Below are 144,179 nucleotides of genomic sequence, written 5' to 3'. Positions count from 1 at the left end.
TAGGAAACTGATGTCAATATCTTCTCATCCAATTTGGCAGCTGCTCATCACTTACTACTTTTCTTTTATGGTCTCTTTTCATTTTCATCACTTGGGAATTTCCCTTTCTTGGTTGTGAACGCAGCTGTGCATTAAAAACAAAGTGACACACATTATACCTAGCATTTCTAAGAGGTCTTAGAGGGAAGAGTTCAGTCTCCATTCCTCTGGCAGCTTAACAATACCTGTTCTTGTTCTCTCTTGCAAGTTTCTGGGCCAGATACCTTTTTTTTTCCTCTTTTTTTTTTTTTTTTTTTTTTTTTTTTCCAGAAAAGGTCTGGCTCTATCACCCAGGCTGGAGTGCAGTGGCACTATCTCAGCTCACTGCAACCTCTGCCTCCTGGGCTCAAGCAGTCCTCCCACCCCAGCCTCTTGAGTAGCTGGACTATAGGCATGCACCACCATGCCCAGATCATTTTTGTATTTTTTATGGAGACGGGGTTTTGCTATGTTGCCCAGGCTGTTATTGAACTTGTGAGTTCAAGCAATCACCTGCCTCAGCCTCCTAAAGTGCTGGAATTAGAGGAGTGAGCCGCCACGCCCAGCCTTGGGCCAGAAAACTTCTTGAGACATATGCTAGAAGATTTAAAATGTAAATAAAATAACCCTCACTGCGAGTTGCATTATTTTATTTTAGCATATCATCAGACCATGGCTGCTAGTTTAGGTGATTAATAGCTAGACTATCTCAAGCTTGGTGAAGTGGCTTGTACAGTGCTTGTCACCTGTAACTTTCATATGTGCATTTTTAAAACACTGCAGAGATGAATTTGTGGCAGCAAGAAGGGATTTTAATCTCCACCTGAGGGCTCTGCATACTTTGGTGGGTGTGTAACCAATTTCCATTTCATTAGTTATGTAAGATGTGACTTAACTCAATAACTGGATCCGACCCACATTTCTGATTTACTTCAGCAATGTATTAGCAAACATATAGGTTACGCTATGCATTGGCCTTACCCTTAGTTTAATTTTGGAGGTTGGTGTATTGTTTTACTGGGGAAACGTGTGCCCTAGAAATGTAAGGAGACTTTCCTCTGAGCTTCTGACACATTTTGCATACATCTAGACTATACTGCCTATCAATTGCAATGTAGTTTTTGTTTACTTGCTGACATTCCCTTCCAATTAGATCTTTGAGGATGAGATCTTTTTATCTGCCCCAGGGCCTCACACAGCTGCAGAAAGGAGATGATAATTAAATAATTTTTGAGTAAAGCACATTTTGCCTAGGATCATACAACTAGAAGTAACTCAGCATAACTTGTGTGTGCACCCACTATACTTCAGTACTTTAACTGCAGCAAAAGGCATGTGAGGGAATTATGGCTGGGTAGGTAAGCAGATTCCAGATCTTTGAATATTTCGTATACCATACTTGGATTTTTGAGTTCTCTTAAGGCCATGGGGAACCATTCAGGAGTTTCCATGTGAAGGGTGAGATGATGAGAAATGCATTTGTAAAGATCAATTTGTTGGTTTTATGTAGATCCTATAACCATTTAAATGGCTCTTATGAAATATTGGTGGAATGAGAATGAATACAAGAATGAATCAGGAGGTGCACCTTGGCTCTCCACAGTACACTTTGGTTCTATTGTCTGAGACAGAGTGCTAGCTGGGAGGTGTTTTGGACTGAACTGTGGCCTCTCCAAATTCATATGTTGAACTCCTAGCTCAGGACCTCAGCATGTGACAGTATTTGGAGATACCAAAGAGGTAATTAAGTTAACATGAGACCATTAGAGTGGGCCCTAATCCAATCTGATGGGTGTCCTAATAAGAAGAAAAGATTAGGACACAGAGAGAGACACCAGGGGTGAGCATGCATAGAGGGAGGAGCCTGTGAAGAGGCAGCAATAGGGCGGCCATCCACGAGCCAAAAAGAGCGGCCTCAGAGGAAACCAACCCTGCTGGCATCTTGATCTTGGACTTCCAGCCTCTAGAACTATGAAAGAAGAAATTTCTGTTTGTTGCCACCCAGTCTGCAATATTTTGTTATGGCAACCTTAGCAAACTAATAGAGATGGCTTTATAGGTTGGCCCAGTGTGGCCATCCCTACCTACTTTGGAGTAAAAGCTGTAGGAGTGATGGTAAAGAGCTTTTCCCACTGGAGGACTCAAGAGAGTTGGTAAAATGCAGTAGGAGGAGTTTCCATTAGGCATAAAAATACTTCCTCAGGTATAGAAGATGAAGTACTTCTATACCTGAGGGAGGGGGTGGCAAGGGAAACTGAAGTAAGGAAGCAAAGGCACACGTGGCAGTTGGGAAGCCCATGGGCACTGATGAAGGTAGGCAGTTCTTTTCTTTGCTACCCAGTGTTGAATTCTCCCCCTACTTGGGAGGAAAGAGAGTCTGTCATTGTGTGTTGCAAGGCAGAGCTGCCACCTCCTTTAAAGAAGCTCTTGGCAGAGGATGTCAGAAAGAATGGGCTGAGGCCCTAGGCTCAGCCAACTGGAGGTCCACACCCAGAACCCTCCACCTCACTGGAATAATCCACAGAAGATATGCCATCAGCTGAAAAATTCCTTACTGATGACTGCAACAAGGTGAGGCTCTTGCTAGCAGCAATGATACCAGAGGTGGTATCTCCAACAGAGGCCCCTTGCCGGTGGCCAGGCTTCCTCTCTCTCATCCTGCCCCCTACAAGACTGCATGTCCTGGCTTTCCCAGTCAGTTCTGTTGCTTGCAACCAGCAACCCTACAGATCCAGTGGTGAAGGGTGTTTTTTTTACCCCAGAATTTTGCAGAGTACTACTTGTTAAAGAAAGTCAGTTCTAATTAGAGCAACCCTCACTCAAGATTAGATAGGGGGTGAGAAGAGGTCGGAGAAGCTATTCAGTATAAGATTATATTTATATAGGAGGAGAGCGGGGGTGAGAACAAAGACAGGCAGATGCAAAGATGACATGAAACAAATTAAAATGTCTTATGCGATCAGTTAGAATACCTCAGTAAAATTGACACAAGATTTTTGTGACTTTTTTCTTTTAAATTTATTTTAACAATTCTTTTGAAGAGAGCTACTGATTAAATATTAATTCTGTTCTTAGTTGAGTGTTCTGATTATGTAGAAATAGTTTCCTATGGACTAGAAAAGTTGAGCATACTTTTCATGGTTCTTTGCATCTCATAAGCTTTCCTAAGTGGAAGAAGCCTGATTTTATTATCAATTAGAATCTTGAGTTCCAAATAATCGTTGTGGTTAAAGCACTGGACTGGAGTCAGGAGTTTTTAGCTGTGAAAACTCAGTTTCACTCCATTCTAGTATGGAATCTGGAAAAAATGATCTCAAAAGCTTCCCACAGCCCCAAAATTTTGATTCTACCTTAAACTATTAGGAACTTATTAGGGCATTTTAAACTTGCAGAAAAGTTTAGAAAATTGAGTAATAGACATAAATGTATCTATTATTTAGCTTTAATGTAACAGTTTGCAGTATTTGCTTCTGATTTTTCTTTTAGTTTTTAAAAAATTTCCATTCAATCAAAATTGGCTTTTTTTGGTGTACAGTCCTATGAATTAAAACATTTTTTATTGTGGTAAAATGTACATGAAAGTTTCCCAAGTTAACCATTTTTAAGTGTCCAATTCATGCTAAGTGCATACACATTGTCGTACAACCACTACCACTATACATTTCTAGAATCTTTTCATCTTCTCAAACTGAAACTCCATATCCATTATGTAATGAGTCCCTTCCCTCAGTCCCTGGCAACCATCCATTCTACTTTTCTTTGTGAAATTTAGTCCTGTGAATTTTTTTTTTTTTTTTTGAGACGGAGTCTTGCACTGTTACCCAGGCTGGAGTGCAGTGGCGCTATCTCAGCTCACTGTAAGCTCCACCTCCCGGGTTCACGCCATTCTCCTGCCTCAGCCTCCCAAGTAGCTGGGACTACAGGCGCCCACCACCACGCCCGGCTAATTTTTTGTATTTTTAGCAGAGACGGGGTTTCATCATGTTAGCCAGGATGGTCTCGATCTCCTGACCTCGTGATCCGCCTGCCTCGGCCTCCCAAAGTGCTGGGATTACAGGCGTGAGCCTTTGAGCATGGCCAGTCCTGTGAATTTTAATGCACGTGTAGATTTGCGTTACCATCACCACAGCTGGGATACAGAAGAACCCCACCACCCTGGTGGACTATCCCTTTGTAGTCCCATCTTCCTCCTGACAACCACTAATCTATTCTTCATCACTATAATTTTGTCTTTTCATAAATGTCATAAATGGAGTAATAAATTATGTGACCTTTTACTACCAGTTTCTTACACACAGCACGATGCCTTCAGATCCACCCAAGTTGTGCAGTGCGGGTACCCACGGTTTGTTCCCATTTATTCTTCCCTGTGCACCTCTCTTCAACCCCACTCCTCTTCCTCCCTTGCCAAAGGGAACCCCTGCCCCGAAGTCAGTGTGTTAGAATCTCATGAATATTTTAATAGTTTTAGCTGCAAAACAATATATGGTTTTTGGTTCCTAGTGTTTAAAATGTAAATAAATGGCATCATAACATACAAACCATGCTGTAAAATGTTTCTATAACTCAGCATTATGTTTTTGAGGGATATCCACTTTGGTGCCATGTTAATGCTGGGTTACAAATCTTCATCACTCTATAACATTCTGTTATATGAGTACATCATGTATTCATCCGTTTGCCTGTGGAGGAACATGTTTTTTCCCTGTCTGTCTCTCTGTCCCATTACCTCACTCTGAATAGCAGTATTTGGCTCCCTCCTAAACCCCACTCCCTTCCCCAGGGCCTCCAGTCCCTAAGCAGGCCTTGCTGATGTTCAGAAGTACCCACAATGGGGGCAAATCCCAAATCTCATCTTCAAGCTGGCTGCTTGCTTGGCTGAGTACCTGGGCAGAGCCTTTGTCTGGATCCGTTGACCCCTAAGCCCAAGGTGTTAATTAACATCAATCCTGGATGTATGTTGCAATCTCCAAAGGAGTCCTTTAAACAGGAAAGAGGGAGAGGGGGAGAGAGTAGGAGGGGAAGAGAGAGGAGTAAAGGGAGAAGAGGGAGAGAGATTAGGAGGGGAAGAGAGAGGAGTAAAGGGAGAAGAGGGAGAAGGAGGGAAGGGACTGGGAAACGGGGAGGGAAAGGAGAGAGAGAGGGAGAAAGAATTAAAGAAATTAAGTCAGAATTTCTGGGCAGTGGTATTTTTCTAAAAACTTATCAAGTTAAAGATGCAGCCAGGGTAACAAACCCTTGATTAAAACAAAACAATGTTCCAGGCAGCATTTTCTAGCTTTCCAGAAGGTTTGGGAGCCCCAAACCCTGACTTTCCACTCCCTCCATCCCTACCCCTTTTAGCCCTTACAGCCTTGTGGGAGCCACCATCTGAGCTTTCAGAACCAGGCACCAAAGCCCTGGCCTCAGTCCAGCTCCTGGTGGGCTTTCTTGTCATTTGTAGTACACAGGGATGTTTATCTGGTTTCTGAGTCTCACTACAGTGTATAAGTCTTCTCCATTTGTTCTTTATCTGATATGTCTATATGTTGGAGCAAAGATGTTATCTGAGGGCATGAACTTACAGAAATGTTTCCTGTCTCACTTTTGAATGCATACTTTATTCGCTGAAGGACTGCTATTGTACCTTCAAAGGAACTTACGATGCCACCTTATAAAATACCTTCTTTTTGTATTTTGCCTTTTTTAAATGAAAAGGTATTGCTTTTTCTCATTTTAGAAATAATTCATGCTTGCAGTAAAAAGTTCAAACGCTATGGAAATGTATGACTTAGAAAATGAAAGAAAGTGTTCCGTAATCATGCCCCCGCAGATGATTACCACAAATAATTTTGAGCCTATTTTTCCATATGTTTACCATACACATACTAACTTTACAAAAATAAAAATGAAATTACATTGGAGAACTGTAGGGCCAATTGATTTCTGCAGTTAGTGTATCATGGAAAGTTTTCAGTACTTACATAACTTATTTCATTATTTTTAATGGACACATGGTGTTCCTTTGTCTGGTTGTACTGAGGTGCATTTACTGAGGGCCATTTGGGATGTTTTGGTTTTGGCATCATAGATGATGCTGAAATAAACTTTTCTTATGTACATCTCTGTGTATTTATGTAAGGTCAAAAACTGCTTTATCTCTTGGAACAGAAGTGAATGCATTTGCAGGGGAAAGGATAGAGCGGAGGGAGGCTGGTGCCCTTCTCAGCAGTCAGAAGGCAGTAGATGCTTGGGGCTACTTTAGATACTTGGCCCTAGGAGAATATATCTCCTGAGTCTCAAAACTCTCAATGCCGTGCATACCATGACAGATTCCCTTCACTCCACCCTGTCCTGAACCTTTTGGATTGCAGTACACCAGTCTCCAGAAGGTTAACTTGGAAAGGTTAGGGAAGTGTAGGTTTTTGTTTGTTTGTTTGTTTTATCCCTAGATTGCTTATAAAGTGTAGTATTTTTCAAATTGCAGAGCTGTGACCCATTCATGGATTATGAAATAAAATTAGAGGGTTACAAACAAGCAATTAAAAAATAGGGGACAGAGCGAGACTCTGTCTCAAACAAAACAAAACAAAACAAAAAAGAATAGTACAGAAAATAAGAGTGCATGACATGAAGTAAGTGTAAGTACTGTTTACTCAAAATTTTATTTCAGGTGTGTGTGTATACGTGTATCTGTGTGTGTGTCTTAAGTCAGTTTCCCTAGAAGCAGAGCTCAACAAAACAGATCTGGGTGTGTGTGATCTGGAAAAGTGAGGGGGACCAGCTGGGGCAGGAGAAGGAGCTGAACGAGAGTGTGTGCTCCCAGCGTGATTTCTGGGGCTCTGATGCTTGAGTTGTTCCACAGACCTGGTGCTGCCTTAGGGAAGGGGCCAGACTGTGAACTCCCAGGTCCACCATCAGCTGTGGGCTGTGGGCTGATCTGAAGAGGAGGGGTGCGTAACCTGGAAAGTCAGCTCCTATTCTGCAAGGACAGTTCTCCAGAGGATGAGGCCTCTGTGATCTTCACCCACTGGGGATGGGTGCCCCAGCCTGAATGAGGTTGCCAGTGGTGTCCATTACTGGACGTGACAGACAATGTATTCCTTCTTAGTGTGGGTCATGGCAAAAAAATATTGGAGAAACAGTGGATCTGAAGAACTTAGTCTATCAACCTGTGGTAAAGAAAATGAGGCCTTATCACCATCTTTTCCTGATTTCATTAGACAAAGTCAAGTTCCATATATAATTGGAATTTTGTCCCCATCAGAGAAAAAGAGTCACCATAATTCCTGAATGAATCCCGAGTGGGAAAGAAATGCAGAAGAGGTTCTTAATAAGTTAAGCTTAAGCCTTAAGGCCCAGGAGATATCTCAGGAGGCTTAGCGCCTCTCCTGGCTTGGAGCAAACCACCCTGGAGGTGAGGTAGGTGGGATCTTAGGGGACCTTGAACCCCACAAGAAGCATGACACGTGTTCAGGGAGCATGAATTTTACTCAGCTAAATATTTTAAAACTTGGTGGTTTTTTTTACGACCATGAATATAAGATGCAACAGAATGTGAAATTCACATGAACTTTTTAAGATGAAGAATAAAATTACAAAGAGATTTCAGATTATAGGTTGCCATTTTGGACTATTCTCCTAGGCTTTCAGAGGTTCTTATTCATTTGCTTCTGCAGTTAGGCAGTCAAGGAGAAAATTAAGAAAAGCAGTAGTTAGAGTCATTATTTTTCTCCTTTTAGGAGAGTCCAGTTAACTTGGTAAGCTGGGCTCTGAATCCTCCAGGCTCTGAACAGATGACATTCATCCAATAGACAGTCTTGATAACCAATCCTAAAATATCAGAACCATCTGGTCAGTCAAGAGATGGTTATTAAGCACCAGTGAGGTGCTAGCACTGGGGTTAAAATGATGAAGAAGACAGACCATCCTGCTCTGATGGGCCGTTCTGGTCAGGGGAGACAGGCAAAACCAAATAAATAATGTGGTAGTCGTTAGAACTGCGCACCAAACCTTTGGGCTTTCTGGGTTGAGTTAACTCATGCCATCTTTGCTGGCATGAGTTAGGAGGACACATCACTGAGGCCCTCCGGGATGGACCCTTGACCAGTTCTGGCCAATGAGTGGTGAGTGGAAGTGTGGTGCCCTTCTGGGCTGAGCAGTTTGTGCAATGCTCTCTAAAGCTTTCTTTTCCCTCTGGCACCACGACCAGGGCAGTGCTCCATACAGTCGCTGCCCATCAGCCTGGTCCCTGAGCCGAGCCTCCTAGCCAGCCCACAAAGCACGTGTGGTGTGAAAAAGCTAGAAACTTTTACTGTTTAAGCTCCTGAGATTTGAGGGTTGTTTATGATTGCACTTTAATGTACACCACCTTGCCTGATATAAACCAACAAATAAAAATAAGTTCTGATAACTGCTATGAATAAAATGAACAGGTTGCTAATAGCACATGACAGAGGGTGGCCTACAGGGTCAGGAAATGCTTCTGTGAAGACATGAAATGTAAGTTGGGACCTAATCCATCCAGGTCATGGGCATTTCCATCATTGTTGTGCTCTATTACTGAGAGGAGTGAAGTAGCCCTTGAGTCATAGAACCAGGACAGGCAGGAAATAGGAGACATAAACTTGCTCAAGGGTACGCAGCTAATTGCTGGCAAAGCTGGTGCTCTAACAGCAGCATCTGGGCTTGGGTCCAGGCCCTTGTCTCTTGGGCTGCCCCAAAGGCAAGTGAGGTGTCTAGGGTGCAACACTGAAAGAGACACGCTGTCTGTGCCTACCCTGCTTTTGCATGACCTGAGAGTTGGTGCCTCACTATATGTTGCACCCTGGAGACTCATTCTTAAACAGGCACTCATCCTCAGGGTCACACAAGGGTGAGGAGGATACTGAAAGGGTGCCTCCTTAAATATTGTACCCTAAGCATCCTGCTGGCATCACCCCAGTCCCAGCTCTGTCCACACCATTGTTGTTAGTGACAATAACAAACAGGCACACAACATTCAGGTGACTGTGGCTGTGTCCTTGGCATTCTGGGTGTGTCTGCTGATCTGATCTGAAAATAGCACTACCCTTATTGAGATCCTGTGACAGACACAGCACAGCACTTCAAGACAGCAAAGTGCAGTTTTTGATCTGCCAAAAATTGGCTTTCCAAAGCCATTGGTGGGCAACCAAGTAAGGAGACGAGGGAGTGAGTTTCAGGAGTTTTAGGAAGATGGGGACTGGCCTGTGCCCATCTTTCCCCTTGGCAGGGTAAAAGCCATTCATCTACTCTGAAAAGGGTGCTTTCAGTTGCAGGGAAGGAATTTAATGAAATGCATTCCCAAAAGGTGTCGATGACTAACAGCACCCTCTTTCCTGGAAGCCGGTTTGGTAAACAATAGGAGAGGCCAGCAGATGGTCTTTATGGAGCAGCTCCTGTATGCGGACACTGGGCTGGTGCTTCATAAACGTTGAATCTCATTTATGTCCTCTGGCACGATGAGGTTGGTGGTTAGTTTTATTATCACCACTGTATTAGTCCATTTTCATGCTGCTGATAAAGACATACCTGAGACTAGGAAGAAAAAGAGGTTTAACTGGACTTACAGTTCCACGTAGCTGGGGAGGCCTCAGAATCATGGTGGGAGGCGAAAGGTGCCTCTCTCACGGTGGTGGCAAGAGAAAAATGAAGAGGAAGCAAAAGCGGAAATCCCTGATAAACGCATCAGATCTCGTGAGACTTACTCACTATTACGAGAATAGCATGGGAAAGACCGGCCCCCGTAATTCAATTACCTCCCCCTAGGTCCCTCTCACAACATGTGGGAATTCTGGGAGATACAATTCAAGTTAAGATTTGAATGGGGACACAGCCAAAACATACTACCCACTTTACAGAGGAAGAACCTATCTCTCTGGGTCTAAATAACTCACCATTTAAACAATTGTGTCTAACTCTTACCCACTTGAGGACAGTGGGCACAGAAAGGGTGAAAACACCTGACTGGTGGCCAGAAGTGCTAACCTGGAGGAGAGGAAAGAGAGCAGAAGAGAAACAAAGCCGCTTACATTACAAGGTTGTCAACCCAGGGTGACTTTACCCTGACTGGGGTAAAATTTACCAACTCTACCACCTCCTGGACCATTGTTGGTAGGAATTTTCTGCCAAGCTTGGTGAATAAGTGGGTGTGTTTTCAACAAAAAACCAATGTTTGTATAAATTTTCCGAGGCATGGGAAGTCTCCATTTTGTCACAATCTTATTTCATTCCTTTTTACCAAGGTAGAATTTATAAATCATGGAACTCACCCGTTGTAAATGGATGATTTGTAAATTTATAAATTTACAAATTTATAAATTTATACAGCTGTATATTTGTAAATTTATACAGCTGTACAGCTGTCACCACTGCTTTGCTCCAAAAATTCCCCATGATGCCTCACACTCCCTTTCCTACCTGCCCCTCCCCTACCCCTCCCCACCCCCACTTCAGCCAATTTCTGCTTTCTGTATCTATAATTTTGCAGTTGGTAGACATTTCTTATAATGGAATCACATATGTAGCCTTTTATGTTTGGTTCCCTCACACAGCGTAATGTTTCTGAGTTTCGACTATGTTGTTGCTGAGTTCCATTCTGTGGATACACCACGTGCTATGGTTTGAATGTTTGTTGTCTCCTTTGAAATTCATGTTGAAACTTGATCCCCCACGCAACAGTATTAAGAAATTGAGCCTTCAGGAGGTGATTAAGCCATAAGGGCAGAGCCGTCATGGTTGGGATTAGTACCTTATGAAAGGGCTGGAGGGAACTAGGTAGGGATCTTTTGTTTTTTTGTTCCTTCCGCCATGTGAAGACACAGCATTACTGCCATCCAGAAGTCACAATGACAAGGTGCCAGCTTAGAAGTAGAGATTGAGCCCTCATCAGACACCAAATACCATCATCTTGGTCTTGGACTTCCAGACTCCAGAACTGTGAGAAATAAATTTCTGTTGTTTATACATTACTCAGTGTCAGGTGTTTTGTTATAGAAGCACAAATGGACTAAAACACCACACTTTTAAATCCCTTCACTAGTTGATGGACATTTGGATTACTTCCAGAGTTGAACTATTATGCCTAATGCTGCTGTGAACATTCATGTACAAATCATGTACAAATACAAACATGTTTTTATTTCTCTTGGGTACATACCTAGGAATGGAATTGTGGGTTGTGTGGTGGGTGTATATTTAACTTTGTAAGAAAGTGTCAAACTTTTTCCAAAGACACTGCAACTGTTTCACATTCCCACAGTGCGTATGAACGTTCCAGTTTTTCCACATCCTTGTAAACACTTGGTACCATCGGACTTCTTGGTTATAGACATTTAGTGGATGGTATCTCACTGTGGTTTTAATTTGCACTTCCCTAGAGTCTACTGGTGTTGAACATCTTTTCACATTTTTATTAGCCATTCATACATCTTTGGTAAAATATTTATTCAAATCTTGACTCATTATTAAATTTTAAGATTCTTTTTTGTTTGTTTGTTTCTGAGACGGAGTCTTGCTCTTTCTTCCAGGCTGGAGTGCAGTGACATGATTTTGACTCACTGCAACCTCTGCCTCTCAGGTTCAAGCGATTCTTGTGCCTCAGATTCCCAAGTAGCTAGGATTACAGGTGTGTACTATCATGCCCGGCTAATTTTGTATTTTTGATGTTTCAGCCAGATGCTTCTTGTCAGCGCAGGTCCACTGTGTCTGCTCCTTGACTCAGTGGAAGCAGTTGCCCAGCACTAGCCTTCATACACTTGGAAGCAGCTGAGCCCATATCATCCCCGTTTCTAAATAGCTTTGGCTCCTTTTGCGCCTGGAGGCTGTCTCTGCCCCTTTCAGTGCTTGCACTGCTTCCTGACACTAATGTCCTGTACATGGCAGGTGCCACTTGGTGTTTCAACATTATATCTTTGAAAGCAGGGGACGGCTGGGAACATATCATTGGATGGATTTCCCAGAGGATGCTGGAGGGAAAACTATTGCTGATTTCCATTCCAATTTGTCAAGCAATACAGCTGGAATCGTTAGGCCTTTTGTGTCCCAGGAGTCTCTTGGGGATCAGGCCAGGGCAGAGAGGATCTGTGAGAAAAGGATAGGCAGGAAAACCCAAAAAAATCATACTTGTCACTCACTTATACACACACAGAGTTGAAGCTTTATCCTCTCATTGTACTTTTGGCTCAACTGTAATATCTGTTCTTTTTTGCCAGGTCCTGAAAAGGTTGCATCAGCCCTTTAGCCATTACCTGCCTCTTGATGAAGCGTCAGAGCAGGTGTGCATACACCTGCCAGCACAGAAAAACCTTAACGTAAAGTTGAATACAAAAAGAAAGAGTCAAAGTAAGCTCTATATCCTAATATGAATAACTGGAATAAAAACACAATGTGTTTTACATAACAGCACTGTGTATTTTACAGGTGAATGTACTTGTACTCAGGTCATAGATCAACCACAGAACAGGTGACTTGTGGAAGGTAGGAAATTGGACTGGGGGCTCTGTGTTAGTTTTCTGTGGCTGCTGTAACCAAATTACTACCAACTGGATTGCTTCAAATGACACATTGATTTTTTCACTGTTTTGAAGGCCAGAAGTTTGAAATCTGTTTCACTGGGCAGCAGTCAAGTGTTGGCAGGGCCAGCTCCCTCTGGAGGTCCTAGGATAGAATCCATTCCTTGATTCTTCCAGCTTCTGGAGGCTGCCAGCATTCCTTGTCTTGTGGGCCACATCACTCCAGCCTTCAAGGACAGCATCTTAAAATCTCTTTCTGCTCTGTCTTCACATTGCCTTCTCTATGTGTGTCAGATATCTCTCTGCCTCCAAAATCTCGCTGAACATGTTAAGAATCACCCGGATATAAAATTCTAGGTTGGCAACCATCTTCCCTTAGAATTTTGAAGGCATGACTCTGTGTTCTAGCTATAAGTGTTTCTGTTGAGAAACCCAATGACATTCTGATTTTGAATCTTTTGTATAAACATTCTGCCCCCCACCCTCGGAAGTGTATAAAATCTCTCTATCCTTTTTGCCCTAAGCTTTCAGATGATATGCCTTTCAGATGATATGCCTTTTTTCACCCATTTTGCTGATACTTGATGGGTACACTCGATTCATGCCCTTCCCTTCTAGGAAATTCTCTAGAAATTCCTATTTAATGATGCTCTCTCTCCCTCTTTTTTTATGTTTCTCTCTCTTGGACTTGTAGACTAATTGTTTAGATTTCATATTTTTCTCCTATTTTTTTATCACTTTGTCTTTTTACTTTATTATTTCTTCAGCTTTATTTTCCAATCCTTCTATTGGGTTTATAATTTCTGGTATCATATTTTTAACTTAAATTTTTTTGTTGTTGTTCTTTGACATTCCTTTGATAGAGCATCCTGCTCCTGTTTCACAAATGCAGTACGTTATCTCCCTGAGGCTACTCTGACAACTTTAGTTGTTCAAGTTTTCTTCTCTCTGCATAGTCTCTTTCCTCTAAGTTGTTTTTCAATAATTTTTGGGGGGCCTGTCTCAGAGGGAGAGTTTCCTCAAATGTGTGATGGTTCTTGTCCCACTTTCAGAGTGGGACATTGAAAAGCTCGTCAGATTTAAGTCTCCAGATTAGATGTTTCTGATCCTCTTCCTGGAGAAAATAAACTTCCACTCTGGGTCTGGGAGATGAGGAGAGGAAGAGAGCTGGAATCTGACATTCACAGTGTCAATGTCCATTGAATCCTATGTTTCAGTTCTATCCCCCGTCTTCAGCAATGCCTGGTGTTCTTCCTGTAGAGATTGTAGGTTACACCCTTTATCGGCAAAAACCACTGGTCTTTTGCTGGAGAGCAGCAATCGTCTGGCTGGTCAATGAGGGATATAGAATCTGGGGCTGTAACTGCTCTTTGAAAAGACTTAAACAATGCCGTTTATAGCCTCCTGTTTGCCCCAACCTCTAGATCTATCTGGTGCCACTAATTTCTGAAACTTTTGGGGGTTTTGCAGAACAGATTGGGCTGCTACTTGTCTTCACACTGATGGCTTAGGATTTAGCTTGTCTCAGGACAGCTAGGTGAGGTACCACCTGACCATTTGCCTTCTCACGTCAACACACCTGCTGCTCTTTTCTCCTCTCCTCTGTCCTTTGTCCTTGTGAGTTCATGCCTCCTTCTGCCCACCCTTGAGCATCTTTTCAGTGGAGTTTAAGTAGGAGAGGCCGCTGTATTCATTCAGAGTGCATGTGTATTTGTTTTCTGTTGCCGTCATAACAAATTTCCACAAATTTGGTGCCTTAATACAAATTTATTATTTTACAGTTCTGAAGTAGAAGTCCAACATGGGTCACACTGGGCTAAAACCAAGATGTTGGCAGGGCTGTGCTCCTTTCTGCATGAGACTATTTCCTTCCCTTTCCCAAATTCTTGAAGCTGCCTGCATGCCTTGGCTTGTGGCCCCTTTCTGGATCTTCAGAGCCAGAGACAAGTCCTTCTCACGTGGCATCACTCTGACCTCTTCTGCCTCTTTTAAGGATGACTGTGATTACATGGGGCCTGCCTAAATATTCCAGCGTAAGCTTCCTATCTGGAAGTCAGCTGATTAGCAATCCTCTTTGCAACCTTAATACCCTTTTGCTATGTTAGGAAACATGTTCACAGGGTCCAGGGATTAGGACATGGACATCTTTGGCAGATCACTATTCTGCCTAAGACAGCATCATGAACTAGAACTGAGAAATTTGAAATTCAGTTATCAAAATTACCAGGATGAGTTTATTTTCCTCCATCTTCTATCGAGACTTAAAAGGATTCTAGGTTCCAAAGAAACTTGAATCCTTGATACAATCCACACTTTGTAAATTGTGTATTTAGGCTTCTACAGATAAATGGAAAATGAATAGTACTTGCTTTGAAGTCATTTCATTCCTAAGTAGTGGGACATATTTTGTTTGAAGAACTCAAAGTAATTGTAGTGGGTTGAATAGTGTCATTCTCCAGAAAGTAAGTTCAACTCCTGACCCCTGATACCTGTGAATGTGACCTTTTTTGGAAATAGGGTTTTTGTAGTTATGATTAAGTTAAGGATCTCAAATGAGATCATCCTGGATTTAGGGTGGGTCTTAAATCCAATGACTGGTGTCCTTGTAAAAGAAAGGAGAAGATTTAAGACACATAGAACAGAGAGAAAGGCCATGTGAAGACTGAGGCAGAGACAATTCATGCAGCCCCAAGCCAAGGAATGTCACAGATTACCGGCGGCCACCCAAAGCTAAGACACAGGAGATGTTCTCCCTCAGAGCCTCCAGAAGGAACTGCCCCTGCTAACACCCTCATTTCGAACATCTAGCTTTCAACAATTGTGGGGAATAAATTTCTGCTTTTTTTTTTTTTTTGGCTGCCCAGTGGTAATTTGCTGCAGTAGCCCTAGGAAACAAATGCGGCAATCTTTTAGCCAACTTCTCCTCCATGTGATAAATACGCAGGTCCTATTGACTTCATTTTGCTCAGAGAGGCTGTTTGTTCACTGTTACAGCTGCCCATGTGACATTTAGAATATCTAGAGGCCATGTCCGTAGAAGCGAAATAAAATGGAAATTTGAGATCATCCGTTGGTTTCTACAGGAAAGAAAATCTAACATTTATTGATCTGGCTCTGTGTTAAATGTTTATGGTCATTATTTTATGTAATTCTCATAATGTCTTTATGAGGAAGGTACTATGATAATCTCTCTTTCATAGCCTTGGAAATTGCAACAGAGAGAGGTTAAACAACAGAGCAAAGATTCTAACAAAGCTCTTTCAAAACCCTGTGTTTATGCCTGAAGATCCCAACTGCAAGTCGAAACTGATCAAATCTAAATAATTTTTCAAATTTCCCCTTTCCATTGTCTATGTAGTAAAAGCCAGAAAGTTCAAGGGTTTCTGTGGACAATTATTTAAAAAATGATGAGTTGAATAAATCCAGACTATTTCTTCATATTCATATTATACCCAAAGGCTTTCTCCTGGGAGAAGCTGCTGAAGAATCAAGTCATTAAAAACTATGTCAGAAGCTGCTGCATGGATCTCACTGATACTCATTTGATTACAAAAATATTGTCTTTCCCCGCAGCTATGCTTTTGTCAGGGGTATGGGAAGATAACTAAACTGGCAGGCCAAAGGCTCAGAGAATTCATTACCAAGATAAATAGAAAAAAAGGAACTTCAAGAGCCTCTTAGGAGATTTACAGGGATTGCCAGGGCAATTATTCTTCTTGGTGTCTCCAGCACATCCTGCTTCTGTTCAGAAAAATGAGGACAATTTGATAAGCCCACTGTTTAGGGGGCTATCTGGTGGGTCGTTTTCATGGATAACATCTTGAGCTTCTTTCGTTCTACTTTTTTTTAACAGGCTGGTTTTAAACAAAGTTAAAGCCGAAGTCAATGGGTAGCTATATCCCAGATTCCAGGGTCACTGCTGTGTTACCAGTCTGGGTAGAAAATAAGCTCTTGTCTCTTTATCTCTCGCCATTGAGATAGTATCATTTTTTTTCACTCCTAGAACCCCACATTCTGGTGATAACTCTCAGGGCTTACTCAGCCCAAGCCAGTAATCTTTGTTATAATCTGTTTGTGAAGAGAAAACAACACATTTGGATCCTTCCATCTTGTCCTTTTTTATCACCTGCTGTTCTTGTCAAAACCCAGGCCGACGGGTTGCTCTTGAGGTGGCCTTGACTTACTTGGTCACTGGAGGGCAGGGAGCTCAGAGCTGATGGCGAGGCCACTTCCCCCTCTATGTTGATGTCACCATCCCAGCTAGGGTGCAAGTATGTGTGGAGGAGACAATGCTGATGGAGCAGGGTGGATAAAGCACAGGAGTACTGGTGTGCCCTTGCCCAGGCCAGTCTCCAGAGGCCTGTGGCTCCTTCCCTCCAGTCTCTGTAGCGTCACCCCAACTCCTCCATCCCCTGGAAATTCTTTCTCTTCCCTCATCAAGGACTGCCCCTGGGCTGGGCTTCTGGGCTGACACCAGTACTCCTCCCAGGGTATTGGCTGGTTAGACCAATCCACAAGGGATAGGACCTGTGCTGTCGGCAGGACATTGGGAGAAGATAAAATTGGATGGGCAGGGTGCAGTCAGATGGTGACAGACCTGGGATGCTTGGCCAAGGCGTCTGGGAAGGTTTAGAGCTGGATGTGAATCACCTGCCCTGCAATCCCAGCTCTATTTCCAGCCACTGCAGCCTGTGTCTCAAAGGTCTGGTTTTCTTGGCGAGCATCCCTGGGTAACCAGGCAAATGTGCCCACCCCTTCCAACTCGTCATGTAGTGCCTTTCTTGGGGGTCTCTTCCCCCCTAGTCACTTGCTCTCTTTATTTCAAATTCTGTGAGTGAGCTGGAGAATTGGGATTGATGGACTCCTTAATTAACGTTTGGGACTCTCTCCCCACCTACTGCAACTGCTGACTAGAAATCCTCACCTCTCTTCTGTTCTTCTTGCATCCACAGCTCCACTGAGGCTGTGTGTGAGGTAAAGCTGGTGTTTGGAAGGAATACTGCTTCATGGAGTCAAGCTTGTCCAACGTGAGGCACATGGGCCGCACGCACCCCGACACAAATCCAGAAACTTTCTTAAAACATTTTGAGATTATTTTTGTGATTTTTTTTTTTAGCTCATCAGCTATTGTTTGTATTAGTGTATTTTATGTGTGGCCCAAGACAATTCTTCTTCCGTCGTGGTCCAAGGAAGCCAAAAGCTTGGACACTTCTGCTTTAAAGCTTTGCGAGGGCAGAGTGTGATGTGAGATACTCGCCAGACTGGGGGCAGAGCTCTGAGGTCTGGGGCAGGGCTCTGCTGGCCCACCTGGCAGTTCCCACACCAGGACTCGGTGTTCCCATCTGTAATATAAAGGGGTTCTCCAGAGGCACATCCAGTTCTAACATTCTGTGACTCTGGGTTTTGTAACCCTATTTACTCATTTTCTATTATTTCCTGAAAACGTGGTGTCCCAGTTGCAGTTATCTCTCCTTTCCATACACTGAAGGTACAGAATGGTATTTTAATCATCTTGGCATTGACATGTTTTAGAGCATTTTTTTTATCCCAGTGAGTCTTCTCAGTGATACACAGAGGCACAAGCTGGATGGAATGTCTAATGTTTAATGTGGCTCTCCCCTTCCCCTCTCTTCCCCAGTCTCTATCATTCATGTGCCTAGGTGTTTATACAGGTCCCAGGCACGTTCGTTTGCTTGAAGCTCAAGGAATGCAGGGATACAGCCCTTCTGAGTTTGCTGGATGCTTGTGGACCTGGGCTGCAACTCTGCTTCCTGCTTCAGAGGAGAGGGCAGGAGAAGGAGCCCCTGCCCAGATCTCAGCAGCCTTGCTTTTCTTTGAGTCTGAGATCTCTTGGGAGGTAGGTGCCTCTGCCACTTACTGGCTCACTTACTGGGTGACCTTGGGTGAGCTAGCCGACTTTACTCTGCCTCCATTTCCTCTATCTCATAGGGCTGTTGACACTTCCTGCTTCCAAATAATCTGAAGTACTTGTCCAAAATTCAGATTCCTGGCCCCAGCTCAAACTTACTGAATCAGCATCTCTGGATTGGGATCCAGAATCTGTACTAAAAAAAAAAAAAATAGGTTTTTGGGGAACAGGTGGTGTTTCGTTACATGGATCAGTTCTTTAGTGTTAATTTCTGACATTTTGGTGCACCTGTCACCCAAGCAGTGTACACTGCACCCAATGTGTAGTCTTTTATCCCTCACCCCCTCCCCACCTTCCTCCAAGTTTCCAGGTCCATTATATCATTCTTATGGCTTTGCGTCCTCATAGCTTAGCTCCCACTTATAAGCGAGAACATACAATATTTCAATTTTCCATTCCTGAGTTGGTTGACTTAGAATAATGGCCTCCAATTCCATCCAGGTTGCTGTGAACACCATTTGGAGGTGAAAGATCTCTACGAGGAAAACTACAAAACTCTCCTGAAAGAAATCATAGATAACACAAACAAATGGAAACACATCCCATGCTCATGGATGGGTAGAATCAATATTGTGAAAATAAGCATACTGCCAAAAGCAGTCTACAAATTCAATGCAATTTCCATTAAAATACCACCATCATTCTTCACAGAACTAGAAAAAACAATTCTAAAATTCTTATGGAACCAAAAAAGAGCTTGCATAGCCAAAGCAAGAGTAAACAAAAAGAACGAATCTGGAGGCATCACGTTACCCAACTTCAAACTATACTATAAGGCTATAGTCACCCAAACAGCATGGTACTGGCATAAAAATAGGCACATAGACCAATGGAAGAGGAGAGAGAACCCAGAAATAAAGCCAAATAGTTACAGCCAACTGATTTGTAGCAAAGGAAACAAAAATATAAGGTGGGGGAAGGGCACCCTATTCAACAAACGGTGCTGTGATAATTGGCAAGCCACACGTAGAAAAACAACACTGGATCCTCGTCTCTCACCTTATACAAAAGTCAACCCAAGGTGGGTCAGAATCTGTACTTTTAACTGCTCTTCTAAGCCACAATTCTGTATACTACAGTTTGAGAGCCTGTTTCTTAAACATATAACGCTTCCCAGCTCACACAGTGTTTTAACCTGTGTTGACTGCGTTTAAACAGCACCGTGACTCTGAGGCAAACACAACACTCTCTCTTTCCTCTTATATACAGGAAACTGCTGCTGAAGGGGAAAGCACCTTCTCCAAGGTCATCAAAGGCTCCCAAACTACAGCACCCACCATCCCTTTCCATTTTCTCTTCTGTTACTGAGTCTTCTTACAGAAAAGAACACTAATATGCAGCCTGTCACAGAATTTGACTTGACTTCCTTTCATTTCTTCTTTCTATTTAGTGGGTGAGTTTTCTTTCTCCTGGTTGGCAGATAGCCATTGTCTCTCTTTATAAATGTTTTTATCTGCTGCCGCTTTTATCTTATCAGACCCACAGTACATCTTCATCTTTCTGCTCCTAAAGATAATTCCTGCTTTGCTATACGTCATCGGTGTCATCTCAGTCACTGCTCAAAATAACGAATAGATTTTTTTCCAGTGTGGAAAGAATCTGGGTGAGCCCTGCTTAGAGACAGCAAGTTTTCTGTGCGTTCACCCTTCTGCACCCACCATGCCCTTTAAGGGACTTGGTTGCACCTTTGAGAGATTCAGAGAACCCATGTCCCTGATATCTTAGAAGGAATGATGTTTAGTGCTTCAGTGACCTGCACACATGAGAGCAAATTGGGAGAAAGTAGGGTGCAGCTGTCTGGACAAGTTGGGAGTGATCTCTCATGAACACCTACAGTTGAGAGGCAAGAAACATGCGGGGTTTAGGGTGGGTTATAGTCACCCTATCTGCAAACTGAATGGCCCCAAAAGAAAGTGAACTCGCTCTTCTGAGAAGAAACATGTACTGTTTGTATTATTTATTTATTTGAGACCGTGTCTCGCTCTGTCGCCCAGGCTGGAGTTCAGTGGCACGATCTCGGCTCACTGCAACCTCTGCCTCCCAGGTTCAAGTGATTCTCCTGCCTCAGTCCCCTGAGTAGCTGGGACTACAGGCACCCACCACCACGCCCAGATAATTTTTGTATTTTTTAGTAGCAGTGGGGTTTTACCATGTTGGCCACGCTGGTCTCGAACTCCTGACCTCAAATGATCTGCCTGCCTCGACCTCCCAAAGTGCTAGGATTACAGGAGTGAGCCACTGCACTCGGCCTGTATTTTTTATTTTCTGTATATTATGATGTTTTGATATCATAAAAAGCCTTTCTAGGTAGGGAGAGACGACCCTTCCCAGGTCTAGCCAATTCTTGGAGACTGAAGGGACCAGTGCAGACTATACCTTTGATATGCAGACTAACCAGTCCAGAAGCTCACCACCTGAGTCTGGCCCAGACACCCAGAGGCAGTATTCCTCTGCCTTAATCACGCTGGGGCCAGGCACCAGGCAACCAGGGACCATTCTTAGAGTTTAGAATCTGCTGAAATTATTCAAACTAGCCAATCCAAGGGTTCACCGTCCCTTGCCTTGCGTTTCCCTCAGAAACCCCAATAAAAGCGTGGTCGGCAGTCCCTTCTCCCCAGCTCTGCTGTTTTTCCCATGTGGCCCTAGGTGCCGTGCCGCCTGTCGCTAGGACCTGTGAGCATAGCAGTGTTGTTTTTTTCGAGTCTTTCCTGTCTCCTCTTGTGGCCACAGCTGGCTGACCATCACATTAAAAGATTACAAAACAAGAAGCATAGTCCCCCACTCGGCCCCCGCCTTGAGGAACTTAGTGGTTTGCAAGAGACATCGGGTTTGCCTGCTAGAAACCATGTGAGTGGAGCCTTAGTGGCCGGGGCTAAGGATGCAAAGGGACTTCTTACATGCCCAGTGACATTGCACAACAATCGCTGTGGGACAGTGAGAGATGGCAGGAGGCGTGGCAGCGGGGGTGTGAGGGTGAGAAGCCAACAGGCTTCACTACCTATTATTAGCTGATTACACAATGCATTGCTGTTTATCTTTTCTTTTAATAAAACTTGCTATGGTACACAGTGGCCGGCACATACTTGCATGCCGGGGCCCAGTTCCCAGGCCTGGCTGCCATCCGGGGTGTGAGAACTCCATTGTGTGCTGCTTTGTGGAGGGAGTTAAATCAGGGCTCCATATCATAGCAACTCAAATATAAGTTTTCCCAAAGGGCAGTGGGCTCCTCTAATGATTTCATCATAGACCAGGGTTTCTCAACCTCGGTACTGTTGTTATTTTGGGCTGAGTAGTCCTTTGTTGTAGGGGGTTTCCTGTGTGCTGTAGGATGTTTAGTAGCTTCTCTGGCCTCTGTCCATTGGATGCCAGTAGCACTCGCACCTTCTCCACCCTGACTCTCAGGAGTGGTGACCAAAATATCTCCAAATATTGTCAAAGTTGCCCCTGGTTGAGAACCACTGACATAGATGAGCAAGAATAATACGTTAATTTCCAGATGCTCTGGGACTCAGGCTCCTTATGAAAATATACAACCTTGTCTTGATGGTCCATGGCCAGAGCTAGTCTGAGATGCCCAAGTTAGCAGAACTTCTTCCTCATTCGTTGAGGTCTCAGTCCCCTTGGGATGGCCAAACAGGGCCTCACCAGAATTATCCCTCTCACCTGCAGCCTGACTTCATTCTGTCCCCCAGGCTGCAGACCCCCATCCAAGGCCTCCTTCACCAGCTCTTTCTTCTGAAGTCATTCCAGGTGCTACCCACTGTGTAGCCTAATGCCCTGCCTCTGCTGGGCTATCTTCTAGAACGGGTCCTTACATGGATTACTCCTGGGGTCTCTCAGCTGCTGTTCCTTCATGGTGCCCACCTTGGCCTGGAAATCGGCCCTTTAAGCTCCTCCAGAGCCCAAGGCCCCGCCCAGCCTGCAGGCTACCTTGTTACACTCCTCCAGGGTGTGTCTCATTGCTGGTGAGCAGCCAGCCCGGTGTGCAGCACTCTGTCCCCGCCACATGTGGAGCATCCTTGGCCTGATATGTGCGACCACCCCATGGATCAAAACTTACCCAGCCATTAGATCATTGAGCTGCTCATTAGAAATCCAGATTCTGGGTTGTACCCCAGGATGGCATGGGGACTGGGAATCTGCTTTCCTACAAGCATCGCAGGTGACAGAGGACCACTGAGGTCAAAAGAGACCTAGAGGCTGAACGTGCTCCCAGCACCTGGGCCTCCATTTCTTCACCAAGGCCTTCCTTTTTGACTCTGCACTTGTTGATGTAAGTTCTAGTCCTGTGTTTCATTATCGTTGTCCTTACATTTATTTTTGAGTTGACAAATCCTGGAGAAATCTGAAATCACATTGCAGACATCAAAGTAGGTTGGACCATGGGGTCAGGGATGGCAGGGGAGGGCCCAGGGTTATAAGTCAGAGCTGCACCTCTAATTCTGCCTCCACATTTGCAGATCACTTCCCCTCTAGGACCCTCCCTCTGCAATTGGTTAAACGGGATTAGACAGAAAGCAGGTTGCAAGAGCTTTTTAAAGCAATGGAATCCTATCCCCTTCAAATGGAAGCTTATTTGAAACTCGAATATAAAAAGCAGTGAAAGCTATGTTTGAAGAGGAGAAAGCCCTCCAAGTCCCACATCCTCAGCCTTCTCTGTGTCCCTTCCTGAGCCTGAGGCTCCACTAGAGGAACCTGGGGGTCTGCAAATGCAAGGTGAGGCCTGTAGGCCTAGTGTCCCTGCCATGATTTTTGTGACTGGCGTGCCCAATGCCTGGCCTCTGCACGTGAGCAACCACGGCTTCCTTTCCCACTTTAGAGTCTTTTCAATGGGAGTGCATTTCCTGCCCCTGGGTACAAAACTCCAGCAGGCCCACACTTGGCCAGTTCACACTCTGCGTGGTCACTTTATCACAAAACACAACCTCAGTTCAACGTGTCCATTCTAAGAGATTAACCAAAATCCAGAACTTAAGTTTATAGCAAATCTTTGCCACCTTTTTTACTGCCACCTCTCATTCCAGGGTCAGAGAGGAGGGAGAAGGCTGTGCTAAACAAGGTGCTGGCAGTGTCAGGAGCTGGCCTCCTGCCTTCTGGGTTGAGAGATATCGAATGCTGCTTTGCCAAGAGCTGCTTTCTTGAGCCCCTCCAAGGTTCTCCTATTTGGACTCTGCTGCAGATCCCTTGCCCTGGTGAGTGCACCTCCATCCCAGGTGACTGCTGGTCACTGCTTCCCCCTACTGAGGTCAAAAGAAATCTAGAGGTTGAATGTGCTCCCTAGCACCTGGGCCTGCCTGTCTTCACCAAGGCCTTCCTTTTTGACCCTGCACTTGCCGATGTAAGTTCTAGTCCTGCATTTCATTCTTCTTGTCCTTATATTTATTTTTGAGTTGACGAATCCTGGAGAAATCTGGAATCAGGCAGCACCAAGCCTGGGCTCACCTCTGGCTTCTTGCTACTGAGTGGCTCTGCCCCTTTCAGTTGTCCTTGCTGGCCTTCTCAGGCAGCCCTTGCTCACTGTCCCCAAACTCTGGGAGTGAGTGGAGCCCAGTGCAGCCACCTTGATGTTCTGCTGCTGCTTTCTGAGGCATGAGTTAGATGGCAGCCCCCGATATCTCAGCTGCAGGGAGCACGTAGCAAAGCTCCCTGGGAGATCCCATGGTGGCCCATGATGAGATGGGAAGTAAAGGAGAAGGTGGGGACACGTGGCTCAGTGCATCTCCCCCCATGGACATCTCTTGACAAGTCTCTCTTTGCTTCACACTCTGACCTCTTGATCTGGACAAGCATCAGTCAGGGTCCAGCCAGGAAGTCAGAGCCTCTGTGAGCTTCATAGAAAGGGAAGATATTCTACGAATTAGACTGTGAACTTCATAGAAAGGGAAGATATTCTACGAATTAGACTGTACATGATGGTGGGAGGTGTTGGGAAAATAAGGGTTTAAAAAGAGGAGTTAGAGGGTCATAGAAAGGTGATGAACCAGCCCCGAAGCTGGAGTCCATGCTTTCAGGGAAGATGGGGAGCTGGGCTCCTCTAGCTGCTGGAGCAGGACTGCAAAGGAGGCAGGCAGGGAAGTCCCTGGAAGGCTGCCGGGTCAGAATTCACAGCAAAGCATCGGTGCTGGGCTTGGCATCACTGCCGGTCAGCAGGCTCAGCAGCCTGAAAGGAGAGCTGCATGTGCAGTGGAGAAAAGTGACCTGCTGGAACTCTTGGGCACCTCCACGTGGATCTCACCTCTCTAAACCAACAGTAACCCCCAGAGGGGAGAGGCTTCACTTCCCCTCCCAAATCCTACACGAATTCACATTGGGTCAGCTCAAATCCGGAACACCCTGGGAAATGTAGTGCCCAGTGGAAACAGGTTGACTCTAGAACAATCCAGCTCAAGGAGTTACAGACTGATGCTCCTTTTACTTTTTAAATTTACACTTTTTATTTCATGTCAGTTATATCTTAGTGACTAGGAGACACCTGGATTCTGTGATTCTCATTTGCCATTTGGCACATTTCAACGCATCCTTCAAAGAAGCCAAGAGCACATGCCGATGATGCACAATTTGCAATTTGTTCTCGAGGGAATCAGCAAACAGCTGTTCTCTGGCCTTGGGCTACTTTTGAAAATGCAGTCAGTGGCCAGAGAAGGTCGTGTGGGAGAGAAGCAGATTTGTGACAGGCTCAAACTGGTGACTGGATGGACTTTAATGAAAAGAGAAATCACAGAAATAACTCACATTCACGGTCGTCGTCATTGTTTGTATTTTCCAAGTTAAAAAATTTAAGACCAAGTTTCCAGTTATTGGAGGGCCCCACGTGGAGATGGGCAGCAGCTGTCAGGGACGTTGCAGTCAAATCATTGATATGTTTTCGCATAGCTTGGTGGGAAGCTGCAGAGGGGAAAGTGCTGGAAATTGCTTCCTTGGGAGCTTCCTGCAGGCATGGCACACACCACCACCAAGCCATCCATTTGGCTGTTCATTCTAAGGACCACTCAGGGGACAAACAGATGATCTAACAGCTTTTGACTCAGTGGAGACAAAGCTATGGAAGGTGGGGTGAGAGGCCTCTCTGGAGAGCTGTCAAAAGAGAAGAGACAGGAGGAAGTGGGGAGGAGAACAAGAGGCTGAGCAATGTACAGGGTATAGAATGTGCAACCTGGTGTGGGCAGATGTAGAGAAAACAACTTATTCTCTGCTTGGTGACAGAGATGTAGTTCTTCTGGCACTTGATTCCCAAGAATGTTCATACACTGAAATATATTCTCTTTGCTTGTAAAGTCTGTGTCCTCCACATTCCCTTCATTCAGCAAAGGGAGACAACATTGTGTAATAAAAAGTAACAATGCTATCAGTAACAATAGCCAACACATACTGAGCACTTGTTATGTTCTGGGGATTATTCTCAACGCATGACATGCATGAGCTCATTAAGCTCTCACAAGAGCCCTGTAAATTGGGTGCATCATGGTAATGGAGCACCCAGAAATGGAGGCACAGAGAGATCGAATGACACGTCCAGGTGACAATGACAGGTGAGTTGGCTCATGCAAGGATTCACAGCATTGGCTTTGAATTCAGGTCATGAATTGCTAGATGTTTCACCTGGGGCAAGTCAATTAATGTAAATTATTTTTAGTTTTTCATCCATAAAGTGGAAATAATAATAGTTTCTATATCTCAGAGTTGTGGTAAGGGTTAAACATTAGCTTGACATTTATATGCCTGGTATATAGTAAGAGCTCAATAAATGGTCTCTTATCATTATCACTTCCTAGGATGTTTTAAATCGTTTCCATCCCAGCAGCCCTCAACCCCAACTGTTTCCCTCTCACATACCCATAGCATTGCCATCTAAAACCTGTGTGTGTGTGTGTGTGCGTGCACGCACACACGCATGTGTGCACACTCCCAGTCATCTGGGGAAGAAGGGAGATGGGGAAATGAAAGAGCCACTTAGAACTCAGACTAGCCCTGGGGACTGTGCAATTGCAGCATCCCTGGGGTGGCATCTGCCTGCCACTTTTTGTTTGTTGATTTATTTTGATTTGACACACGAGGACAGATGGCTGGGGGAAGGAGGTTGATAAGAGTCAATATTTGGTGACACGTGAATAATGCACTTGTGGAATTAATCAGCCTTGTCATTTTGGGCTAGTTGCCATGGCTATGGAGAGTCCTGGGTCTCGTGTAAGTCAGAGTGAAGGGATCGCAGCATGTCACTGCTCCTTGTTTTTCTCAATCCAAGGCTCCTCAAAGAGTCCCTGTCTTCCCCATCAAGGCCATGGTCTCAGACACCTTGGGTGCTGCAAATAGTAAGAGTGCCTCGCCTATGCCCCTGAATGATGGGATAGCCTTTCTGTCCCTCTCAGGGATCATGTGCATCTACGGCAGTGATTCAAAGACCAGCAAACAGGTCTGGGAATCAGCAGAATCACCAATATTTTGTGTTGCCGTATAAGTGCAGTAAAAAGAAAAAAAAAAAACTACGATTTAAAAAAGGAGCATTTTAATACCAAAAAGAAGGAAGGACATAATTTCAGAATAGAAAAGTCATTCTTTACAATGAGAACACATGGACACAGGAAAGGGAACATCACACACCAGGGCCGGTTGTGGGGTGGGGGGAGCGAGGAGGGATAGCATTAGGAGATATACCTAATGTTAAATGATGAGTTAATGGGTGCAGCACACCAACATGGCACATGTATACATATGTAACTAACCTGCACGTTGTGCACATGTACCCTAAAACTTAAAGTATAATAAAAAAAGAAAAAAAAAGAAAAATGGTTCTTTAATTAGAAAAAATTTAGTTTAATGAAAAAACTTTCCCATCATCATTTTTTTTCTCATTTCATTGATGACTAGTGGAAACTTTTAACAGATTGGCCATGTAGGTATATTTCGTAAGTGTGGAGGCAAGAAGACAGAATACTCAAAACAGTGCTTCAGGTGGAATTCTAATGAGTGTGATTGTTGGAGACATGGGGCAGAACAATGAGCTCCTTGGTGCCTCAGTGTGCCCCGTCATAAAATGAGTATATCTGTTCTCACCTTGTTTACTTCATGGGGTGGTTCTGAGGATTAACTAGACAATATAGGTGAAAACAAATGGTGACTTCTTACCAAATTTGGGAGCTCCTCAGAGGCAGCAACTATGTCCTGCGGTGTCCCTAGCGTCGGTTATGTGGAAAGTACTCAGTTCAAGTGCACTGAATAAATAAGACAGCAAGTTAAAGGAGTGACTGTAATAGCAGGGAATCAAACCAGACAGGAGGGGAGGGGAGGGCACTGGAGGACAACGGGCTCGGCTACACCTCCCTCTTCTTTCTAGGTCAGCAGCTACTTAATCAGAAAGATCAACTCAACATTTTCCCTTGACCCAATTAGATTATCGAATCTCCAATAAACGTCATCTGTTATCTCTGGAATCCAGGTAATTTTCTGTTTCTTGGGGAAGACCTTTGCAACGGTGATTGTTATTACGACTTGAGACACACTGGTTGGAGGTGTTGGCCTTGGCACTGGACTACCTGGGTTTGGATACTGCCTTGTCCACTTCCTAGCTTCATGCTCTTTGGCAAGTTACTGACCCTTTCAGTGCCTCAGTTTCCTCACTTGTAAATGGTGATAATAACTGATCACTCTTCATGGGGTTTTATGGGGATAAAATGAATTAGTATTTGCCAAATACTTAGCATAGTACCTGGCACATTGTGGGCATTTTGACCTTCTGTAGGCAGTGAAGGTTAGTCAGCTACACTTAATACTCAGAAACTGCAATGAGACAGCCTCAAACAATGGGAAGATAAGATCATCCTCTGAGGGTCCAACCAGATCCCAGCAGATAGAAGCAAAATCTAAGACAGACAGCTTGGCCCCGCACGGATTTTACTAACTCCATTGAATATTTTAATACATTTAATAATAGGTGCTGTCAATCACAGAGACATGGTCATCATGAAAACTAAGGAAAAGGAGAGGCCCTGAGACAAAAATAGGCAGTGTCCATCAGAATGTCCACCTGAACTTTGTCTTGGCTGCTGGTGGAATGGGAGAATGTTAACCACCATCTCTTAAGGGTTCCCAGCCTGCCACTGTCAGGCCCAGCTGTAGGGATGGAGACGGCTGACCCAGCAATCCTTTTTTTGTTTTTTTTTTTGAGACAAAGTCTCGATCTGTTACCCAGGCTGGAGTGCAATGGTGTGATCTCGGCTCACTGCAACCTCCGCCTCCTGGGTTCAAGCGATTCTCATGCCTCAGCCTCCAGCGTAGCTGCAACTACAGGCGCCTGCCACCACGCCTGGCTAATTTTTTTGTATTTTTAGTAGAGATGAGGTTTCACCATATTGGTCAGGCTGGTTCGAACTCTTGACCTCAGGTGTTCTGCCTGCCCGCCTCATCCTCCCAAAGTGCTGGGATTACTGGCGTGAGCCACCATGCCTGGCCGACCCAGGCAATCTTAATAATTGCCACATTTCACCTACATAACCACCCTCTGTTCAGATCCAGGACCACAAACTAACATTCCACAGCCAGCCGGCTTTCCTCCCAGATCCATCTTCAGGAGGAGAATGGCTTTATGCCTCAGCCACCTGACCTTGGTTGGCTGCTCTCTTTGTGTCTACACTCAGACCAAAGGTCAGACCATGGATCATGGTCAAGTCGTTAAATGAAGAGCTGTCACCCTGGGAAGCCTCTCGGAAGACAGCTGTTGGGCCTTCTCCAACACTCCTGGGCAAGCCCTTTTCTTACTTTAAACTTCTGTAGGCAGAAGTCTTTCTCTGACAGCTGGCACATTAGACAAAGGCAGCAGCTCCCAAGTCCAGGAAGGTGCTAGTGTCCACTGTGCTGTGTGCGCGCAGTGAGTGCCCTAAGCAGAATTGGATCCACCTGGAAGTAACGTCCCAGGTGGCTCTTCCTTCTGCCCAGCAATTGGCTCAGCTGCGGAGGCTGGCAGATGCTAGGAGCCTCAGAGTGCTTTGTAAGAGTTGATTTAGGACAAGTCACATTAAGCCTCCATTTGTGTTGGAATAACAATGAGTAGGACCATGGCTTTGACCCCAGCAGTGTCACCAAACAAAAGGCAAGCTTAGTGACAGGAATAGGAGCAGGATTACCTTTGAGTAGCTTTTAAAATGCATGGATCCTGCGCCAGAGTCAGGTCTAAGCAGTTGAGAAGGAGCCAGAAAGGAGCCATGGAACTCTCTTCTCTTCCCCAAACATGCCTGGCCTCTGATGTTCCAAGCTGTCACTTGTGCTGCTATTTCCCTGTCTGTGGCAAACACCCATCTTCCAAAACTCAACCAAAACAATAGAGCTGGAAGGAGCTCAGAGGCACCTGGTTTGGTGGTTCTCTACCCTGTCACCACGAAACACCCTTTCATGAGTGTACTCCATGGACTCCTTGTTTTGCAAGATTTTTGTCTTTCAAATAAGCAGCACTTACCAAGTAATAATGGATTAACTGACCGAAGACTTATACATTGTCCAAACTGAACTTGCAGTCAGCAAATATTCATGTTGTGTTAATCTGATTCCTGCAAAGAAACTTGATATTTTTACCAGTTTGGAGCGGCCTGATCTCTAGCAACTGTGTAACTTTAGGTGGCCAGAGAAATCCTATGATTATTTTCTAGGCTCTCTGAGGGTCCTTGATGGGGAACCCAATCTAAACTTTACTATTCAAATGTATTCATTCATTTGTTACGTTGGGACAAATGGACAGAGAGCTGACATTGACCACATTTCTGCCACATACAGGGCATTGCGCTAGGCCCTCTCAAAGATATGGTCTCATTCAGAAGCCCCATCACTTACATAAGATGGGTAGTCCCATCATCTCATCCCCATTTTACAGATGAGGAAACAGAGGTAAGAGTCAGTAACTTTCTCAGGGGCATACAACTATTCAGTGACAGAGGTAGAGCACTGATTCAGGGTTTAACAGTTTTATTAAGATATATTTCACATACCATATAACTCACCCATCTAATGTGTATTATTCAGTGGTTTTTAGTATTTTCAGAGTTGTGCAACTATCATCACAATGAATTTTAGAAAATTTTCATCACCCATTAAAGAAATCCAATACCTATTTGCGATCACTCCCCATTTCCCCTAATCCCTCCCTCTCAGCCCTAGGTAAACACCAATCTACTTTTTGTCTCTGTGGATGGACTTGCCTATTCTGGACATTTTATGTAAGTTGACCCAGTTTTTTAGACTCTGAAATCCACATACATATACATGCCCTTGCTGAGGAATCAGAGTAGATTACAAATCCTTCCCATCATGTTATAGGTTGTTTCTTATGTTACTTTGAAAGTACACAAATACATAAATGCTACCTTCTTCATGTTTGAAGCACACAAAAATTCAAATATTATGGCACATCAGGGTAAAAAATGGCATGCCATTATGTAGCTGTCACATACTTGAATTTGAATGGGGACACATTCTCTCCTATCACTTCCCAGGCACACCGAGCACTCTGAGAGGAGAGACCTCCCTTGCCCTCTCTTAAGCCTTCTCATCATTTTGTTTTGAACCGGGTCACCGTACAGCCTTCAGGATATCTGGTGTGTGTCCCTCTCCAGATTGCAAGGGTCCTGGCCAAGGTGGTGTGAGGTCCCCTTCCTACCTGAGAGGCTCCTCTGTGTTTTCCGGCTCTCCTGTTCTATTCTCCTTAACCTTCCCTTGCCTGCAAATTGCTGCTGGCAACATGATTTATTCTCCTGCCACAGACAGTGGGGATGTTTAACACCCATGTCTAATAGTTTTACATATAGAATTCCCCTCTTGTCAGTTGCTTTGTCTCCTGGGTTCAGGTTCCTTTTTCCCAAGTGATCAATTATTCCTGCTAGGTTTGTCCTTTTGTATCTTCGGGGTCTGTCCTGAAAGTCTGTCCTGAGTATACGTGTTTGGCTTGTGCCATGAGTGTGAGCAAAATGGCTCACATGCTGCAGGCCAGGACGGACATAAGTAGGACTCCTAGAAACTGGTATTCCACTAGGAGTCACCAGCTCTTTGTTTGTTCGTTCGTTCATTCATTCATTCATTCATTTTCTCATCTGACATGTGCTGAGCCTCCTCGGCTCCCCAGGTGCTGTGAGCACGCAGGGCACAGCCTCACTCCTCACACAGTGCTCTTTCCACCAGTCCTGCTTCTCGTTTGGGGGACAAGTTGCCGAGAGCAGCTCGGTCGGGGAGACCCTAACCCAGCGGCGCTAGAGGAATTAAGGACACACACAGAAATACAGCGTGTGGAGTGGGAAATAGGGGACTCACAGCCTTCAGAGCTGAAAGCCCCGAACAGAGATTTACCCACATATTTATTGACAGCAAGCCAATGATAAACATTGTTTCTATAGATTATAGATTAACTAAAAGTATTTCTTTCTTTTTTTTTTTTTTGAAACGGAGTCTCGCTCTGTCGCCCAGACTGGAGTGCAGTGGCGTGATCTCGGCTCACTGCAAGCTCCGCCTCCCGGGTTCACACCATTCTCCTGCTTCAGCCTCCCAGGTAGCTGGGACTACAGGTGCCCACCACCACGCCCAGAAAATTTTTTGTATTTTTAGTAGATACGGGGTTTCACCATGTTAGCCAGGATGGTCTCCATCTCCTGACCTTGTGATCCACCCGCCTCGGCCTCCGAAAGTGCTGGGATTACAGGTGTGAGCCACCACACCCAGTCTAGATTAACTAAAAGTATTTCTTACAGGAAACAAAGGGATGGCCCGAAACAAAGGGATGGGTCTGGCTGGTTATCTGCAACAGGAACATGTGCTTAAGGCACAGATCGCTCATGCTGTTGTTTGTGGCTTAGGCATGCCTTTAAGCGGTTTTCCGCCGTGGGTGGGCCAGGTGTTCCTTGCCCTCATTCCGGTAAACGCACAACCTTCAGTGTGGGTGTCATGGCCGTCACGAACATGTCACAGTGCTGCAGAGATTTTGTTTATGGCCAGTTTTGGGGCCAGTTTATGGCCAGATTTGGGGGCCTATCCCCAGCACAAGTACACTTGGGGTACCAGTTGTGCATCTGAGTTGGGGTTCCCTAAGCTTTTAGATAATCATGGAGCCTCACTGTGGAGCATAGATTTACTCAATGTTTTGGGAGGGAATTATTGTATTAAAATAAGGAGTGATCTATTATGGGGAAGAATTGAAATTTAGCCTGACTTTTAAAGATAAAATTTGAGACTTCAAAGATATTTTTGAGCTTGTGGAGAACTTCTTCCACTCCCCCACCCTCCACCCACTTACCCATTCACACACACACACACACACACACACACACACACACACCAGAAACATCACGTACCAAGACCAACTTCTGGTAGACATTCACAACTTCTTTGGTGGGCACACAGGCCTCTAAGGCCAGGGAGATGAAGGAGCCTCTGAATTCTGCTTACTACTCAACTTGAAAAATCTGTAGGCAAGTTTATAATAGGTCTTTTGAACAGGGTGTCTTCCTTGAGTTTCTCTGACAGGCAGCCCACCAGGGGCCCAGGTAGCCCATCAAACTTCTAGACCTCTACTGAAGTTGAAGAGGCGAGTCCTCTTCAGTGGGCCCAGAATATAAAATCTGTTTTGTTCCACAGTGCCGGGCTCTCTTTCCTGGATGGGAGAGGGGCAAAGATGCTAATTCTGGGTTGAACAGATATGCTGGGATGACCTGCTAGGACTGAGGCTGGCACCTGTTTATGGATTGGTCAGTGCTCATGTTATCCACTGCTATAAAGAAATACCTGAGACTGGGTAACTTATAAAGAAAAGAGGTTTCACTGGCTCATGGTTCTACAGGCCGTACCAGAAGCATAGTGGCTTCTGCTTCTGGGGAGGCCTCAGGAAAGTTAAAATCATGGCCGAAGACGAAAGGGAAGCAGGCATGTCTTACAAGGCTGGAGCAGGAGGAAGAGAGGAGGAGTGAGGTGCTACACACTTTTAAACAACCAGATCGCGTGGTAACTCACGCACTCACTTAGACAGCTCTGGGGTAATGGTGCAAAAACATTCATGAGAACTCCACCCCTGTGATCCAGTCACCTCCCACCAGGTCCCACTTCAAACACTGGAGATTACAATTCGACATGAGATTTGGTGGGGACACAGATCCAAACTATATCAGTGTTTAAATATTTTGAACATCATGACTAATATGAAGTAGTCTTTATTTGTAATTACTCACCCTATTACACAACTTTAAATGCCTGCCCCCTTTTCATGAATATTTCCAGGCCCCCCTCAGATTATCAATGTATAATCCCAGACAGGGATGTTATATGGATAAGATGAGACAATATATGGAAGGCCCTGAATGACGTCCCAGGCACAGTGGGAGGGTTCAGTATATATTCTCTATTATTCAATCAATGTGTATTGAATACATAAATGGTGGAAAACATTTCATCACCAGAAATACCTTTATTATTTTGTCTCCATGCCCCTCAGTGAAGGAAGCAATGCCATAAGACAATAATGAGTTTGTTAGTGGGGATGGAGTTATCTATATTTTAAAAAGTCAATTCACTTATAGGAAAGGACTGGGAATCCCTAGTGATTTCTCCTTTCTTGGCATTGTTTACCTTCTGTTTCTCAGAACGTGTGTGTGTGTGTGTGTGTTTGTGTGTATTTGGGTGCTACTTTGAGATTGACCATATTTGCTTAATCTCTTATATTTGTGGAAGACTTACAGGCTATTAATACTTCAAAGAACTGACCTCCCTGGATCCCGCTGTATCTTGCTGGGACATAATCAGCAGGTTCCATCAAGTCTAATCTACTTAGTGACATGACCCTGGGCTCTCATATATCTAATAAGATTTTTCTCCCTAACTCTAGAAGGTATATTAAACCTGCCATTTGTAATTTACCTGTTAGTAATTATAAATGCATACCATCATTTCTCTTTTGGTCCTAAGATCCACTTGGCAAGTGGATTAGTTCACACAATTTGGTGTTCTGTACCTTGGAAGAAAGGAAAAATGCTTTTGCCTGTAACAGCGCAGTATCCTTTTTCCTTAATTAGGGATGGCTGGGCATCTTTGGGCTCTTATTTTATTCTTTTGTCGTTTGGGCCCATCTAATGGAAGCCTCTGCCTTTGTCTATCTCCAGTTACCTTTTATCTCACCTAAGAGTTTAGGCAATTTAAAACCAAACTCCCTTCTTTGGGTTACAAGGTCACTGGAGCCATTATTTTAATCTGGATTTGAATATCCCTCTCATAAAAAAGTTCATAAAAGAAGCTTGATCAGGACTGACTAATTCAATGACTTTGGAAGCTTCTGCTCTCCATTTAGGCTTCCTATTAGCTTGATTCAGCTCTGGACCATTGATCCTTTTAAGTTTCGGATGGAGAGTTTCACATTTCTTTTCTTTCTTTGTTTCTTTTTTTTTTTTTTTATGGAGACCGAGTCTCTGGAGTGCAGTGGCACAATCTCGGCTCACTGCAACCTCCACTTCCCAGGTTCAAGCAATTCTCCTGCTTCACCCTCCCGAGTAGCTGGGATTATAGGCATGTGCCCTAACACCCAGCTAATTTTTGTATTTTTAGTAGAGACAGGGTCTCACCTAGTTGGGCAGGCTTGTCTCGAATTCCTGACCTCAGGTGATCCACCCGCCTTGTCCTCCCAAAGTGCTGGCATTACAGGCATGAGCCAGCATGCCCAGCCTACATTTCTTTTTAAAGTGAACAGAACCCAATATGAATCTTCAGTAAATTATTTTCCTTAATCATAGAATAGATGGCATCACTTCCTTTATGATTATTCCTATAGACCTTTGCCAACTCAGCCTTAAGATCCAAATATAAATCACAGAACAGTGGAGATGGAAGATTTAGGATCATCGAGATTTAATCTCTTACTTCATAGACAAGGAAACTATGAGAAGTGAGGTGATTTGGCCAAAGTCACAGAGATAAATTAGTAGTTACAACAGATTATATTTCGTATAATTGTTTGCTTAAAGCCACATTTCTGAGTCACTTGTCTTAGAAGTTGGGGAAAAAGGCAGGGTGAAAGAAAAAAGTTGAGCTATCAAGGTTCAAGACAAAAGGTGAATTGGGACCTTGTATGGAAGGCGGATGTCAGAATGGGAAATGAAAGGATACCAGCTGCTCAAAGCCAAAGACAGAGCACAAACCAAAGACATGAGTGAGTCAAGGGAGGGGAGTTCATGAAGGGTTGGTCTGTGCCAAGGAGGTGAACTACAAGGGAAACTTAGGGGGTTCATGAGGCTGTGCTTTCAATTGCATTAACTTCTCTTGCAGGCTTGCTCTTTTTAGAACAGAGGAGTTTTATATTTTTTAAAAATTGAGGTAATTATTTACGTAATTAAGAAATCAAACAGTGTTAAAAAGCTTATAATACAAAGCAGTAGTTCCCTGAACAAACCCACACCGGCTGCTGGTTCTTTGCTAAGGGACATGCTTTGAATTTTTAGCTGGTTTCTCTGAGTTACGTGTGCATTTAAATACGTGGGTATATTGCAGTATTTAAACTTACAAATGTTATCAGAGATGAAGATTTAATATCTCCACCTCTCTTCAGCCTCTCACCCAAATTTTACCACACTTTAAGTTATATCAATCATAGGTCTTTAAACCATTATGACAATGTAAGTATTGTATTGTTCACTCCAGAACCCATTAGAATACTGGGATTCCATATTTTTTCTTGAATAGGCTTTGGTCATTCCTTGAGTTAATAATTGCCTGATTGCATCTTCTTTCCAGAAGCTTCATCATATCACCTATTGCATCACCCTTTCTATTGTGGGTCTACTTTTTCCTGGACACTCCTTCGTGAAGCACTATCTCTTCTGCACCAGTGAGGATTAGTGGCTCTCTAGTTCTGCCACACTTGGGATTAACTTGGGATCTTCTCTCAATAGCTTTTCTAGGTTGGATTTAGGTTTCTGGGATGCCATGTTTTCTTTTTCCTTGATTATTTCCTTGTAACCAAGATGCCTATCCTCCAGGCACTTTTAAGAAAGGAACGTCAATTATCTGAGTCTAAACAAGTCTGCAAATGTCCATTCTGTTTTCATACTTGATTCAATTTGCCTTGTTGTAAAATTCTAGGCTGAAAAATTATCTTCTTTAACATTTTGAAGGCATTGCTTCATTGTTGCCTGGCTTTTATGTTGTAGTTCAGACCACAAACACTATTCTGATTCTAATTCTATTGATTTGTTCCCTTTGAAGCTTTTAGAATCATCTTTTTATTCCCGATGTTCCAAATTTTCACCTCTTGGGAGGTCTTTCTTAATTTGTTTGTTGACCATTCAACAACAGGTCAGTAGGCTTTTGATAGTGAAATGTACTGACACCAGAGTTGGATGGCCCAGATTCAAAATCTGACTCCACCATATAGCAGCTATGGCACTGATTAACTTACTAACCCTCTCTGGGCTAGTTTTTTTGTCTGGGAAATCCCGAGGAACCTCATGACATTGCTATGAGGATTAAAACAAATAATATACATGCAGCATTTAGAGTAGTGCCTGGCACATAGTGGCAAATGCTGTATTGAGATAGTCATTGTCAGCATTCAGTTCTGCAGAATCAGCATAGCAGAGTGCCGTACCCAACCATGTGTCCCCCTGATTGGACTGGCTGCCATTCACTGATGGCCCCCCAGGAAAACCACTTGGCCCCAACCACACTCTTAAAGGCTGCAGAGGGGACTTTTGACCTTTGTTGAGTTCTGACTCTGTCATCACCAGTGTGGAGCACTGCTTTCTTGGCTGGCCAGGCCCACCATGGCAGCTGCTCCAATCCTTCGTGCCACTCACATGAAGGCATGATTCAACAGGACCTGTGTCATACCTCATGCAACTGTCATTCACTTCCTTCCCTAGGACTTCCCTGTTCCCACTAAGGCATGAGACTGTGGGTGCACCCAGCACCTGCACTTGCCTGATGGCTTTCTGAGCAGGGTCTGAGACACTGCAGGCAGCTGTGCAAGCTTGTGGGTGTGCCACTGGCCCATGCACACTTGCTGGCTGCCATTGCTGCTGCTGCTGCAGTGGGATCTGGCTTCCTTGATGGCTTCTGGAAGAGCCAGATGGAGCAGCCAAGAAGCATAGGGGAGGAAGGATAAAATCTTATGGGGCAAGTCCGACCATTGGAAATGGGAACCAGCAGATAAATTTTCCTATTTGCTCTCAGTTGGATCGTTAAGAGACTGAAAAGCAAACATCTTTACTCATTACAAATCCATGGCCAGCTTGGGAGCACCCTCTCTTATATTTGTTCCCCCTCCTTCCCTGCCTTGTTCCCTCCTTTCCATCATTCTTGCTTTTTGGGGATTGCGTTCCCCAGTGAAGAGTTAGCAAGAAAAATTTAGTCTTTGGGTTTGGTTTGTAGGAAATCCAGACTAAGACACAGTGAGTCCCAGAGCTTGAGCTCCTGAGCTGGACTCTGGTTTTGAATCCTGGTCCTGGCCCTGCTGGCTGGAAGGCACTGGACAAGTTACTCAACCTCATTATTGTCTTATGGCATTGCTTCCTTCACTGAGGGGCATGGAGACAAAATAATAAAGGTATTTCTGGTGATGAAATGTACTTCAGTTTCCTTATCTATAATAGGAGCTACCTCACAGGATTATCAGGAAGATTAAGTTAGTTAATACTTCTAAAACACACGGTGAACACTCAATAAACGTTAGCTATTATTATTCAGTTCTGTTAATTTTTCAATATCAATTTTTGATACTTTCATTCCCTCTGTTTTCTCAACTCCATTTTCTGAAATATCTATTATGTGAAAATTGGTCTTCCTGAATTCTCTATGTCTTTTATATTTTCTGTTAGATTTTCCATATCTTCGTGTTTTTGTTCCATTTTGCAAGAGATACTATCTTCTTTATATTCTAAGTCCTCTATTGAATTTTTATTTTGGTATCATGCTTAAAGCTGCCAAGATTACTTTGTTCTCTAATTGTTTCATTTTAATCATATTCTGTTCTTTTTTGGGGAGAAAGAATATCTAATATAGTCTCATATGTTTGGGGTTATTAAGTAGAAGTTTTAAAGTCCACCCTCTGTATCTGACACTTTCATCTATTCATTTACTTTTTTTTCTTCTTTTGGTCCTTTGGTTGGGGGGCTTCTAGAGGAGGGTGGGAAGTTCCCTCCAATGGCTGATGATCCTTGGTTGTTTGTTTATATTTAAGATTGTGGCAGAAATAAACTGATTGGAAGCTCTGTGAGTTATTTTTGTGTATTGGGGTGAGGGCGATATGTGGAAGCCCCTTCTCTGTGGGCATTTTCTTTCTCTGGGGAGGAACCTTCCTCTCCCCTGCCTGGGGCGGAGCTGGAGCCCTCAGTGTGTATTCAGGGCAGAGGAAGTTGCCTGTGTTCCATCCCATCGCTCCTACTCTTTCAGCTCATCCGATTTGCTTCTGTGCTCTGCTATAGCTGGAGTTCCAGCTCCTTCTCTGCAGCCATTCCCTTTCTCTGGGGAGGAACCTTCCTCTCCCCTGCCTGGGGCTGGGCTGGAGCCTTCAGTGTGTGTTCAGGGCAGAGGAAGTTGCCCGTGTTCAATCCCATCGCTCCTAATGTTTTCAGCCCACCTGACTTGCTTCTGTGCTCTGCTATACCTGGAGTTCCCAAGACTGAAGCCTCTCTACCTTCCAGTTTCTGCAGAGAACAACTCTCTAGTCTCCTCACCAAGGGACTCACAGTCGGCCACTGGTGAAGGGAGTGGGGGCTGCTGGTTTCTACTCTTTAGCACAAGGACCTCAAGATAAATGCCACTCTCCTTTCATCTGGGTGCCTGGCCCCTCTGAGCTCAAGTCCCTGCCAGCTCGGTAGGCTCTCCTTGGAGAGTGGTGGTCTCCTTTCCACCTATCTGCTCTCCCACTTCCAGAATTCCATCAGGGTCTGCTTTCTACATCCCCTCCTGTTCTCTTCATCCTTCTGGATTTATAACTCCACCTCTCTACCCTCTCCCAGCCCACCAGCCAGCCCACTTTGACTTCATTTGAGTGGGTCTTTAATCAGACGAATTTTGCCAGGAATGCCCAGTTAAGTTTGAAAGTCCAGCCTTCTACTATTTAAAAAAGAATGTTATATGCCCCAACAAGGCCAATAAAATAATTTTCAATACCTGGCCATTCACTCAAACAGGAACAAGGTGAGCTGAAAAACTTTGAAGCTATTTGGAGGGGTTCTTGGGAGCTTTTGCTACTGAGGCCAGCATTTCTTCTCCATGCCCCTACGCTCTCTGACTGTTTGAGCTTCTCCTCTATTCTTGGGCATTTCTGATGTTGCTCCAAGTGCCTGTTCCTTTGCCTTAATGGCAATGCTTCCCTTCCCCTCTCATTATCTTTTCCTTTTTGATCCCAGGTGTAGGGTTACAGATTTGGCAAATAGGATGCCCAGTTAAATTTGAATTTCAGATAAACAACACATAACATGTTTAGTATAAGTAGGTCCTATGCAATATTTGGGACCCACTTATATTAAAAATATATTTTGTTTGTTGTTTACCTGACATTTAAACTTAACTGGGTGTCCTCTAGTTTATCTGGCAGCTCTATCCAAGTGGGCTTCCTTTTATTCCCTGCAAAACAAGATAGGTCTGAGTCAGGAGAGCCAGTCTGTATCACAAAAGGGCCTTGTCCTCACTGGATTTCTGTTCTTAAAGGGACCCACAGCTATTTACATAACACATGGCAGCCTAACACCCATGCAATTGTAAATTACAGTCTGCTTATTCATTGTCGAGTTAGGAACTCAACCATATTTCTCAGCTGTCTTCAGTTCTCCTGCTTCAGATTCAATAAATAAATGTCTTGTTCTAGCATTGTTTGTGCCATTGTGTCGCCTTGTTCCTTGTCTGTTCCCATTGCAGTCTTCAGCACTCGGAACTCCCGTGCTCCCCCCGCCCCCAACTCCGCCCCCCACCCCCCTCCCTGGTAGGCACCACGTGAGATCTCCCTGCCATCCCAGTGGGACATTGCTCCCATGGTCAGCATCTCCGTTTCATTCTTTGCAGGATTTGGAGGTAATTCTAACTAGATCTCTGTTTTTGAGAATGTTACCACATCCTGTGGCTTTCCTCCTCAATAGGCGTCGGCAGGTACCAGGTGTAGTATACCTGCAGGATTTGTTAGGACTCTGCCCGAGAACATGAACTTGACAAAGAACTCTTGCCCTGAAGAAAAGCTAAATTATGGTTGTACCAATTACATGAAAGAATACAGGAAATGAATATAATGGATATAAAGTGCTCAGGAAAGCAATGCACAAAATAACATTAACATTTTCATCTGGTCCCTGTGGAGTCATTCTTTGTAAGGTCATTCCTTGAAGAGTTTTCTTTTCAAGTTGTAAGCCTGTACGTCTTATTTCACCATGAAGAACTCTGCCTGCTACATTCCTGAGGCAATCCAAGGGGTCAGCTATTAACAGAGCTGGGCTAAATATATCCCTTCCAGGAGCCTCCAGCCTCTGTTCCAGAGTCACATCCTGTGTCAGCTGGAGCAGATTCTCTCCTGCTTCCCTGCCACCAGCAGCCTCATCAGAGGCCTCAAGGTGTCCAAAGAGGTTGGCATGATAAACTGAGGGACTTCCTTGAGGACCTGTCTGTTTACCTGAAACAGCTGGTCTACCTGCTCCCCGCTGCAACTTCACCAGCCTCTATACATTTGTGTATCTACTACACATCATACCTGCCTCCACCTAAAATACAAAGCACAATCTTAACCTCACAGCAAAGACTCACACCGAAGGAGGGTTTTTATACATGAGATTCGAGGGGTTCATCAGATAGGGGAGTATTTGGCTTTTTTCTATTGGGAAGAGATGAAGGTCTTAGAGCAGCAAGTCTGAAATGAAAGCCTATATTTTTCTTTTGGTCTGCTTGGGAGTAGGGGTGCCCCTGGGTGTGGGACTTTCAGTGCTAACACTGGGGCAGTGTTGGGTAAACTGGGACAGTCGGTCTCCCTCCATAGCCTTCACCACCACTATCCTTCCAATTCCCTTCACCGCTATTTCTTATACTGGCTGAGAGAAGGAGAGACTAAGAGGTCAGAGCTTGAAATGGAGCTTTGGAAGTTTTCACCAAACCCATTCCAGATATCTTAGGGGTTTCACACTAAAACAACATTAGGAGGGATCAATAGTCACCTTCTTTGAAGGTGTTTGTGAGAAAAAGAACCTTAAGAGATTGAAGGGAAAGATGTATAACTATAGTTTTAGTTTGTAAAGTCCTTCTAAAGAGCTATTTTAAATGTTTGTATATCGCTAGCTTGAATTTTATTTTCCAGTAAATGTTTCTAATACATAAAAAATGGAAACGTTTGTGATTACAAGTCTGTAGGGTTTGAACCCAGAGCTACAGTCTGTAATTTTAACAAATCCTCCACCTATTGTTTTGGACTTCACAGTCCGTGGCACTCTGCCTCCACCTGGTGGCAGTGTACCTAAATTAAGTCGGGTTCCTCCCTCCCGTCTCCATATTTTTGTGTGTGGTAAGAGCCTCACTTTTGGGAATTGTATCTTACAAGCCAAATTATAAAGATATTAATTTGTCACATACTATCGTCCTTATTTAGAATTCAGCATCAATTTGGAGCAAAAACCATCTCTTTATATTTGCTTTATGCTTTATCTTGTGAAGTATTATGAACCTAATAAAATAATTGAATACTGCAGTCCCTTAGAGAATATGCAACTATTGTAAGCAGATACCATGAAGAACATGACGTGTGAAAATATCATGTGTATAGATTTTTTTAGGTTATAATAAATAAAACTTGTAAGAAATTTATTAATCAGACACAATTCATCATGTCCATTATCATACCGAGTTCCACAATTTTTAGGCCCAAGGATTAGGAGTTCACACTAGGGGATGTAAGTGGGGTTGCTTTTACATAGGTACATCTTTTTTTCTTATATATTCTTTATTTTCTTTTTATTTTGTTAATTCCGCAGCATGAGAATTCTGAAATAATTGCTAAAGTTCATGAGTTATTTTATCATCAACATACTCTGGGATCAGAAGACTCAAAGCCCACTTATTGCTGCTTCTTTGGGGAAAGTCATTTCACTTCCCTAGGGCTAGCTTTCCTGGTCTGTAAAATTGAGATCATAATTATATGTTACCAGGTGGGTATAAGAGTCAAACAAGATGCTGTGTGTACAAGTGCTCTGTTATCCAGATGTTAGTCTCAGGGGCATTGTTATCATGTGCAAATTGAAGGCAAAGATTCCAGTTCATACTTCCCAGCCCCTGGCTGCATTCCATTCTCCATTTAGATCCTAGGCCTGAGTTTCCTTGGAATATATCACGGAATTCTAATTCCCTCTGAGCCCACTGGTCTTCTCACTTGCCAGGACCCCTTGCAAGCCCCCAACCCTCACTCTCCACACGCCCAGCTTTTCCCTTCCCCAACAGTGGCTAAAGCAGCCTGCACCAGAGTAGAACAGGCACCTGGCCTAGACTGGGTGTGGGATTCTCTGGGGTGGGGATGGGATCCAGAGCCTGTCACCCAGGAGTGTTGTCACAGAGGGAACCGGTAGAATTAAGGGAAATGGGAGAAGCAAGGGTGTGGGGGGAGAAGAAGGGTGGCCCTCCCCTCTTCCCACCCTCTAACTACGTCCTCTGATAGGAGCAAAGTAATTTTACCTTCAGGTCTAGATTTAGCAAATATCTGGTTCTAGGGCAAGGAGAGTCTTGTCTTCCTTTATCCCTCCCCTCTCCTCCTACCTCTGCCCTATGTTCACACACACAAAGGTGAGGGGTTGCACATGGACCTTGTTATGAGCTATTCCATCTGCCTTGGTGATGTTCCCTCTAGGAGAGGCAAAGCCTTTTTCCCTCCACAGAGGGACCTTGGGGAGGGGTGGCTGAGTGTGGGGAAGGGTGAGCTGCAGCTGGCAGAGCATCCCCAGGGGGCTCTCAGAGCTGATTCCTGAGGAAGTATAGATCAGTCAGTGGAGAATGGAGCGGCCAAATGTGGGCCTTTCCAAGAGAGGCAGACACTGTGTGGTCCTGAGGCCGTGATCATTCCTTCTTCCGCTGGGTCAGGCCCTTCTCCAATCTTCTGCACAGAGGCAGACAGTCAGTTAATTTTCTTGCAGAGCTACTCTGGCTCCTGCAGGCTCATGTGGCATGCATTTCTGGAAAACCCAGTCTGATGCCACATTTCATCTGACCGACCTAACATTATTTTTGTCTTCATCTTAATTTCTTACTAAAATGGGGGGGAAACCTGTCTCCAGTCTTCTTTTGAAATGAAGTGGAGGTTTTTTAGCCCTTTGGCGGTGTTTTTGTAAGCATTCAAATTCAGTGCTGTTTTTAGGTTCTGATAGCCTCCCCAACTCTCTTCTGTATAAAGTAACAGTTTAGAATTTACCTCTTTGCTTCTAATGCCATTCTCACCCTTGGCGGTGCAGTTTCTGACAAGGCTGCATGCTGCTTGGAGGCTGCCTCCCAGGTAATGGAGGCTCCATGACTGCACTGGAGTTTGAGCAGCTTCTGAATTTCTTTCAGAAAAAGAAAAACAAATACATTTAAAAAGCATTTCCATTTGCAGGTTCTCCTCCTGTTGCCAAGGCCCAGGCTACTGTCTGGGCAAGAGCACACATAGGGTTTGAAACCTTCCAGAACAAAATGCCAGTCTACCTCCTCCTATCTGGAATCTAAGGCCTAACCCATCACTGCACCTGATGACAAGGACCTGCAGTGCTGCAGGTATGTGTTAGATTTGTTCAAACATTCTTGGAGGCTTAGCCGGTGCCAACACTTTACTTTGACACATCTGATGTTGGAAAGGGGAGGCCCATTGGCAGCATCTGCTAGAAGCACATCCAGATTCTTCAGGTCGTATCTGGGGTAGAAACTACAGCACAGGAGCCAAAGCACCCGGGCCCCATTTCCAGCGTGCATGGCAGAAACATTTCTGAGACAGAGTTTGCCTCCAGAAAATATTTCACACGAGGTTTATCCTTTCTGTGTTAGTGAAACCATAACTGGTAGTACTGTCTACTATCTCATGTAACACCTTTCATATGAAATTCAAATGGAAATTTTTTTTTGCATGAGATTATTGCCAGAAAACATTTTGTCCCTATAGATAAAATTTTGGTGTGAAAAATAAAATTAAAATTATAGACCGGGTGCGGTGGCTTTTGCCTGTAATCCCAGCACTTTGGGAGGCTGAGGCGGGCAGATCACGAGGTCAGGAGTTTGAGACCAGCCTGGCCAACACAATGAAACCCCATCTCTACTAAAAATACAAAAAATTATTTGGGCATGGTGGCGTGCGCCTATAATCCCAGCTACTTGGGAGGCTGAGGCAGGAGAATTGCTTGAACCCGGGAGGCTGAGGTTGCAGTGAGCCGAGATAGCACCACTGCACTCCAGCCCAGGTGACAGTGCGAGACTCCATCTCAAAAAAAGAAAGAAAGAAATTGTATAGTACATCATACTTCTCTCCAAGTCTCCAAGTCTTGGATGCCAGATAACTTAAGGTTAAATTCATTGTCCAAATATGCTCATTTGCTCAAGTCAAGTGCTTGAGACGTATTTCCCTGTAGCTGTTTTTTGGGGTTTTGTTTTTGCTTTTTCTATTGTATTATTTATCTACCTATGTACCTATCCAAGCCTCCATCCATCCATCCATCTAGCATTTTTTTCTTTTTTGGACTCAGTTTTAACCTGTATAAGGGCCCAACTCCTTGGCAGAAGCAAGTATAAACTAAACTTGAAATTAATTGCTCTGGTTGTGAAAGAAATGGCTATTTTAAAATTGCGGTAATTTCTCCACATTGTTACATTTATACATTTTTTTTAAACATTAAGTGGTGAAGCCAGGAGACTCAGGCACACAGAACGAGACCCATTTCTATTTTCTTTGGCAGGGGAGTTGCACTAGGTGAGTGGACAGCCCAGCAGCAAGGGACATGTCTGGGGGTGGGTCAGGGACAGGCCTCTAGCTGGGCAGTGTGTGAGCACTGGGGGATGACAGCTGTGTCCTGACTGGCTGCTGCTGTGCCAAGACCTTGGCTGTGTTTCCTGCTTGGGTTCCATCCCACAATCATGCACTGGCTTTTCTGCTTCCTGGCCAATTCTGTGAGCCCCCAGGGGCCTTGACCACAGATGCTTTTTCTGCTTAAGTTAGTTGTATTGAGTTTCCATTGTTTGCAACCAAGAACACTGATGCATTTATTTAGCAAATTAATTAGCTCAGTGATTCACTTACTCAACATTGCCTGAGCACGACACTGCGTGAAGTAGGTCTTGTTGTTCTTCATTTTGTGGATGCAGGAGTGGAAGCTTAGAGAATTAGAATTTTGAAAATTCATATTACAATCTAGCTTTTGGTGTTAAAGTGGTGTTTGCTGTTTCTTTATCATTTTCCTGTAGTCAACAGAGTTAACATTTTGTCTCAAACCCTGGAGGATTTCAAAGCCTCATCACTGGGAAAATGCCCATGTTACAGACCCCAGCAGTCACCTACCCAGTTGGAGTTATTTATGCCTTTTGTCCAGAAGAACCTGGGCAGGGTTCCCAAAAGACCCTTCCTCTGTATAAACTGCATAGGCAGACCTGAGTATGAGGGGGCTTTTGGTGAGGCCTTTTTGGAACAGCACCCCTATAAGACTAAGTGTGTATGTGTATTGAGGGGAGGGGGGCAATGTTAGACGGTTGGCTCGCATAAATTCCATCTATTGCATCATTTTGAGCACGTGATTCTACCTAGAACCTGAAAGGAGGAATGATTTTACAAATCATTCAGTTCCACTGAAGCAAAAATAGTTTTCCTCTGGAACTTAATGCTAGGATAAATCTTTCTCCTCTTTCTAGAAAAAGAAAGAGAAAGGAGGATCAATCCTTTGCAAAAGACAAAACCTCCACTTCCCAAAGTCTTGGGGTAGGCCGCTGGAGATTCAGTGATTGTTTGATGATGCTGACTAATGTAGACAGCCAACTTGAGGCCATTCTTCCAGACCAAATGGCGTTGTTCTGTGTGACATGGATACTAAAAACCCTACCAGCTTTTTGAAGCCTTCTTGATAAGTATTTAGCAAATGAAGTCTACCTCAAACCCATGTTCTACATTGGACTTACAGAGATGTGTAGGGAGGGAGGTTAGATAAGGGCCACAAGTAAGTTTTCCTCTGGAGGAGAGACATGGCCTTTTTTGGAATCACAGGAGTTGCTGATGGACAAAGGGCAAGGGTTTTCCAGGGAGAGGCTACATTTTTAACAGTTCACAAATGGACTGTGCAACATTGTTCACCTTCTTAATCTGTCACTCTCTCTTTGCCTTTTTATGTGTACAGCTTTTGACTTGTTTTTGTGATTGGTGTTATTTTCTAATTCTACATTCCTTTTCCACTACAATTATTGCCACTTATCATCAGCTCCATCTTGTGGGGAAGTAATTTAGCCTGCTTCTCTGACAGTGATGTCATTTTTCAGCTCACACTGTGGGAAGGTGGAGCTGGCTCAGAGACTATGCTATGTAGGACTGAAACACCATCAGATTCCTCTCTTGATCATTATGTGTGGGCTTTATTTTTTCCTTGACAGATGAACTTTCTCTACTCAACAGGGATGTGGCCACCAGCAGCTTCCAGGCTCTTAACCTCGGAGCTTTGCTGCCAGACACGAAAAGATCTTTTCCCCTTAGTTCTAATCTTTAGTCACTGGAAGAGATACTGATTGGCTTGAATTGGGTTATGTGTTCAACCCTGGGCCAATCACTGATGCTAAAATATTTGCATGTAAAAAAGAGAAATACTCTGTTTTGGAACCCTTGTTTTAGTATTGAGATGCTGGGAAAAGAAATTGTTTCCCCAAAGAGGCCACTATTCCCAGGAGAAAGGAAAAGAGGCACTTGGCTAACAATAAATATTTACTGAGCACCTACTATGTGCTAGACAGTACATTTGGAAGCAGGAGACAGAGTAAGAACTGTTTTAAGAATATAAGCTTTTGGGGAAATTTACAGAAATCTTGCAGAAAGCTTTGAATTTCCACAGAGCGTGGACTAGGACTTCATATCAATTTTATCCAGATTCAAACGCTGAAGAGATTTTAGTGGATATTCTAGTTTGTTTTATTTAAAACACAATGTGTTGTGTTTTAAATACATTGTATTTTAAATAAAACTAGAATACTATCTTTGATGCCAAGTAACTTTAAAGATAGAGACGTTTTGCCCCAGGAGGAAATTTGAATAGTGGCCTCAGTGTTCTTAACACTTAAGGAAATTGATAAGGATCTGAAAGGCAATATGATACAGTGCAACTAGTAGATTTATTGTCAGAAGATTTGGTGTCAGTTTTTAATTCTACTAATAGTAAAATGGATGACTCTGGGGGGGTCTCAGGTTGGGCCCCAGGTGGCAGACCCTGAATTGGAGATCAAGGTTCAGGAGGATTAATAGGATTAATACCCTGAAGGAAGAAAGCAGGACTGGACAGAGGAGAAGTTGGGCTACGATGCTGTCACCACGGGGCTCAGCTAACCACATGGGGTCACTCTAGAGCTGTGGTGGCCCTACACAGCTGTCCTGAGTTGGGACAAGGTGACTGGACTGCACCCATGGTAGCCTGTCTTTGGATGCCAGCTGGGAGGGGTGGGATCTTTGTTGAGGCAGCTCTTCCCAACATAGGGCAATACCACAGCAGGGAGTGCCAGCAACATCTCTAGCAGCTGGGATTAGGCTTTTAGTCCTGAAGCAATCTGGGCAACACAATCCAGCATCCACTGCATGGGCCAAGTCATTTCCCCCTTCTCAGCCTCTGATTCTACAATTATAAAGTAGAAATATTGGCCCATTTGATCCTTAAGTCTATTTCCAACTTTAAAATCTTCTATTATAATGTCAGGCACTTACTGTCTTCCTGAAGTCTTATTTTGTGTTATTTTGTAATAAATATGCATTTAAAAATACCTGGTGAAATGTGAAAAAGAATGAGGAAAATCTCTATGAGTGGATTTGGAATAATTTTTAGGATATATTGTTAAATAAAAGAAGCAAGGTACAAAAAGCATATATTAGAATATCCTCTCTCCAAAAAGAAGGAAAAATTGTGTGTGTGTGTGTGTGTGTGTGTGTGTGTGTGTGTGTGTGTGTTTGCAGAAAGAAAGAAATACAAAAAGGATTATAAAACCTTTAAAGGGGAGGATTGGAACTGGGTTGGAGGGAACAGGGGTGGCAGTGTGTGAATGTCTTATATACTTGGAAAATTAAATATTAAAATTAAAAAGGATAGGAAGAAGCAAAATCTAAAATTGGAATACAGTTCACAAAATGAAGCTGTATATTGTTTTGATGAAATAACCACTCAATAAAATAGCAAACTGAATTCAACAGCACATCAAAAAGTTAATTCAGCCAGACACGGTGGCTCACGCCTGTAATCCCAGCACTGTGGGAGGCCAAGGTGGGCAGATCACCTGAGGTCAGAAGTTCGAGACCAGCCTGGCCAACATGGCGAAATCCCATCTCTACTAAAAATACACACACAGGCACACACACACACACACACAATTAGCCAGGCATGGTGGCAGGTGCCTGTAATCCCAGCTACTTGGGAGGCTGAGGCAGGAGAATCAGTGAGCCTGGGAGGCGGAGATTGCAGTGAGCCAAGATCATGCCATTGCACTTCAGCCTGGGCAACGAGAGTGAAACTCTGTCTCAAAAAGAAAAAAAAATTAATTCACCATGATCAAATAGGCTTCAATCCCGGGATACAAGATTGACTCAACATATGCAACTCAATAAATGTAATTCACCACATAAATAGAAATAAAAACCAAAAAATCACATGATCATCTCAATAGACACAGAAAAAGCTTTTAATAAAATCCAACATCCCTTTATGATAAAAACCTTCAAGAAACTAGATAATGAAGGAACATACCTCAAAATAATAAGAGCCATCTATGAGAAACACACAGCCAACATCACACTAAATAGCCAAAAACTGGAACAAGACAAGGATGCCCACTCTCACCACTCCTATCCAACATAGTACTGAAAGTGCTAGCCAAAGCAATCAGGCAAGAGAAAGAAAGAAAGGAAACACATCCAAATAGGAAAAGAAGTCAAACTATCTCTTTTTGTAGATGACAGGATTCTGTACCTAGAAAACCCCAAAGACTCTGCCAAAAGGCTGCTGGAACTGATAAATGGCTTCAGTAAAGTTTCAGGATGCAAAGTCAATGTAAAAAAATTATTAGCATTTCTACACATCAATAACATTCAAGTTGAGGGCCAAATCAAGAATGCAATCTCATTTGTAATAGCCACAGAAAAACAAAATACCTATGAACACATCTAACCAAGGAGGCAAAAGATCTCTATAAGGAGAACTACAAAACAAATCATAGATGACACAAACACATAGAAAAACATTCCATGGTCATGTATCAGAAGAATCAGTATCATTAAAATGGCCATACTGCCCAAAGCTATCTGCAGATTCAGTGCTATTCCCAACAAGCTATCAATGTCATTTTTCACACAACTAGGAAGCTTTTCTAAAATTCATATGGAACGAAAAAGAGCCTGAATAGCCAAAGCAATCCTACGCAAAAGGAATAAAGCTGGAGGCATCACATTATCCACCTTCAAACTATACTATAGGGCTACAATAACCAAAACAGCATGGTACTGGTACAAAAACAGACAATAAGCCAATGGAACAGAATAAAAAAACCCAGCAATAAAGCTGCACACCTACAGCCCTCCGATCTTCAACAAAATTGACAAAAATAAGCAGTGGGGAGAAGACTTCCTATTCAATAAATGGTGCTGGGATACCTGGCTAGCCATACGCAGAAGAATGAAACTGGATCCCTATTTTTTTTATCATATACAAAAATTAACTTAAGATGGATTAAAGATTTAAAGGTAAGACCTCAAACTATAAGAATCCTAGAAGAAAACCTAGGAAACACCATTCTGCACATGGGCCTTAGGAAAGAATTTATGACTAAGTCCTCAAAAGCAATTGCAACAAAAACAAAAATTGACAAGTGGGATATAATTAAAGAAAGAAACTATCGACAGAGTAAACAAACAGCCTACAGAATGGGAGAAAAATTTGCAAACTATGCATTTGGCAAAAGTCTAATATCTAGAATCTACAAGGAATTTACACAATTAAACAAGCAAAAAAACAAATAATCCCATTAAAAATAGGCAAAAGACATAAACAGACACTTCTCAAAAGTAAACATGTAAGCGGCCAACAAACATATGAAAAAATACTCCGTATTACAAATCATCAGAGAAATGCAAATCAAAGTCACAGATATTATCTCATACCATGCAGAATGGCTATTATTAAAAGTCAAAAACAACAAATGTTGGGAAGGCTGTGGGGAGAAGGGAACACTTATACACTGTTGATGGGAATGTAAATTAATTCAGCCACCATGGAAAGTGGTTTGGAGATTTCTCAAAGAACTTAGAACTATTATTTAACCCAACAATCTAATTACTGATTATATATCCAAAAGAAAACTAATCATTCTACCGAAAAGACACATGTACTCATGTGTTCCTCATAGCACTATTCACAGTATCCAAGAAATGGAATCAAGCTAGGTGCCCAGTGGTGGACTAGACAAAGAAAATGTGGTACATATATGCCATGAAATACTATGCAGCTATAACAAAATAATGAAATCATGTCTTTTGCGATATTATAGATGCAGCTGGAGGGCATTATCCTAAGCAAATTAACACAGGAGCAGAAAGCCAGATACTGCATATTTCCCATTTATAAGTGGGAGCTAAACACTGGATACTTGTGCACATAAAGATGGCAACAATATAAACTGGGGAGTACTAGAGGAGGCAGGGAGGGGAGAAGGGTTGAAAAATGAACTGTTGGATATTATGCTCAGTACTTGGGTGACAGGATCATTCATACCCCAAACCTTAGGATCACACAACATACCCAGGTAACAAACCTGCATATGTATCCGCTGAATCTAAAATAAAAGCTGAAAATAATAATAATGATGATAAATAAAAATTAAATAACCACACAGAAAAAATAATTGATTCAAATACATTTTGATATCAGGACTCTGGCTGACTATCCCTCAGTGGAATATATTCTAAGAAGAAGACTTTCAAAGGCAGCTAAAGCTTTATGTGGTATATTTATTGGTTTTTAGGAATGGTAGTATTTAATTTTAAACTGTTATATGACTATTATAATGATAAAGCAAATAGTAGGCGTAGTAACATTATTGGGAATCAAGACTTTACTGTAATGGAAAATAAAATTTGAAAATACAGTAAGTTGGCCTGGTGTGGTGGCTCACGCCTACTGGGAGGCCGAGGCGGGTGGATCATGAGGTCAGGAGTTTGAGACCAGCCTGGCCAATATGATGAAACCCGGTCTCTACTAAAAAATGCAAAAATTAGCTGGTTGTGGTGGCATGGACCTGTAGTCCCAGCTACTTGGGAGACTGAGGCAGGATAATTGCTTGAACCCAGGAGGCGGAAGTTGCAGTGAGCTGAGATTGCACTGAGCGAGACTCTGTCTCAAAAAAAAAAAAAAAGATAAAAAAAGTTTTACATTAAATTTGAATATATGAGTCTTGAGCACATATATTTCCTTGCTTTGCCCACTTGAATGGCCTAACAAGTAGTGACACCTAGCTGCAATGAACGTACTTACTGTCTAGATCTTGTTGTAAATACTACTCTCCATTGCAAAGGAACAGGACTCCTTGGAGAATGGTGATGTGGTTTGGATCTGTGACCCCACCCAAATCTCATGTCAAATTGTAATGCCCTGCTTTGGAGGTGGGACATGGTGAGAGGTGATTGGATCATGGGGGTGGATTTCTCATGAATGTTTTAGCGCCATCCCCCTGGTGCTGTTCTTGTGGTAGTGAATTCTTGTGAGATCTGGTTGTTTGAAAGCGTGTGGCACCTCCTCCCTCTCTCTCTCTCCTGCTCCACCTGTGCGAAGTGCCTGCTCCCCCTTCTGCTTCTGCCATGTTTATAAGTTTCCTGAGGCTGGGCAGATGCCAGTACCATGCTTCCTGTAAAACCTGTGGAACCGTGAGCCAATTAAACCTCTTTTCTTTATAAATTACCAGGTCTCAGGTATTTCTTTATAGAAATTCAAGAACAGACTAATACAAATGGCTTAATCCAGATCTGAGAAAAAAAATATAAAATGAATCAGAAACGTTTTATGGTGCCAGAAATCAAGGAGAAACTCAAAAACTAATATGTTCTTCTTTTTTTTTTTTTTTTTTTTTTTTTGAGACAGAGTCTCACTCTGTCACCCAGGCTCAAGTGCAGTGGCGTGATCTCGGCTCACTGCAAGCTCCGCCTCCTGGGTTCACGCCATTCTCCCAACTCGGCCTCCTGAGTAGCTGGGACTACAGGCGCCCGCCACCACACCCGGCTAATTTTTTGTATTTTTAGTAGAGACGGGGTTTCACCGTGTTAGCCAGGATTGTCTCGATCTCCTGACCTTGTGATCCGCCTGCCTCGGCCTCCCAAAATGCTGGGATTGTAGGCATGAGCCACCGCGCCCGGCCTAATACATTCTTATAAGAAGGATACAGGATTCATTTTGAAGGGCCTCCCTTTAGCCAAATTTGGGACAGTTTGAACATTAAAAAAACAAAGTAAGCAACTTTAACACATTAAATAAAAAAGAAATGTATGAGACCATGGTAATATGATGTAGAGAGAGAGGGAGAAAGAGAGAGAGACAGACAGAGAGAGAGAGAGAGAGTGAAAGTAGAGAAGAAACAGAATAAAAGGAAAGCTCATCTTTACAGAAGAATGTTAGCTAATAAATATGGGAAGAAGGATACAGTCCTAATACAATGATGGACTCAGGTAAGGATCTTTAATTGTTACTAAAACAGTTGGGTGACATTTTGGAGAAAAGTCAGTTCATATGGTACCAAAGTACTACCTCACAGACTACTGATGATAAAGGAGGGGAAAATGTACTTTTACTCTGTGGAGACCTCTGGCCATCACCACCTTAACCAAGGGATCAAACTTAGCATCACTTATACTGGGACGCTCTTATGACATTAAGTGGCTACCCTAGTATGATTCAACATTAAGTAACAAAATGGACAATGCAGTGTTCTTGCCAGAGATGTTTAACTTGAATCTAATCAACTTGCCAGACCTAATTTTCAGGGCACAGAAAATATAGGGATAGAGGAACAGATTACAAAACAAACACCAAGAGGAAACAATCAGCTTCATCTAGAATGTGTGGAACATTCTATGAAATAACTGGACTCCTTTAAAAAGTCAACGTAAATAAATTTTTAAAAAAGAAAAAGTATCTTTTTTAATATTTTAAAACAATAAAAGCTTTAAAAGGCTAAAAACACAAGTGCAAGAATTTGGCATAATTTTAGAAATATAAATATGAACTGAATATTAGGTCATATGGAATCATTGTCATTTTCTTAGATGTGATTATGATATTGTGGTTACATAGAAGAACCTCCTTATTCTTAGGCAATGCGTGGTGAAGTAGTGACTAAATGCCATGAATGTCTGCAACGTACTCTAAGTAATTTAACAAATAATAATATATATATTTTATTCCTCCTGTATTTCCTCTGTAGGTAGATAGATAGGTAGGTAGGTAGATAGGTAGATGGATAGATTGATAGACTGATAGATAGTCAGCAACAGAGACAAAGGAGGAAGCAAATAAGGTAAAATGTTAAAACTTGGTGAATCTAGGAGAAAGGCATATTGTTAGCTGAATTCCTTTATCTTTTCTATAGACTTGAAATTTTTCAAAATAAAAAGTTGAGGGAAAATGCCTGGCTATATAACATAAGACACAGGAGAGTCCTTGGGTTTTTATCTTATAAATTTTTCATTTTATGAATTGTAAAATTAAAATTCAAAGAGATTATAGAGCTTACTCAAGGCCACAGAGTTAGAACATAACAGAGCGCAGCCTCTGGTGTTATATTCACTGCTCTTTGCTCTCATGAAAATTAACCTCAGTTTTTATTTCCTTCTCATGCCACACTGGCTTTTCCCTATCTGAAGGACTGGGGGAGGCAGGGGCCTGAAGTTGATTGATCCCTGATACTCTCCTCAGGATCATGGTTGCTCCTTCTCATTAGGCCTGAGCTTGGGGACTACAGGAAGCCCTGCGCTCTCACGCTCCCTCTCACTCCATCTCCCACCTCGACTTCCTGGGCTACACTGTCTCACTGTTTCTTTAACACAGCACCACCCTCACTGACCTGGCCATGTCACTCCATCAGTCATGTTCCTTAATATTCTCGGGCTGATTTTTAAAAGGCTTCCTGGAATTATTGAAAACAATCACAACAACAGTAACTCAACACAATCATATCTTGGCCATGCTAATTGGAAACCTTAGTTTCAAATGAAAGGTTATACTCCGGGCAGTAACTTCTCCAATCTCCAACGGGGTAGTGCCTTCTGCAAAAGGGTAGCTTTAAACACACCAACCTATAAATTAAACCACCATGCTGAGTTTGCACGAGAACATTTTGCAAGGTAGTTAAACAATGAAAAGTAAGCGTGTTTCCTATTGGGTCCTTTTCCCCTCAAAGAAAGGGAACTAGTGGTGGAGATGCTCAATGGAAATCAAGCATAAATTAAGGGGCTTAAGCCTTCCTAGGTAGAGAAGTAAAAATAACCGAGAAATCCTCAAGGTTGGATTTAACTTTTCTGCTTTTTTTCTCCGAATCCGTCCTTCCCCCACCCCCTTTTTGTGTTTTCATTTAACATTGCATTTTCTTTTTCCTTTTCTGATGTACCTACAGTTTATTTTCCTTCTTTGACTGGAACAAAAGGATTTTTATTCTTAATGTGTGTTGGAAAGCTTGGTATAAAAAATTCTAGACAGTCAGCCCTGTCCCCCATCTAGCTGTTGCTTATAATGGACCTCTTTTCAGTGAATATCTAATGAAGGTAGCTGTTAAATAAAAATGAATGTTATATATAAAATTGTAAAATGTTATTTTCTACCTTTTAGAGAAAAAGCATATCAATGTGGAATGTATAATTTACAGTCAAGCTGGAAGACTACAGCAACTTAAATGGTACTAGGCACGGAACGGGCAGGAAATCAAAAGTCATCAAGGAAAGTTGGAGGATATTCCAGAGATTGCAACATAAGCCCCAGAGGTTCAATGTATTTGCTGAGTAAGGGCCTTTTAGAAAAACAAGTCTGTGGGTTGATATTATTGGCACATTCCCTCCAAATGACAGACATCATCTCTTCTCCTGAATTTATGGGGCTGAGTTTCTCATTTGTAGTATGGTGTGTGTCTCTGCATATGGAACTCTAAAATTAGCTTTTTAAAAGCAGGCATAACAAGCTGCTGGCCTGGGTTTTATTTCATCTGTATAATATTTTTAAAAATAAGAAATTTGCACATGAAATCCCTGATTTCCAACTTCTCTGGGAAGATCTGGCAACCCTGGGCTTGAATTTTCTCCTGTTAAACGTTGCTTATCTCCCATGGCTGTGAGCTCTGCAGTTTGCTGCCACCCTTAGAAGTCCCTGTTGTATATCCAGACGGCTTTATTTAAATGGCTGGCTCCCAGCAGCCTCTGAGTTTGAGACCTGTGTCATAGAGTTTCAATTCATTTTGGTGAAACGATTTCTTTTTTGACAAGGATAGGTATTTACATCTATTATGGCAACTCATGCACTCAGGATGCCTTACAAGGAGTTTTACATTACATCATTTTATTTATTCCTTCCAAATTTTACGATAAATAAAATTATTATAATTACTTAAAAAATATGTCTCTGAATCTTGGAGAGGCTATGGAACTTGCCCAAGTTAGCAGCAGAGCCGAATTCAAATCCAAAGCCCTCAGAGAACTGGGGCAAAAGAGAATGGTGAGGTTGCGGTTACCCACGGCTGATTTCCTTGAAAAGAAAGAAATCAACATGATAGCATTGAACAACCATGGGTCAAAGGCCCCAGACCTGGGCCTGAAAACATGGCTTGTCTTTCTGAGGGTCTTACCGCTTATTGGTTGGTAACGTTGAGAAATCCCCTTTCCTCTCTTGGTCTCAGTTTCACAATGTACAAAATGAGGGGAGAGGGGTGGGTGGATAAGGAGACCTCTAGAAGCCCTCAGCCTTCTGTCTTCCTTTGTGTTTAGTACATAGCTGAGAAAGGATTTGTTCCTTTTCTTCTGCTCCCTCTGCTGGGCATGGAGCAAGAGGACACTTTTTGCTGCCCAAGCCCTTTTGAATTTAATTGAATCATTTATCAAGGGCTTGCGCTGTACAAGGTCATGGTGGACTCCTGGTCACCTGATGAGACCTAGACTAGCGATGATTATGAGTCACTTTCTGATCACTGTGCAGAGCAAAAGAAGTGAAGGTCTGAAGTATCTCAGGATTCTATTGTAAACATGGAAGTTGTAGAATCAGAAACGTCATAATAGAGAGACAACGAGAGCTCATATTTATAAAGCACTAACAATAGGCCAGGCATTATCTTAACCATTTTATCTATTTTCATTTCCATTTGACTTTTAAAGCAAAACTATGAAAGTTGCCATTTATTATCTTCATGTTGCACTGGGTGGGAGGTTAGAATAGAATCCCCTTCTTTTTCAGATGAAGAAATTGAGGCCCAGGGACATTAAATGACTTACCCGAAGTCAGGCAGCAGCTCAGTGCTAGCAGAGCTAAGACTGGAAGCTATTCTAGAACTGTGTTTTATTTATTCATTCAGTTTCTCCAATTTAAAGCCTGGCTAAGGAGATAGGACTAATACACCCAGAAATAATTAACAGGAGGAGGCATGTAATTAGAAGCTTAAATTTCAAGAGTGGAAATGGGCCTTAGAGGCTATCTATTATGACTTCCTACACAAACAAACATCTCTCCATACCCCTGACCATTGAGTGCTTAGCATTTGACTTGAAACCCACCTCTAGTCCTAATTTTGTTCCTTGGAGCTATACAGGATATATCTACATCTTCTGCTGTGCACAGTCCTCCAAGAATTTCAAAATAGCTCTTTTGAACCTATAGAACATCATATCCAAGCTAAAAACTCCAAACTTCTTTAAGTCTTTCACATTATACATGATTTTGAGCAATAGTCATTATAAACCTGGTTGTCTCCCTTCGATGGATTACAGAAACGGCTTCCAATGAATGATACCTCCCGGTATTCCTGTCCTTGTGTAGTCCCCTCCCATCCTGAAGGTAGGTTCTTTGACCTACATAGAATGTGACAGAGGTGACTCTTTGCTAGTTCTGATCTTCAGCCTCAAGAAGGCCTGATAAGTTTGATTTTTGTGCCCTTAGAAGCTAGTGCCACGTAAGAAGTTCAGCTAGCCTGGGCCGGCTGTGGTGGCTCACACCTGTAATCCCAGCACTTTGGGAGGCCAAGGCAGGCAGATCATGAGGTTAGGAGTTCGAGACCAGCCTGACCGACATGGTGAAACCCCGTCTCTACTAAAAATACAAAAATTAGCCAGGCGTGGTGGCGCACGCCTGTAATCCTAGCTACTCAGGAGACTGAGGCAGCAGAATTGCTTGAACCTGGGAGGCAAATGTTGCAGTGAGCTGAGATCGTGCCATTGCACTCCAGCCTGGGTGACAGAGTAAGACTCTGTCTCAAAAAAAAAAAAAAAAAAAAAAAAAAAAAGAAGTTCAGCTAGCCTGCTGGAGAGATGAGATACCGGGGCATGCGATACCACATGGAGAAGAACGTGGAGAAGCCATGTTGGATGTTCCAGCCCCGTGGGTCTCCAGAGTACTCCAGCACCAGCTGCCAACTGGTGTCAGGGTTCTCTAGAGGGACAGAACTAGTAGAAGACATATATATATATATATGTGTGTGTGTGTATATATAGTCAGGGTTACATATATATATGTCTAATATATATAGACATATATATATTATTCAGGGTTCTCTACAGGGATAGAACTAGTAGGAGACATGTCTCCTACTAGTTCTGTCCCTCTAGAGAACCCTGACTAATACAATATTGCTGTATAACAAATCACCCAAATGCAGTTGCTTAAAAAATAATTTACTGCATTATTATCTCTCATGATAGTGTGTGTTGACTGGATTCGGCTAGGTGATTCTTCCATTTGTCTCCCTTTGAATATCGCTTGCATTTGCAGTCATTTGGCAGCTGGTGTTGGAGTGCTCTGGTGTAAGTTAATACTTAATAAACTCATATATATATATATATATATATATATATATATATATATAGTTCAATTCCTTTATCTTTTCTATACACTTGAAATTTTTCAAAATAAAAAGTTGAGAGGAAATGCCTGGGTATATAACATAAGACATGAAAGAGTCCTTGGAATATATATATATATATGGGTTTATTGTGTGACAGAGTCCCACAACAGGCTATCTGCAAGCTGAGGAGCAAGGAGAGCCTGTCCAAGTCCCAAAACTGAAGAACCTGGAATCTGATGTTTGAGGGCAGGAAGCATCCAGCACGGGAGAAAGATGTAGCCTGGGAGGCTAGACCAGCCTCTCTTTTCACATTTTTCTGCCTGCTTATACTCTAGCTGTGCTGGCAGCTGATTAGATTATGCCCACCCACATTAAGGGTCATCTGCCTTCCCCAACCCACTGACTCAAATGTTAATCTCCTTTGGCAACACCCTCACAGACACACCCAGTATCAAGACTTTACATCCTTCAGTCCAATCAAGTTGACACTCAGTATTAACCATCGCAAGTCCACCTCTTGTCAACTTGAACCCACACACATCTCCTGAGGTCATACATAATCTTCAAATAAAGACAATAATAAGGTCATAATTATGCCTAACATAATGCAACTATTCTTCATACAACCGGAAACACACCAATCCCCAACCCAAATACTATTACTTAAAGTTAACAATGCTTAAATGCGGATGGGAAATCAATAAAATCTTATGTCACGTGATAAAGGAGAAGGGAAATAAAATGAAGATATTTTCTTAGTACAAGTATATACATGCACAAACATGTTTTTAACAAAAGGAGGAAATACTCATGACAGTTAAACAGTCCTTGTTTCTGCAGCTGGTCATGTGGTCGTAGTTGGTATTGATGACTACCTTCTTCTACTACCCATTCTGTATTCCCTTAGCCTTCAGCAAGCACCTCAGCAGGTCGTGGTTTTTTCCTGGTGGAATGACCCAAACCTTCATTCCTGAAGGGTCTGAGTCATTTGTAGTCCTGCCTGAATTGGGCTGTTGTAGTTTCCCATTGACCTTAATCACAGGGCATGGTAATACTAAGAGACACCCTAATGAATCTCCTGTATTCCATGCATACTTTTCCTTACCTCTGTTGTGTAGTAGTAGACTGATTTCATCTTGATAGTCCGGGTCAACCACCCCAGCCAATACTGTAACTCCATTCTTAGCCTGTTGCCTTAAAGCTAGGAGGAGCCCAAAGAGTCCAGGTGGCAATCTTAACTTCCAGTTTAATGGAATCATTGTTGTGTTTCCTCGTGGCAGGGTTCCTCCCTCTGGAACAAAGACCTCTAGGCCAGTAGAGAGTAATGTCCTGGGAACAGGAAGCAAAAATTTTGCTAGTGGATCACTAGGGGTGATGGTGAATGGTGCCACTTCCACTTCCACCCCTTAATTCCTGGACCCATGAATCCTAGCTATGGGAGAAACAGTGCCATATACTGGATGCTGATTCAGAGCATACACAGCCTTCTGGAGAACTTTACCCCAGCCCCTCAAAGTATTGTCACCTAGTTGGCATTGTAATTGTTACTTCAAAAGGCCATTCCACTGTCTTCTCTTCCTCTGTCAGGTGATCATAGGGAACTCCCCATGAGGCCGTCGGTGCAGGCTACGAGAGAGAAGGCAGGGTGGCAGGAGTGGAGACCATGGGCATTTGAGTTACTTCCTCAAGTAACTTGTTTGTGCCTTCAGGACCTGCTTGAGCCTGATCACATATGTACCACTTCCTTTGATGACGGAATGCTGCTGTGCATGACCCACTTTATGGCTAGATGGGTCAGAAAGTACTCTGTTCTTAATAGGCAGTTTAGGTCACATGGTGACTTGATGATTCATAGTCAAATGTTCAGTTTATGCCAAAGCCCAATAACAGGCCAAGAGCTGTCTCTCCCAAGGAGAGTAGTTATCTGCAGAAGATGGCAGGGCCTTGCTCCAAAATCCTAGAGGCCTCCGCTGTGATTCACTTTTGGGGGCCTGCCAAAGGCTCCAAATAGCATCCCTAACAGCCACACACCTCAAGCACCATTGGATCTGCTGGGTCATATGGCCCAAGTGGCAGAGCAGCTTGCACAGCAGCCTGAACCTATTGCAGAGCCTTCTCCTGTCCTGGACCCCATTCAAAAGTGGCAGCCTTTCGGGTCACTCAGTAAATGGGCTGGAGTAACACACCCAAATGAGGAATGTGTTGCATCCAAAATCCAAACAGACCCACTAGGCATTGTGCCTTTCTTGGTTGTAGGAGGGGCCAAATGCAGTAATTTATACTTCACCTTAGAAAGACTATCTCGACAGGCCCCACACCACCAGACCCGTAGAAATTTTACTGACATAGAAGTTCCCTGAATTTTAGTTGGATTTATTTCCCATCCTCTGGCACAAAAATATCTCATGAGTAAGTCCAGTGTGCTTGTTACTTCTTGCTCACTGGATCCAATCAGCATAATGTCATCAATGTCATGGACCAGTGTGATATCTTGTGGAAGCGAAAAGCGATCAAGGTCTCTCAGAAAAAGATTATGACACCAAGGCAGAGAGTTGATATACCCATGAGGTAGGACAGTAAAGGTATATTGCTGGCTTTGCCAGCTGAAGGCAAATTGCTTCCGGTGGGCCTTATGGCCAGGAATGGAGAAAAAGGCATTTGCCAAGTCAATGACTGCATACCGAGTACCAGGAGATGTGTTAATTTGCTCAAGCAGTACAACCACATCTGGTACAGCAGCTGCAACTGGACTCACCACTTGGTTAAGCTTACGATAATCCACTGTCATTCTCCAAGATCCATCTGTCTTCTGCACAGGGCAAATGGGAGAGTTGAATGGGGATGTGGGGGGAATCATCACCCCTGCGTCTTTCAAGTCCTTGATGGTGGCACTAATCTCCACAGTCCCTCCAGGGATGCAATATTGTTTTTGATTTACTATTTTTCTAGGTAGAGGCAGCTCTAATGGCTTCCATTTGGCCTTTGCTACCATGATAACCCTCAGCCTACCAGTCAGGGAGCCAATTGGGGGTTCCACCAGTTGCTAAGTATGTCTATGCCAATTATACATTCTGGCACTGGGGAAATGACCACAGGATGAGTCCAGGGACCCACTGGACCCACTGTAAGTCAGACCTGAGCTAAAACTCTATTAATTATCTGACCTCCATAAGACCCTACTTTAACTGGAGGACCACAATGACGTTTTGGGTCTCCTGGAATCAACGTCAGCTCGGAGCCAGTGTCCAGTAGTCCCCGAAATGTCTGATCATTTCCCTTTCCCCAATGCACAGTTACCCTAGTAAAAGGCCAGAGGTCTCCTTGGGGAAGGATGGGAGAAAAATTCAGTGCATAAATTGTCAGTAATGTAGTGGGATCCTTCCTCAAGGGGACCCAGTCTCCCTTTCATTCAGGGGGTTCTGTGTCTGTAAACTGGCTCAAGTCTGGAAATTGATTGAGGGGTCATGATCCTCTGTTTTATAATTCAAATTCATCTTTTGTCCATTTGGCCTAGAAGTTTTCTCTTTATATAAATTGAGTAGGAATGCAGTAGGCTTCCTATCAGTTTCACTTCTAGGAACTCTCTAAACAGTCTATGCCAAGCACCAGCAGCGTTCTCCATACAATTAGAAGTAGAGTCCTTAGTATTTTTGGGTCTAATCATATAAAGCAGCCAACTCCAGAAACCCCAAAACCAGCAAAAGAACTCCGTCCTTAATATTCTGTTCCTCTAGAACCACTCCTGGTACCAAAATCTGTATTAGTCTGTTTTCATGCTGCTGATAAAGACATACCCCAGACTGGGGAGAAAAAGAGGTTTAATTGGACTTACAGTTCTACATGACTGGCGAGGCCTCAGAATCATGGTGGGAGGCACATCTTACATGGCAGTGGCAAGAAAAAATGAGGAAGATGCAAAAGTGAAAACCCCTGATAAAACCATCAGTTTTCATGAGACTTATTCACTACCGCAAGAACAGTATAGGGGAAAGCGCCCCCATGATTCAAATCATCTCTTACTGGGTCCCTTCCATAATGTGGGAATTATAAGAGTACAATCCAAGATGAGATTTAGGTGGAGCCAAAACCATATCAAATATGTAACTGAAACAACCCTCTAAAAAATATTCCCAGGATCAAAATGAGTCTGTGTAGTGTTGAGGGTGGAAGGAATAGTGCCTCTGTTTATCCTGACATTGTTAACCCAGTTAACAATGGGTTAACTGGGTTAACCCATTTAGTTTAGTTTACATTTAGCAATCATATCATCCGATTGACTGTGTAGCCAACTATAAATCCCCAGCACTTGTCACAGGACTGCTGTTTGGTTCTTTCTTCCCAGTTTTTTTCTAAATGTAGCTACGGACCTACATAACATATTTTATATTATTTTTCTTGATAATTTTTTTTTTTTTTTTTTGAGACGGAGTCTCACTCTGTCGCTCAGGCTGGAGTGCAGTGGTGCAATCTCGGCTCACTGCAAGCTCTGCCTCCCGGTTTCATGCCATTCTCCTGCCTCAGCCTCCCAAGTAGCTGGGACTACTGGCACCCGCCACCACGACCGGCTAATTTTTTGTATTTTTTTTTTATTTTTTATTTTTTAGTGGAAACGGGGTTTCACCGTATTAGCCAGGATGGTCTCGATCTCCTGACCTTGCGATCCACCCACCTCGGCCTCCCAAAGTGCTGGGATTATAGGCGTGAGCCACCGTGCCTGGCCTTCTTGAAATTTTTATCTTGTCTGTTGTGACTCATCATTCCAGCTTGATGACATTTGAAAAAAATATTTTAGTATAGCATCTAATATAATAATTGTTCCTATGTTTTCTGTAATTTGACAAATATGCCTACATATTGAGCAGGACCTGGCAAATTCAAAGTCCTTCAGCAGAACATTGAAGATCTCCTGCTGAGTAGGAGGTTTTTATCCATTGATTAAACAACACTTTTAGGAAATGGTCATTCCACCTCAAGTCTGTCTAATCTGTTGTCCACCAAACTGCTTTCCTTCCTTTGGTATGTGAAGGCATTGTGGAGAATTCGCCTTGCTGAAGTCAAAGCATATTTGCTCTCTAGCCTTTCCCTGAACGTTCAGAGTAAAAATGTCTAATAAAGTGATTTAAATTTAGTGTGACTTGACTGGCTGTTAACCCACTCATGTGGGCGCCTAACGCACACCACTTTATTTCCTACACAATCATGAATAATTTATTTTAGAGTTTGAAGAACACCAGTTTGGAAGTCAAACACACCTGGGTTGAAATCCTGGCTATTTTCATCAGGAACTAAGGAAAGATACTCAACTTCTCTGAGCCTCAGTTTCCTCATCTGTAAAATGAGGAAGTTAATACTTTTTTCATGGGTTTCATGTGATGATTACAAGACAACATGTGGAATGCACCTAGCAGGATGCCCAGCAGGTAATAAACACTCACTAAATGTTAAAGCTCATTATTGTTACTGCTCTATTATTGTAATAGTAAGTTGTTACTCAATTTGTAGTCTGTGAAATGGACCTCTTTCTTTTCACGTCTCTGAAAATTTGAAGAGTACATGCCTATCCCTAATCTTACGGCACTATGTTGAGGAATATAGCAGAAATAAAAATAGTGCTCTTTCTGGCTGCCATCTGCTCACAGTAACCATCTGCCCAGAGCTGTAGCCCTATCCCTTTTCTTTTGCTCTTCTTTCTCAAAACATTAATTAAAATATGTCCCCCTAGCCCCCATCCATGCCCAACTCACACCCTTTGTGGCCCTCCCATATTTTACACGGCTTAACCCATCTGGGGCTCCAACTGGTGTCAGACAAACTCACTGTGGCCGCTTTTCACATTTCTCCTGGCTTATAGGCCTCATGCACCATACTTTTTATAGGTCTGTCATCTCCAGGACTGTGTTGGGCCAAGCCTAGAGGTCACTTAGCTCTGCCAGAATAAAGTAGAAAACCAGGCAACCCGAAGAAGTCATGGGATCTAGGTTTAGACAGCAGGACTTGGACTAGCAGAAGAGCACCCCAGTCATGGGAGAACCTGGGCACCAGGAAGGAAAATGAAACACAATCATACCAGCAAGGACTGGGTACCAAGTCATGGAACCAACTACAAGACAGACCCAACGAGAAACCAGAAAGTGCTAGACTCAGCGTTCCTAATATCCCCCTTCTAAAGTAGGTAGTACCAGATCTTGGGTCTAAGTTGAATCTACAGGTAGCATTAGGTGGACCCAGCAGTGGAGGTTACCGCGCTGCCCCAGCAGGGAGCCAAGCAAGGTACTGAGATGTTCTCCAAAAGAATGTCTGAGATTCCTGACACTTGCTCATCCCATTCAGTTCTTTGGCTAGTCCTGAGTTAAATCCTGGAGAACCTTTCTCTTACTGATTTCAAGTCTTTTGAGAGACGGCCTTATTGGTCAGAAACCCATCAGATGCCCTTCTTTCAGCAGGGTGACAATATTCAACCACACAGAGTGGAACCCAGGTCACTAGTGACTCTCTGAGTATTCAGAATGCCAGTTTAAGGCAAGAATGTATCTGATAAGAATGGAGAGAGAGAGTGATGGGTTACATTTCACAGGGCAGTCATTTTTAATCTGCTTTAATGACCTAAGGGAATGGTACTGGTTATAATTCTCTGGCTGTCCTTAAATGTCACTCAAAAGCCATCTAAAACTTTTGGCATTTCTTAACTTTTTAAAATTAAAAAATGTTAAAAACTTTTTAAAAAAAAAAAAAAGGTGGAGAAATAAACCCCACTACAATCTCACCTCCTGGAGACCACCTCTGTTAAAATTTTGGAGTGTATCTGAGCTAGCGTCTTTCTTCCCTCATTCCCTCTTGCCTTTCCTTCTTTTTATCCTCCTTATCTTTCTCCCTTTGGGTTTCAAAGGCAGAGAGTTGGGTTATTTATACTCCTCGTTCATAGCACATTATCAGCATCTGCATCAACATCTGCATGTGCTTGGTTTGATCCTATTTTACTTTATCATTTTCCCGCTTCATCCTGAGTGTTTACTCCTTGTCCCCGCCACTGCCCACCATTGGTAGCCATTATAAGGTGCTATATTCTTACATTTGCATGCATCATTGAAGAATATATTGTATTTATGTATTTCTAATTTACGTAAGTTTTACTTGTTACAGATTTTGTTCACTTCCTCACTTTCTATTTATTTATTTATTTTTTAAAGCTCATCACTGTTTCTGTAATCTATTTACAATACAGAATGTCCATCTGGCTCACTGAGGTTAGCTGTTACATGCTGTCGCAGAGTGTGCATTCTCCTCATTTCACATATCTATTCCCCTAGTAATGGACTCTGGTTGCCTCTAGTGTCCCGCTGCCAAAAACAATACAATAAATATCCCCACGCATATGTCCATGTGGATCTGATTATCAGAAGTGTACAGGCGGTGAGATTGCTGAGTCACAGGAATACACATATTTAGCAACACTAAGTACTTCCAGATTGTTTCTCAGATGGCTACAACATTCTTTTTTTTCTTTTTTTTAACTGAGAAAAGATTCATATACCATAAAATTTACCTTTTTAAAGTGTACATTTCAGGGGTTCTTGGATTATTCATGAATGTGTGAAATCAGCATCATGGTCCAACCAGAACATTTTCATCACTTCAAGATTTTCATTGTCTCCAAGAGGTGGCATTGTAGTGGGCTTTATTGCTCCATCTCTTTTTTTTTATGTTTCTAACATTTTTTAGTTTAGAAAATGTTAAAAGAAACTCTGTAACCATTAGCAGGCACTCCCCATTTTCCCTTCTCCCTGATCATTGACAACCACTAATCTATTTTCTGTCTTCATAGACTTGCCTGTTTTGGACATTTCAGGTATGTGGAATCACACATATGTGGCCTTTTGTGTCTGGCTTTTTTCACTTAGCATAAAGTTTTCAAAGTTTATCATTGTTATAGCATGTATCAGTGCTCCATTCATTTTATGGCTGAATGATATTCCCTTGTATAGAGATATTACATTTTATTTATCCGTTCATCAGTTGAGGGACATTTGGAAGGATTCCACTTTCTTCACGATTATGAATACTACTACTATATTTTGGCTATTATGCTAGAATGCTGAACATTTATGCATACATTTTTATGTGGACACTTGTTTTTAATTCTCTTGGATATAAACCTAGGAGTGGAACTGTTAGTTAATATGGTAAGTCTATACTTCATTACTGAGAAACTGTTTTCTAAAACAGCTGCACTATTTTACATTTTCAGCAGTAATATACGAAGGACCCAATTTCTCCATATCTTTACTAACACTCATTATTGTTCATTTTAAAAAATTATAACCATCCAAGTAGGTGTGAAATGGCATCTCATTGTGGTTTTGATTTGCATCTCTCTGATGATTACTTTAAGCATCTTTCTAAGTGTTTATTGGCCATTTGTGTATCTTCTTTGCAGAAATGTCTGTTCAAATCCTTTGCCCATTTTAAAATTGGATTATTTGTCCTTTTATTGTTGAGTTGTAAGAGTTTTTTAATATATTATAAATGTGAGCTCCTTATCAGAGATATGATTTGCTTATATTATCACCCATTCTATGGGTCATCTTTTCACTTTTTTTTTTTTTTTTTTTTTTTTTTTGAGACAGTCTTGCTCTGTTGCCCAGGCTTGAGTGCAGTGGTGCTATCTTGGCTCACTGCAACCTCCACCTTCCAGATTCAAGAAATTCTCATGCCTCAGCCTCCTGAGTAGCTAGGATTATAGGCGTGTGCCAGCACACCTGGCTATTTTTTTTGTATTTTATTAGAGGCAGGGTTTCTCCATGTTGGCCAGGCTAGTCTCGAACTCCCGGCCTCAAGTGATCCACTTGCCTTGGCCTCCCAAAGTGCTGGGATTACAGGCGTGAGCCACCATGCCTGCCCATCTTTTCACTTTCTTGATGATGTCCTTTGAAACCTAAAAGTTTTAATTTTGTTGAAGTCCAACTTATCTATTTTTTTTTCTTTTGTTGACGATGCTTTAGTGTCATAGCTAAGAAGCCATTACCTAAACTAAGGACAAAAGATTTATGCCTATCTTTCTTCTAAGCATTTTATAGTTTTAACTTTTATATTTATGGTCTTTGATTCTTTTTGAGTTAATTTTTACATATATTGTGAGGTATGGGTCCAAATTCATTCTTTTGCATGTGGAAATCCAGTTTTCCCAGCACCATTTGTTGAAAAGCCCATTCTTTCCCCCACTGAATTGCCTAGGCAACCCTGTTGAAAACCAACTGGTCACAGACTTATGGATTTATTTCTAGACTCCTAATTCTATTTCATTGTTCTAAATGTCTGTCTGTATCCACACTGTCTTGATTATTGCAGCTATGTACTAAGTTGTAAAATTAGGAGGTCTGAGTCATCTGCCTTTGTCCTTTTTAAAGACAAAGTTTTGGCTGTTCTTCATCCTTTTCATTTCCATATGAATGTTATGATCAGCTTGCCAATTTCTTTCAAAAACAAAGCTGAGATTTTTAACAGGGATTGCATTGAATCTGTATATGAATTTAGATGTATTGCCATCTGTATTAGCTTTCTATGACTTTTGTAACAAATTAGTACCAATGAAGTGGCTTAAAACAACAAATTTTATCTTATAATATTGTAGGTCAGAAGTCCCACATGGGTCTTAACAGCATCCTCCCTGGCCACTCGAGAGGGTACCCTCACTCCTTGGCTTACCACACCCTTCACCATCTTCCAAGACAACAATGGCAAGCCAAGTCCTTCACAGGCTGCTATTTCCCTGGTTCTCACTTCTGAAGTCACACTTCCTTCCCACAGCTGGAAAAGGTTCCCTACTTTTAAAGACCCATGTGATCAGATTGGACTCAATCAGACAATCCAGTACCAGCCCCCCGAATCAAGGTCCTTAATGTAATCACATCTACAAATTCTCTTTTGCCACAGAAGTTAACATTTTAACAGGTTCCAGGATTTCGAATGTGGCTATCTTTTCGTGAGTCGTTATTCTGCTTACCACACCATCTTTATTACTGTTCTTCTTCTTTTTTTTTTTGGTGGGGAAAAGGTCATCTGACCATTGCTTTTGGGGGACGGGGGCTCACGCACTCTTGTTGGGGTAGGTTCACTTCCTCTTCACCATCACAGGCTCTGGCTATGCAGGATGGCATTAGCCCTGTGGATGGCAGCCACGTGCAGGTCAGGGCAGTCTTTGTTCTTGAGGATCATGTGCCTGATGCTGCTGAAAGTGGCCCAGTTGTTCTTGTTGATGGTGGTCTGCGTGCGTGTAGGAGGTGGCTGGCTTTTGCTGGCCTGATCTCTGTTTCATGACCACCACCACACTGTTCCATCGGCTGTTGGCTTCACATCCACAGTCTTGTGGTGAGTTGGCATGGTAGCAGAGGGAACGTGGGGCTTCAGGTTACTGGGCTTGGTGCTGTAGGTCTGCTTATTCCTCTTGATCAGGGAACTGGAGCAGTTCTGCACCACCATCCACTGCAGAAGCACAGACATGGTGGCGGTTCCTCTCACAGTGCTGGAGATGGAAATAGCCATACCATCTTAACAGTGTTAAACTTTCTAAACCATGAACATGGAATATCTTATTATTTTTTTAGATATTCTTTAATTGACTTTAATGATAGTTCACAATTTTCAGTGTGCAAGTGTTGTACTTCTTACTATTTTTGTTAAATTTGTTTGTAAATTTTGTTATTTTTCATGCTGTTGTAACTGGGATTATTTTTAAAATTTTATTTTCAGATTGTTGCTAGTGTATGGAAATAAAATTGATTTTTGTTTTTTGATTTTATAGCCTCCATCAACAGAGCTTTGTAATTATTGCTTTATGCAGTTATCTTTACAACCAGACGATGGGAAAAAAAGAGTTACAAACAAAAATACATGCATATTGCCTTTTGTTTTTACCTACGTGGTTACCTTTACCAGCCTGTTTGTTTCTTCATATGCATTAGAGTTACTGTGTAGTGTCCTTTAATTTTACCATGTAGGATTTCCTTTAGAATGTCTTGTAGGGAAGATATAGTTGTAACAACTCTCTCAGTTTTTGTTTGTCTGGGAATATCTCAATTTCATCTTCATTTTTGAAGGATGTTTTGCTGGTCATATAGTTCTTAGTTGACAGTCTTTTTCTTTTATTACTCTAAATACACTATGCCACTGCCTTCTGGCCTTCATGGTTTCTGATGAGAAATCAACTATAAATACTTTTGCATAATTTATACACAGTTAACTGCACAGATTTTAAAGTGTAGGGTTTGATGAGTTTTGACATGTGTGTATGTCCATGTAGCCTTTAGCCAAAGCATGTTTTATAAAATTTCCATTTCCTTCAAAAGTTTCCTCAAGCCCCTTTATAAACAGTGCCCTCTTCTATTTCTAAAGCAACCATTGCTCTGGTTTCTATAACTATAGAGTACTTTTTTTTTTCTATTCTTGAGCTCTATAAAAATGAAATTACACATTATGCACTCTTTTATATCTGACTTCTTTTGCTCAGCATGTTTTTAAGATTTATGCATATTATGGCATATATTGATAGCATTTTCTTTTTTTTATTATTATACTTTAAGTTGTAGGATACATGTGCACAACTTGCAGGTTTGTTACATATGTATACATGTGCCATGTTGGTGTGCTGCACCCATTAACTCGTCATTTATATTAGGTATATCTCCTAATGCTATCCCTCCCTACTCCCCCCACCCCATGACAGGCCCCGGTGTATGGTGTTCCCCACCCTGTGTCCAAGCGTTTTCATTGTTCAGTTCACCTATGAGTGAGAACATGCGGTGTTTGGTTTTCTGTCCTTGTGATAGTTTGCTCAGAATGATGGTTTCCAGCTTCATCCAGGTCCCTACAAAGGACATGAACTCATCCTTTTATATGGCTGCATAGTATTCCATGGTGTATATGTGCCACATTTTCTTAATCCAGTCTATCATTGATGGACATTTGGGTTGGTTCCAGGTCTTTGCTATTGTGAATAGTGCCTCAATAAACATACATGTGCATGTGTCTTTATAGCAGCATGATTTATAATCCTTTGGGTATATACCCAGTAATGGGATGGCTGGGTCAAATAGTATTTCTAGTTCTAGTTCCTTGAGGAATCGCCACACCGTCTTCCACAATGGTTAAACTAGTTTACAGTCCCACCAACAGTGTAAAAGTGTTCCTATTTCTCCACATCCTCTCCAGCATCTGTTGTTTCCTGACTTTTTAATGATCGCCATTCTAACTGGTGTGAGATGGTACCTCATTGTGGTTTTGATTTGCATTTCTCTTACAGCCAGTGATGATGAGCATTTTTTCATGTGTCTGTTGGCTGCATAAATGTCTTCTTTTGAGAAGTGTCTGTTCATATCCTTTGCCCACTTTTTGATGGGGTTGTTTGCTTTTTTTCTTGTAAATTTGTTTAAGTTCTTTGTAGATTCTGGATATTAGCCCTTTGTCAGATGGGTAGATTGAAAAATTTTCTCCCATTCTGTAGGTTGCCTGTTCACTCTGATGATAGTTTCTTTTGCTGTGCAGAAGCTCTTTAGTTTAATTAGATCCCATTTCTCAATTTGGTTTTTGTTGCTGTTTCTTTTGGTGTTTTCCACATGAAGTCCTTGCCCATGCCTATGTCCTGAATGGTAATGCCTAGGTTTTCTTCTAGGGTTTTTATGGTTTTAGGTCTGACATTTAAGTCTTTCATCCATCTTGAATTAATTTTTGTATAAGGTATAAGGAAGGGATCCAGTTTCAGCTTTCTACCTATGGCTAGCCAGTTTTCCCAGCACCATTTATTAAATAGGGAATCCTTTCCCCATTTCTTGTTTTTGTCAGGTTTGTCAAAGATCAGATGGTTGTAGATGTGTGGTATTATTTCTGAGGGCTCTATTCTGTTCCATTGGTCTATATGTCTGTTTTGGTACCAGTACCATATTGTTACGGTAGCTTTGTGGTATAGTTTGAAGTCAGGTAGCATGATGCCTCCAGCTTTGTTCTTTGCGCTTAGGATTGTCTTGGCAATGCGGGCTCTTTTTTGCTTCCATATGAACTTTAAAGTCGTCTTTTCCAATTCTGTGAAGAAAGTCATTGGAAGCTTGATGGGGATGGCATTGAATCTGTAAATTACTTTGGGCAGTATGGCCATTTTCACGATATTAATTCTTCCTATCCATGTGCGTGGAATGTTCTTCCATTTGTTTGTGTCCTCTTTTATTTTGTTGAGCAGTGGTTTGTAATTCTCCTTGAAGAGGTCCTTCACATCCCTTGTAAGTTGGATACCTAGGTATTTTGTTTTCTTTGAAGCAGTTGTGAATGGGAGTTCACTCATGATTTGGCTCTCTGTTTGTCTTTTATTGGTGTACAGGAATGCTTGTGATTTTTGCACATTGATTTTGTATCCTGAGACTTTGCTGAAGTTGCTTATCAGCTTAAGGAGATTTTGGGCTGAGACGGTGGGGTTTTCTAAATATACAATCATGTCATCTGCAAACAGGGACAATTTGACTTCCTCTTTTCCTAATTGAATACCCTTTATTTCCTTCTCCTGCCTGATTGCCCTCGCCAGAACTTCCAACATTATACTGATTAGGAGTGGTGAGAGAGGGCATCCCTGTCTTGTGCCAGTTTTCAAAGGAAATGCTTCCAGTTTTTGCCTATTCAGTATGATGTTGGCTGTGGGTTTGTCATAAATAGCTCTTATTATTTTGAGATAGATACCATCAAAACCTAATTTATTGAGAGTTTTTAGCATGAAGCGCTGTTGAATTTTTGTGAAAGGCCTTTTCTGCATCTATTGAGATAATCATGTGGTTTTTATCTTTGGTTCTGTTTATATGCTGGATTACGTTTATTGATTTTCATATGTTGAACCAGCCTTGCATCCCAGGGATGAAGCCCACTTGATCATGGTGGGTAAACTTTTTGATGTGCTGCTGGATTTGGTTTGCCAGTATTTTATTGAGGATTTTCACATCAATGTTCATCAGGGATATTGGTCTAAAATTCTCTTTTTTTGTTGTGTCTCTGCCAGGCTTTGGTATCAGGATGATGCTGGCCTCATAAAATGAGTTACAGAGGATTCGCTCTTTTTCTATTGATTGGAATAGTTTCAGAAGGAATGGTACCAGCTCCTCTTTGTACCTCTGGTAGAATTGGGCTGTGAATCCGTCTGGTCCTGGAATTTTTTTTGGTTGGTAGGGTCTTAATTATTGCCTCAATTTCAGAGCCTGTTATTGGTCTATTCAGGGATTCAACTTCTTCCTGGTTTATTCTTGGGAGGGTGTATGTGTCCAAGAATTTATTCATTTCTTCTAGATTTTCTAGTTTATTTGCGTAGAAGTGTTTATAGTATTCTCTGATGGTAGTTTGTATTTCTGTGGGATCGGTGGTGATATCCCCTTTATCATTTTTTATTGCGTCTATTTGATTCTTCTCTCTTTTCTTCTTTATTAGTCTTGCTAGTGGTCTATCAATTTTGTTGATCTTTTCAAATAACCAGCTCCTGGATTCACTGATTTTTTGAAGGGTTTTTTGTGTCTCTATCTCCTTCAGTTCTGCTCTGATCTTAGTTATTTCTTGCCTTCTGCTAGCTTTTGAATGTGTTTGCTCTTGCTTCTCTAGTTCTTTTAATTGTGATGTTAGGGTGTCAATATTTGATCTTTCCTGCTTTCTCTTGTGGGCATTTAGTGCTATAAATTTCCCTCTACACACTGCTTTTAATGTGTCCCAGAGATTCTGGTATGTTGTGTCTTTGTTCTCATTGGTGTCAAAGAACGTCTTTATTTCTGCCTTCATTTCATTATGTACCCAGTAGTCACTCAGGGGCAGGTTGTTCAGTTTACATGTAGTTGAGCAGTTTTTAGTGAGTTTCTTAATCCTGAGTTCTAGTTTGATTGCACTGTGGTCTGAGAGATAGTTTGTTATAATTTCTGTTCTTTTACGTTTGCTGAGGAGTGCTTTACTTCCAACTATGTGGTCAATTTTGGAATAAGTGTGATGTGGTGCTGAGAAGATGGTGTATTCTGTTGATTTGGGGTGGAGAGTTCTGTAGATGTGTATTAGGTCCGCTTGGTGCAGAGCTGAATTCAATTCCTGGATATCCTTGTTAACTTTCTGTCTCGTTGATCTGTCTAATGTTGACAGTGTGGTGTTAAAGCCTCCCATTATTATTGTATGGAAGTCTAAGTCTCTTTGTCAGTCTCTAAGGACTTGCTTTATGAATCTGGGTGCTCCTGTATTGGGTGCATACATATTTAGGACAGTTAGTTCTTTTCGTTAAATTGATCCCTTTGCCATTGTGTAATGGCCTTGTCTCTTTTGATCTTTGTTGATTTCAAGTCTGTTTAATCAGAGACTAGGATTGCAATCCCTGCTTTTTTTGGTTTTCCATTTGCTTGGTAGATCTTCTTCCATCCATTTATTTTGAGCCTATGTGTGTCTCTGCACATGAGATGGGTCTCCTGAATACAGCACACTGATGGGTCTTGACTCTTTATCCAATTTGCCAGTCTGTGTCTTTTAATTGGAGCACTTAACCCGTTTACATTTAAGGTTAATATTGTTATGTTTGAATTTCATCCTGTCATTATGATGTTAGCTGGTTATTTTGCTCATTAGTTGATGCAGTTTCTTCCTAGCCTCCATGGTCTTTACAATTTGGTATGTTTTTTGCAGTGCAGGTACTGGTTGTTCCTTTCCATGTTTAGAGCTTCCTTCAGGAGCTCTTGTAGGGCAGGCCTGGTGGTGACAAAATGTCTCAGCATTTGCTTGTCTGTAAAGGATTTTATTTCTCCTTCACTTATGAAGCTTAGTTTGGCTGGATATGAAATTCTGGGTTGAAAATTCTTTTCTTTAAGAATGTTGAATTTTGGCCCCCACTCTCTTTTGGCTTGTAGAGTTTCTGCCGAGAGATCAGCTGTTAGTTTGATGGGCTTCCCTTTGTGGGTAACATGACCTTTCTCTCTGGCTGCCCTTAACATTTTTTCCTTCATTTCAACCTTGGTGAATCTGACAATTATGTGTCTTGGGGTTGCTCTTCTCGAGGAGTATCTTTGTGGCATTCTCTGTATTTCCTGAATTTGAATGTTAGCTTGCCTTTCTAGGTTGGGGAAGTTCTCCTGGATAATATCCTGAAGAGTGTTTTCCAACTTGATTCCGTTCTCCCCGTCACTTCGAGGTACACCAATCAGACGTAGATTTGGTCTTTTCACGTAGTCCCATATTTCTTGGAAGCTTCGTTCATTTCTTTTTACTCTTTTTTCTCTAAACTTCTCTTCTTGCTTCATTTCATTCATTTGATCTTCAATCACTGATACCTTTTCTTCCAGTTGATCGAATCGGCTACTGAAGCTTGTGCATGCGTCACGTAGTTCTCGTGCCATGGTTTTCAGCTCAGTCAGGTCATTTAAGTTCTTCTCTACACTGTTTATTCTAGTTAGCCATTTGTCCAATCTTATTTCAAGGTTTTTAGCTTCTTTGCAATTGGTTCGAACATTCTCCTTTAGCTCCCAGAAGTTTGTTATTACTGATCTTCCGAAGCCTTCTTCTCTCAACTCGTCAAAGTCATTCTCCATCCAGCTTTGGTCTGTTGCTGGCGAGAAGCTGCGTTCCTTTGGAGGAGAAGAGGCACTCTGCTTTTTAGACTTTTCAGCTTTTGTGCTCTTGTTTTTCCCCATCTTTGTGGTTTTGTCTACCTTTGGTCTTTGATGATGGTGACATACAGATGGGGTTTTGGTGTGGATGTCCTTTCTATTTGTTAGTTTTCCTTCTAACAGTCAGGACCCTCAGCTGCAGGTCTGTTGGAGTTTGCTGGAGGTCCACTCCAGACCCTGTTTGCCTGGGTATCACCAGCAGAGGCTGCAGAACTGCAAATATTGCAGAATGGCAAATGTTGCTGCCTGATCCTTCTTCTGGAAGCTTCGTCTCAGAGGGGGCACCTGGCCGTATGACGTGTCAGTCGGCTCCTGCTGGGAGGTCCCTCCCGGTTAGGCTACTCAGGGGTCAGGGAACCACTTGAGGAGGCAGTCTGTCCATCCTCAGATCTCAAACTCTGTGCTGGCAGAACCACTACTCTCTTCAAAGCTGTCAGACAGGGAAGTTTAAGTCTACAGAAGTTTCTGCTGCCTTTTGTTCAGGTATGCCCTGCCCCCAGAGGTGGAGTCTACAGAGGCAGGCAGGCATCCTTGAGCTGCGGTGCGCTCCACCCAGTTCGAGCTTCCAGTTCGAGCTTCCAGTTTGAGCTTCCAGTTCGAGCTTTGGGGCTGCTTTGTTTACCTACTCAAGCCTCGGCAATGGCGGATGCCCCTCCCCCAGCCTCCCTGCAGCCTTGCAGTTCGATCTTAGACTCCTGTGCTAGAAGTGAGCAAAGCTCCGTGGGTGTGGGATCCTCTGAGCCAGTTGTGGGATATAATTTCCTGGTGTGCCATTTGCTAAGACTGTTGGAAAAGTGCAGTATTAGGGTGGGAGTGACCCGATTTTCCAGGTGCTGTGTGTCACAGCTTCCCTTGGCTAGGGAAGGGAATTCCCTGACCTCTTGCACTTCCTGGGTGAGGCCATGCCTCGCCCTGCTTCGGCTCATGGTACCTGGGCTGCAACCACTGTCCTGCACCCACTGTCCAGCAAGCCCCAGTGAGGTCAACCCGGTACCTCGGTTGGAAATGTGGAAATCACCCGTCTTCTGCGTCACTCACTCTGGGAGCTGTAGACTGGAGCTCTTCCTGTTCGGCCATCTTAGAACCTCCACATTTTCTTTTTTATTTCGAGAAATATTTTTATTGTAAGAATATACCACAAATTGTTTATTCATTTTCATGTTGCTGCACATTTGGATTCCAAATATTCGAAATCTGGAAATTTCAAAAGCAGTTTCCATTTTCCAGATTGGAACTATTATGAATGCAGATGCTATAAACATTCTTGCATAACAGTTTTTGTTGTTGGTTTTTTAAATTTGGTCTTTTTATGGTTAAGTACTTGGGAGTAGAATTGAAGATCATGGAGTAGGTGTAAGTTTACCTTTATAATAAATATTTTTATGAAATAGTTGTACCATTTTACACTTTTACTAGCAATATATGAGGGCTTCAATTGCCCCACATTCTGCTGTTTGGTGTCTCCAGTATATTTTAAAGATAACTATTCTAATGCCTGCAACATGGTGTATCATTGTGATTTTAATTTGAACTTCCTTAATGTGCTTATTGGTCATTCATATGTATTCTTTAATGAAGTGCCTGTTTGTTTACATCCATAGTCTATTTTAAAAATTGGTTTGTCTTTTTTATTGAGTTGGGTGAGTTCATATATTTTGAGTGCATTACCTTTGTTAGATACAGCTATTACAAACATTTTTTTCCAGTCTGTGACTTGCCTGTTCATTTCCTTAATGATCTCTTTTAGTGGGTAGAAGTTTTAAGTTTTATTGACATACATTTGATCTATTTTTTATAGTTTTGTATTCTTATACAAGAAACCTTTGCCCATCCCAAGGTTGCAAATATTCTCCCATATTTCTCTCAAGAAGCTTTATAGTTTTAAGTTTTATTTTTAAGTCTAGATCCCTATTCAGTTAAATTTTCTGTTATGTTTTTGTGAAGTAGAAGTCAAGATTTACCTTTTATTCTAGTTGTTCAGTACCATTTGTTGAAAACACTTTCCTTTCACCGCAGGACTGCATTAGCTACTTTTATTCAAAATCAATTTACTGTATAAGCATGGGTCAAATTATGGATGCTCTATTATGTTTCATTAATCTATTTATTCCTTCCTATACTAATAGTATACTGTCCTGATTAGCATGGCTTTATAGAAAGTCTTGAAATAGCCTAACTTTTCCTATGTTTTCCCTCTTTTCCTAGTTTGTTTTTTTTTTTTCTAGTTACTTTGTATTTCCATACAAATTTTAGAGTCAGCTTGTTAATTTCTCCAAAAAATAGCCTGCTGATTTTTATTGGGACTTTCATTAACTCTGTAAATCATCATTTATTTTTGATAGATTTTTCAGATTAATTTGGCAGCTCCATTAGGCAACTAAATAATTTGTTTAATTAATTTATCAAAACTAAACTCTGTAATTCATAAGCTAAGCACAGCCTTATGTAGGTTCTTTGCACCTGAGTATATTAAGAAAACTCTCAAAGCTAAGCCAGCCATATTAATTAGATTATTTAGGTGTTAGCAAATTCATATTCCTGGAAAATTTTCTTGGGCTTCACATTCTCACACAAATATACAGCTGAATTTGTAAATGTGAAATAATAATAGCAGAATTAGCTAAGAAGTATTAAGAGGGAAGTAAATTCCAGGCATTGTGCTACAGGTTTCACAGGCATTTTCTTAATATTTTCAATAACTTATAGGACACAAGTACTAGTATTATTCCCATTTAATGCATGAGGAAGCTGAGGTTTAGGGTCACACAGCTATTCAATGGTGGACTGGAATCCAATCTGACAGTCTCTAGAGCCTGACATTTTGAACACTAGCTACACAGTCTCCAATGTGTTAGCAGTTGAATGCCCCCATGGTCTTATTCCAAAGATAATCACATCAGCAACGAAACATCAATTCTCTGCTGGTTTTTTTATTTGGTCTTTTTATGGTTCTAGGCTGAGAACAGGCTCTGGGATGGGCAATGCATGGTCCTCGCTTCTTCATGATCTATAGGTGATTTTTGACTAGAACTGTATCCTCCGTTAGATCAAAATCTTATTATCAGAATATCACCACAGATCAGCCAGCCAAGGGCCATCAAAATCCTCTCTAGATAAAGGTGATTTCCTTCATGAAAATGTTGGAACCTAGAAGTATTGTGCCACTGTTGTATACGTTTCCATTTCCAAAGGTCTGAAGTCTTTGGGTAAGAATAAATATATAAATATCAAATAAGTACTACTACCATAGGTTATAGTAGGATTTTCTAGGTGTTCGCTTGCCTTAATCACTCACAGTGTCACTCACAGGGCTGCACAGATGTTAAATATTTGGAGCTCTTTTCACAATATATTTTACCATTTGAAGTATAAGCATTTTGTATAGTGTGGATTTCTTAGTGTAACAATAATTGTTAATTATATTTTCCATAATTTCAAATAAATGCAGGACTTCCTCCTTGCTTAAACATAACTTTACTCCTGGTAGATGGCTACTTTTTAGTAGTAGCAGACAAATGCATTTTCCTTTTTGCATCAAAATTAAAATGTTTTGCAAAAATCTTATAGAATTGGACAGGAAGGTACAAATCTGAGGGTGCAAGACAATGAGCCCAAAGGAGAGCATCCGTCTGCAAGGAGGGTTGGTGGTGGGAAGTGCAGGAATCTTGGCTCAGGATGGAGGGTGACCAACTGGTCCTGGTATTGGCATGGAATGCTGCATCCCAGGAAACCCTTGAGTCCCAAACTGTTGCTGCAAAACCCTGATTTTGCCTGAGCCATTAGACGTCAGAGTGACTCACTGGTTTTCAACCTTTACAGAACCTACATTGTTACATGCCAGAGTTAAAAGGCAGTCTCAGCTAGGTGTGGTGGTGTGTACCTTAGTACCAGCTACTCAGGAGACTCCTTGAACCCAGGATTTCGAATCCAGACTGGGCAACATAGCGAGATACTCTCCACCAAACAGCAGCAACAACAAAGGGCAGTCTCACTGGAAATGTCCACAATGACTGCGTATTTGATGATATTAAGAAGTTGAGAAATTATTGATACTTAGTTTATGTGTGATAATGGTATTGTGGTTATGTTTTTAAAAAGAATTCTTATCTTTTAGAAATACATCTTAAATATTCATGGGTAAAATGGTATCATGTCTAGGATTTGCTTCAAAAAAATCCCAGGGGGAGAAGTGAAAAGCAGAGAGGGTGAATAAGTAAAACATTATTGGCAATATTTTGGCAACTGTTGAAGCTGAGTGAAGGGTACATGGGGTATCATTATACCATTTTCTGTCTATTGTGTATTTTTTAAATCTTTCATAATAAAATAAGATAATCCTACTGACTTGTTTTAAAGATTGAAAAATAAAACTGAAACCTTAGGTACTTGAAAGATAGTTCCTGAAAGAAATGTGCAACTGAGAAGGATTGAATTATAAAAAGCAAGGGAAGAGCTTGTAACCAAATTTTAATGACATTATTCCATGTTTTCACACTCCCACATATTATAATGACATCAGTAATAATAACAACAGCAGATGCTGTGGCAGCAACAGTTCATGTTTATATAATATATACTATAAGGTTGGGACTTTTCTAAGAACTTTACCTTGATTATCTCACTGTTATTATTTCTACTTCATCCATGAGAAAACTGAGGCTAACTAACTTGGCTACTGTACTAACAAGTAGAGGAACTAGGATTCGAATCCAGAGAGGATGACTCTGTACTGCATTAATTCAACTAATTTTCATAGAGCAACTACCATGTTCTAGGCCCTGGGGCAGAGGTGGAGAATTAAAGAGCAAAACGTCTTGCCAGCATGGACCTTCTATTCCACCAGGAGGAAACAGACAAAATCCAACAAGTTTAATACAAAATGTGTGTATTTTAGGGAGCGTGGTAAGTGCTGGGGAGAAAAATAAATCAGGAAAGTGGGTAGAGGGTGATGGGTGATCAGAAAGACCTTACTAACAGTGACATCGAATAGGCACCCGAAAGAGGTGGGGTAGGGAATTTCAAGTAAGAAAGACATCAGGTGCAAAGGCCCTGTGGCTGGGGCTTGCTTGGTGGGTTCAAGGATCAGGATGGAAGTCTGTATCGCTGCAGCTGAGGCGACAGACAAAGGGGAGGGCAGTAAAGACCAGGCCAGGAAGGTCAGAGCATGTGACACTTCTAAGTACAGTTGGGCTTTTATCTAAAGATCATGCAGGCTGCTGTGTTGATTACAGGCAGCAGGAGTTTAAGCAGAAAGGTAGGGAGACCTATTAGGAGGCTTTTCTAAGACCTAAGAGACAGAGGCCGTGGCTTAGACTAGGGCTGTGTGTGAGAAGAGGTCAGATTTGGAATATATATGGAAGGTAGAACTGACAGAATTTTCATTAATAGCCTATTCTCTAAACCACTGTGCCACTCTTAAAATATTTATTCACATTTATAATTGAAATTAAAAATGAAGACATTCTCTGTTTCTGTTAAATTAATCAAAGAACATTTTATCTGCTGCAAGACAATGAGCCCAAAGGAGACCATTTGTCTGCAAGGAGGCTCGGTGGTGGGAAGTGCAGGAGTCTTGGCTCAGGACGGAGGGTGACCGAATGGTCCCGGTATTGGCACTGAATCCTGCATCCCAGGAAACGCTTGAGTTCCAAGCAACCTGGGATGGTTGGTCACCCCACTCAGACACGCGGTTCGCATCCCACCTCTTTCACTCTTCACTCCGGAACTTGGTACAAATTGTTTAAGGCCTCGACTCTCAGTTTCCCTATCTCTAAGTGGAGATAATAATCTACTTGCTGAGCTGTTCTGAGAGTCTTAGAGGTCCTGGATATGAACGTGCTTTGTGAACTGTGAGACACTAAGAATTAAAGCACAAGAATTGTTCTTTAATAACACGTTACGCAGGACCTTTGCATCGGGGGTACTCGGGCCCTGGACCGCCCTGCTTCCTCTGCAGGAAGGAAGTCAGGAAGCCACTCTCCTGCTGGGAGCCTGAGGTGGAGGGCGGAGTGCCACGACGTGGCCGATCCCCATGAACAGTGGTCTGGGCTCTGGAGCGTCCCTCACAACCTTCAGGACTCCCAGGGCTCCCGCAGTGTTTCCTAAGACCCCACAGTGAGGGAGTTGAGGGCCCCGTGGAGGAAGGGGCTGCGTGTGAGGGGCTCTGGAACACAGGGGGGCGCGCTAGAGTAGGGAGGCAGTGGCAGATAGTAGGACTTCCTTACTGGGCGCTATGTCTGGAACCCATGCTACTAAGAGACCATGGGAAGGCTTAAATATCTCCTGAAATCACATCCAGAAAAAAAGAATATAATCGAGCTTGTCACCAGAACAATTACAAAACGATTTAATTGATACTTTCAGGGGTGGGGAGAGGTCCACAAAGGCAAAAGTGTCGAAAGCTACTAGAAACATAAGGTAGCCCTGGAGGGAGACAGAGTCCAACTGGCTTGGGCAGCATCTCCATCCACACAGAGTTCTGTGGATTCATGTTCAGTTTGCCTGGTGCCCTCTTTTCACTAATCCAGAGACAGCATCTCTTGAATAAGAGCTACTCCGTTTCCAGCAATAAGAAAGAGATTGGAGCATGGTTGGTTGCTTACCTATCTGTCTGTCTATCATCTATCTATTTATTTTTATACAGACTTAGACAGTCAACACAGTAAGTGTGACCAGGAGTACCATTGCTTCTGTGTATGGGCTGTGATTAGTAAACATGTTGTCACAGAGAACTTAAATTCCCAGTTTGAGGACTGATGTACCACATCTCTTTGTGGGTGATGTTTGCTGGATTGAGTAATTCTGTTCACCCTGTCTAATTCATTTATTAAAAAGTCTTTGGAAAAGACCTGAGATTAAGTTAATATGGTCTTTTGTAGGTTATATCCTTGAAACTTTCATAAAAGTGTGCACCAACAACTTATCCCAAGTCTTTATCAATGATTTTCAAACTGTGACACTGTGTTCTGAAACCCCACCCCCAGCCCTGACACACACACACACACACACACACACACACACACACACACACAATTTCTCTTCAGAGACCCCTTAGGGGCTGCATTGGGGGTGTGTTTTTAAGATGATATCACAAGCAGAATGAAGCTCCTGATCCCCCTCCCTTTTTTTATTTATAGCAATTCTGGTTCACTTGTGGGTGTCATATAAGGTTTTATTTGAACGACAGGTTCTGTGGCTAAATAAAACTTATAAACCATTCTCTCTAACTGGAAGATGTATTTTTTTCCCATGACGATATTATTGAACATCAATATACCTTACAGTAAGACGTGTGTGTGTGTGTGTTTGTGTGTGTGTAAGCAATTTAAAGGAAATAATAATTTATATCCTAAGGATAACATTTTACGTATGACATTTTTATGTGGAGTATCCTGTTTAACAGCTGAATATTGACTGGTTGTTACTGGTTAGAAAAGCCCTGCAACCTTTGACATGCTCTGAGATCTCAACTGGTTAAAGAATCAGAGAAATTATATTTTTGGCATTAAGATAAATGCTTCTATCAAGTTTTTCGATTCATGAGGTGGAGGGAAGGAGGAATGTTACAATTCTAACTCTTAAAGCAACTATTTAAAAAATGGATAAGTTGGCTCTATCTAGTTGACTTTGGATACAGATAATTCAACCATATAAACATTCTCTTGGAAAATAACTCCACAAAGGTAAATCCACTTATTTGTAAATGGGGGTAGGGGTGGGGAGAGAATTTGAGTGTGAGCACCTGGAACAAAAGCACTTTTTTCCATTGAAAAAATTCTTCCTGGGGTTGATTTCCATAATGGTACATTTCCTGTTTATAAATCCTAGTCATCAATCATCAAATTGTGTTTAATGAGCACCTGTGTAGATCATAGATTCCACAGTTCATCCTCAAAACTCAAATTTTGAATTGCCTCTTGCTTTAAGAATTATAGTCCACCCCCAGGGTTTGTTCCTGGTTTGTCTGGCACCTTTGCTCCTGACTGAACTTGAATCAAGGTGCAGGATTTCAGTGTCTTCTCTTACTCCCCTCCCTACCTTTCCTCGACACCAAGATCTCCGAACCTCAGCATTATTGACATTTTGGGCCAAATAATTACCTGTTGGGAGGGTTGCCTTTGCATTGTAGGATATTTGGCAGCATCCCTGGCCTCTAGCCACTAGAGGCCATTAGCATCCCCTTCCCAGTTGTGATAACCATAAAAGTCTCCAAATATTGCCACATGTTCCCTTTAGAAGTAGGGAGGGAGGAAAACCATTGCTCTAATCCATGAGGATCCCAAGACTCTGGAATCCTGCTAGGAATTACCTGGCCACTACTGGACATGGTCAAAGAAACTTTAGACCCGTGTGATTTACCCAAGTCAATGTTCTCAACCCTTGCTGCATTTTAGAATCACCTGAGATGTTTACAAAGGACCAACTGGGCACCAGTATTTTTTCAAAAGTTCCCCCAGGAAATTCAAATTTGTAGACACAATAGACAACCTCTGAACTAGACGTACTTAGTAATCTTAATACTTATAAAAACCAACCAAGCAACCAACAATGACCGAACAATTTTATTTCAAATAGGAAATATCCAGGTAGCTTCAAAGCAAGAAAAAAAAATCCCGTATGTCCATAGATTGTAGAACATAAGTCATCAGAAACATTTCACATTTAATTTCTGCTGTTCTGATATCAGCACAAAGCAGTTGGGAAACCTAATGCCTTTGGGAATTCTGGGCTTTTTGACAGTTTGACTGAAGGTGCATCCCTTGATGTAGAGCATCCCCTGGTGCTTGTAACTCATAGGCGATCTTTTGTCAAAAGTAACATCTATTAGAGAACTTCAAGGGGAAAAGACTGAGCCAGAGGAAATCCCCTGAATGTAATGTTTGGTGCTGGCAGGAAGCAAGATCAAGACTTAGCAAGACCAGAGGTGGCTTAGGAAGGGAGGCCTTCTCATAATGTTTTTCAGCAAATGAAAGTTATGATTAAATTGCTACCACTTTCCTTCATCTGTACTCAGTAAGTGTGGGAATAGACCCAGACAATGAGGGTCTTTGTATCTTAAGATTGAGGAACATTTTGTCCAGAGGTGTACATATTCTAGAAGCTGCCAATTCCACTTCTGGCTAGCAAGGAAGATTTGGCAAAGATTGTCAGCCAGCTACTGATCTTCTGAAAGGTAGAGGAATGCATTAGATAACATTCAACTTTCAGTGTGCTCTTGGACAACTCAACTTATCTTCCCTAAGATTTTGTTTCTTTATCTGAAAAATGGGCAATGTGGCATTTGCCTCACATAGTCATTATGAGGATTAAATTAGATAATGGGTGTGAAAGTGCCTTGTGAATTGTTAAGCCCAATAAGGTAATATCTTTTTGGAGACCTCCCACTCTGAAGATTCAGCTAGACCAGGATCCAGTGGCTTTCAGTTTTGGCTTCTAGGGCATGTGTAAAATAATGGACAAGCACAGTCGTTGATATAACTTGTCAAATGTCTGTTCTCAAGTGGGCAATTAGGAAAATACATTTGAGCTAAAAAGACAGAGTGATGTATTTTTCATGACTGAGGTTACAATGGTATTTTAGGTTATTATATACTAAAGACCAGGAAATTAATTGGTGTCCTCTAAAATGCAGGAGAGCAAGAGATTAATCTGATAAATGGTTTCCATTAAAAATTCCATTTGGCTTCTCAAATTCATCTTGTCTCCTGCAGTTTCTGAATGCCACAATGTCCTCCCCTTGTGCCTTCCAGCTGCATTCTCTTGCTCCCTACACCACTAGGTTTGGAGAATATCAGTATTTATACAAATCCAGTAGCATAGCGGGAACTGGAAGCTTAACCCATTAGCTCCCTAATTCATGAATATGTTGACTGAAACCATAGTTTTGTCTTTCAATTTAGGGTTTGGTTGGTACTCAGAATGTAATCTTTGTCGATACTGAAGAAAAGGGTTTTGGTGACACCATTTCATACAGATAGTGCAGCTGAAACCACCCAAATGGGACTATCGTCAAGATGCCGAGTTATTAGTGCTTACCTAGCAAGAATTCCCATCGAGGATGAAATAAACAGGGCAGGAGAGAAGGCTGTTTCAGGGGACAGTCAGCGTTATTCTGGGGGGTGGGGGTGGGGGACAATGGTAGAGAAGTGGTCATTGTTTCCAAACTTTTATGCAGATGCTTTTCCAATTAGATGTCCCATATGGCTAGCAGACAAAACTGGGTGGATTCCACCTCAGGCTTACAAGAACACAGACACTTAGATGCCATCTTTCTGAAGAGAATCCCAAACTGACTGCAAATCCAGAGCTGAGCATGCCACTACATGATGACACTGAGTTCATATTTCTCTGGTTTGTCCTCAGATTGTTCTGTCTTAAAGACTGAGTCAGGCTCTGGATGGTGGATTTCAATGACAAGAACATAGATGAGGCCTCCAATGACAGCACCAACCAAAGGGCCCACTACAGGAATCCACCAGAAGTTGTTTCCAGCTCTGAAATCAAACAAGAAATTAGTGATACATTTCTTGGCCTTCCTCCTGGTATTACTGTCTAGTTTTTCACTCACTTGTTAGTCTTTCTCACACTCATGGTTCCCTCTTAACTCAGCAAGAGCTAAGTATAAGGGGGGCTCAGTGCAGCATGGCAACTGCCATCCTTGACTTTCCACTACACCTGATTTCAGATGATCTATTTAATTGTCCTACTAATATTTGTGAGATATTATGTCTTATTTATTTTCTTTTTATAAAATATAGTGCCTGAGCCCATCGTTAAGATTGAGGGCCCCTAAGAAAGTTCAGGTCAATTATTCAGAATTGCCTTTCCCTCATCCTGAAATAATGATTCCTGTGGATTACAAGCAGAATGTGGAGAGATTCCTGGGCATCATTAGTGTATGAGGACAATCAAACTAATCAATCAGGAAATGTTTTTCAATGAATGAATGAATTTTTAAAAAATCTAAGGTGGATGTGTGAATTGCCTTCTAAATATAATTTAAATCAGTACTTATTTTTTAAGATCTTAGCTTGAGGCTACCCTCTGATAAGGCTGTCATGCCATGGCTCTCTCTCTTCCAGAAATCCTCAATGTTAGTACATTACAGCAAAGCTATAGTTCTGGGGAAAAGCAGGTATCTTTGTGAGTTGTCACCATCTTCTTTGGAGAGAGAAAATCCATGTAAATAATTTCTTAGAAAGGATCAGGAAAGCAAACAAATTATACAGTATATTGTTTAAGGATATATACATTTAAGATAAAAGTATTTTTAAAAAGCAGGGGAATGGAAAACACAAAACTTCAGGATAAATGCAGAGGGGATGGGAGACAAGAGGAGTACCCAGAGGCATGTAAGAATTTCAGTGTTCTAGTTGGATTCTAGAAGGACCCATAGCTTTTCTTTTCATCATTATGCTGAATAACTACACATATGTTCCATGTGGCCTTTTGTATATCTCAAACTTTGATTAGAAAGAACGATAAAGGAAATAAGCAGGACACAAGAACCCTGTCCTAGAATCCAGGAAACTAAGTCTAATCTCAAGATTATCTAGAAGGTCTTTGAGCAAATCAAACCCCCATTCCCCATCGTGAGCTCCATTTCCTTCATCTGCATGGTCCCTTCCACCTGGGGCACCTAAGTGGTCTCCGAAGTCCTCCATTGCCCTTGCAGGGTTGATGGAAGAGCACTGAGCCTGAGCATGGCAGCCACCAGATGTCACTCTTACCACACGGCAGCGAGGATGCTGTACTCGGCCGCCCTCACAGTGCCCTTCCCCAGGCCCCAAATCCAGATGGATTTTTCTAGGGGAGGCACATGGAGGGTGGCTGCCTCTCCCGTTTGGCTGTAAAGACTTGAAGTCTTCTCTAGAGGTCAAAACATGAAGGGAGTATAAGCTACCTGTTGGGTCCATCATTTCCTTTTATGGCAAATTTCTTCCTGTCATTTAGCAGATGAAGGTCCAAGATATCAGCCAGGGTACACGTCCTCTTCACTGGCTGGATGCTTTTTATTTTATCAGATTGGACATGTTGTATCAGGTTCACAAGTCACAAATGGAGGCGCTCAGATGTGGTTACCTGCCTAGCCTAGTCCTATATGCACACAAATAGTGATCATTTGCACACTATGATTCGGGAGATGCCAGGAACATGTGTATGTTAACTGTCTAAAGGACCATCTTTAGGGATTCAATACTTTGGGCCAACTATTTGAAAAATTTAATAATACTCCTGAGAGCTTTCACTGATTAAGTCATTAACAATGTGAATAAGTGGAGAGAAATTTGATGGGAAACATCTTAACATTTAAAGGAAAAACCAAGAGTCTTTGGCCAGGGTCTGTTGACTCTTGCCCTCATCAAACCCTCTGGCATCTCGCTGTACCTGCCATCATTCCACTGCTTGCCGTTCAGGAGTACATGGGGACCTGGGAACAAGGTAGCCTTGTTTTTTTTCTAAGACCTTAGGTGTAGGTCCAAGCTAGGATATCTACTGAGGGATTTCCCTTGAATATAGAACTCTGAGGAAATGAGACACTCTAAGAACACTTTGGAAGCCTGTTGTCCCTCAAAGGTTTTGGGGAGAAATTTTTGGTTGAGGATTACCAGCCAACCCTGCTCTTTCCTAATGGGTTTCTACTTCCCCACTCTCTCCTTTTTCAATCAGTCTTATAGGATGATGCCAGATTAATTTTGCTAAATTGACATTCTAAACCTGCCAAACTTCTGCCCCAAATACTTTGCTACTCCCTATAACCTACAAAACAGGGAGCAGAAGAAAAGCCAAAATTCTCATTCTGGGAGTCCAGGTCCTCTATGATCTGACAACGGCCCTTTCCAACTTTCTTTCTGCACCCTTCCAGCTAGACTAGATCACTTGTGATTTTAACATTGTGTCTTTGAATAACGGTTCTCTCTGCCTGAGATAACCCCTCTGTTGCTTGTTTAAGCATATCCAAATACTATAAATGTTCCCACTTCCACTCCCATAATTCTTAAATTTGGAGCTGTAGACCTCTAAACTCCTGGAGTTAATTAGTCAAATCTCTTTAATGGCACTTGACTGCTTCAACCTTGTGTAAGAGCTTCTGGAATAACCTCTTAAGTAGAATATAAACACAACAGTGAAGGACAGAAACTAGGTCTTATCATCTTTAGTGGAGAGCCTTGAGTAAGATATCAAGTAGCTGCATGAATGAATAAATGACTCCATGGAAGGGAAAAGATCCTGATGCTAGCTAAGGACATGGGACATTAGGTGATTCCAACATTTTCCTTCACGTGAGTTCTCCTAACATATACTTAACAGAGCAAAGGGACATTGGGCAAGATCTCCATCTGTTTTGGAACCACCATGTCTCTTTGACTTTTGAATGAATCACCAAGGAGGTCTCAAAGGGGGTGGAAGAAGAGCTTGGTCTCCAAGACTGAGACTCTGGATGGTGGAATTAAGGGAAACTCATGGGCGAATTCTGGGCTCTGGGAATAAGGAGATCCTTAGGACATATGTTTTTGATGCTCCATTGGAAAGATACAAGAGATCCATCCTAGTTGCGGACATTTTCGTGTTCTAGTTGTGATCATTCTAGGAGAGAATTTCTCAACCACAAACCTATTAACATTTTGGACTGAATAATTCTTTGTTGTGGGAGGTGTGCCGTGTGCATTGTAGGATGCTTAACAGCATTCCTGGCGTCTACCCATTAGATGCCAGTAGCAGCCCCTTCCCTCAGGTCCAGCCGTGACAACCAAAAATGCCCTGGGGAACAGTTGCCCACCTCTGGTTGAGAACTGCTGTTCTAGGAAATTTATTGGATTGTCAATTTCTTGAGGACAGGGAATGTTGACTGAGTTGCTTTGCATCCTTCAACTCCTAGGAAGTGTCCGTCACATAGAATTCATTCATTCTTTTATTCAATACCTTTTTATTGAGCCTTTCTATGAGCTACACCCTGTTCTAGGCACTGTGGATATACCAGGGGAAAAGGCTGTCAAGGTACTCATGGCACTTACACTCTAGATGCTCTGAGTGCTATCTGTGGTGGTGATCTCAATGGTACCAGTTATTTTAACTTATTTTTCACCCTGGTGAAATGCAGGCCAAACCCTGATGACTCTATGTCTAGGTCATCATTTGGGAACACTCACGTCCTTTGTTCTCACAGGAAACATTAAAGTAGAATTTGCTCACACATGTTTTTCCTACTTTTCTCCATGGTAGAGCCCTGTTTCCTGATGAACCAAAGTGAGCTCCTTCCCCATAGGAAGTTGCCATGGGTGGATGAGGATGCGCCTCTGTGACTGCATGCAGGGAAACCAGGAAGTAGTGAAGGGGCAAATTTTGTCCTAGAAGATAGGTACCAACAGTTGGCGTATTTCCTCAGCACATTCTGAAGTAGAAAGTGTGGAGTCTTGCCATTTCTGGGGCAGAGGCTCAATCTTACGTCTGTCCTGTCCGGAAGTTCTTACTCATATCTCCAGAACCAAGTCAGCTCTCACATTTGCAGTCATGTCTTTCCCTGCTTCCCTGGCAGTTACTCACACGTTATCTGTGTTCCTGCAGCACTTTTAGGGGTTGCCAGAGCACTTATTATATCGCTCAAGGTGAGTGCTTTTGCTGATTTGAAATTTCCTTGCTTAGCACAGTGACTAAAGCACAGATAATGCCCAACAAATATCTGTGGAATAAGTGCAGCATAGGTTGCGTGGTTCACGAGGAAGAGCCCTGTAGTGGCATCATAGGATGCAAATTGTAGCCCAACTTTGTCACAAAATGAATCTGCAGACAAGTTATACAGCTAAAATGTTCACATAAAATCATATAGCAATTGAGGGATTATTATTATGTGGGACAGTTTTATCTCTATTGAATTTACCTAGAGCCGCCTCTCTTTCTCTGTCTCTCTCTCTCTTTCACACACACACACACACACACACACACATCATACCACAAAATACCAGTGAAATGTCTCATGCTTATGACCAGAGTGTGCAGTTAACGTTGGCGCTGTCATCTGAACTTCCCTGGATCTCCATGTCAAAGCCCCGCCCCACTGGTGAGGCGCAGCATGACTCTGTCTCTCTCTTCCCCACCACTGTTACTTACCTGAAGACTTCAAACCCCCAGCCTGCCAAGGCAGTGAAAAGTCTGGGACTCAGGTCTCGAGCTGGGTTCATGGCACAGCCACTGTTCAGTCCCAGGGAGGAAGCAATGACAATAATCAGGAGGCCGATGGCAATGGGCTCTAGGCCTCTGGGGGCTCCCAAGTTTCTGGAGTCAAAGATGGCAAAGACGATTATGAGGAGTATCATGGTGGCCACCACCTGGAGAGGGAGAAGTTGAGCCAGGGCTTTAGCCTGCATTCTGCTCACCTGCATGTCTCAAAATCATCCCTTCTTACTATTTTACAATATTACAATATTACTATTTTACTTATATTACAATATGCCTAGTAATAACTGGCATGTACTGGGTGAATAATTGTGCCAGTCTCTCTTCTTTCTACAGCAATTCTAGAGGAGAAGCCAATATAATTCTCATTTACAGATTGGTTACCCTGCCCACTTAGTAGGTGGCAGTCAGGTTTGGATCCAGAGAGTTTGGCTCCAGAGACTGTTATCTTAATACCACACTATCCTGCTAAGCTACTACTCAGCTAAGTAGAACGGCAAGCTGCAGGCTGGAAAAATGAATGAAAGGCTTGTTCAAATTGGTGAGAAAAGCAATGTGAGATATCAATAGATGAGTGTGCAAAGGAAGTGAACAGAAAATTCAAAAAAGGAAAACAGAATTAGGAAAGCAGTGGTAAAAACTCATTAGTAATAAAATAAATCCAAACAATATCAAATGTTAGGAAAAAGATACCCGTTATTTCAGGCTTTTCTAATAGATCTAAACAAGTACTATGCTTTTAAAAGGAAATTCAGCAATAATTTAGCAATATGCATTCAAAAACATAAATTTATTTATACAATTTGATGCTGCTGGATGTTTGAGAATTACACAATGGAAATAATCTAAAACGTGGAAAAATCATTTTAAAATGTCCACTTTAGCAAAATTTATAGTACTGAAAAACTGGAAGCTTTTACTCTTTTTTTAGTCTACTGTATAGCCATTAAAAACTATAAACATAAAAGCTATGTAGTAATATTTAAAAATACTTATAACATTAAGTGAAAAAAATTTGTATTTTTTTGTTTGTGTTTGTGTTTTGTTTTGTGTTTTATACAGCTGTCCCTTGGTGTCTGTGGGGGATTGGTTCCAGGACTTCCTGCAAGTACCAAAAATCCATGGATGTTCAAGTCCCCAATATAAAATTGTGTATTATTTGTATATAACCTATGCACATCCTCCTGTATACTTTAAATCATCTCTAGATTATTATAATATCTGATATAATGTGAATACGGTATTGTTTAGGGAATAATGACAAGAAAAAAGTCTGTACATGTCCAATACAAATGCAATTTAAAAATATTTTTGATCCATGGTTGGTTGAATCCATGGATGCAGAATTCATGGATATGTAGGGTTGACTCTACTTAAAAACATACGTAAAAGAAAAATTTTAAGACAATAAACAAAAATGATAATAGGTATTTGAATTGGCCAATTATAGCTGGTTTCTATGTTATTAGTTTTCCAAACTACTGTTTTACTTTAACAGTTAAATGATAGCTATTATTTATTGAACATTTATTATGTGCCAGGTACTTCATATGCTTTATCTCATTAAAACTTCACAGTAATGCTGTGAGGTAAATCCTGCTATTATTCTCAGTTTATAGATAAGAAAACTCGAGTAAAACAAGGTTAAGACACTTGTCCAATGTCAAACTTGTAAGCAGAAGAATCAGGATGGGAACCAGGCAACTGATTTTAAAGTTTAAGTTCATTATCATTTCATCTGCTTTCCAAAATAATAATGTTAAAATAATTTTTAATTAATATTAAAAGACACATGTTCCCCCAAGAGCACTCTTCTCTGGAATGCCTTCTCCAACTCTCTCTTGCAGAGTAAAAGCTCCCTCCTCTGGGCTTCCATGACATTCTGACTTTACTTGTATCAGTGTCCCTGTCACTCTGCAAAAGAGTATCTACTTACTTGTTAGATTGAGCCTCAGACTCTGAACTCCTTGAAGAAGGAAGAGTATAGAGCTGTACTTGGCTAAGTAGGTGCCCAGTAAATAGTTATTGGGTAAATAAATGATTGATTATTAACTAAACCAAGGAATATGCTTGAAGAGTATTTACAGCTAAACAATTTAGTAATCTTGAAATAAGGTGACCCCAAAATATGGTCATGATGGCCAAGAGCTCTGTTGGGTGTTGACTGACTGATAATTGGCAATTTTTGGAACTCTCTCCAAAGCCTAAGAATACGGACAGCATTCAGGGTTTGCTGACGGTTACAGCCTCAGGGTTTTCTAATATTCGCTTTTTCTACTTGACTTTATACACAATAATGGGCTTAGAAACCACAGACCTTAGAGAAATTGCCAACTCACTCTGAGACAAGGACACAATGAAGGAAGCTCAGGATATGGTATGCAGGTCAGCATTGATCAAGATACAGCTTTGGGAGGCTTAGGCAGGCGGATTATGAGGTCAGGAGTTCGAGACCAGTCTGGCCAACATGGTGAAACCCCGTCTCTACTAAAAATACAAAAATTAGCCAGGAGTGGTGGCTCACACTGGGAATCCTAGCTACTCCAAAGGCTGAGGCAGGAGAATTGCTTGAACCTGGGAGGTGGAGGTTGCAGTGAGCTGAGATCACGCCACTGCACTCCAGCCTGGGGCAACAGGCTCAGTCTTAAAAAAAAAAAAAAAAAGCTTAGAGAAAAACACCAAAATAACCAAAATTGTCCTCGCTCTTCTATGCTCTCTGCTTCAAATTTCTATTATAATATGGTCGCTATACTCCAGTTTCCTATCTAATTTTCTTCTTTTTTGCCCAGGCTGAGGTGTGGTGGTGTAATCATAGCTCACTGCAGCCTCCAACTCCTGGGTGCAAGCTATCCTCCCACCTCAGCCTCCCAAGTTGCTGGGACTACATGCAAGCACCACCACGCATGGCTAATTTTTGTATTTTTGGTAGAGGCAGGGTTTTGCCATGTTGCCCAGGCTGGTAGTGAACTCCTGGGCTCAAGTGACCTGTCCACCTTGGCCTCCCAAAATGCAGGGAGTAAGATGTGAACCACCGTGCCCAGCTCTGTCTAATTATATCTTATTTTGCATTGTTTCCTTGTTCAATGCTCTTCAACTAGATTCAAAATTTCTGGGCAGATACTGCTTACAATGCGTTTTTCTCATATTATTCTTTTTATCCTCATAAGTAACTTCATGAAGGCTCATATTATCCCCATTTTACAAGTGAATAACTTGCGACCCAAAAAGTTCAGTACTTTGCTGAAGCCACGCAGGAAGTTGGAGGCAGAACAGCTATTTTAATTCAAGCATTCAGACTCTGCATCTTGGATCTTTACAACTCACATTTACTCGTCAGTCTTTCAAGCTCCAGACAAAGGGCCAAGCACATAGTGAGTTTTTAATGAACACTTGTTGCCTGTTTGATTTATTGATGAAAGTGGAAAGTAAAAAAGCTGAGGACATGAGGGCATAGTTTTTCATCCATACATTGAATGGAGGTGGGCATAGCTGATGAACTGGAAGATCCATTTTATACACATGCCCATTCTGATCTGCTCCACTGTATAAGTCCTGATCATAGAGGAAGAACTTAGAGATACTGAAAAATATAGCCTTCCTTCCACTGCCCTGACCAAGATAACCAGCAGCCTTCTTGGGACACAGTAAGGGAAGAAGAGTCTTTTGAGTTGACAATGTTAGTCCTGCCATAAGCTGACCAAATAGGTGTGCTATTGGTTACACCACAGTATGCTTGGGTGCTAGAAGCTTGTTTAAAGGTCAATAAGCAGAGATACTTCTAGCCACCTTGAGAGTTTAAATAAATAAACCTATGCACATGGTGAGACAGAGAGGATTGATGATCCCCTAGGCTCAACTACCACCCTTCACAGTCTTTGATTTGAAATAGAAATATCTTCTCTTGTGGCCTCCACACTTAGACCACTTGTTCAAAAGAGTCAATAGTGAAGTGAAGTCCATTTGTGTCTACAGGGATTGAAATGTTTAGTCATTCACTCTTTTCTGGATCTCAACTAATGTTAAACAAGTGTACGTATTAAAGAGGAAGGAGAAAACTTTTCTGGTGGTATCAGCTCCTTGTAAAGGTAAAACGATTATCAAGAAAGCTTGGGTTATGCCCAGCAACCTCTGCCTTTGGAAATATAATCTCTCCTTTCTGATTGGTCTCTAATTCTCCAATGCATTCCCCTTATGAGAGCATATCTTTTCACCAAAGTTAAGTCTTTGTTGAATCTACACTTACTTGATCTGCAAATGCGTTCGCCAGAGATAGATACGGAGCTGGGTATGTTGCAAAAATGTGTGCTGTTGCATTTTCTCCCACGATCAGCAGTTTTCCACCAGCAAAGGACATAAGTCCATCTATGAAAGAGAAAGCTCTGGCACATTAGTGTTCCCTGGGAAGAGTTGAAGGAGGCCTGTGCCAAGCCTTGTGCTAAACAACCAGTCACTCAGATTGAGCTTGGCATAGCCATGTCATTTGTCTCTCTCTACTTCCGAGGAATGATAGTTTTAGAGATGCCCAGGTGAATCCCAGGATGGAGGGTCAAAGGAAGAAGGCCTTTGGCCTCTCTGAATGGCCCACTGCAAACTTGGACAAATTATTCTTCGATAGGGTCCTGGGAATGAGTTCTCTTTTGGGGGAATTCTTGGAGTTTTCGAGGTCAACTGTAAGCCAAAGTGGGGCTTGGTCTTGCTCTAGGAATAATTTATAATTCCCAGAGGGCTCTCAGTAACCCCTAATACCACTCCAGAATTTGAGGGTGTTGCAGTATACTGAAGATGCCCTTAGAGCCAGGGGTATTGCAGCCACTGCCACAGCTAGCACTGACCCCAGGCCATTCTTGCCACAGCAGCGGGCTCTGAATTTCCTGTGTGTTCTTGAATTCCATTTTAGCCCTTTTAGACTCTAATTCTCAGAGAGACACTCTATGGGGAAAAGTCCCTTTCCATAACCTATTTCTTTTCCTTTTTTTTTTTCTTTTTTTTCTTCTTTGGAGACAGGGTCTTGCTCTGCTGCCCAGGCTGGAGTGCAATGGCATGATCCTGGCTCACTGCAGCCTTGATCTGGGCTGAAGCAATCCTCTTATCAGCCTCCTGAGTAGCTGGGACTACAGATGTGAGTTACCACACCTGGCTTATTTTTAATTTTTTTTTCTGAAGAGACGAGGTATCCCTATGTTGCCCAGGCTGGTCTTGAACTACTGGGCTCAAACGATCCTCCCACTTATGCCTCCCAAAGTGTTGGGATTACAGGCATGAGCCACCACACACCCAGCCCTCCATGACCCATTTCTATAAGGCCTGGTTCATAAATTCTACTTCCTAAGGTCTTCAGTTTGGGTAAGTCATAATGTATTAAGGCTTACCTTGGGTTAGAAGGAAGGAGCTGCTTTAACAGTTGATTTCATGGGAACACCAAGGTGTTTTAGTTTGAAAGGCCTCGAGAGTCATCTGATTCAATTCCCTCATTTTCCAGAGGAGGAAACTGAGGCTAGTCAGATCAGATGACTTATTTAAGTTGCACAGGTATTTACTGAACAGCTAGAGCTAAAGTCTGGTCTTCTATGACCAATACTGTGTTTTTCCCAAGGACTGTTGCAGAGTGGAAGCCCTGGCTGTTTGATAGAAGGGCAATGAGGCTCCCACCCAGCCCACATCTCTGCTGTGTCTCTTCCTTCAAAGACATCTTCCCAGAGTCCTTCTCTCAATACTTACTGGTCACACCTTTGTCACCAGAAAACACCTCTTTTCCCAGCCAAATCAGAGACAGCAGTGGGGAAGCCACTGGCCTACTGCTTGTTGTATGGATGTGTATGTTGCAGTGCTGGCTTGGCACAAAGACAGGCTTCCTTTAAGTTCTGCTCCCCATTTAAGATATGACCATTTTCATTAACAGGATTCACGAATTTGCTGGAATGGTAATATGGCCTCATTTTCTCAAATTTAGAACTTGCTGTCACTTGTAGAATGCTTCCCGTCCTTGCTTTTTCTCGCCTGTGCCTACCAAGTAATTCTGACTTTCAAATTATGCCCAGCTCTTCCTAACCTTAGGACTCAGGGACTTTACTCACCATAGTAAATGCCAAAGACGGTTGCAGCCCCCACAAAGGCTCCCAAGAACTGGGCTCCCACATAAAATGGCAATTTGAACCATTTCATCCGTCCAAAGAGACACATTGCTAAAGACACAGCTGGGTTGATGTGACCACCTGCAAGGGAAGATTGGAGAAGTGAGAGGGCAGGTTAGGAAGAAGAATATACAGAAAACCATCTAGAGACCTCAGGTGGAATTCAGTCTTCTAGGCAGAGAACTACTGCCTATGAGGAGAAAGAGGGGTGTGTATGCACGTGAAAGAGAGAGTGTGTATCTGAGCAGGGAGAGAAGGAGGAATGATCATTTTCATGGCATCCTTGGATAACAGTTTAGAATGTTTATCTTGATGAAAAGAGAGTCAGGTATAAAAAGAAACTTGATGTGCTCAAGTGGCTGTTTTTTTAATAGGCTTGAATCCCTCTATCTATAAAGCAGTCACCCCAAACAGACTGATGTAGCTATTAACTTCGATATCTTTTAAAAGTCAATATGCTTATCCAATATATGTATAAGATTTAAATCTATATCTAGCAGTTCCTCCGGCCATGCCCAGAGGATATAAAAACAAGCTCAAAAGAGATGTATCTTTAAAGGAAAATGACTGTGGGTTGCTGAGGGTGGGGGCATAGTTGATTTTGAGGTGGTCACAGTGTGAGTGGCTTGTTCTCAGTTCCTCTGCATAAACAATGCATTTCTCTCCTATACAGAAATGTAGCAACCCTTTCCTGAGCCCAGCCCAAGCTCCAGCTAGAGAAATCGGCTTCCTTGACTTGCATCCAGCCATAAAATCAAATAGAGAGTTTGCTCTGTGGTTGGTCTCTAACATCCCCAGCTGGCTTTGCTAGTAACAACAACAGCAGCATTTATCAAATACTTACCAGACACCATTGTAGGGTTAGTAGGTGGATTTGATCCTCTTAAGAACCCAATGAGATGAGTACTACTCCAGTTAACGGATGAGAAAACTGAGGCATGGACGGAAAGTAAGTTTCTTAAGGCTACATGGTCAGTAAATGGAAGAACCAGGATTCAGATTCAGGTTTATCTGAATTCTAGAGCCTGTGTTTTCTGCTATACCACTTCCAGCCCATCTTCACCGTGTTTATAAAGGCTTCTCTGCTTTTGTGGGCAGAAAAATAAATAAAGAATTTAAAAAAATTGTCTGAGCATATAGGCTCACTTCCTAGTGAAAACAGATGTTCATTTGAGGAATACAGATGACATTTTTTGTGGAGGGGGAATCAGAGACACCACATTGAGATGTGGACTTTCAGGCTGTGGCCTTGGTCGTAAACAAAGGAGGGATGATGGTGGTGATGATGATGATGATGATGATGATGATGATGATCCTGCACAGAACCAATAGGTGCACTTGTTTCCAGAAGCCTCTACCACTCCCTGTGGAGAAAGCTATGCTTTTTCCAAGTCTCCAGGGCAAAATGGACTTGCAGTGGGTGGGGGATTCTGGCTGCTGGCTAAGCCACAAGAGTCCTTTCTTCACCTGCCCCTGCCACTCAGTGGCTACAATGAGCAAGAAAATGCCAGTGTATTGAAGCACAGATGATTTCCTAAAGCCTTATAAACACTTCAACTGTTGTGTTTTCCTTTCAAATCCAGGAAAGCCACAGTTCTGGAGACTAGCAGTACACCTTACCAGGGAAGGCTAGAAACAGGGGTTAGGAGGGAGGAGGGGGCACACAGGGCAGTGGGAAGTTTCTCTTCTCCCAGAGGCTTGCTGCAGAGTAGCTGCCTCCAGCTGCCTGGAGGTAGCCATTGTGAAAGGAAAAGGGGTGCGGGGCCAGGTGCAGTGGCTCATGCCTGTAATCCCAGCACTTTGGGAGGCTGAGTTGGGTGGATCACAAGGTCAGGAGTTTGAGACCAGCCTGCCCAACATGGTGAAACGCCGTCTCTACTAAAAATAGAAAAAATTAGCTGGGCGTGGTGGCAGGCACCTGCATTCCCAGCTACTCGGGAGGCTGAGGCAGGCTAATTGCTTGAACCCAGGAGGCGGAGGTTGCAGTGAGCCGAGATGGTGCCACTGTACTCCAGCCTGGGCAACGAGCGAAACTCCGTCTCAAAAAAAAAAAAAAATTAGTTGGGCGTGGTGGCTCGCACCTGTGATCCTGGCTACTCAGGAGACTGAGGCAGGAGAATTGCTTGAACCCAGGAGGCAGAAGTTGCAGTGAGCAGAGATTGCGCCACTGCACTCCAGCCTGGGCGACAAAAACAAACAACAACAACAACAACAAAAAACCAAGGGGGCCGTAAGTGATCACCTCCAGTCCAACTCCCTTGAGTTTAGTCTACCAATGGGAGATTTCTTTGTTTAACAATTTCGTCTTCCAAAATAAAATTTCCCATAAGTAGGTTTCTGTTTGTTGGCTCCTCCTAAGCATCCTGAGGCTGGAACTATTATTTACCTTGGGTCTCACATGATGCAAGGCACTTAGTAGGTATTCAATATAAAAGCTGAAGAAATAGGCAGGGCATGGTGGCTCACGCTTGTAATCTCAGCACTTTGGGAGGCCAAGGCGAGTGGATCATGAGGTCAAGAAATCAAGATAATCCTGGCCAACATGGTGAAACCCTGTCTCTACTAAAAATACAAAAATTTGCTGGGCATAGTGGCATACGCCTGTAGTCCCAGCTACTTGGGAGGCTGAGGCAGGAGAATCGCTTGAACCTGGGAGGCGGAGGTTGCAATGATCTGAGATTATGCCACTGCACTCCAGCCTGGTGACAGAGCAAGACTCCATTAAAAAAAAAAAAGAAAGTTGAAGAAATAATCTGAGGCCTTATTTAGATAGCTCAGACTACAGTGATCTACAGAGAAAAATAGTTGTTTGGGGGTTAGAGAGGGTATGTCTGGAAGGGTGCTTTGCAAAGCAATGAGGAAAAGGGCTGGAGAGGAGGCAGAAAGGTTCAGAAAGAGAGGTGGACAAGTGGCACCCTGATGCCTCTGGTTAGAGGCCAAGTGGCTGCTAGAAATTTCTCCCCGCAGAGATGAGTGGTCACCCTGGCTTATCACAAGGACAAGGCAGAGCAGTGTATTGGAAAGAACATGAGAACTAGAGTCAGAGAGTCCTGCACTCAACTCTTGGCTTTGCCGAGGTTGCTGGGACAATCAGATTATTCACATAAAGGGCCCGCGGGCACAGCTGGATCCCACAGGGCACAAGATGAAAGTCTTAGGTGAGCAGAGGGAACCCCTTCAGTGTTCTGTTCTATGCAAATCCTCTCCTCCTCGCCACCCATACACAATCCTGTGATCAAGATAACCCTATATTTTGTAATGAAAGCAAGTCTATTTGCTTTTTCAATAAGTTTATTTTAGTCATAAAATACTACATCAATAGCAATTGCCATTAGACAGCCTAAATGCTTTGTGCAGGATGCTACATAATTAGGGTATTATGACCTCTGACTGACTGGATTTGACTGGAACATTCCCAGGGGAGCAGGATGCTGTAACTTCTTTACAATAAGGTGATGTTTTATATTTAAAAGACAAATATCTGCTGACCTCACTAGTCGGTGACCACAAAATAGGATCCCATTCACATTTATGCTCAGTATAAATTGGTTACTTTTGGAATCTTCAAGCAGACCTTACAAGCCAGTATGTGCCCACAAACCAGTATGTTAGCTGCAGCCACGATGAGAAAGTCACCTCCCACACACAATCTTCCCCTATTCCTGCACCTGCCAAAGCTGATACTGATGCTGTTGTCCACACAGATGTCATGATGGGCCAGTGTGTTGTGCTGCATGTTCCCAAAATGTTCCCAAAGCCACCAGTCCTTAGGGAGCCTGAACTGTGCTAGATTCCAAATAGAGATAGAAAGATAAGGACTGCCTTTCCAAGCCAGTGCTACTATTTTCCAGCCAGTCTCAGACACCACTCTGTTTGTATTTTAGGGTCTCATAGTTGCTTGTAAACATTTTGGTCAGGTCCTGACTCTCACCCAGAAACAGCTTCTACTGAAAGAAGTCCCATCAGTTTTGGCCCTTACTCTTGTAACTATAGGGATTCAACCCCAGTTTAGAGGCCACAGAAGACTTCACACCTTTTCTTCACTCCTTCTTCTTCCTGCTGGTTCTTTCCCTTTTTTCCTCCTACAGTGACTGCAGAAATCCCCAGGTATATCAATGGACAGAATCAGATATGGATTGCAGTGGTGAAGGGTGTTAACAGCAGTGGTAGGGTCTGGGGCCAATTAATTCTAAGTAACTATTGGATGATGTTCAGTTCAGGGTGTTATGCAGGCAAAATACTCCAAAACCATGTCTCTACCTAAAAAAAGGCTGAAAATATGGCTACACCTACATTACCTGGTGAACTCAGTGGGAGCTTATAGGGGGAGCAGTTAAGCCTCGGGATATTTAGGGCAGTCCCCTGGTTTTTCTTGTGCCCTTCTTGGAGTTTGCCTTGAGTTAAGCAGTAGAGTGCTGGGATCACAGCAAAAGCTGGACAAAAGTTTGAATGGAGACACTGTGCATGCTAACAAATCACATATATAGGAATCTGGGAGGTCAAGGTTGCAAAGTTCTGTGATCCCACCATCACAGTCCAGCCTGGGCAACAGAGTGGGACTCTGTCTTAACCTGGACGACCCTTGGATCTGAGTCTGGCTGTAATATGGAAAGGGTGCCAGCTGGTCAATGGCCATTCCGGATGCACAGCCCAAGGAGCTCCCAAGGAGTCTAAGCAATCGTTCTTCAGTGCTACAAAGGCAGTGTTTGCTAGGAGGCCAGCCAGCTTAACTGCAGGATCCTCTGCCCAACTAACCTGCTTGTAATGCCCTTCTCATAATAGAGCATTGTAAATGCTGTGTAAGAATGGGGATGTGTTGGCTGGGTGTGGTGGCTCATGCCTGTAATCCTAGCACTTTGGGAGGCTGAGGCAAGTGGATCACTTGAGTCCAGGAGTTCAAGACCAGCCTGGGCAACATGGCAAGACCCTGTCTCTACAAAAAAAATACAAAAATTAGCTGGGTGTGGTGGCTCGTACCTGTAGTCCTAGCTACTTGGAAGGCTGAGGTGGCAGAAGGTAGAATTGTTTGAGCCTGGGAAGTCAAGGCTGCAGTGAGCTGTGATCCTGCCACGACACTCCAGCCTGGGCAACAGAGTGAGACTCTGTCTTAAAAAACAAAAAACAGGCAGGGTGCGGTGGCTTACACTTGTAATCCCAGCACTTTGGGAGGCCAAGGCAGGTGGATCACCTGAAGTCAGGAGCTCGAGACCAGCCTGGCCAACATGGTGAAACCCCGTCTCTACTAAAAATACAAAATAATTAGCCAGGTGTGGCAGTGTGTGCCTGTAATCCCAGCTACTCAGGAGGCTGAGGCGGGAGAATCGCTTGAACCCAGGAGGTGTAGGTTGCAGTGAGCCAAGATCGTGCCATTGTGCTCCAGCCTGAGGGAGAAAAGCAAGACTCCTAAAAAAAAACAAAACCAAACAAAAAACAAACAAACAAAAAATGAGGATGTGAGCTTCACTGTCATGCAGATCATGTGAGCCTGGATCAAATCTCAGCTCTTCTTCTTTACCAGCTGCAGGGCTTCCACTTATTTACTGACTCCCTCTCAGGAGGGATTTCTTTGTAGAATGGAGACAGTAATACCCGCCTCAGAGTGCTGTTGTAAAGGAGAGGGAGATAAAGGCAGTCTGGCATTTAGCACAGTGCTCAGCATGCATGGTTTCTCAGTTCCCTTTCTTCTCTTCTCACCAAGTCTTGACTCAATGCTCTGAGGACCCACACCAGGCTGCTGAAAGATTCTGAGTGTCTTTGGTAACCAGATCATTTCCACAGTCGCTTCCTAAGTGCCCAGACTGCATTAAATTATCATTTCATTTTGCTTTTGAGAACCATGTGAATGGCTTCTAATCAGTTTACTTTTCAGAGCAGGATTAGACTAAGACCTTGTAGATCAGATCTGCACGTCCATGAAAGCACCATCCATTTTGCAAGAGACCCAGACTCTTCCTGTTTGCTATAGATAAAGGTCCAGGACTTGCCTCTGTTGGAGTGACCTTCACTGGGCTATTTACAGGGTATCTGGGAGTTGGATTCCAAATGTGGACTAGAGCAAGTAAAAAATCCCGTTGACTGGTGGAGAATAAGATGCAGCGGCCAGACTTAGGAATGAATAATTTATGAGCTCTAACCCCCATTTCTGTCTCTTGTTAAATGTTGCCTTTGCATAATAAGTTACTTACCATTGGTTGGTGATTTTAATTTTATCTATAAAAATGGGATCCAATACACACTCTTGCAGGATTTTTGAGATATAAGTAAATTAAGGTATGTGAAGCAGCCAGCACTGTGCGGGCACATTGGAGTGGCTGAATTAAGAGCAGCATTCATTATTTCTACTGCTTACCAGAGACACCGCCAGCCACATAAATGGCCATTGCAACTGCCATTGAAAATCCAACATTGATAGTGATGACCCCTCCAAAACGTCCTCGACTGAGAATAGCTTGGGCAACACAGCCACATCCAAGGACCTGGAATGAGAGGAAAACTCAACAGGTAAGTGGGGATGGCTACTGTCAAAAGTAATGGAAACTCACAGTAGCAAGTATTTTTAAAGCAAAGTCATGGATTGGGTTGCCTTGGGTTTTATACAAATCAAATTATAATGATTCAGCTATACACAGATAGCAAAATGGTGGACCCAAGGCTGCATTTGGCTTACAGATAGATGAGTTTTGCTGCACCTGCACAATGCTCAGATTTTGCCTACATTTATAAATCAGGACATTTCACACAATGATCTAGGTATCTGATTTTCTTTAAAATTAAATTTTTTATTTTGAGATAATTATAGACCCACATGTATTGTAAGAAATAATACAGAAAAGTCCCATGTACCTGTTACCCACTGGTTCCTTTTAATCAACCAAAAGATCTGGTTGTTCACAGGGAAATAATCGAGCACAGTAGCAGTTGGGGATCCCTTTAAACAGAGCTTATGCCTTCCCAACTGGCTCACTTCTCTACCCTTCACTCATTTAGGTCACCCTCCTGGCCTCTGTAGGTATTTGAGTTTGACAGTTCTGTTCTTGTGGCTCCCAGTATAAAAGCAGGACCAGGCACACAAACCACCATACACACATCCAATAAAGGGGAAAGGCCATTTGTACCATGCATTAGAAAAAATGTCTGATGTACAAGAAAACAAAGGAAAACCTTAGGGGGATAGATTTGGCAATCAGGACCCCCTTATTCTCATGTATTTTCTCCCTGATGGGGCTGTAGTTTCCTAGGGAGCAGAGGCTGCCAAACTCACTGCTTCTTGTATTCCCTCTGGCACCAAGCCCAGTGCTGTGCTGATAGTAAGCATTCTGCAAACAGTTGCACAGTGAAGTATGATAGTGAGTCTTCCACAATCTTCAGCTGGTAGAGGATATTTTGGAGAATGAAATCCATATTGAGAAAGGTTTGCAATAAATATATGATGGTACATCCAGTCAGTAGACTGCTAGTCTACTGAAAAAAATAGAAACAAACAAACAAAAAAATAGAATAAAGGAGATCCATGTATACCAAAGTGGAAAGACCCCCAAGGTATATTATTAAAATAAAAAAAGATGCAGAGCAGTGCTAAAACGTGCTGCCAATTGTAGTAAATACATTACATGCATTTCTTTTTATGTACATGATCTCTCTCCATGAATACACAAGCAGCAGAAATGGGGTTAGACCCTAATGGGTTGGGGGAGCACATGACTGGGACAGAGATTGGAAGAGAACTTTTCATTGTATATCCTCTCTTTTTTAAAACCCATCTGTTTTCTAATTTTTTTAAAAAAATGGGCCCCACATATTCATTGAATAATCAGTTAAAACCATTTAATCACAGTCCATTGAAGAAATACTTGGTGAAGGACGGTTCTTGGGAAAGACAGAACAATTTCATACAAGTTTGGTAGGAAAATGAGACAGCAAATGACCACCAGCTTTCACCATGCTGTAGTTTAAAAAGCTAGTGTGGCCCTGGAGGCATAAGTATAGGAATTATTAGATGATTAGATGGACTCCAGTTGGGGTTTTATAACTAAAAAAGAGCAATTAACTTGAGGGAGGGCTTGGCATTGAGCAATACATACTATTTAGGGGCAGGAAAAGAGAGCATATGAGGAAATATTTCAGAAACAAATATATTTTTGGAAAAAGAGATTAACAATGTGAAGGCTTTTTATCAGGAAGATAATAACCTACTATTGAGTCTTTTCATATAGAGCTGAAAATGGAAGAGTCTAAAACTAAAATATGAAAGGTTGCACAAAGACAATTTTTTTATTGTGATGAATTAATTCTAAACAGCTCCCTCAGGGCTCATTTGTGAGGTCCTTTAGAGGAGAATAAGTTACAAACAAGAGATATTTAATACACATAGAATGATTTCTCTGACAGCAGAGAAATTACGTAGATGATGCTTTCATGTCCCTTCTAGTCCCCAGTTCTAAGATACATCCACTTGTCTTAGCAAGCAGAGAAAAGGTGGAGAGCTTTGTACCCTACGCTGAATGTTAAATACAGTTACAGCAGGAACATGTCCCCTTTCTCTTTTCAAAAAAATCCCCTGAGTCCATTTTATAGCCTAACAATTTCACCTAGACTTGACATTATTTTTTCTAGAATCCTTATCTATTATAATAACTGTTGGAATTAAAACCACATTGGCATATTTCTTTCATTTTAATGTAAATCCAATTAAATGCTCTGGGCACAACTTCCAGGTGAACTGACATTTTAGTAGTATCTCCTAAAATGAGGAATAAAACAATACTGACAGCTGAAATGACTTGACTTAGACAACCAGGGCTAAGAAGAGACGCAAAAGAGAGAGGCCAGTCCTGAGCTATTAATGCTTTCTAAATAAGCGTCTCCCCTCTTTTATGGTCCTGATGTACATGCACTTGTTCCAGTCTAGAGGGCACATAAAAGCTTTAAATGGCTCAAGTGGGTCCGTGGAGGCTTCTGCCTTGTCAAATTTCACTATGATTAATACTCCCCTCTTCCACTCTAGATGCTGAAATGGCTTTTCTTAGGAGGATAATCAATGCTGTGTGCTGCAGGAAATAGGAGGAGTGATGAGCAATGTGGGGACTTCAGTTACCCTCATCAGAATCGCCACTCAGAAGATTGGAGCCCAGATTTCCAGCATTACATCTTAATTTAGAAATGTTTTATTGTAGCCTGAAAAGCAACGAGGAAGCCAGGTAACTGCCTCCTGGTTTGTTCCCTTGCCTGCCTCCTCTTGCCTGTATTCAGAGCACCGGGACAGCAGACCATTGGCATTCTAATATATCATGGGCTGCTTGCTGGAGATCTGGCCACCCACTCTGGTTCTCTCCTTCTGTGTGTTCAGTGTATTTTTTTTCCTCCAAAAATGAGAGAACTGTTTTTTATGGTATTGATGATACAAAGTTCCATCGTGATTCCCTGATCTCACCTTCAAGAACTGCCGTACCTTTCCCTTCTTAGACTCAAAAACAGCCCGTTATCATATCCACCCTATCTTGATTTTCCTGGTCTCCCTATCTAGAAAGCATTTTTAGGTCTGTCGTCCATTCAGATTCTTCTCAACAAACCTAATATTTCTCCCCTGAAGTTCAACTGTAGCGTTTGTACTCTACAATAAGTACTTATTTACCTTCCAAGTGCATAATCTTGATTTCATTATCTAGAAAACAATCTCTTGGGTTCCTTTCCATATTAACATTGTGGATGTTTAATGTATCATGGTCTGTAATATGTGAGTCTCTTTGATTTTATTCTGTCCCCTTGGGTGTTCTGCTTCTGAAGTCCACCACGCACTCCTCCTCTGCAGGCCTACAGACTTTTAAGATTTCTTCTACCTTCTTGACAGGACCTAGCACTTGCTCAATCTAGCTGCCTCCTCAAGAAGAATTAGAAAAGTCACAAAACCATATAGGAGATGGAGGGAATGACAAAACCATGGACACAATGAAGATCTAGCCTTCACTGTGTCCTTCACTGTGTCTTCAAAGTTCCTCATTAATCTTTTATTCATGTTCTCTCAATAGCTTCACCAAGCCTTCTCTTCTCTCATCGGCACAACCCACCCAACTGCCTTTCTGCACATAACACCACCTTCTAGTTGACTCAGCACCACCTATTAATGGATGTGAAGACCAATGGTAACTCTGAATATCACACAAACTTTGTATTTCAGTTATCCAGCACTGAAGAATTCACCACCCCCAAACTTAGTGGCTTTAAATGATAGCATTTATTTTGATTATGAATCAGCAATTTGGGCAGGGTTTGGGGTGGCACGTCATCCCTGCTCTACTTGGTATCAAATGGAGTGGCTCGAAAAGTGGAACACTGGAATTATCTGAAAGCTTGCATATTCATGCATCTCACGGTTGATGTTGACTGTCCTCTGATACCTTAGCTGGGGCTTACAAATGGCTTCTCCGTGGGGCCTGGCTTCTTTACAATATGGTTGCTGAGTTCCAAGACTGAGCATCATATAGGATCTAGAGACTGTGCTCTTAAACCCTGCACCATGCCATCTCTCAGTTATACCATTTTGCTGGTTCTGAACTTGACAGCACGCAGAAGGCATGTGATACAGGCATTCTCCCTACAACATCCTAAATAGGTGTTCACCTAACCCATAATGGATCACCTTTAAGGATAGGGAGCTCATTACCACATTAGGCAGCTTGTTCTGTATACTTTTCATTGTTCCTGTGGTTGGAGCATCCTTCCTTACATGAAGTTGGAGGCTTCCTTCCTGTAATTTCTGTTCATTAGCCACAGGCATACTGTTGGGACCAAGGAGAATAAGCCTTTCACATACCAGGCATTGCAATAAGTGGAGGGGCATAATGCCCTCCCGGGGTTCTCTCTTCGTTTGGACACTTGTCCCTTCATCTTTGATCTCTGCGTCTCCTCGGACTCCCAGTGAGTCTCACTTGGGTAAGCTCTACGTTGTCAGTGTCCCTCTTAAAACACAGAGCCCAGAAATGAACACAGTCTTCCCATATTTGTGTATCACATTATGACACGGTAATTAACCCTGTACCTTCTGACTCATGGCTTCTATTGCCATCTGGTGGGACACTTAGCCATGGAATGTTATTTAACTGTTTACATATTTATGCCTGATTTTCTCAATTTTATAAGAAGATTTTCAAGATAATATGTTGAACTTTTTTTTTCTCTGTAACAGCTTCTAGTATATTGGATGTAATTGAATAACAGATCCTAGACATTATTTCCAGGGATGACACTTGTTGGCAATGTAAATGAACATATTATTTCTCATTCTCAGCTTGCTCATATATTAAAGGGGAATAATGATATGTGCCAGATTTGAATCATATGGCTTTTTGATAAAGAATCAAATGAGATAACATTAATGAAGGCAATATTTAAACAACAAAGAGAAATAATAAGGGTAGGATATTATTGTTTTTAGTATAAACTCAAAAATTCCAGTTCAGGGTGAATAGGTTAAGAAAACAGACCCATGGACTTAACTGCTAACTTGCTGCCTGGCAATAAAAACAGAGGAGAAAAGACATCTATAACAAATACATCTAGTTGAAATACTTGCTGTTTCATTGCTAGTCATGGGGTTTAATTTTGGTGAGAGAGGGAAAGCGGGAAGCTGATAAGATCTTCAAGTTGTTTTGACTATTTATGATTACTCTCTGAAGATGGGCCATTTCATAATTGGCAGGATTTTAGTGCTTTTTGTAGGAAAGCAATGCTAGAAAATAGAAAGATAAATGCTTTTTTTACTATCAGGTTCCATACATGGAAGAAGGAAAAGACTTTCATTGGAAAAGGAAGAAAGACATTTGAAAGGCAGAATTCCTACAAAACTTTAATTGGTGGGAACTCCTCCAGTCATTCCCGATTACCCAGAGCAAACATTCTGGAATTATTAATACCTGTTATTCCTTCCCCTTCTCTCCCTTGGCCACCCATAGTCTGTCATTCCCATATCTTGCAGAGCCTTCATCTGCAGCCTCCAATCAGTGTCCCCACCTCCAGTCTCTCCCCATCCAGAGACCATGCCAGATGAAGCACCACACACCACCTCCCCATTGCTCAGGAAATGTCAGCCCAGAGTCCTCAAGCTGGTCCTCAGGGCTCTCCATTGCCTTACCTCATGATTCCCAGCCACCTTCCTTTCCAGTATTCTTTAGCACAGATCTTCTGCATCAGCCATGCTGACATCCTAGTCACTTGGAGCCCTTTGAGCTGATGACACTTATTTTCATCCCTGCACATCTGCTATGCTGCACCTTTCAGAAGAAACACCCTTTCCTTGCACCTTCCCCAACTAAACCCAATCTATTCTTAATGATGAGCTGAAATCCTGCTTTCTCTATAGGACTTTCTCTGACAACAAAAGCCCTCATTGGCTTTCTGTGCCTACTCTATCACGTCTGCACATTGCCATTTTATTATATACCTGCAACCTTGTCTTGTGGCACCGACCCCCCACCCCCAAAAACTATAATGTCCACCAGGGAAGTACATTTTTTTTCAGGTTAATTGGAGGAAAACCATACAAATTTATTTAACATGTATACATGGGGAGAACCACAGAGTGATTACCCTAATTCTTTATATTCCATGCTTAAATAATAATATTTGATGAAAGATATTAAAATATCTAAACTTAAGCAAGGGCACAAAAGAAACCCCATTTCTCTGCCTTCAAGAAAAAGCAGGAAAAGATAAAAAATTTAGTTTGGCCTATCCATCTGATAAGGGATTGATAACCATAATATATAAGGAGCTCAAACAACTCAATAGCAAACAAACAAACAAAATCCAAATAATCTGATTTTAAAGCGGGCAAAAGATCTGAGTAGTCATTTCTCAGAAGACAGAAAGTGGCCAACAGGCATATGAAAAAAAAAAATGCTCAAGCATCATTAACTATCAGAGAAATGCGAATCAAAACCACAATGAGATAGCGTCTCACCCCAGTTAAAACAGCTTTTATCAAAAAGGGAATAATGGATGTGGAGAAAGAGGAACATTTATACGCTGTTGTTAGGAATGTAAACTAATATAGCCACTATGGAAAATAGTGTGGAGGTTCCTAAGAAAACTAAAAACAGGACTGCCATACGATTCAGCAGTTTCAATACTGGGCATGTATCCAAAAGAAATAAAATCAATATGTTGAAGAGCTGTCTGCACTCTCATGTTTACTGCAGCACTATTCACAATAGCCAAAATATGGAATCAACCTAAATGCCCACAAACCAGATTAATGGATAAAGAAAATGTGGCATATATACGCAATGAAACATTATTCAACCATAAAGAAGAATGAAATCCTGTCATTTGTAGCAATGTGAATGGAACTGGAGGTCATTATGTTAAGTGAAATAAGCCAGGCATAGAAAGACAGACATCAAATGTTCTCACTTTTATGTGAGAGCTAAAAAAGTGGATCTCATGAAGGCAGAGAGTAGATGGGTAGTTACTAGAGGTCAAGAAAGGGCGGAGGAAAGAAGAAAGGTTGATTAATAGGTAAAAATATACAGTTTGATAGAAGAAATAAGACCTAGTGCTTGAAAGATCAGTAACATGACTATAGTTAACAATAATGTATTGTATATTTCAAAGTCACCAGAAGAAAATAATTTGAATATTCCTAGCAGAATGAAAAGACAAATATTTAAGGCAATGGATCACCCAATCACACTGATTTGATTTTTATACATTATATGAATGTGTTAAAATGTCCCATGTACCCCCAAAATATGTACATCTGTTATGTATGAATAAAAAAAGAAGCGCAGGAAGCAAAACTACCCTGAATAATCCTCCTTTAAACAATGTGGAAATGATAAATAGACGGGAATCTTACTAAAAAAAAAACCCAACTTAATTTGGGGGTAGGATATGAAATGTGAAAAGTGGGAGGTATAATTTCTAAGAAATACCAAGTGGGACTGCTGGGCAGTTCTCAACTGAGCCATGACCCCTGTGACAAGCTGTTTATTGGACACAATGTAAAACCCGACATGGTGAAGTGATTATCACAAGCTGAAATGCCGGGAACGGAGAGAGGGAATAATCAGCCCACAGGTTTTATTGCACGTAACCCTGCTCAAATCTCTTTTATATTTATTATGTCCTTTAAAGTGTAAAACAAGATAGTCCTAGCAGAATATGTGGTGCATAACAGACACTCAATAAATATTTGTTCGGTGAGTATGTAAGAACTGAGCCCTTTCAGAAAAGCAGTAGTTAATGAAGTTTAGGAATTCCGTAGTGAAGTGTTTGTGAATGCAGGCAACCTGGGGCCAGGGACCACCAGGGAACCTTAGAATTACCGCAAGAGGTCTGTGATTCCTTGTGTGCATCAAACATTGTCCAAAAATGGAAAAAATAACATGTCTTCTATCTACCTTTTGTGATCTTGTATTTTCAGAATTAATGAATACTAAAAGAATGTTGTAGTGTATAGAGTTCTTGAAAATTTTTAAAGTTAAAAGGATCTCCTTGGGAAAGATTGTCATGCGCTTTGGAATAAATACTGTACAAAAAATTTACCATCTTGACTCATCTGTTTAGGGTAGTGTGAATAAAGGAATACCAGCTACCCTCTATTTAGTTCATTCTTTGTGCCAGGTTGCATGCTAAGTGCTTTACTTGTATTCCCTTATCACTATCCCATTATTAACTTAACAGTTATAACATTCTGGGAGGTAAGTAGTATTATCTCCATCTCATGGATGAGCAAATTGAGGCTGAGAAAGATCAAAGCAAATTGCCTAATTTTACATCACTGTAAGGAGAGAGAACCAGGATTTGATCACAGGTCTGTTTTAGTCAGAGGCCCGAACTTTTAGCCGTCACACACTGGATGGAACAAGAGGTCATCAGATGCAACCAATGCCCCCAAGAATCCATGGAAATCTTCAGGGAGGATACTAGGTTTTCCATAGGATGTGGAATAGGGGCATCGGTTTTTCTATCTGCATGTTGAAAAGCAAAGGGCTGTCTGGGAAGGTGAGGACTTGAAGACCCCAGGTAGCAGCCATCTGTTCCCAATCTATCCAGTATAAATGGCCTCATTTGTAAACCAGATGTGTCAGTCCAAAGAGAAAGGGCTGAGGATGAAGCTATTTGTCTCCTTATAGTTCCTGGTCTTTACCAGGACAAGTGCTTTTCTGGTAACAATAAGTATGGTCACCCTAGTTCAGAAAATATACAACACTTGTGCCTTGTCATCAAAGCTTCTCAGGGACCTAGAAATGAAAATCCTTTTCAGCTCCAATTTCCCTTCCTTTCTCAGAGATGACTGAGATATTTTGGTGATTATCTCCAGCTTTTTCAATTTATGCAAAATCGATTTTCTGCTCACTTGATTTCTAGCTCCCCTTGCACAGACAACTTCCGTTAGATGATCAAGCACCCACCGGTAGAAAACTAGAGTGAAAGGTAGAGTTAAACCCTTTCCTCTCTTGTTCTCTCTCACACACTCCTCTCCTCATAGTGTCTTCCAATTTTGTGGTTATCAATGCACACTCCCCGCTAACGCTGATTAAACATGCCTAACACTGGAAGTGAGTATGGGCCTAGAAGGGGCCTTTTCCACACGGATGAGCCACACCCAACAGCCACATGGGTTTCTGTGGCACTGGTCAGCATTTGGGGGCACTAACCAGGGAGTTGAACAGTTCCCCCAACTCCCACCTGCCCCCTTTATTACATTTTATTTAGCTAAAGTCAAAAAAGTAAGCCAGGTGGACATTCTAAAATGCCCCAATACCTCCAAGTCTCACCCAGATGGTATGTATTCATTATTGTTCTTTCAAAGACTTTTCTGGGAAGCAAATCCAGTGGTGCCAGTTCAGAGCACATTTGCTCCGTACTATGTGGACAGCAGCAACATGACCCAAGAACATGAGTTCTGTGTGACTGCTTTACCTTGTACCCTGCTGCAGGTCTTCTTGGATATAGGAAAGGAACACATTTAAATTATTAATCAAAAATATCCTCAAGTAGATATTTTGTCATTAAATGATGCAAATATTTATAAAAACAGAAGTAAGCATTAAAAGAGCATCTGTGGCAACACATTTTAAATCAACAGATCTGTGTGTATATATGCACATATATATGTGTGTTTGTACACACGTATATATGTGATATGTATATTCTCATTTAATCCCCTTTAGGAGGAGGAAAGTGCTCCTGTTTCCATCTAAGGAAACCTTTGGACAAAGAAATTAAGTAATTTTCCTGAGGACATATGTAGGGTAAGCGCACCTGATAGCAATAACTTAAGCCTACCCTTAGCCAGATCCTGTATGGCAGACGCACCTGAATGTTCTGAGCTAGGGAATCTGGAAGTGGCCAACCTAGAGATTTGTTCCCTGTCTATGATAAACATCTGAACCCTGGCCAGTTCCATGCAACATGGGCTGTACAGGGGAATGAGGCCCTGAGTTTTGAGTTAAATGAAGGTTGCCAGGTGAAAGTCATTAAGAGGAGGGTGTTAAGTGAAAATGCTATATAAACTGCATGCTATTTACAGGGGATTGCAGTTTTCCTGCCCAGTCTGTGGTTACTGGGCTGCGAGGTTATGTCCATGTTGACAAGGAGTTTCTTGACTGAAATGCGCTATGTTCGATGAATGATTTAATGTACTATGTAATGTTAAGGATTTTTAGTATGGGTTGATATTCGTGTTGGCTTAGTTTGAGTTGTACAGTTGATACGGTGAATGTGTTATAGTTGATTGGGGGATTGTTAATACGTGGTTATATGTATGCAGATTATATTCTTGATGTACTTTAATGTATTAATGTACTATATATGATTAAACAATTATAGTGCAATATATTATTCATGGGATTAACAGTAATGCATGAAGTATATAAAAGCACTAATGTATTAGTATTAGTTCGTTAATACTGACATAGCAGTTAAAGTGTGTGCTGAAAAACGTACAAGGAGTAGTTTAATTAGAATTTCAGCTTGGGTGTTGACAGTGAAGCAGAAGTGCTTTTTCCCTGAGTTGTCCTGGAGAGGGAATTCCCCATTTCTGGTTTACAAGACCGGAGCATTGAGTTATACTACAAGGGCAGTTTCATTTGAGTAATTTGTTTTCAATTAGGGCGGTAATTGGTGTAAGGTGAAGATAGTTGAGAAGTGCATAATGGATGCTGTTTGTCTGATGATAATAAAAGGGTAGCTGATTGGCTGCCCTCCGATTCATATGAGTGTGAGACTAGTGGACGGAATACTATGCTTTGCTGTTTAGACATGTGAGGTATAGAAATAACTGCTAGAATAAGAATGGAAGATATAAGGGCCAGTACACCTCCTAGTTTATTAGGGATGGATCATAAGATTGCATATGCAAATAAAAAGTATTACTCTGGTTTAATGTGGGGCGAGGTATTGAGGGGGTTGGCTAAAGTGTAATTATCTGGGTAGCTCAGGAGATCAGGTGAAAATAGTACTAGAATTATTAGGAAGAGGAGGAGGAGAATTAGGCCTAGAATATCTTTGATTGTGTAGTAAGCGTGGAAAGTGATTTTGTCAGGGTCTGATGAGATCCCTGAAGGGTTATTAGATCCTGTTTCATGTAAGAACAAAAGGTGAAAAGTCTCTAAAGCTGCAATGATGAAAGGTAAGATAAAATGGAAGGCAAAAAATCGTGTAAGGGTGGCTTTGTCTACTGAAAATCCACCTCAGATTCATTGCACAAGGTCAGTTCCAATATACGGAATGGCTGATAGCAGGTTTGTAGAATAGGTGTGTAAAAACTCAGAAGATTTGGCCTCATGGGAGTACGTAACCTATAAATGCTATTGCTATGGTCGTGAGTAGCAGGATAATACCAATATTTCAGGTTTCTAGAAATATAAATGAACCATAGTATAAGCTTTGGCCAATGTGTAGGAAGAGGCAGGTGAAAAATACTGAAGCGCCGTTAGCACGAAGATAACGAATTATTCAGCCGTAGTTTACATCTCGGCTGATATTGGTGATTGAAGAGAAGGCAGTTAAGGGATCTGATGTGTAGTGTATGGCCAGAAATAATCTGGTAGTGATTTGGAGAATTAAGCAGGCACAAATAAGTGAGCCAAAGTTTCATCATGTAGAAATGTTGGATGGTGTGGGAAGATCAATGAATGAATGACTAATAATTTTTATTAGCAGGTGCGTTGTGCATATTTTGGTCATTAGTGTTCTTATAGTTGAAATACAATGATGGTTTTTCATACCATTAGTCATGGTTATAGTCCATGTAGGAATAATGGCTTATGATTTATTATTAAGTATTCTTTTAGTTATAGGGTTTGCAGGTTTTTCTTCGAAACTGTCTCCTATTTATGGGGAGGGGATAGGGTTAATTATTAGTGGTGCTGTGGGTTGTGGTATTCTGTTGAATTTTGGTGGGACTTTCGTGGGGTTAATAGTCTTTAATTTATTTGGGTGGTATAATGGTTGTTTGAGGAGTATCCTGAAACATGAGGGTCAAGTATTGACATTTGAGGGGCTTTATTATTAGGATTATTAACAGAGTTGGTGTTAATTTGGTGAATGAGTATGATGGGATGGTCATTATAATTAATTTTAATAGCATATGGAGTTGCATAATATTTGAGGGTGAGGGGGCGAGGTGGTTGCGTGAGGATTCTGTCGGTGCAGCTTCTTTATACAGTTACGGGTATTGGTGGCAGTTGCTGGTTGAACGTTATTTGTCAGTATTTATGTTGCACTTGAAGTTACTCAGGGTGATGATTAGGTAATTAAGATTAGAGTTAGAAGAGGTAAAATAAAAAAGGAGAGGAAATAGAGTTTCATTAGGCCTTTTGGGGCAGGTATGGTAATGGAGGCTGATTATATGAGTTTGTGAAATGGTTTTTGGTATGGACTTTCCTAATCAAATTATGTCTAGTAGAAGTGAGGCCAGATTTTGGCTTGTAAATAGACTTGAGTTGGGGGAGCTGTACAGTGGATGGTGGCTGAGTAAAAACCTAGTATATTGGAGAATTTAAAAGTCTGTAATTGATACTTTAGCTTAAGGTTATTAGTTATAAAATTTAGTTCTATTGCTAGTAAGAGGCCTAAGGTGGTCACACCTAGGGCTGTGAGTTTTAGGCGAAGTGGCATAGTTGTTTAGGGGGATGAAGTGGGAACAATATTATTGGTAATGAGGAATCCAGCGAAGATACTGCCGATTATTAGGTGCTTAATTGGGTTAATTAGGAAAGGGTTATTTCTGTTAATAATAATCAGTTGTGAAGCGAGGTTGTCCTATCAGAGCGAAGAAAATAATTTGGGTACTATAGACAGCTGTTAGGGAGGTTGCGATAAGAGTAATAGAAAGGGCTCAGGCGTTGGTGTATGATGTGTTTGCAGTTTCAATAATGAGGTCTTTAGAATAAAAGCCTGTGAGGAAAGGCATACCTGTAAGTGTGAGGCTGCCAATGATAAGGGAGGAGGAAGTGAGGAGTAGAGTCTTGAATAGTCCTCCTATTTTTCAGATGTCTTGTTCATCACTGAGATTATGGATGATGGATCCTGAACATATATAGCTTTTAAAAAGGCATGGGTGCAGATATAAAGAAATGCTAGGTGTGATTAATACCAATTGTGACTATTATAAGGCCTAGTTGGCTTGAGGTGGAGAATGCTACGATTTTTTTTTTGATGTCATTTTGTGTTAGAGCACAAATTGCTGTTAATAATGTGGTGATGCCCCTACACATAATGTAAAGGTTTGGATTCATAGATTATTTTCTATTAAAGGGTAGAAGCAGATAAGTAGAAAAACTGTACAACTATAGTGCTAGAGTGGAGTAGGGCTGAAACTGGGGTTGGGCCTTCTACAGTGGAAGGAAGTCAGGGATGAAGGCCAAATTGAGCTGACTTTCCTGCTGCTGCCAGGAGAACAGTAATTAGTGGAAAGGAATTGGGGGTAAGATTTAGAATAAATATTTGTTGACGCTCTCATGTGTTGGAAAATAAGAGGAATCATGCTATAGCTAAAATAAAGCCAATATCGCCAATCGTTTATACAGGACCATTTGGAGGGCTGCTGTATTAGCATCTGCTCGGCCATATCATCAGCCAATTAGTAAAAAAGACACAATTCCCACACCTTCTCATCCAATAAAAAGTTGGAAGAGATTATTGGTGGTAACTAGAATTAATATTATCGTGAGGAAAATGAGTAAATATTTGAAAAATTGATTAGTATTAGGGTCTGAGTTTATATATCATATTGAGAACTCTACAATAGATCAGGTAACAAATAGTGCCACTGGGATAAATATTGTGGAAAAGTAGTCTAGTTTGAAGCTTAGTGGGAGTTGAAGAGTTTGAATTGTTACTGTCAGTTTGAGATAATTATTTCTTGATCTATGAATATGTATATTGTTACAGGGATGAGGCTAGTAATAAAGACACATGCAATAGATATTTTTACGTAGTATGGGTATCAATCTTTTTTGCAGGGGTTGGCTAAGGTAGTAATAATTGGTAAGATTAAGGGAACTAGTGTTTTTATAATAGTGGTATAATAAGAGCATGAGTTAGCAGTTCTTGCATACTTTCTCAGTAGATAAGAAGTTTCAGACTTCTGTTATTAGATCCACAATCTAATGTTTTGGTTATACTATATTTACAGTATGCAAACCCCATAATAATCTTAGGGTTTAAGGATAATAGAAAGATAGGTGCAAGGTATATAAGTATTAATGTATTTTCTTGTGTAAATGAGCATTTAATACTGTTAATGTAATACACAAGTGTCCCTCATTGTGTTGTGATTAGTATATGTAGGGAGTAAAGATCTGTAATTAGTATATTAAGTCTTATAAGCATAATGGTGATGTTTGATCAAGAGAATAAAGCCATAGTGATGAAGAGTTCTATTAAATTAATAGTAGGGGGAAAGGCAAGGTTAGTAAGACTTGCTAAAAGTCATCAAGAGGCTATTAGTGGAAGCAGTGTTTGAAGGCCTCAGATAAGTAATATAATTCGGCTATGGACTCGCTCGTAGTTTGAATTTGCTATGCAGAATAGTAAAGATGAAGTGACTCCATGGGCAATTATAAGGGTGACTGCACCTGTAAAGCTTCAAGGGGTTCAAATGAGAATAGCCATAATAACAAGTGCTATATGGCTTATGGAGGAATATGCAATAGTGATTTTAAGTCCGTTTGTCATAGACAAATAGAGCTTGTCATAACTATTTCCCATAAGGATATGAGGAAGGGGTAGGCTATATATTCTGTTAGGGGGTTGAGGGTAAGGGTAAGCCGTATAATACCATAGCCACCTAGCTTTAGGAGTACCTCTGCAAGTACTATTGAGCCAGCAATAGGGGCTTCCACGTGGGCTTTGGGGAGTCATAGGTGAAGTCCATATAGAGGTATTTTTGCTATGAGAGTCATAATACATGCTAGTCATATAAGATTATTAGATCAGGAAGTTAATAGTTCTTGGGTGGTAAATATTATTATTATTATTATGTTTAGTGAACCCAAGGTATTTTGAGTATGGGTAAGTGTGATAAGTAGGGGAAGAGAACTATTACAGAGTTTTTTCTGTGGGGGTGACTCATTGGAAAGGTGATGTTGGCTTGCTAGAATTACAAGAGGTAATAGGTTGTTAAGATTAGAAGGGGTGATGTTAGTGGGTCAGAGGAGAAAGTTAGTGAGAAGTTAGATGAATTATCATTTAATTGGGTAAGATATAGTAATGAGGCTGATGAATAGGTTGTGGATAGTTATGTTAATTCAGATTATGGAGTTATTACAGAGTCATGTTGGTGGTAACAGTATAATTGTTGGAATAATAACTTTTAGCATTGAAGTAAATTTAGATTTTGTACATAATCTAGGCTGTATGTGTTGGAGATTGAAACTAGTAAGGCAAGGCATACTGCGGCTTCGCAGGCCACAAATAATAGGAGGCTAATGGGATTAGGGATGCTAGAGTGAAATGTATATTTAAAGTTATAAGAATAATTATAATGAGTATTGATAATACTATACCTTCTAGGCATAATAGGGATGATGTTAAGTGGGATTGATAGACTAATATTCCCAGCAATGCTATGGTGTATGTTAATATAATATTGATATAAATAAAGGGCATTTGGTAAATATAGTCTATCATAATCTAATGAGTCGAAATCATTTATTTTAACTTAAACTATCTACCAATTCAATTCAGTCTAATCCTTTTTGGGTTCATTCATAAGTCAAGCCTAGGATTAAAATGATAATTAGTATAAGGGCTGTGCTGATTATTAGTGTCAGGTTGTTTGTTTGAAGGGCTCATGGCAGGGGCAGTAGTAGAGCAATTTCTAAGTTGAACAGGAGAAATGTGGTGACCACTAGGAAGAATTTTCTAGAGAAAGGAAGGTGGCCAGAGGTTAATGAGTCAAATCCGCATTCATAAGGGCTGGATTTTTCTATATAAATATTAAGTTATGGGAGTCAAAATGTAATTGCTAGTAAGGTGTCGGTCACTAGGGCTAGTGTAAAGCTAATTACTCTTTTTCAAATATTATCAAAGCTTATTGATTGGAAGTCAATGGTATTGCTTATACTAAAAGAGTAGGATCCTCATCAGTAGATAGAGACATATAAGAATAGTCTTACTATATCTATGAAGTGTCAATATCAGGCAGCGGCTTCAAAGCCAAAGTGGTGGTTAGATGTAAAGTGAAATTTTAGTTGGCAGAGGAGGCAGATAGTGAGAAATGTTGACCGAATAATGATGTGAAGTCCATGAAAGCCTGTGGCTATAAAGAATGTTGAGCCATAAATTCCATCAGAGATAGTAAAAGGGGCCTTGGAATATTCTGAAACTTGTAGGAGGGTGAAGTATATGCCTAAGGTAATTGCGATGGCGACTACCTTCCATCAGGCTGTGGTGAGCTCAAGTAATTGAAACTCCTGATGCAAGAATGGGGTAAGGCCACAGTGGAGTGGGTCTGAATGGCAAATGCCCCTCTGAGACAGGGCATACGCTATCCATTTCCCTGCAACTCCACCATGCCCACATCACTCATATGTGTTGCCTGTTCGGTCTCACTTACCTTTGGAGCTGTTGACTCCTGTCTTAAGGTCTGGGAAGAGGAAACCATTAAGCTTTTGGTGCCAGTGATTTCCTGGCCTTGCAGATACCATGGTGATAACACACCTGGGCTGGGATGCAGTCCTAGCTCCTGGAGAAAGCATCTGTGGCTACCATCAAAGGAAGGACTGCCTATAGGCAAAACTTTGTCTAAGGTGGTGGCCATAGTGTTTCCAAAAAACACAATCCCCATTCTTGAGAAGGGAGTCATTTAGGGCTTACCAGAGGCTTCCCTGCTCCTATAAGTTTGTAACTGGAGAGGAAGGAGAATCCATGGCAATCTGTCAGCACAGCACTCTCTGCAAACCTTGGCCCTCCAGCCTGTGCTATAGGTGTGTGTTAGAGAAGTCCCCCATCCATCCTACTCCACCTGTTTATTCCCTCCTATTCAGCTTATGTGACTATAGCCTTTTGAACATATGAAGATAACAATAATACCAATAACAACTAATCTATATTGAGTAAATTTTGTGAGTTGAGCACTTTCCATGCATTAGCCCATCAGTCCTCACAATGACCTATGACTAAGGCTCTCTTTCTGTCTCCATTTTACAAACTAGGAAACCAAAGCTTAGAGAAGTTAAAAGAATTGCTCTCACATTCCCATAAGTGGTACGTGCTGGGGCCAAGGTTTGACTGCACATGATTTTGACCAGCAATAGGTGAAGGAGGAAACATTCACATGGCATTTGCGCCATGGTGAGGCACTCTCACGCACTTTACTTCTGTGAGTCCTCCCAATACTTCATCCCCAGTTAAAAACTGAAAGTCTGAGTGACTTGATACAAGACCTATATTGCTAATAGGTGACAGTTTCTGAATCTGGAGCCAGATTCTTTCATTCCCATCCCAGTGTTCCTCCTGTGACAACTGCTGCTGCCTCTGTGGGTCAGCCTGTTTCCTTTATTAGCACAGAGTACAGATTTATGCACAGCTTTCCTGTCAGTTAGTTTTCCAATTGCAAAATAAAACTTTCTCAGTCATAACAAAAACAGTCACAAAGAACCAAGACTGAAACCTGGATCTTCTGGCTAAAAATAAAATATGTGGTGGCATGCAGCCTGACAGAATATCAGGAAGAGGTCAATCACCCAAGAACCAGCTGTACTTGAAAAGAGGCGATATTAGGGCAGGCTCATAAAAAGAGAGGAATCTGCAATTTGAGAGCCAGGTGAATGGGAACATGGCCAGCCTCAGTGCTCTCCAAGTAGAAAAAAGCACCAAGAACCAACTCAGAGCTCAGAAAGGAGAGGTGATTGAACTCCACTATCTCTACTGGGCTGAAAAGAACAATGCTCTCCTTTTCTGACCTCACCAGGCATTCACATCCCTCAACTCATCCCAAATGCTGACCTGGATGGGAACTTGATCACCATCCCAAGGACCAGAATAAGAAATGAATGAAGCATTTATTAATTAAGTTGTGTTTGCATCAGGATAACTGTGACTCTGAGTGGGCTGTGTGTGAGTGGGGGTTGCTGAGGACAGTTCTCCCTCTACCCACAGGGCCCAACAGTGCCAAGGCCGCCTCTTGTCACTCTCAACCTGGGAGATCTCTGCATATGGAGGAGTTCTGAGGACTGATGTGTTTCCAGGGTCTGCAAATCTCAAAGTATGTTTCACAGATCATTAGTTCCATTAGATGCTCCTCAAAAAAGGGGTTTGTGGTTAAGTAGAGCTGAAGACAGCTTTACATTCTGTTCCCCTCTTAGAGATTTACAGAGAACATTAAAGGCTCTGATAATTCCTGCAGTTGAGAAAACTGCTTATTTTGGTTTAACCCAGTGTTTCCCAAACATATTTGGGAAGGACCACATGTATTTTTTTCACTTAATTCTTGTTTGCATCTTTTGGAACTAGTGTTTTTCAGAACAGATTTTGAGCAACTCCCTACAAAAATGCTTTGAAAAGACATACTCTACTGGGTGAGCTCTCTCATGGGGAGGAAGGGGGTGAAGAAAATACATATGAATATGTACAAGTTTTTAAATTTCAAAAGGGTATACTATAAAATATAAGAAATGTGTTTCCTTCCAACCCCAGATTTTAAATATTATTCTCCACAGGTAACTAATATCAATACTTCCTGGTATGTTGTCAAAAAGTGTGCATGTGCCTCTGTGTGTGTGCATGTATATGTGTGTGTGTGTGTGTGCATGTGTTTATACAGGTGAGGGTATTTAACACATACCATTTCTGCCTGCTTTTTCTACTTGAATAGCTTAGAGTATTTTTGTATTAGCATGTAAACCTTCTATTTAATGGGTAAATAGGAGTCTTGCATAGATGCACCCCCATTTTTTTAACCAATCACCTGTTGATAGAAGCATAGGGTTTTCGGGAGGTACTCTCATAAGAAAGCTTGAATTTCCAGAAAGACTCTAAGGCATGTGCGCTGAGAGGGACTAAGCCTTCAAGTCGTTTATGGTCTTGACTGACTGTTCTAGGCTCACATCTTAGCATGACCAGCCAAGCTACTGAGATGGAGAAAAGGGCAAGGGGCAGGGCCGGCACACTTTGCTGGCATAGTTTCTCTTAAATCACTTGCTTTGCTTAGAAGTTTCAGTGAACTCAGCAATCCTGCCCCAGACATGAAATTAGATGCCTGCTGGAGGTATAATGGGCACCTAATTTCTTCACGGTTGAACTGCTTCAGCCATTTGAACCATCTGTGGGTTGTTAGGTCACTTTCACAGGGCTGATGAGTAAATAAGGGCCAACTTCTGCTCTCATTAGTATGTTTTCCTTTCTCGTCAAGTAATGAGAACATGTTGCAATGGGATTCGTCACTAAAGAAAAACTGACGAAACCCACTTCTGGAAAGTAGAAAAAAAAAATACTTCCCCTTTGAAAGTCAATGAAAACAGTGAGTTTTCTGGGTAAAATTAAAATTCACAATCAGAAGCAGAATCCTGTTTGGCAGAATCAAGTTTGGCTCCAGGAGTCTGCAGCCCTTAGATCAGTGATCCAGAACGGACTTTTCTCCCAAGCGCCTTGAAACTGTAAGATTTCCCAGGTGAGCCTGGTCCTCCACGTTCATTGCTGATAGGGGGAAGTCTGTAGGAAAATTCTCCCTCAGCTGCTAGTGACTCAAAGTCTAAGGATGTCAAAAGAGCTGGCCTCATTTGTAGGAAGCACGAGGTCTCTTAGTCATTTACGGTCACAGTTGGGAGAAAGGTCACAGAGTGCCGTTCTTTTGGGAGAGTGCTCTTCAACAGGCACCTGCATCCCCCAGGCTTCTCTTTTCAGTTTGCCACTCCACAGCAATCATTTCTGGCTGGCGGTATACCTGGGGAACCCAGCAGAAGCAAATGCAAACCTGCTCTGGAAGAACAAATCCACACCTTAGGCCACGTGGAATTCCCACAGGGAAAAATAAATCTCCCTGAAGAATTTATAATACAGATGTATAAAACACTAAAGGAAAAGATCCTTTATGAATAAGAGTCAGTAGATAAAATAGGCAGAATGATTCACTCCCCCGCAACTCGAGACGACAGAACAGGTTTAAAATATTATAAATATATTAGGCTTTGGTGAGTTAAGGAAATGAAAGAAATAAGCACACAAGAAAAGAAACTAAAAGAAAAAAAGAACCAAATAAAACATATAGAAATGAAAAGATAGTGAAACTAAAGACTCAATGAACGTGTTAAACAGAAGATTAGATAGAACCAAATAGGGAATTGGTGAACTGAAAGATAGATTTGAAACAGCAACTATACAAAATTCAGCATGGATTAAGAGAATAAGAGAAGAAATATGAAAAAAATGGTTGAGGCATAAAAAAATGACAGAGTCAACATGCATACCAATATAGTAGGAGTTCTAAAAGGAGAAAACAGACTGGGGGAAAGGCAAGGTAATAAAGAGGAAAATTTTCCAGAATTGGTAAATATTATAACCCTTTAAATTGAAGATGAAAAATGAGTTAAGAACTAGAAATAAATTCACCTCTAGGCACATAATAGTGAAATTTCAAAATAAAAAAACAAAGTGAAACTCTTATTAGTTACCAGATAAATTCAGATTATTAAGGACAAAAATGAGACCCAGAGACTTGTGAACAGCAATAACAGAGGCATTGGAAAAATGACAGAGACACCTGAAAAATGCCAAGCAAAAATAATTATCAACCTAAAATGTATCAGCTAATTTATCATTCAACCTTGAGCATGAAATAGACACATTCAGACAAAGACTGAGAAAGTTCATCTGTCACACACCCTTCCTGAAAAATTTTCTAAAGGAAGAACTGCAAGAATAAGGAGACAGAACCCAAGAGAAAGTAGTGGGTGTATGCAGTAATGATTAGCAAATAAACCAGTAAATGATAGGAATGCATTTTTAAATAAGCAAACAAAAATATTTATTTTAAAACACCAGTAACAACAATAATAATGAGGGAAAAATTTAAATATTAGACAACAATGACATGTAAGATAGAGTGGTTGATTGGAGTTAGAATTTTTTAAAGTTTTTGTGTTGTTCAGAAGAAAAATTGATTTACTTTAAGTTAAAAAATATATATATATATGGGTAATTTTTTTTTTTTTTTGGACACAAAGTCTCATTTTGTTGCCCAGGCTGGAGTGCTTTGGCACAATCTCCGCCTCCCAGGTTCAAGCAATTCTCCTGCCTCAGCCTCCTGAGTAGCTGGGATTACAGGTGCACACCACCATGCCTGGCTAATTTTTGTGTTTTTAGTAGAGACCAGGTTTCACCATGTTGGCCAGGCTGGTCTTGAACTCCTGACCTTAGGTGATCCACCTGCCTCGGCCTCCCAAAGTGCAGGGATTACAGGCATCAGCCATTGTGCCCAGCCTAAGGGTAAATACGTTAATAGAAAGGGCACACAGAGGAGAAAAGGCAAGAATAAAGAAAGCTGATCAACTCAATAGGAGGACATAAGGAAGATCAAAGCAGAAATTACTGAAATGGAAAACAAACTTCTTTTTAAAAATTGAAAAGAGGATGTCACCTCAGGTATAGTAGAGTTTTTTTCTTTTATCTTTTTTTTTTTTTTTTTTTTGAGATGGAGTCTCACTTCATCGCCCAGGCCAGAGTGCAGTGGCGCAATCTCAGCTCACTGCAACCTCCACCTTCCGGGTTGAAGCGATTCTCCTGCCTCAGCCTCCTGAGTAGCTGGGACTACAGGTGCATGCCATCATGCCCAGCTAATTTTTGTATTTTTAGTAAAGATGGGGTTTCACCATATTGACCAGGCTGGTCTGGAACTCCTGACCTCTTGATCCGCCCACCTCGGCCTCCCAAAGTGCTGGGATTACAGGCATGAGCCACCGCGCCTGGCCAGACCTGTAACTTTTAAAGAAATTTTTCTTGTCATCTGTCCATCCCTCTCTTTTTTCGTGCACATGCTGAGTAATCTTCAAGAAATACATAACTCCCATTTTACAAAGTGCTCCAGAAAATAGAAAAAAAGGGAAAATTTTGATTCATTTCATGAGTCTAATATAACCTTGGTAATAAAAGTAGAAAGACAACAACAACAACAAACAATGTTCTCAACAACAAAAAAAATGGTATATGAGGTAGTGCAAGTTTGGACAAACAGATCAATGGCACTGAATAGTCTAGGCATAGAACCACATATGCGTGTGAACAGGTGTATGATAGGAATGTCATCACAATCAGTGGAGAAAAGATAGACAGTCAAAACTGGCCTTGGGACAATTGTCTATCCTTGCAGACATAGATAATAGACCCCAATCCCACATCATACACCAAATAAATTCTAATTATTTAAAGACACAAATATGAAAAGCAAAATATTAAACCTCAATAAGAAAACACAAAATACCTTAATGTATGGATTTAAAATAAATATAAATATCCTATAACAATTAAGAAAAAGTAAAGTATCCCAAAGAGAAAGGTGCAGAGGCTGTAATCAGGCAATTTACAAAAGAGGCACCTAAACGTTTAGTAAATACATGAAAAGATAATCACTGCACTGGAATTGAGTACAATTACTAGTGAAATTCCATTTTTCTCTCTCTCAAATTAGCAAAATATAAAAGTTGGATGATATCAAGGATGGTTGAGTATGTGATAAATGGGAACTCATGTCGCTACTGGAAGTACAACTTTGAAATCACTTTGGAGAGCAATTTTATAATACACATAAAGTTGAGGATGCACATACCCTAGGACCACCAGGTCCTCTTCTAGGTATATACTCCAGAGAAACTCGTGAACATGTGTACAAGGAGACATGTACCAAGATGTTCAATGTAGCAGTCTTGGTGATTGTAATCAATAGTGAGAGGGCGATGGGTACATAAACCAGTCATACATGTTCCCAAATTAATAAATTTCAGAAAGTGTCTCTGGGAAAAAGTCTCAAATTGGAGAAGATGTATAAGCTATGAAGCTATATATGTAAATTTTTAAACATATAAAACTATAATATATATTCTTATAGGCAACTGTAGTAAAACTTCAAAAGCATATATTAGAATGTTAACTGTAGCGTGGTTAAGAGAAACTGGAGAGATTTGATTCTAATCTCAGCTCCACCACACACTTGCTTGTGGTCAAGTGACTTAAACATACTAAGTCCTAATTTCCTCATCTATAAAATGAGAGCAGTATCTTTACCTCATTAGATTTAGTTTAGATTTAGTTTAAGGATCAAAGTGTCTGGGGTATAGAGTATGCTTAGTGTTAACCTCCTTTGCCCTCTCTTGTCCTCGTCATCATATTTGACAGAAGACAGCCTCGAGTCTTTAAACTCTTGCTTCAAGGCAAGGATCTAAGGAGAATCCCCAGTGTTTAGCACTTCTGCATGTTCAGATTTAGAACCTCAGACGTTCTTAAAGGGACAGAACTCCCAAGTACAGAAGTACCAATCCTTGAAGGACTGAGCATTGAACATAAATCATAATAACAAGAGGCAGGTAAAACTGACGGTAGACATCCTCTGATGTTCTGCTGTGGTGGAAAGAGCTTTTGATAAAATGCTGCAAGACTGTGGGTGTCTGTTCTCTCAATTGAATGATGCAAGAGTCAGGCAACAGAGACCATCTTATTCCAAAGTTTCTGAGCGAGGGCCTGAGGATGGTGCACGACTTGGACAGACAAACCACCCACAGGCAGAATCCAGGGCACTGCTGACAGTAGGGGCTTCTGATCTAGCATCTGTTGGCCAACTGACAGCTCTAGCTCCATGTGACCCTCAGTCCTGGGCACCCTAGACTTGGAGAGATGGATGGTTTTGTAAAATAGCAAGCTAGAAGAACCAAGCATGGAGGAAACAGAGAAAGAATAGGTGGCTGTTGAGCCAGAAAGCAAGACAGAGAAGTTATGGGGTCTCTTGAGGCCCACTTTCCTATAGGTCCTTTGCTCTGAACCAAAAGAGTGGTCTTGAGGAAAAGCTAGAAAACAGAAATACTAGAGGAAAAACACAGTGCAATGCTTGGTCAATGTGTTTATCAGAGCTGAAGACATCACTGAGCCACCTCAGAACCCTGGTGTTACCTGAGGTTTGAATGTGTTTGTAGGTGGTGAAGAGATCCCAAGACTCTGCTAGCAGATCTCCTGTAAAATATCCCCACCACGATCACGTCTGTTCTGTAAAATCATCTTTTGACACTGCTAATGTATTTTAAACTGTAAACTTTGTCAAGTTCGCTTGGGCTTTCACATGAAAGGAGTTAATTCTCATCAAATGATGGTATTAGGGAATGACTGGAGTCAAGATACCAAGCCCAGCTCTTTCATTCAAGGGCTGATAAGTCTCTTAATTGTGTTACACTTGTCTCTCCATCTGGCAAAATGCAGTTGATCGCTCTCCTTTCTCTCTCTTCAGGAAACATTCAAACAGGAACGAGAATTTGGACAAGCGAACACTCTGTGCTGCTCAAGGGAAGAGCACAGTGGAAGTCCAAGGGCGAGTGTGTGCCCAGGGCAGGGCAACTGGGCTCTGGGCTGATTCCCGGGATGCATGATTACATCAGCCTGAGCTCAGCTTCTCCACCAATAAAAAGGGCCAGTGATATCTGCCCACCCTTATCTCAGAGCTCTCCTGCCAGTACCTGGGCATTCCAAATAATGTACTAGACCAAAATTGTCCTGGATTCTGCCCTGCAAAGTGGACGTTTCCTTTAATTTGGCTTATAAACTTTCTGATTTCACTCTAAATCCTGACCATAGATTCTTTTGTCTCAAAAGCTCCCTAAGATAGAATAGACCTACTTCAAGATCTGAACAAACTTTGTAATAATAATTTTAAAGCCCTAGAGTGTCTATAACCAGCATGTCTGATTGAGAATCCTCTCAAAATGGAGAGACAAACTCTGTGACCCCAGCAAGGAGGGATGATTTCTCACCCAGTCCTGGTGGAAGGTAGGAGCAGGAAGAAGGGAACACTGCAGTGTCTGAAATTTCTCACATACAATCAACCATCCCTGTCCTTCCTTCCTCCTTCCTGTACTGCCCACTCCCCTATTTCCTCCATAGTCTGTGTTCCAGGATAGTTTCTTTCTATTTCCTTCAGGGCACTGAAGGTAAAGATCAAGGGTACTACTTTTAGCAGAAGTACTTGCATTTTTTTCCATTCTAAGAGATGCCAAAAGTTAGACCTCTAATGCGGAAGCTTGACAGGGTGAGAAAAGAATTCAGCATCTGTCCGACTACACAGTATGTTATCTACTCAAAAGTCCAGCCCTGGAAAGCTGTCCTTCCACCTCAGGAGGAAATACAGCTGCTTGCTGGGTTGTTCACTTCAGCATCTTCAATAAGATGAGCTCTGTATCAAAGAATCCTGAAAAGTTTGAAGAGAGAGGAGAATATATAGAGTAGTAGGAGTGAGCATAGTCCCTGTGAGAAATGACTAGACATGACTAGAGATTCTCTGAAGTTCAGCCCAAGGAAGAGATCAGCCTTTTGCATTGCAAACTTTCCCCCCACACTAGTAAAGGTGAAAGGCCTACGTATCCCAATGACTAAAAGGCCAAATTAGAGCTAGCTTTTTGGCTTATGACTTAATTGTTGTTGGTTTTAGTTGTAGTTTATAAAGAATTTTTCATGGACCTTCTTTTCTCTTAATGCTACCAGTAGGCCTTATCAGTCCTTTATACCAACTGTTCCCAACCTTTTAGCACCAGGGACCACCTGTACCAGTCCGTGGCCCATGTGTTGGGGACCCGTAATTTATACCATGGTGTTAGATTAGTTTGAGATGCTCCCCATAAGAGCAGTTTTTGAAAGGAGGGAAAAAAAATAGAACCAGACTCCCAAGGTTGGCGGAAAAAAAACAATCTCACATATTTGAAAGACTGAGTCCTTTATATCCTCTGCCATCTTTTCGATGTTCCCCTTCCCTTTGCCTTATCAATGTACAAAGCTTTTTACTAGAAAATACAAGGCAAAATGCACATTCTCTAATAAAGCAGAAAATTACTTTGGATAAACTTTCAGCAAAACCATGTAGATTTCTTGGTTTAAAAAAATTGTGTTTGTGCAGGAACTTTTTGTTTATACATCCCCACAAGCTCCAACAAAACTGAAGATGATAATCAAGGTTGCAGATTTTATTAGGGTTCACTTTAGAAAATAAATGTATAGTATAAATGGAAATTAAATATTTCAGGAAATGACTGGCTTTATCCAGAACATACAAGTTTTAATTTTTCAACAGACAATATCAAGATGTTCTTTATTTAGCCCCTACCTTGCATAGTGGGGAAGACACAAGGCCAGTTGAACAGTGAACTGCTGAAAGCAAATTTCACTTTCAACACAGAAAGCACGGGATTATGAAACAGGTTCTTCTTAAGAAATACAGAGGGTTTTAAACTTTTTGGTTGCAAAAAAAAAAAAAAAAAGATGTGTAGTTCATTTCCTCCTCTGTTTTCTGCAGAGCACTAAGAATTGTAACTGAATTTGCTTCACTTTTCTGACTCACTCGTCACTGTGAGGCTGTAATCACTCTGTATTGACAACTGCTTCTTTGGGGCCAGATTGTCAAGTAACATGACAGAGGGGTCTCAGTCTCACTAAGAAAGATTTTCCAGTAAGCAGTGACCGGGAATCATAAGAATCACTGACTTTCATCTTCTCTCTTTTATTTCTTTTATTTTAGTTAGAAATAACTACTTACATAATGTCTTACTACATAATGTCTTGCTACATTATGACAGTGAGTGTGGTCAGAGCAGCCAGGAATGAATGCCAAGGGAAGATGAGGAGTGCAAGAAATTGTCCGTAACTCCCTGAAAATACTGTAACGAATCTGGTCTAATGTGTTTCTCAGAGACCAGAAAACTTATGACTCTCTCTTCACATTCCACTAGTTCAATTTTTTGAGTTCACATTTGTTTCTCATTCTTGGCTTAGCTGATGCATTCCAAGCTTATTCTTCTAAATTATTATGTATTTGCCCCAAGCAAAGAACTTTTAATGCACAGAGTTTATGGGCTATTCTCTATAACTTTAAGGAAAATGAAATTATTTATACCTGGAGTAGGAAATCCTTAAGCAGGATAAAAAAAACCAGTTGAAATCAATAGTTGCCACATGATAATACATTTCTATTCACAAATGGCCTGGTTCCAGGTAAAACTTCAGGATACAGAGAATGCTAGAACGTGCAGCAAAATGAAAGCCCAGACCACTTAAGTAAACTTTCCAGTCTCTTGTTAATAGCTGAGTAAATCTCTGGGCAATCCTCAAGAGGTTCTTAGAAGTCGTCCCTCGTTTATATCTAGAAGGTTCTTGTAATTGTCTTGTAAATCTCCAAAGATATTTAGAGATTACTTTGCTTTAAATAGAGACCAAAAATGACACAAAACTAAAGCTGGACTATTGCCTGGTACACTATTTCTACCTAGTGCAATTTTTAATTTCTTAAAAATCAAGTGATCTGACAGCACAATACTTGTCAAGTACTTGTCATACTGAGATGTTTCTTGCCATCCATATGTATATTTTTGCCAACTATATTTATTGACTATTGATGCTTATTCCAGGTGGCTGAGTCACCCCAATGCTTGGAGGAAGCAAGCAGGGTACAAATCAATTGATCAATGAAAACACTAACGACTGACTTTTAAATCACAAAGCCATTTTAGAGTATAAGTAAATACCTGAAATAAAGAAGGCACTTCACTCACTCCTTCTCTTCCATTCCCATCAACTTTTGTGGGTAAATGCAATAGGTAATTGAAAACTTAATATCACAACCCCTAAATAGTCAAACAGCCTCTAGTAACTTGTTTCTTCCTGGAAAAGATGAATCTGATCCCAATTAACTTAAATAAAACAAACCAAACAAAACTCTCCACTACCAGCCTGGCAGCTAGGGAGGCATTATTGGGTCTGAATGTAGGAAATCAGGAAATACTTACAATCAAGATGAACGTGCCCAAGAACTCAGAGAGGGTTTCTTTCGCTAAGCTGCTCTTCAAGACCAGTCTCTGCTTGAAGCTTTTTCCCTTTTCTGCTCCCTCAGGCTGCATCTTGGGGCTTCTCTGAGGACTCCTGTTTCTACCAATACCTACCTGTTGTGGTCCTCACTTTCACAGCCAGATGAAAATGGACGTTTTGACAATGGCTCACAGATTCCTGGAGATGTCTGGTAAGAGTCTCTGACTGTACAAATGCCGTTCCAATTAGAGGCTGTGGCTTAATCGTCTTCTGGTGGAACTGTCATTCCCTGTTCGCTGCTATTTGTTTGAATCTGCGACTTAGAACCCGAAATCCCCAAAACAATCCCTTTTGTGCCTGACAGATTAATCATTACCTTTATTCTCAAGGTACTTTTTTCTCTGTTGGTTTTTTTCAAGAGATGAGAAAAGAGATGTGCCAGTTGTGTTGCCAAATCACAGTGACGGGCCCTGGTCCAGAAAAGATTTTCATGTTACACAATTGCAGGCTTCTGATTTTTTTTTCTTCTCATTCAGAAGTGGGTGGTTGGGGTGTAGTTTGGAACTGTCAAATCAGGTGTAGATATATCCAATGTTAACATTCTTTTCTGAAAAAGGTTTTTATGCAAAATGAAGAATTTGAAGAAAATATAGATTTATCATCCTAGAAGATTAATCACTCTTGTTTTCTTCTGGTATCATTTCAGTGGCTTCATGATACCACTCTGAGGTTAGTAAGAACCACATAGGCCATCCTAGAGATGGAGAAATTAACATACAGAGAAACCATTGCAAGCTTCACACTGCAAGTCTGTAGGACAGATGGAGTCACCTCTTCGGTTATGAAACTGGGCTTCACTTGCTGAAGATACTTTAGGATCCAAGAATCAGAAAGATGGAGGAGTCACCTTTTTGGTGACTTCTGAAGTTTCTTCTGAAGAAACATTCCAGTTTGGGTTTCTTCTGAAGAAGCATTCCAGTTTGAAAATAGTCACTCTTCTTCATTCACCATGAAATATTTAGACATAATACATAGGAAATAAACAATAGCAGCTTGAAATTCTTTACTGCATGGAGATGACTGAGCCGGAAAGAGATCAATTAGCGTGTATGTCATTCTAATCAAACGAGAAAGGGAGCCAGTACACCTAACCGAGGCTCCTAGGTTATACCCTTTCAATTTGATAAATTGACATCCTTGCTGGCAAGAAACTGTGTTTGGGAGTAGCTCCTTGTCCTGCCAAATATTCAAGCCTTGTTTTTCAAAACTGGCTTATCTGAAGAAATAGAATATAGCATTAGTTTCTAAATAGCAAGGCAGGCCTAGTTTCTGATTACCAATGTGGACTCATGGAATTAGTATCCATGCTGTGTGGTTCCTTCCAGTCCTCCCACAGGGAAGCCAGCTCTGCATCAGGCCCTCCCCTAGCTTTGCAAAAAGGGAGGGAGGAGAGGACATGGAGAAAGCAGCTGGTGAGAGGCCAAAGGCAGAAGGAGACTTCTCATCTGTAGGTGACATTTAGAATTTAGACTTTAAAAAGTTATAACCTGCCTGAGGCCACACTACTGCAGAACCAGGACAAAACCTCAGCACTTTGGCTTTAATTCCTGATGAAGTTATCATAAATACCATTGTCTAGAAGAGTTACCTATGACCACACCATTACCAAGTCCCAGTGGATGGACCAGAGAAACAGGACTTTCTTACTGTGACTACAGCTAATAACATGCAAGAGCGTTCTCTGGTCTTCCCATTCACTCATCTAACAACTATTTACTGCACACTCATTATGTGCCAAGCACTGCACTTAACAAGAGCACATAGGGTTCTTGTCCTTCACAGAGCCTAGAGTCTAGTGAAGCAGACAGATGTAAGTGAAATAATCCCACACACATAAATACAAAATCACAACTGAGATGTATGCTGCAAAGATGGGGGCCATATTTCCATAAGCAAATATAGCAAAAGGATTTGACTTTGTTGGAGAGATCTCTGATGGCTTCTCCAAGGAAGTCATGTGTGGACTGAGATCAGAAAGAAGCATGGGATTAACTACATGAAGTGGGGAAGAAAGTGCATGTACAAAGTCCTTGGTGGCTTTGGGGGTAAGGGGTAGGGGACAGCATGATGCCTCTCAAAGAATGAGAGAAATTTACTGTGGTTGGCCCCAGAGAGAGTGAAGGAGTACAGCATGCAAAATGAGCCCTGAGGTGTGGGCAAGGGTCAGACCTTACTAGGCCTTGTAAGTGGTAGTTAGGGCTAAAAGTGTAAGTCATTAAGGTGGTTTAAGCAGAAATACGACATGATCAGATTAGAGTTTTGAAAAGATCCTCCGAGCTGTGAGGTGGAGAGGGGATTGGAGGGGGCTTGGAATGGTCATAGGCAGATACATTTGGGGGTATTACAGAATTCCAGAATTGGGTGGTAGTTTGACAGTGGAGAAATGGAGGGATCCAAGAGTTCTTTATATCTTAAAATTGGAAGAATTTCATGGATTAGATGTGGGAGATGAGGAAAAGAGACTGAGAAAAGTTGGTTCCTGAGTTCCTAACTTGCTGGGGAAGGTGCTGCTGAGCCCTGGGAGAGGAAATCCTGGAAGAGGACCAGAAGTGCAGTGGAAGATCATTAATTCTGCTTGTGCAAAACTGAGCCTCAGAGGCTTCTGAGCGATGTAAGTTAGGAAGTGATATGGGTCCAGATGAGGAAGGAATGTCTGTGTGCTCATAGTGGTGATAACTGGAGCCTGGAGTAAAGAGGCTCCCTAGGGAGAGAGTTTGAAGAGAACTGAGAGTTTGATATGGAACATTTCATGCTTAGGTAGAGGAGGATGGAATCTTTATTATTTCTGTTTTACTACCTTCAATTGACAGTCACACTTCTCACCTCCATCACCACGAACAGCTCATCATCAAACATAGCTTACTCATACAAAATATTCACTGAACAAAATGTTCCAGCCACCTAACAAAATGTTCAAAAGCATCTTAAGAAGGTAAGCAATGAATAGTATTCCTCCTTTATTCCATCTGGGAGGGAGCCTTTGTCAAAATACCCTGACTCCAAAGTTCTAACTGGAAGCATGAGGAAGCTTTTAAATTTCATTCACTCAGAAAAAGTTTTCATTGAATATGTACCATGTGTCAGGCACAGCATTAAGCAGTGGGAATTTAAAAATGAAAAAACAAAACCAGATCTCTATTATTAAGGAATTAATAGTCTAAGTGACTAAGATGTCTGAATGAATACACCATAGAGTAGAATAGAGTTGTAAGCAAGATACTGAACCAAAATTTCTGCTGTCACCATAGGAACATCTGAGAGCTAACTCTGCATTTGCCAACATGCAGAGGAAAGAATGAGTATGGTGACTGCTGTCAATGGTTCTAAAGCTGATGAGCTTTCCTGGATGCACTGCCATACTGATTCTCCAGGGCTGGCATATGCTGTTCTTTTATTAATAGTTCCCTTGGCTCTGCCCCTTCCTATCTTCTCTTCTCCCCAACATTCTATTCTGTGTTTATCTACTTTTGCCTTGGGTAACCATCTTTGCCTACACTCACGCAATCCCAAGATAGAAGCCTGGTGTTTATAAGTATAACCGCCTCTCACACCCTGACCTCACTTCCCCTACACCTCCTAATTCTAAATTCCAGTCCCTCAAAGCCTTCCTTTCCACCTAATTATTACCTCATGATTACCCACGTTAATGAAGCGCTTCCCAGCATCTCAGGTTCCATTGACCCAGTGATTTTCTTCTACACCCATGTTGCCAAAGCCCAACTCTGGGTATGCCTAACCATCCATTTTTTTTTTCTCAGACTTTCTCTTCCCTGGCTGCTAAATGTTGCTGAAGAAAATCATAAATGTATTGATTAACGCTATTGCAGATAATTGTGATATAGCATCAGCAGTGGCCCCATGTTCTTAGTTAACCTTTTATTTCCAAGTTTCCAGATTTTAGCATGCACTAAAATCAGCTTCCCTCAGAGACTGATTCTGTAGATCTGGGATGGAGCCCAGGAATCTCACAAGCATACTTGATAATTCAGAGCCGATTCTTTGCCCAGCAGCAACCACATACTCTTCTATGCCTCCAGCTCACAGTCCCAACCCTCCCACTCAGATGATTACTTTTTTCTCCAAATCCACTGGGAAAGCATAGGTTTCATTGACTGTAAGTCCTTTTATGCCCTTACTCCTAAAAAAATTGCCTTAGTTTTATATATGTTATCCTCTTTTCCTTTCCTTATTCCTACCGTTTGGCCCATGTTAATGTTCTATTCCAGCCCCTCTGGAACCCAGGCCAATCAACATTCCCTTCACTCTCAGTCTCTTTCCAACACTGGCTTTCTCCCACCACCCCAGGACCAAAACAAACACAGGTCTCTCTAATACTGAAAAACATTCCTCAAAGTTGTTTCACTCCAAATTACCATTTTGTCTGTTAATATCTCCTTCACTTTTTTCTTTTCCACCTGAGGAAGAAATAACCTTTTTCCCATGAGTGTAAAATCATATTACACTGAAAAAAATTAGAAGTATTTAAATTAAAATGTTAAAATTTCTTATAATCCCTGTCGTCAGAGATAACCATTATTAAAAGGTTGGAATATCGGCAGAATTTGTTTCAGTAGGCTGGGCATGGTGACTTACGCCTGTAATCCCAGCACTTTGGGAGACCAAGGCGGGTGGATCACCCAAGGTCAGGCATTCGAGACCAGCATGGCCAACATGGTGGAACCCTGTCTCTACAGAAAATACAAAGATTAGCCGGGCATGATGGCGCATGCCTGTAATCCCAGATACTCAGGAGGCTGAGGCAGGAGAATCACTTGAACCCAGGAGGCGGAGGTTGCAGTGAGCCGAGATCGCGATCGCACCATTGCACTCCAGCCTGGGTGTCACAGCGAGACTGTCTCAAAAAGAAAAAAAAAAAAGAAAAAAGAAGAAGAGTTTGTTTCAGTAGATCTAATAATATATAAGTATCTATTCTTTTCTTCACTCGAAAAATAGGGTTATACTACATTTACTGGATATTTTTCCCACTTAAAATTTGCTGTTTAGCCTTCTATGCCAATGTAAACTTCATCTTTCTAATGACTGTGTAATATTCCCTTGTACAAATGTGCCATAAATTAAACAAACTCCTTTTGATAGGCAATTGGTTGTTTCCAATTATTGTTCATTAAAACAACTCTGCAATGAACAACCTTGAGAATCTATATCTCTTAGCATAACTTCCTAGAGTTGAATAATTAGAGTATGCATATTTAAAGTGTGTTAAAATATCTGTTTTCTCATTTTCTTTAATATCGGGTAATTGAAATGTATTAAATGTTTTTCCCAATCTAACAGTTAAAAAATATTGTTTTAGTATGTATTCCTTTGGCTAACAGTGAAGTTGAGCATCTTTAATGCATTAGCTATTTTTTATGTTTTATTTTTATGTCCTCTGCCTACTTTTCATATGTAATGCTTAGTTTTTATTATGTTGTTTTAGCTCTTTATAAGATATGAATATAAGTCTTTTATTTTTCAGATGTGGCATGTCATTTTCCAGTTAGTTATTTATCCTTTAACTTATGATGATGCTATTTAATTGCAATATAGAGATTTAGAAAATTTTATGTACTCAGTTCTGAAACCTTTTTCTGTATGGTTTCTAACTTTGTTATGTGTGCTAAGAAAGACCAGCACTATCCCAAAATGACAAGAATATTCAAATTCGTCCTATATTTTATTCTAGTATTTTTACAGTTTCATTTTTATATTTAAATCGTTAATTTTTCTAGAATATATTTTGATGTATAAAGTGGGGCTCTAATATTTTTGCAATATTTTGATCTCTTATATATAAAAACTTCCCAGAAGTAAAATTGTTATTTTAATACCTTGCCTTGCTATATATTTTAATGACTTTCTGGTAGATCTCCCCTCATTATTTTCAAACATATATTAGCTAGATGAAGTTAAGAATCATTTTTTTAAGTTCTATCTCATCCCTGCTATATGGATAAAGTTATAATATTGAGTTTTCATAACCAGAAATACAGTCCATCTGTCCATTTAGTCAAATCTTCTTTATGTCCTTTAAGTTAAGATACATTATTTTCTCTGTTGTGTCTTCCAAATTCTTATTAAGCTTATTTCTGGGCATTTGATATTTATTTGTATTTATTTTTGAAGTTAGGTTGAGATCTCTTTTTTTATTCTATTTTCTAACTGATCATCACGAGCAAAACTCTATTTCTGTGTGTATATCTTCTATCTGCCCACTATAATGAACTTTCTTTATAGTTTAAAATGGGTTTCTAGTTGATATTGTGGTGAACATTGTTAGTTTTCTACTTGGCATCTATTAAAACTTCTTTCTAATAGACCAAGTTTTCGTTTAAATATCTGACTTTCTGGCCAGGCGCAGTGGCTCGCATCTGTAATCCCAGCACTTTGGGAAGCCGAGGTGGGCAGATCACGAGGTCAGGAGATCAAGACCATCCTGACTAATAGGGTGAAACCCCGTCTCTACTAAAAATATAAAAAATTAGCCGGGCATGGTGGCAGGCATCTGTAGTCCCAGCTACTCGGGAGGCTGGGACAGGAGAATGGTGTGAACCCAGGAGGTGGAGCTTGCAGTGAGCGGAGATCACACCACTGCACACTCCAGCCTGGGCGACAGAGCTAGACTCCATCTCAAAAAAAAAAATCTGCCTTTCTTTTTATGCAACTGTGGGCTTCTGGTGGAAGACTGACCACTCTCAGATGTAAGGGTAAACACTGATTAGTCTAAGCCTACCAGAATAAATTTCCCACCCTTGAAACCATGACAGGTTCAGGACAAATGTGATTTATTTATTTAAAGGCAATACCTCTGTGTGTCATTTAGTAAGTTTCTTTTTTTTTTTTTTTTTAATTATACTTTAAGTTTTAGGGTACATGTGCACATTGTGCAGGTTAGTTACATATGTATACATGTGCCATGCTGGTGCGCTGCACCCACTAACTCGTCATCTAGCATTAGGTATATCTCCCAATGCTACCCCTCCCCCTCCCCCCACCCCACCACAGTCCCCAGAGTGTGATATTCCCCTCCCTGTGACCATGTGATCTCATTGTTCAATTCCCACCTATAAGTGAGAATATGCGGTGTTTGGTTTTTTGTTCTTGCGATAGTTTACTGAGAATGATGATTTCCAATTTCATCCATGTCCCTACAAAGGACATGAACTCATCATTTTTTATGGCTGCATAGTATTCCATGGTGTATATGTGCCACATTTTCTTAATCCAGTCTATCATTGTTGGACATTTGGGTTGGTTCCAAGTCTTTGCTATTGTGAATAATGCCGCAATAAACATACGTGTGCATGTGTCTTTATAGCAGCATGATTTATAGTCATTTGGGTATATACCCAGTAATGGGGTGGCTGGGTCAAATGGTATTTCTAGTTCTAGATCCCTGAGGAATCGCCACACTGACTTCCACAATGGTTGAACTAGTTTACAGTCCCACCAACAGTGTAAAAGTGTTCCTATTTCTCCACATCCTCTCCAGCACCTGTTGTTTCCTGACTTTTTAATGATTGCCATTCTAACTGGTGTGAGATGGTATCTCATAGTGGTTTTGATTTGCATTTCTCTGATGGCCAGTGATGATGAGCATTTTTTCATGTATTTTTTGGCTGCATAAATGTCTTCTTTTGAGAAGTGTCTGTTCATGTCCTTTGCCCACTTTTTGATGGGGTTGTTTGTTTTTTTCTTGTAAATTTGTTTGAGTTCATTGTAGATTCTGGATATTAGCCCTTTGTCAGAAGAGTAGGTTGCGAAAATTTTCTTCCATGTTGTAGGTTGCCTGTTCACTCTGATGGTAGTTTCTTTTGCTGTGCAGAAGCTCTTTAGTTTAATTAGATCCCATTTGTCAATTTTGGCTTCTGTTGCCATTGCTTTTGGTGTTTTGGACATGAAGTCCTTGCCCACGCCTATGTCCTGAATGGTAATGCCTAGGTTTTCTTCTAGGGTTTTTATGGTTTTAGGTCTAACGTTTAAATCTTTAATCCATCTTGAATTGATTTTTGTATAAGTTGTAAGGAAGGGATCCAGTTTCAGCTTTCTACATATGGCTAGCCAGTTTTCCCAGCACCATTTATTAAATAGGGAATCCTTTCCCCATTGCTTGTTTTTCTCAGGTTTGTCAAAGATCAGATAGTTGTAGGTATGCGGCATTATTTCTGAGGGCTCTGTTCTGTTCCATTGATCTATATCTCTGTTTTGGTACCAGTACCATGCTGTTTTGGTTCCTGTAGCCTTGTAGTATAGTTTGAAGTCAGGTAGTGTGATGCCTCCAGCTTTGTTCTTTTGGCTTAGGATTGACTTGGCGATGCGGGCTCTTTTTTGGTTCCATATGAACTTTAAAGTAGTTTTTTCCAATTCTGTGAAGAAAGTCATTGGTATCTTGATGGGGATGGCATTGAATCTGTAAATTACCTTGGGCAGTATGGCCATTTTCACGATATTGATTCTTCCTACCCATGAGCATGGAATGTTCTTCCATTTGTTTGTATCCTCTTTTATTTCCTTGAGCAGTGGTTTGTAGTTCTCCTTGAAGAGGTCCTTCACATCCCTTGTAAGTTGGATTCCTAGGTATTTTATTCTCTTTGAAGCAATTGTGAATGGGAGTTCACTCATGATTTGGCTCTCTGTTTGTCTGTTGTTGGTGTATAAGAATGCTTGTGATTTTTGTACATTGATTTTGTATCCTGAGACTTTGCTGAAGTTGCTTATCAGCTCAAGGAGATTTTGGGCTGAGACGATGGGGTTTTCTAGATAAATAATCATGTCGTCTGCAAACAGGGACAATTTGACTTCCTCTTTTCCTAATTGAATACCCTTTATTTCCTTCTCCTGCCTGATTGCCCTGGCCAGAACTTCCAACACTACGTTGAATAGGAGCGGTGAGAGAAGGCATCCCTGTCTTGTGCCAGTTTTCAAAGGGAATACTTCCAGTTTTTGCCCATTCAGTATGATATTGGCTGTGGGTTTGTCATAGATAGCTCTTATTATTTTGAAATACGTCCCATCAATACCTAATTTATTGAGAGTTTTTAGCATGAAGGGTTGTTGAATTTTGTCAAAGGCTTTTTCTGCATCTATTGAGATAATCATGTGGTTTTTGTCTTTGGCTCTGTTTATATGCTGGATTACATTTATTGATTTGCGTATATTGAACCAGCCTTGCATCCCAGGGATGAAGCCCACTTGATCATGGTGGATAAGCTTTTTGATGTGCTGCTGGATTCGGTTTGCCAGTATTTTATTGAGGATTTTTGCATCAACGTTCATCAAGGATATTGGTCTAAAATTCTCTTTTTTGGTTGTGTCTCTGCCCGGCTTTGGTATCAGAATGATGCTGGCCTCATAAAATGAGTTAGGGAGGATTCCCTCTTTTTCTATTGATTGGAATAGTTTCAGAAGGAATGGTACCAGTTCCTCCTTGTACCTCTGGTAGAATTCGGCTGTGAATCCATCTGGTCCTGGACTCTTTTTGGTTGGTAAACTATTGATTATTGCCACAATTTCAGCTCCTGTTATTGGTCTATTCAGAGATTCAACTTCTTCCTGGTTTAGTCTTGGGAGAGTGTATGTGTCGAGGAATGTATCCATTTCTTCTAGATTTTCTGGTTTATTTGCATAGAGGTGTTTGTAGTATTCTCTGATGGTAGTTTGTATTTCTGTGGGATCGGTGGTGATATCCCCTTTATCATTTTTTATTGTGTCTGTTTGATTCTCCTCTCTTTTTTTCTTTATTAGTCTTGCTAGTGGTCTATCAATTTTGTTGATCCTTTCAAAAAACCAGCTCCTGGATTCATTGATTTTTTGAAGGGTTTTTTGTGTCTCTATTTCCTTCAGTTCTGCTCTGATTTTAGTTATTTCTTGCCTTCTGCTAGCTTTTGAATGTGTTTGCTCTTGCTTTTCTAGTTCTTTTAATTGTGATGTTAGGGTGTCAATTTTGGATCTTTCCTGCTTTCTCTTGTGGGCATTTAGTGCTATAAATTTCCCGCTACACACTGCTTTGAATGCATCCCAGAGATTCTGGTATGTTGTGTCTTTGTTCTCGTTAGTTTCAAAGAACATCTTTATTTCTGCCTTCATTTCGTTATGTACCCAGTAGTCATTCAGGAGCAGGTTGTTCAGTTTCCATGTAGTTGAGCGGCTTTGAGTGAGATTCTTAATCCTGAGTTCTAGTTTGATTGCACTGTGGTCTGAGAGATAGTTTGTTATAATTTCTGTTCTTTTACATTTGCTGAGGAGAGCTTTACTTCCAACTATGTGGTCAATTTTGGAATAGGTGTGGTGTGGTGCTGAAAAAACTGTATATTCTGTTGATTTGGGGTGGAGAGTTCTGTAGATGTCTATTAGGTCCGCTTGGTGCAGAGCTGAGTTCAATTCCTGGGTATTCTTGTTGACTTTCTGTCTCGTTGATGTGTCTAATGTTGACAGTGGGGTGTTAAAGTCTCCCATTATTAATGTGTGGGAGTCTAAGTCTCTTTATAGGTCACTCAGGACTTGCTTTATGAATCTGGGTGCTCCCGTATTGGGTGCATATATATTTAGGATAGTTAGCTCCTCTTGTTGAATTGATCCCTTTACCATTATGTAATGGCCTTCTTTGTCTCTTTTGATCTTCGTTGGTTTAAAGTCTGTTTTATCAGAGACTAGGATTGCAACCCCTGCCTTTTTTTGTTTTCCATTTGCTTGGTAGATCTTCCTCCATCCTTTTATTTTCAGCCTATGTGTGTCTCTGCACGTGAGATGGGTTTCCTGAATACAGCACACTGATGGGTCTTGACTCTTTATCCAACTTGCCAGTCTGTGTCTTTTAATTGGAGAATTTAGTCCATTTACATTTAAAGTTAATATTGTTATGTGTGAATTTGATCCTGTCATTATGATGTTAGCTGGTGATTTTGCTCGTTAGTTGATGCAGTTTCTTCCTAGTCTCGATGGTCTTTATATTTTGGCATGATTTTGAAGCGGCTGGTACTGGTTGTTCCTTTCCATGTTTAGCGCTTCCTTCAGGAGCTCTTTTAGGGCAGGCCTGGTGGTGACAAAATCTCTCAGCATTTGCTTGTCTGTAAAGTATTTTATTTCTCCTTCACTTATGAAGCTTAGTTTGGCTGGATATGAAATTCTGGGTTGAAAATTCTTTTCTTTCAGAATGTTGAATATTGGCCCCCACTCTCTTCTGGCTTGTAGGGTTTCTGCCGAGAGATCCGCTGTTAATCTGATGGGCTTCCCTTTGAGGGTAACCCGACCTTTCTCTCTGGCTGCCCTTAACATTTTTTCCTTCATTTCAACTTTGGTGAATCTGACAATTATGTGTCTTGGAGTTGCTCTTCTCGAGGAGTATCTTTGTGGCGTTCTCTGTATTTCCTGAATCTGAACGTTGGCCTGCCTTGCTAGATTGGGGAAGTTCTCCTGGATAATATCCTGCAGAGTGTTTTCCAACTTGGTTCCATTCTCCGCATCACTTTCAGGTACACCAGTCAGACGTAGATTTGGTCTTTTCACATAGTCCCATATTTCTTGGAGGCTTTGCTCATTTCTTTTTATTCTTTTTTCTCTAAACTTCCCTTCTCGCTTCATTTCATTCATTTCATCTTCCATAGCTGATACCCTTTCTTCCAGTTGATCGCATCGGCTCCTGAGGCTTCTGCATTCTTCACGTAGTTCTCGAGCCTTGGTTTTCAGCTCCATCAGCTCCTTTAAGCACTTCTCTGTATTGGTTATTCTAGTTATACATTCTTCTAAATTTTTTTCAAAGTTTTCAACTTCTTTGCCTTTGGTTTGAATGTCCTCCCGTAGCTCAGAGTAATTTGATCGTCTGAAGCCTTCTTCTCTCAGCTCGTCAAAGTCATTCTCCATCCAGCTTTGTTCCGTTGCTGGTGAGGAACTGCGTTCCTTTGGAGGAGGAGAGGCGCTCTGCGTTTTAGAGTTTCCAGTTTTTCTGTTCTGTTTTTTCCCCATCTTTGTGGTTTTATCTACTTTTGGTCTTTGATGATGGTGATGTACAGATGGGTTTTTGGTGTGGATGTCCTTTCTGTTTGTTAGTTTTCCTTCTAACAGACAGGACCCTCAGCTGCAGGTCTGTTGGAATACCCTGCCGTGTGAGGTGTCAGTGTGCCCCTGCTGGGGGGTGCCTCCCAGTTAGGCTGCTCGGGGGTCAGGGGTCAGGGACCCACTTGAGGAGGTAGTCTGCCCGTTCTCAGATCTCCAGCTGTGTGCTGGGAGAACCACTGCTCTCTTCAAAGCTGTCAGACAGGGACATTTAAGTCTGCAGAGGTTACTGCTGTCTTTTTGTTTGTCTGTGCCCTGCCCCCAGAGGTGGAGCCTACAGAGGCAGGCAGGCCTCCTTGAGCTGTGGTGGGCTCCACCCAGTTCGAGCTTCCCGGCTGCTTTGTTTACCTAAGCAAGCCTGGGCAATGGCGGGCGCCCCTCCCCCAGCCTCGCTGTCGCCTTGCAGTTTGATCTCAGACTGCTGTGCTAGCAATCAGCGAGATTCCGTGGGCGTAGGACCCTCCGAGCCAGGTGTGGGATATAGTCTCATGGTGCACCGTTTTTTAAGCCGGTCTGAAAAGCGCAGTATTCGGGTGGGAGTGACCCGATTTTCCAGGTGCGTCCGTCACCCCTTTCTTCGACTCAGAAAGGGAACTCCTGACCCCTTGCGCTTCCCAAGTGAGGCAATGCCTCGCCCTGCTTCGGCTCGCGCACGGTGCGCACACCCACTGGCCTGCGCCCACTGTCTGGCACTCCCTAGTGAGATGAACCCGGTACCTGAGATGGAAATGCAGAAATCACCCGTCTTCTGCGTCGCTCACGCTGGGAGCTGTAGACCGGAGCTGTTCCTATTCGGCCATCTTGGCTCCTCCCCCAGTAAGTTTCATATTTCCTATTATCATGCTTTTTTTTTGTTAATTACTGAGATTTTTTAAAACAGTAATGAATATTGAATTTTTATCAAATGTCTTGAATATTTAATGAGAAGTTTTCATTTAAA

General features: G+C 41.6%; 1 protein-coding gene, 1 long non-coding RNA gene and 7 pseudogenes across 4 annotated transcripts, besides 6 other annotated features; all 9 read right to left on the bottom strand.

Annotated features, from left to right (window-relative positions):
* Positions 20,984-21,484: an enhancer, noted in NCBI's record as "H3K4me1 hESC enhancer chr15:58540501-58541001 (GRCh37/hg19 assembly coordinates)". NCBI's record gives its function as "activates a minimal SCP1, AML or CMV promoter by ChIP-STARR-seq in primed H9 embryonic stem cells {active_cell/tissue: H9 hESC(primed)}" and the evidence as "EXISTENCE:reporter gene assay evidence [ECO:0000049][PMID:30033119]".
* Positions 25,194-43,924, bottom strand: LOC124903499 (uncharacterized). Its single transcript, XR_007064653.1, has 3 exons — positions 43,835-43,924; positions 27,583-27,668; positions 25,194-25,533 (listed from the first exon to the last, which is right to left on the bottom strand). It is a non-coding gene; the product is annotated as an uncharacterized LOC124903499 (long non-coding RNA).
* Positions 47,880-47,929: a silencer, noted in NCBI's record as "silent region_6478". NCBI's record gives its function as "represses an Ori minimal core promoter by ATAC-STARR-seq in GM12878 lymphoblastoid cells {active_cell/tissue: GM12878}" and the evidence as "EXISTENCE:reporter gene assay evidence [ECO:0000049][PMID:35858748]".
* RPL28P4 (ribosomal protein L28 pseudogene 4) lies at positions 68,852-69,218 on the bottom strand (annotated as a pseudogene).
* Positions 75,546-76,046: an enhancer, noted in NCBI's record as "H3K4me1 hESC enhancer chr15:58485939-58486439 (GRCh37/hg19 assembly coordinates)". NCBI's record gives its function as "activates a minimal SCP1, AML or CMV promoter by ChIP-STARR-seq in naive H9 embryonic stem cells {active_cell/tissue: H9 hESC(naive)}" and the evidence as "EXISTENCE:reporter gene assay evidence [ECO:0000049][PMID:30033119]".
* On the bottom strand, positions 83,875-131,617 carry AQP9 (aquaporin 9). Of its 3 annotated transcripts, none has more exons than NM_001320636.1 (6): positions 131,505-131,617; positions 102,987-103,113; positions 96,581-96,718; positions 94,750-94,868; positions 90,441-90,658; positions 83,875-85,825 (listed from the first exon to the last, which is right to left on the bottom strand). In NM_001320636.1, exons 2-6 carry the CDS (start codon positions 103,027-103,029, stop codon positions 85,651-85,653), a joined length of 693 nt encoding a protein of 230 aa, NP_001307565.1. In that variant the 5' UTR covers positions 103,030-103,113; positions 131,505-131,617; the 3' UTR covers positions 83,875-85,650. The 3 variants fall into 3 exon arrangements, with proteins under 3 accessions (NP_001307565.1, NP_066190.2, NP_001307564.1); NM_020980.5 differs by lacking the exon at positions 131,505-131,617 and adding an exon at positions 131,110-131,405; NM_001320635.2 differs by lacking the exons at positions 90,441-90,658; positions 131,505-131,617 and adding an exon at positions 131,110-131,405.
* Positions 83,982-84,276: a silencer, noted in NCBI's record as "tiled region #13480; HepG2 Repressive non-DNase unmatched - State 13:Ctcf, and K562 Repressive DNase matched - State 13:Ctcf". NCBI's record gives its function as "represses a minimal TATA promoter and a strong SV40 promoter by Sharpr-MPRA in HepG2 and K562 cells {active_cell/tissue: HepG2 | K562}" and the evidence as "EXISTENCE:reporter gene assay evidence [ECO:0000049][PMID:27701403]".
* Positions 83,982-84,336: a biological region, named in NCBI's record as "Sharpr-MPRA regulatory regions 15447 and 13480".
* Positions 84,042-84,336: a silencer, noted in NCBI's record as "tiled region #15447; HepG2 Repressive non-DNase unmatched - State 13:Ctcf". NCBI's record gives its function as "represses a minimal TATA promoter and a strong SV40 promoter by Sharpr-MPRA in HepG2 cells {active_cell/tissue: HepG2}" and the evidence as "EXISTENCE:reporter gene assay evidence [ECO:0000049][PMID:27701403]".
* MTCYBP23 (MT-CYB pseudogene 23) lies at positions 113,725-114,826 on the bottom strand (annotated as a pseudogene).
* MTND6P23 (MT-ND6 pseudogene 23) lies at positions 114,900-115,369 on the bottom strand (annotated as a pseudogene).
* On the bottom strand, positions 115,379-117,180 carry MTND5P32 (MT-ND5 pseudogene 32; annotated as a pseudogene).
* On the bottom strand, positions 117,181-118,564 carry MTND4LP23 (MT-ND4L pseudogene 23; annotated as a pseudogene).
* On the bottom strand, positions 118,824-119,151 carry MTND3P12 (MT-ND3 pseudogene 12; annotated as a pseudogene).
* Positions 119,223-119,511, bottom strand: MTCO3P23 (MT-CO3 pseudogene 23; annotated as a pseudogene).

This window comes from Homo sapiens, chromosome 15 (genome assembly GCF_000001405.40).
Source record: "Homo sapiens chromosome 15, GRCh38.p14 Primary Assembly".
Lineage (NCBI taxonomy): Eukaryota > Metazoa > Chordata > Mammalia > Primates > Hominidae > Homo > Homo sapiens.
This window is presented reverse-complemented; position numbering and strand designations above follow the sequence as displayed.

Coding starts and splice junctions, on each gene's coding strand:
- AQP9 (NM_020980.5), bottom strand. CDS start 131,220: ATGCAGCCTGAGGGAGCAGAAAAGGGAAAAAGCTTCAAGCAGAGACTG. Junction 96,719..102,986: donor TGTGGCTGGCGGTGTCTCTG/GTAAGCAGTAGA, acceptor CTTCCCTTGCAG/GTGGTCACATCAACCCAGCT. Junction 90,659..94,749: donor CGAACGCATTTGCAGATCAA/GTAAGTGTAGAT, acceptor CTCCCTCTCCAG/GTGGTGGCCACCATGATACT.